The sequence below is a fragment of the Adiantum capillus-veneris genome, chromosome 1, assembly GCF_014529385.1.
Source record: "Adiantum capillus-veneris isolate H3 chromosome 1, ASM1452938v2, whole genome shotgun sequence".
Lineage (NCBI taxonomy): Eukaryota > Viridiplantae > Streptophyta > Polypodiopsida > Polypodiales > Pteridaceae > Adiantum > Adiantum capillus-veneris.
In genome coordinates, this window is record NC_140931.1 from 80,940,031 (window position 1) to 81,084,209 (window position 144,179).

The 144,179-nt window shown below is 43.9% G+C and overlaps 3 protein-coding genes across 4 annotated transcripts; 1 reads left to right on the top strand and 2 right to left on the bottom strand.

The window, feature by feature from the left end:
• Positions 1-36,786: 36,786 nt before the first annotated feature.
• Positions 36,787-110,145, top strand: PAC (pale cress protein (PAC)). Of its 2 annotated transcripts, XM_086517799.1 has the most exons (7): positions 36,787-37,039; positions 38,511-38,705; positions 100,175-100,261; positions 100,370-100,420; positions 100,488-100,532; positions 100,899-101,078; positions 109,709-110,145. In XM_086517799.1, exons 1-7 carry the CDS (start codon positions 36,842-36,844, stop codon positions 109,937-109,939), a joined length of 987 nt encoding a protein of 328 aa, XP_086373925.1. In that variant the 5' UTR covers positions 36,787-36,841; the 3' UTR covers positions 109,940-110,145. The 2 variants fall into 2 exon arrangements, with proteins under 2 accessions (XP_086373925.1, XP_086373931.1); XM_086517805.1 differs by lacking the exon at positions 100,488-100,532 and having other exon boundaries at positions 36,789-37,039.
• LOC147465051 (uncharacterized) lies at positions 95,250-97,279 on the bottom strand. The gene is made up of 2 exons (XM_086524736.1): positions 95,933-97,279; positions 95,250-95,788 (listed from the first exon to the last, which is right to left on the bottom strand). Exons 1-2 carry the CDS (start codon positions 97,191-97,193, stop codon positions 95,250-95,252), a joined length of 1,800 nt encoding a protein of 599 aa, XP_086380862.1. The 5' UTR covers positions 97,194-97,279.
• Positions 97,595-98,449, bottom strand: LOC147465052 (uncharacterized). Its single transcript, XM_086524738.1, has one exon. It carries the CDS (start codon positions 98,447-98,449, stop codon positions 97,595-97,597), a length of 855 nt encoding a protein of 284 aa, XP_086380864.1.
• Positions 110,146-144,179: the final 34,034 nt, after the last annotated feature.

Genomic DNA, 144,179 nt, shown 5'->3' on the forward strand with positions numbered 1-144,179 from the left:
CATTCATATACCATCGATTTGTTCAATTTCTATGCATGCACACACTCAAGATTAGGTGCACACACACTTGAATTTTATGGCAGTTTTTTCCCTCTTTGGTGCATTACACACACAATGATTTTTATGCACACACATGAATTCTTGTTGCAAATCAAGCTTAATCTTGACACACACATCATTCATTAGTCAAAATTGACCATCAATTTCATTCCAAAACAATCAAATTAGGCTCTCAATATATGTCAATCGATTAACACACCTAATTTTAGCAATAAATTAGCAACACATTGGAATCAAATTAATCACCCAAAAATTGAATGGATTAGGCCAATGCACTTATGATCGATTGCAACCAAGCTAATCCTTGCTCCACGTGATGATTCCACCATGCACACACATGTGTGGCTCTTCCAATTTTGGCTCAAAATTGACCATTGTAAGCCAAAAATTAACATTCAAATCAACAAATTAGGCATGGACTAGCACAAAGAAACTTGATAAAAGTATTATTTCCACCTCTTATAAGGGGATTAAACATATATTACACTTCAAAGATTAGTGATTAGGTTAGCAAAATAACTCAAAAATTAGTAAAAATTAGCATGAAATTAGTACAATTAGCATGAAAATGAAGCGAAATTAATAATAGTTAGTGAGAAGTTAGTGAAATTGGGGGTGGAATTGGGGTTTTGGGGTAATCATAACTCAAAATATTAGCTTCAATTACTTGCACAAATATCATCAAATCACACTAATTTGAGTTACACACACTCAAAAACCGATGAAATTAGTAGTGAAATTACTCTATTCTAAACATCCTCTACTCACTAGCTTAGGTTATCGATCTCTGGCAACGGTGCCAAATGTTGGGGGTAATCGTAGCATCACCTAATCAACCCAAAACCAAAAAAATTATTAATCCTAGGATTGACAACCCGGATAGGGCATGGAAGCATGAGCATCATTGGATGTATTGAATGAGAGGATTCAAGAGAATGCTCTTCCAATGCAATAGAGATTATCCATGAATCACTAACTCTAATCGCACCATAATTATCAATCAAGCATCAACTACACACATTAAGCCCACCAAAGTCCAACTTGCCATAGACTTGAATCCCAAAGCACTCTCTGATAAGCGCACACTAATTGCATTGGTGTTGGCCTCTCTAATCACCACATGCCAATCAAGGTACTTAATCAAAAGCTACACACACAAGGGTGAATGGTGCTTGAGTCTCAATAAACCCATCCACACATGAGAAAACAATAGGGCACATACTCTAATGACAAGATTAAGAACCCACTTAATCAATCTAATTAGAGATGTTAAATATCACAATTGAGTACTCGTAGAAGGATAGGAGTGGTCAATAAGCAAGAAGTCATCACCACACACTCAAATCTAGAATAATGAGAAGGTGAAACTACTTCATGATATAATGGAATATAGAAGAAAAATTAAAAACTAATGAAGAAAATAGAGATTAGATTAAGAAATGCTTCTCTAATTACAAAGAATTATCAGTAGCCTTCTAAGCATGGGCATTAAGCTCAAGGTGAGGCAATCCATAAAGTGAAAACACAAGAGTGAGCTCTCAAGAGTGAGTACTCAAGAATGGATTCTCAAGAATGAAATCTCTTTGCATAAAAAGCTTTCTTATAAAGACATGCACCACAAGCCTTCCTACTATGGATTAAGTTGATCTCTCTAGCATATACAATTTGGAACGTTGAATGAGCCCAAGACCTTATATAATGTGAATAGGAAATATTGCACACATCCATAGCAAATCCCTAGCTTGATGCATAATCGATGTCTCATGTGTTAGCCACTGCTAAAATGGTTTTCAAATTGGTATTATTTTCATCAAGTCACAAAGGATTTTGGGTATATTGACAGTATGGATGGTGTTTTCATCACCCACCCACTCAATGACGTCTTGTTGTCCCGAAGACTAGGCAAGTGTCATAAATTCTAATATCTAACTATCCCAAGTGATTTTATCATATTGAACTGATCATTTGATGTGAGAAAATGAATGGGAACAAGAGTTAGAATATAGATATGTGCTTTTAGATCTATCTCAGCACGGGACCAAAAGGGAGAGAATGCTACCTCTCATTAAGGGTCCAAAAAGGGAAATGGTCTACCAAAGAGGAATGAGCAGTTAATGGAGCTTAATAGACCTTATGGTTAGATTCATTAAAGACCTCCAAAGGTTAGTGTTAAAATTCCTTAGACCTAGGATCTTAGGGTACTTTAGACCTTAGGCAAGCTAGGCATGTGCTTGAGGTGCTTGTCGTGCTTGAGCTGACTAAGGTGCTTGAGGTGTTTCTCGTGCTTGAGCTGACTAAGGTGCTTGAGGTGCTTGTCATTCTTGACGACTAAGGTGCTTGAGGTGCTTGTTGTGCTTGATGACTAAGCTACTTGATGTGCTTGAGGTGCTTGTCATGCTTGATGACTAAGGTGCTTGAGGTGTTCCAAAGTCAAACATGACTCCAACATAGATGGGGGTGAGCCCTAACAGGTGCGGATGAGAGAGAACGCACACACACGTGCGCACACACACACACACACTCAAGGCAAGCCCAAGACTCAAGAGGCAATAAGGAGATATGTCAAGCACCTACCCATGCTACCCTCATGATGTGCCTAAAGCTTATCGGATGGCCTTTAGGGAGGTCTAATGAGAATTTAGATGCATGTGGTTAATTAATTAAGCTCTCTCTCTCTCTCAAAGGGTGAAAGAATGACACTTGGCCAAATGCTACCCTTATTGCTTGAAATGACCATAACCTATGATTGGCCAAGATTAGCAAGGGCCAATGGGGATCAAGCATGAGTAGAGAGAAAGGGGGGTCGACCTAAGCAAGGAGGGGACTTAGTTTTTCTCATTCTCCCACACTCACAAACTCTCTCATTGTGTTGAGCAAGAGCTCCATCTCTTATCCAAGCTTGAGAAGTAGAGAGCCTACACCAGCACCTTTTGGCTATGGAATGCAAATCCAACCAAGAGTCAAGCTTCAATGGCATGCTCATCTTCTCTACCATCTAATGCTAAGCTAAGCTCCAAGTTTAATTAATGGTGAGAAAAGTACTTCTTTCTCGTATGTTACTTCTTCTTCCTCTTCCCTTCCCTCATTCCCTGCTAGCTCTCTCCACCTTCGAAGGTGTTTGAGGTCTTAGAACTGAGGCTGAGGACAAGTTACATGCATAATATTGGTGCATGAATCTTACTATCTTCATGGCATTGACAGGGTCTCAAGGAACACAAAGCATGTATTGTACCAAGTCTCTCTTTATGGGAGAATCTACAATAAAAGCCTTTTGGAGGGGGGACCGGCTCCAAGTAAATCCGATCCTTAACTATTGTCAATTTCCTTAATTCTCTCTCTCTCTCTCTCTCTCTCTCTCTCTCTCTCTCTCTCTCTCTCTTACAAGTATTGTTCATGCCGAGCTACTTCCTTTAATTAAGTACTCTCCTTATGCTCTTTAAGAATTCTCTTAAGGAAACACTCACTAATGTTACTTTAATTCCGCTACAATCAATGTTATTAGCCATATTTTGTTACATTGATATTAGAGCTACTGGTTTCTCTTTTCTTGTTTGAGAAGAGAGGTCTTTAAGTTGTCCATGAAAGGTTGGACATGTTCATTGCAAGAGGGTAAGTGGGACATGGATTTATTATCGCGGTTGAAAAGAACTTAGTTCGAGGTACACCGTTGGGAACTATAGACTTAATAATGGAGTCTTTCGGGGATTGCCTTTGGCTTAACCATTATTGACCTACTAGCAAGCTCAATAGGAACTATATTCAACCGAGCACTAAACCCTCTCCACTACTCTTAGCAATCAACAGTCTCTAAACCATGGGTGTGACTTCTTGAGAGCTAATTTTCAAAAGTTAAGAAGAGTAGAAACTAAAGTTTTGAGGTTGCCAAAGTACAAAGTAGCATAGATACAAATTTAGTTAGCATGGCTGACATAATAAAGAGAGTAGAATGAACATTGACAACTTTGATTTTGCACATGAAGGTCCTACTAATGATGCCCCCATGTTTGTGAACTATCTTGTTACTAGGTTGCAACAAGCTATGGGCAACCCTGTTTTGCAAGCCGAAGTTAATCAACAAATTTTCACTCATGGGATTCTCCAAACTTCCCAAGAAGAGAGAGATATTAGGCGGCCTCTTCTAGAGACCGCCAAAAGAAGACTCTCTCCGGTGAGAGAAGAGGACGAATCCTATGAAAGAGAAAGAAGTAAATCTCTTAGTTCTTTACCTTTGAAAATCAGTTCTCAAGTAGCCACACCCATGGTTTAGACACTGCTGATTGCAAAGACTAGTGGAGAGGGTCTAACATTGCCTGGTTGATTATGGTTCATGTTGAGCTTGCTCGTAGCTCAATAATGGTAAAGCCAAAGGCAAGCCTCGAGAGGCTCCATTATGAAGACTATAGTTCCCAATGGTGTACCTCGAATTAAGTCCTTCTCAACCAAGATAATAGATCCCTGTCACACTTACCCTATCGCAATAAATACTTTCATGGACAACTTAAGGACCTCTCTTCTTAAGCAAGAAAAGAGAAACCAATGGCTCTAATACCAATGTAATGGAAATGGCCTATGAACTTTGAGAATAGCGGAATTAGGAGAATTAAAGAAAGCATTTTTGTGAGACTACGTTGAGAACATAGAGGGTGAACTTAATTGATAGTAGCAACATAATCATAGTACTTAATTAACTTGGCATGAACAATACTTTTGCAAGAGAGACAGTTTAGAGAACTTGACAACAGTTGAGGAACGGATTTATGTGGATCCGGTCCCTCCTCCATTAGGCTTTTGTATTATCGGTTCTCCCATCAAGAGAGACTTGGTACAATACAATCTTTGTGTTCCTTGTGACCTAGGTGATTCAATGAAGCTGGAAAGCTTCATGCATCACGAGCATAACATAGACTTTGTAAAAAGCATTAATTATCCTCAGCCCCATTCCCAAGGCCTCAAACACCTTCAAAGGTGGAGAGAGCTAGCGGGGAATGAAGGTAGGGAAGAGGAAGAAGAGACATTTATCGGAGAAATAAATAGTTCCTCACTTATCATCACTCTTCTTGCTAGCATACATAATAGCATAGTAATGAAGATGGCAAAGACGGCAAGCTTAAGCATTGAAGCATGGATCTTGGTTGGATTTGCATTCCATAGCCAAGAGTGTTGGTGTAGGCTCTCAACTTCTCTACTAGCTTGGAGAAGGAGATGGAGCTCTTGCACTTTGCACTTCACACAATGAGTGTGTGTGTGTGGGGGGGGGAGAGTATACCCCCCAAGAAACCCCCCTTCTTGCTTTGGTTGACCCCCTCTTCTAGCACTATCTTGCATATGATTTGACCTCCTCAATCTTGGCCAATCACAGGCTTAGTGCATATCAAGCAACTAGGGTAGTCTTGGGACAAGTGTCCTCCTTTCCGCTTTGAGAGAGAGGACTTGATAAATGCACCCAAAAAAAAAAATCAACTAAATTATCATTGGACCCCATGGGAGGCTAACCAATATGCTTTAGGCTCACTATGATGGCAACATGAGGAGGAGCTTGACAAGTGTCCTATTTGCCTTCTTGGTACCAAGCTTGCCTTGTGTGAGGGTGTGTGTGTTCTCTCTCTAGCCCCTAGAATGAGGGCTCGCCCCCCCTTGTGTAGGGACATGCATTGACTTTGAAAACCTTACCTCCTCAAGCACCTTAGTCAAGAAGCACCTTAGTCATTAAGCACCCCAAGCACCTTAGTCAGCAAGCATGACAAGCACCTCAAGTACCTTAGTTAGCAAGCACGACACAAGCTTGGGCCGGGTTCTAACCTCAAGCTCAGTCCTAGCTTACCTAAGGTCAAAGGACTTTTAACACTAACCTTTGGAGGTCTTTGATGAAGCTAACCCTAAGGTCTTTTAAGCTCCATTATCTAGCTTTGCTCTTTGACAGATGATCTCTCATTTGGACCCCTTTACCATTGGCCCCCTATCAAGATATACCCATAAGCGCATGTCTATATTCTAATCCTTGTTCCCATCTATTCTCCCACATTAAATGATCAGTTTAATATGAGAAAATCATTTAGGTTGGTTAGATATTAGATTTTATGACATGTGTGCACGATCTTTATCTTTCATCCACCCTAGCTAGCAAGATCCGCTAGCTAGGTTTTCTATTATGCATTTGCATGTTTGTATAATTAGCATTCATTAATCATCATTAGCTAGATCCATTAGGTTAGATATTAGATTTTATGACATGTGTGCACGATCTTTATCTTTCATCCACCCTCGCTAGCATGATCCGCTATCTAGGTTTTCTATCATGCATTTGCATGTTTGTACAATTAGCATTCATTAATCATCATTAGCTAGATCCATTAGGTTTTCTCTTCTATTGCATAACACATGCCTAATTAGTATTCCATTGGCTAGCATGATCATGTTCTTGAGCTAAAGGCTCTTGGGCCACTACTCACTGGCTAATTAGAAGCTGAATTAGCATTGGAATTCATTGATTCGCCATTAGGAACTTGCATTTGTGCTCAATAGTTGCTCCTCTATTTAGAAATTTGGCATTTTCAATTGGTGTGTGTGCGTAGCCCGTCTCATGAGCTTCACGATGCATCTTCCCATGCTCCAATTGGGCATCTCATGTGAGAATAATTGCTTAATAAATTTTGAAATTTTTTGAGAGTTTGTGGCTACTATTTCTCTGTATTTTGTAGCAGGGAAGTGTGTGTGTGTGTGTGTGTGTGTGTGTGTGTGTGTGTGTGTAGCATTTCATGCATTAAATGCTCCCAACCCTTTGCTCAACAAACTCATTGTCTCTTTAAGCTTGTGAAGAGACACATGGTGTGAACCCCCCTACACTAAGTCAAGAGTTAAACCCTAAAGGGCGCTCACACACACAAAGGCCATGGATTTGCTCGCTACCCGACGCCCTGCCTCCACCTACCCAAAATCTCGCCCGTTTGCCCGCGCTTGTCCAACAACTGCCTAGTCTGCCCGTTCTGCCCCCGCCCGCTTGAGGCCCCACCCGACCTACCCGCCCTGGCCCTGCTTGCGCGGAGTTGCCCGACTTGCCCGGAGATTTTCCAACTTGCCCAACTTAACTAAACCCACTTTCCACGAGCCCTTTAAGGCCTTGCTCCCATGAGCTGACTGCCAATAGCATCAAAGCTGACAAAGGAGCATTACACTCCAAGGCACCCGGCAAATACCAAGGGCTTCAAAAGACAATCAAAGAAAAGGGTCATTTGCACTATTTTGTGAAGAGGAGCTTCACGATAGTGAAGAGGGGCTTCTCTCTCTCTCTCTCTCTCTCTCTCTCTCTCTCTCTCTCTCTCTCTCTCTCTCTCTCTCTCTCTCTCTCTCTCTCTAAATAAAATAAATCCATCAAAGTGCAAAAGCTTCACCTTGCGAGAAAATGCCCGGCCAACCGGCTCGCTAAAGGAAATAAATAAGATTCAATTCTAGGATACTTGTGCCCGTGTAAAGTGTACATTGGCTAAGACCCCTCTATTAGCACAATGGGAGAAAAGGGAATTGAAAAGTACAACAGGGAAGGATCACACCTGGCAAACAAAGTTAAGGGCTTACCTAATGAAAAAATGTTTATGATTTGTTATCAGCACTGCCTTAGAACAACAAGCCGACATCAATGGAGTGCACACTAGGGCATCTACACTCATAGCAAGTGCACAAAATTTGGCCAAGGAAGAACAAGCATCAGGAATAATCATAACTTCCTTGCATGACAACTATGTGCATCTTATAAACGAATGCAAGCATGCACATGAAGCTTGGCATGTTCTAGAGAGCAATTTTGGTGCTAGGGCCACAAGAAGTAAAGTTAGTCTCAAAAGACAACTTTACAAGATCATTATGACTGAAGGGGCGGAAATTGCTAGCCTAGTAAATAGGCTTAAGAGCATTGTCACGCAGCTCACTTACATCCAGATCAAAGTACCAGAAGACAACAAAGTGGTCGTACTATTAAGTGCACTTCCACCTTCTTATGACCACTTAGTCACAATTCCTGAAGCAAAAGAACCGGATCCACCTTTCTAAGATGCCATCAACTCAATCCAAGAAGAAGAAAGAAAGAAAAAAGATTCATTAACATCATTAAGAGGGGCTTTTGTCATAACATCCTCAAGGGGAAGATATTCACCATCAACATCATCAATTGGAAGAAACTGTTATGAATGTGGAAGAATGGGACACGTAGCAAAATACTGCTACACAAAAAAACCTTGCAACAAATGCGGTAAGAAGGGACACCCCCCTTCTCGATGCTACTCAAATGGAGGCAGTAGTAGTGGAGAAAGCAACATTAATAGAAGCAACATTAGAAGCTACGAAGGAAAGAGACCTAACAAAGGATCAACTCACATGGTAGAAGATGAAGATGAAGAAGGCGAGAACAACCTTGTCTTCTATGACAACATACTTTGAAGATAGAACTTCTCAAGGAGAGGACTTTTTCCTGTGTGGATTTTGTCATCCTGTGTGGATACCAACTTATCATCCTGTGTGGATATTGCATCTTCACTATTTTTGTCTTAGTCCAAACCTCAAGAGGAGGATTGTACAGTGTGAGCTTTGTCCTAAAGTGTGAGTCAAGGAGAGAAGAGTGGAATTATCCCACATGCTATGGTGCAAAGATGTATAGATACTTAAAGCTCATTTCGTGAATGAATAAACACAAGTCTATTTTGCATTACATCTCCATTTTTTATAGTAAGCTTGTGATGGCTTAGCAAATACTCAAGATCGTGTTTATGAGTGCAAGTTAATTGATCTTGGAACCTAATTTGCTTGAGTGATAATCTAGCCAACACACACTCACTTGTGGGCATGATGTTTATCTTTCATCCACCCTAGCTAGCATGATCCCATAATTCCTATTAGTCAAAATAGAGGTCACAAGGTTTCTAATGATAAGGATTGTCCATACTTAGTTCTTTGAACTTTGGCAGATATTGAGACACAAGTCCAACACCAATTGGATGAAGATATCCAGATCCATGATCTCAGTGAGATAGTTGCAAGATAGTGGCTATCATGTATTGCTTGGAGAGAAATATTTCCAAATGCATAGGGGATTGATAGTGGTTGCAAAAGGTCAACTCTGACATAGGGATGGTCGTCATCACCTCCCATTTATCCATTGGCATTGGATCTACATGTCTTGATATAACCATGTCAACCTCTAACACGGGCATATCAAAGAACTCTATATTTGTCGTCTTAGACTCAACCTATTGTGACTCACAAGAGCACTACCACTCTACCTCTATATCCATAGATCACACAGACATGTGTGCGATGTCATGGAGCTCATCCATGAAAGATACATGACACATCTTTCTACATCCCTGCAAAGTGATAGAGACACTACCATCTCGTACATGAGAAACATGCAAAGGGTAAGCCATGTCACTTTGAGAAACTTTTGCAATCACTAGCGGACCCTATGCATTTGGAAATACTGCTCTCCAAGCAAGACATGATAGCCACTATCTTGTAACTATCTCACTGAGATTAAACTCTATCTCAACTTAGGAGCATAATGCACATGACAAAGTGTGTAAGATGCACCACTAATCAATGACAAACATACATGTCCTACATCAGCCATATTGTATGCTGAACTATCAACAAGATGCACACAACCTAATATATTTCTCTCTTTGGCACACATCAAGTCCATATATCTCTCTCACATTTCACGGAAAGGGTTATAAGAACAAAAAAAATCCACTTAATTACAAGATCAAACCACTTGAGTATAAGTATATATGTATTCAAAAGCATCTTAAAAGCAATTGTCCATAACAATTTACAAAAAATTGCATTGTACACTAAATGCGAGGTGCTAACTAAAATAGCTACTCTAAGTCATGGCCTGGTGGATCTAGATCCACAATGTTTTGTAGCGGCTCCAACAGAGATGTTGCCTTCAGGGCACTATCCATCTCATTTTCATGCCTCTTGTCTTGCTCCTACGTCTCTCTTAGTTGACGGGCTTGCATTTCCAAAACCGCACGTAGCTTGGTGGAGAAGTCTTTGTTACGCTTGAATATTGTCATGATACGGCCCATCTGGCTCCCCAACAAAGATAACACCCCACAGTCCCCTGCATATTGGACAACAACGTCGTTCTCGTTGTCGGAGGATATGTGTTTGAAACATGAGTCGGGAAGGTGTCGGGCCTCTGGCTGTGAGAGGTGTGAGAGAGAATAAGAACAGCAGGTGAAAAAGTTTATGGCAATCACCGTAAACTTCAATTAATCAAGTCAAGCTTTAAGTACAACTTAATCCTTAGCCAAGGCGGGCTATTAACCGCACCGTCACTTAGATCATCTGCTAACTAGGATTTTAAGCTCCTATTTTATAGGATTAACCGGGCTGTTAATGACAGCGAGGCTTAAGACGATGATTAATCAGCCTTCGGACTGATGTCGATGAAGAAATTTTTTGCCTGCCACTTTACCTGCCTCAATTGCTCTTGGATCCTGCAAATTTTAATTCTGCTCGCTACCTCAATCATCATGCTTCAGTTATTGTCAAATATCCTGCAGCTCCTTGCTCTGTGTGCTTTGCACTACCTTAATTTCCGCTTACAAATTTTGACTTCTCCTCTAATCCACTTGCTTTGATTTCCTGATTCCTCCCCTCTATACTTAAGAGAGAGAGATATTGAGAGCTTCATACTCCGAGCTCGGGTTGAGAGAGAGAGAGAGAGAGAGAGAGAGAGAGAGAGAGAGAGAGCGTCTCCCCCTAGCTTCTCCCGCTTTACCTCCTTGTCTTGCCCCTTTTTTATTATCTTCCTCATGCTCGAATACCCTTCCTCCCTTTGTCTCTTTGCTTGTGTTTGAAATCGAGAGAAAGAGGGTGGGTTCTTTTCCTTGCTTAAGCACGAGACTCGAGGTTGTGTTTTGCTTTCCTCCCTTGCTCGTCCGAGAACGAGAGAGAGAAAGCCTAGCTTCCTCTTGCTCTTGCCCGAGAGCTCCCTTACTTCTTAACGCTTCAAGACCTTTTCTTCTCGTTGAGTACATCATGTTCTGCCCGTGCATGCCCTCCTCTTGATTACGACACAGAGAGAGAGAGAGAGAGAGAGAGAGAGAGAGAGAGAGAGAGAGAGAGAGAGAGAGAGCGTCTCCCCCTAGCTTCTCCCGCTTTACCTCCTTGTCTTGCCCCTTTTTTATTATCTTCCTCATGCTCGAATACCCTTCCTCCCTTTGTCTCTTTGCTTGTGTTTGAAAGCGAGAGAAAGAGGGTGGGTTCTTTTCCTTGCTTAAGCATGAGACTCGAGGTTGTGTTTTGCTTTCCTCCCTTGCTCGTCCAAGAACGAGAGAGAGAAAGCCTAGCTTCCTCTTGCTCTTTCCCGAGAGCTCCCTTCCTTCTTAACGCTTCAAGCCCTTTTCTTCTCATTGAGTACCTCATGTTCTGCCCGTGCATGCCCTCCTCTTGATTACGAGAGAGAGAGAGAGAGAGAGAGAGAGATCCCCGCTCTTCCTCGATGGACTTTTCCCTCCTCCTCGAATCCTTCTCCCTCAAATCCTCCTTGCTCGTCACCTCTTGAGTCTTTCTCGTAACCATCCTTTCCTTTTGTTCATGCCCTTCACGCTTTATTATTTATCAAAATCTCTCCTCTTCCCCCTATTTTCACAACGACAGCACCGTCGTTGTGGGAATAGGGGCGATGATGTGGTAGGCTGAATTGGGGATAGCATGAAAATCGGCGGGAGTGGTGTCGAATGAGGTCGCCATGGTCTTATCTGCACTTTTTCTTTCGTGGCCGCCACCATTGGAGCACCACCTCGGCCTGCGCAAGTCTCTCCCTCCTCCTCCATGCTGCCGCTGCGCTCTCACGCCATGCCCTCTTTGTTTTTTCTTTCCCTTCACATACATTTTGTATCTTCATTAAAAATGGGCGGCCATATTACTCTTGGGCGGCCTTAGGTGTTTGCCTTTGGGCGGCCTTCTCAAGTTTATGGGCGGCCTTTGAATGGGCACCATACTTAGCATACCTAACAGTCAAGGCATTGCTAAGCACGGCATTCTCATCCGACTTTCCATTGCCGTTTTGAGCATTTCCCGCATCTAATGCTCTCCAAGATGCAAGTATAGGTCGGGGTATAGGTGAACGCATTCGGAGAAATGCCTTCCCTTGCATTCAATTAACAAGTCAGAGCTTATTTGCCACAACCTTATCAACATGTGGCAGCACCTAAATGACAATAATGCCTCGAATTTCATTGCTCATATCAGTGTCTTGAATAATGCCAAAAATTCATCTAGCTCAGCAATGCCGGCAACTGACACCTGCCTCAAGCCGTATTATCTCATCAACACGGACGCTATCTGATGAGCCGTAAATTCCTGTAGACTTCTCAAGCTACATAGAATGCATACAAACCCTGATTAGGCTGTAAAATTCCTAGATGGCGTACCAACCGAGGCGACCATACTGGTACAGAACTAGCCCCCGATGAAATTTAATCTGGCAATATCTTGGTAATCGTAACTCTGATCATTGATTTGAAAAGACCGATGTGCTTCACAAAGTGAGCACTTCAGGCCCATGCATTCACTTCATTTTTGTCCCCTCAGTTGCAGTTGCCCAATCCGGTACAGATCTGCAATTGACTCAAACTTCAAACTGTCATAACTTTTCCATCGTAGCTCCAATCGATGAGCCATAAAGACAGGCCGGTAGAGCACTTCAAGGACTTCACTTCTAGATCATAAACTCCCATCTGTAATCACTTTAAGCATAATCCTTTTTTTAGCATCATTAAGGCATCTGTTGGCCCTTTAAAGCCGCATCTGGCATACATTAATCATAAACTAGCTTGTTAGCAAGCATTGAACACCGACCATTAATCAGGTAAGATTCAAATAAGCTCGACGTGCATTTTCGTGGTATATTTCTTAGCATGGTAGCCGAGCTGCATGACATCCATCCCCTCTGAACCTGCACAGCCTCCGATTTGTGCCAACTACAGTTCAATATGCATCTGCTATAGGTACCTTAAGCTCTTTTCCATCATCAAACTCACATACCTAGTAAACATATGGAAAAGAATATAAGACTTATACTCTATCATCAATATTCTAGCTTAATCATTAGGTAGCTGCCCATCAGAAATCTCTGAACCATATCTGTCGTATCTTCAAAGCATTCAATCATGGATAACATGTTTAGTGAACCCTGCCAGACTCAAGTGCTCCAATTAATGATGCACACGGCTTAACCATTAAGCTCGCTTTAGGGAACCCTGTCAAGCTCAAGTATGCCTTACTCTTTTTGCACACGAACTGGCCGTCAAGTCCTTTACTTCAAGTTTTGGTAGCAGAACCAACTCAAAAGATGTGAAGATACTTCATCAATTATCCAAAGAAGTCAATTGGAAGCCAGCCATGTAATCTTATTGAACGCATAACCAAAAACTCTTTTGACTTAGCATAAATCTAGAAGACAAAACCTTATACCATGCAACCTGCTACAACAGATAACTGGTACTCTTGAAATCTGCAACTTGCACTTCAATAGCCCCAAGATCAAACGGGAAACCAATCATTTGCCCCACTATGAGAATTCCTTAAAACAAAATGCACCATCCTCCAGGATCATAGGGAAAATACAAGAATTTCCAATCAGTAGAGCATAAACATAAATTAACCCACAAACATGCATGAAGATTCAGTTTTAACTGATACTTTTGCTACTGACTCAGGATTAGAGCAAAATATTTTTGGTATAGATTCTACCATAGAGTTGATTGATGATACAGATGTTATAGGTCAAAGCAAGGTTGCAATTGAGATCATAAGGACCATGGATTTGGGTATACCAAATTTGCCCGAATTTGGATATACCAGATTTTAAAGACTTGATTAAGCAAGAGTATGTGTTTGAAGATCTGCAAAATGTTGATTCAGAGGGAGTGGAGACTCCTTCATTGACAAGTTGTTGTGAAGCCGAGCTACCAAAGTGGAAAACTAATCTTGAATGTGATGATGATGATTCAGAGGGGGTGCAGACTCCTTCTTTGACAAGTTTCTGTGATCCAAAGCTACCGATGTGGCAAATTGATCCTCTCTCTCTCTCTCTCTCTCTCTCTCTCTCTCTCTCTCTCTCTCTCTCTCTCTCTCTCTCTCTCTCTCTCTCATACTCTCTCTCATATTGGGTGCTAGAGCCAACATAAATTGGAGGGGAGGAGCGAGGTCTAGAATGGTGTCTCTTGAGGTGCATTGATTGCATGGTATTGCCACCAATGCAAGGGTGCAAAAAAAATCATTGGTTTTGTGTTCAAGGGTCCCACAAAAATAAAAAGTCTGTTCTAAGAAGAAGGACTTGTACCATGACAATAGGATACATGTAGGCTACGTCCAACATGGATGGGTTGTTTGCCGCAAGAACATGTATCTGCTCTCTCATATTGGGCGCTAGTGCCAAGATGAGTTGGAGGAGAGAAGCGAGGTCCAAAACGGTGTCTCTTGCGGTGCATTTATTGCATAGTATTGGGCACTAGCGCCAAGATGCATTGGCAGGGAGAAGCGAGGTCCAGAATGGTGTCTCTTGAGGTGCATTGATTGCATGGTATTCCCAACAATAGAAGGGTGCAATAAACAAAAACTCTCTCTCATATTGGGCACTAGCGCCAAGATGAATTGGAGGGGTTGTTTTCAGCAAGAATGAGGAGCCAATTTTTCTTTGCGATCACCTAGTATTCAAATCTAACATAGTTAAAAAGGTTCATGCATAAGTTAGTAGCTAGGGGCAATTGGAGAAGGATGATTTGTGCCAGAGAAATAGGATTCACCCCCACGTTTTTAATAGTTGGTTACTTGACAAGGACAGTATTCGAGCAAACACGTTCGTTAGTATGTATGCCAAGTGTGGCACACTTGCAAGAGTATGATATGTTCACAACATGTGGAGAACAAAGTGGCTCTAGGTTGTTTTCATCTTATGCAAAAACAAGCCTCTTTCCAAAAGAAATCACCTATGCTTGCATCTTAAATCCAGTAGCTACACAAAAATATATATATATATTGCCAATCTCCTTTTCCTTAACAATAATTGTATTGAGAGAATGCATGATTCCAAAGAGGAACTTCAGTCTAATATAGACAGTAGCCTTTTGAGAGAGAGAGAGAGAGAGAGAGAGAGAGAGAGAGAGAGAGAGAGAGAGAGAGAGAGAGACGAGAATAGTGGGAGATATATAGAGAGAGTGGAATGGAGGGAGAGGAATAGAGAAAGAGAGAGAGAGAGAGAGAGAGAGAGAGAGAGAGAGAGAGAGAGAGAGAGAGAGAGAGAGAGAGAGAGAAGAAAGAAAGGTATAAAGGGAGATGGATAGAGATAGAGAGGTATTGAGAGATAAAAGAAATATGGAGAGAGATTGATAGAGAGAGAAAGATAGAGTGAAGAGAGAAATGGAATGAAATGAAATGACATATTAACATCTTCAAAAGGCCAAAGTGACCTATGAGACAAAAGAGTTTACAAATAGTGAATCTGATACAATGTTTGTGTAAAAGACTGAAAACTAAAATTGAAACACTGAAACAGAACTAAGCTAAAGTAACATGGAATGGAATATATTTATTTATATTTATATATATATATATATATATATATATATAGAGAGAGAGAGAGAGAGAGAGAGAGAGAGAGAGAGAGGACTAAAGGGAGAGGGATAGATAGAGAGGTATAGAGAGAGAGAGAGAGAGAGAGAGAGAGAGAGAGAGAGAGAGAGAGACATGGGAAGAGGAAAGAGAGAAGTGGAGGGATAGGGAGAGAGTCAGGGAGAAAGGGAGAGAGAAGGAGAGATAGAGAAAGAGAGACAAAAGCAGAATGGAGGGAGAGGGAAGAGAGAGACGGAGGAATAGAGAGAGAGAGAGAGAGAGTATAGAGAAAAGAAAGATACATAGATAGAAAGAGGGTGTGGAGAGAAAGGTAGATAGAGAGAGAAGAAACGAGGGAGAGGAATAGAGAGATAGAGAATAAAGGAGGGAGAGGTATAAAGATAGGTAGAGAGAGAGATAAAAAGATGTAGAGGGATATAGAGAGGTGGAGAGAGAGATAAAAAGATGTAGAGGGAGAGAGACAGTTGGGCAAATAGAGATTGTCTATAAATATAGGCCTAGGTGCCAGTTGAAATATATATGGATAGCATGTAAGCTCTGAAAGATTCACCCAGTGATGGCTTCAATATCGTCATGCAAGGTGAGTTTGTTCTTGGATACTATCAGCAGTGAACCTTTGTTGCTTGATTGCCCAGCAAGATTTACCATGGTCAATCCTAGAGATTATGGGGGTAGTAGTAACAATGAGATGTTTGCCATCATTTCTGCTTTGGACGGCGATATTCAAACTCGGGTGAAAGATGGTGTGACATTAGGTGATCAATTTCAATTTGTATTAGATTCAACCTTGTCCACAAATTTTATGTTGGTCACAAATATGGGTGTGGGTATGTCCTCAAAATCAAATGTGTCAATGATGGAGTTACCTAACAGTTCCACTAATGAAGAAGAAGGTTTTGTGGTTGGAAACGCAACCAAGAAACTTCAAGAAACATTTTTTGTGCGCCAAGAATCAACACAAGATGTTTGGATAGAAGAAGAAAAGAAAGACAACAAAACATCTTCGGGTTCCAACCAAGTAGAAACAACACAGAGTACACTGGAGTACATTGTGCTAAATAGCCACAAGGACCCCAAGTTGAGCCGAATGATTTCTAGGTGTTTTATTAAGAAAAAGGTAGATGAATATCCCTAGGGTACAATGGAGATCGCATTTATGAGTTGGACACTGTGCCAGATGGTGTCCCCAAAATGTTGGGGATAGATCATAAGTATGATGGCCATTGTTCAATTAAGCTTGTTCATTCTAGAATGAGGTATTTAGATTTAATCAAGAGAAGTAAATGTGACGGACATCTTGTCTGGAAAAATAGCTCTTGCTCAATCAATGCAATGAGCGGACAATCGAATGAGACTGGAAAGGGAAGTTGCTAACTTCATTTGCGGCTATAGGTTTTTCCACGGTATGCTATTTCCAGGCCAATCCACCAACCATAACAAAAGATGTCATGTGTTCAAAATGCCGATCAATGGCCCTGAATTTGGTGTTGAGCTAGTAAATAAAATGCAACAAGAAGGGATTGGGGACTTGCAAAGAAGTTGGGTTTGCTTTGATCACGTACGTAGTGTTGTGGGGTGGACAACAATGGCAGCACATGTATACAATCCTGTGTAAGGCCAGCTAAGAAAACTTCCTACTTTTTCTTCGTTTGTTTGTAGCCATGTGCAATGATTAATCTTTGTAGGATTCAAGAAATGCAACAATTACCATTTGCGAGATGAAGGAAGAAGACACACATGTGCAAATCATGTCCTAGGAAATGATGAATTCAATTTTGTTGGACAATGGACACCATATAGGTGATTTTAGAAGATTCATGGCAAATGAGGCTGGAGCAAATTGGAAAGTGATTAAAATTGTATTCAACGGAGGACCTGACAATGTTATGGAAGGAAAGGAACGCTCATGCTTGCTTCATTGGGAGCAAATATTGCACATTGACACCGTGCAATACATGCATACAAATTTCCAAGGTGGGCGCAAGAGTATGTTTGAATTGTGGCATTGTGCAAGGACCGAGGAAGAGGTAACCAACTTGTACAAGTCTTTACAAACTTGGTGGGCTTCTAGCAAGGTGTCCGACTGTAACTTGTCACAAATGAATTGTTGGCTGAGCTGGTGGCATGCATGGTACTCTCGCTAGAGAAAACACTTTATTGGGGTAAACACAGCCAATATTTTTTTTAAAAGTTTTGTATTTTAGTGTTCGAATGCAATCCCATAATAACAATATGTTGCAAGAAGTCGATGAGTTGTTGTACTTTCCAACTACAAACCTTATTGAAACGAAGCACGCAAGTTGACTTGTTGGTGAGGGAAACAAAGAAATACTGAGCTTGTATGATGCATGCGTGTCGGATCTATCAAACGCTTTGCTTCAAAGTGTGAAGATGCTTTCTTTTGTCGAGGGTAGATATCACGAAATTGAACCATCTACAAAAAACTTACTTGTCGAGCACATCAAGGCCACGGGCATCAGGTCCAATTGCTATTGCTAAAGAGATTGAGGATGGGATCGGAGGTACACCACTCTATCAACAGCCATATATGGCCTGTAAGTATACTTACTTCATCTTCCTTCACTACTTTGGCTTGGATTTAAACCACAATATGTTTATCCATCAGAGCAAGCTGACAAATGAGGATCTGCTTCATGTGTTCAGTTGTCGTCATACGGCATACAACACATTTATAATTAAATTGTTTCGATCATATCCCCTAGTGCCCACATTTAATTATATGACTAATTTAATATTGTAATTCTTTTTATGGGAATTCATGATTTAAGAGGGTGGCTTGTGTCTTGCTGTTCTTTTGCTATGTGTGAAGCATATTTTTTGGTTAGTAATGTTAGATATTGATTTAATACCGTGATTATTTTTGGAGAATTTTGTGATTCAAAAGGGTGGTGATGTTCGAAAATGATGTGCCAGGTGGGGTGGCCTCCACACCATTCATAGCCTGAACTCCCCAAGCATCATCTCATGGTAGGAGTTATCCAATAACTGTAAGGGACACCACCTAGCATAAGTGCCGCTAGTAGGACGCAGACATAGATGACCTAGAGTGGCAGGAGTGAGATGCCGTCAAGGTAGCCAACATGAAACGATGAGATAGCAAAATCCCGGATATAGAAAATGCCTAGTTAACAGTCAGGAATGTGTGTACGAGAGAGGTATGTGACAAGGTCAGAAAGGAGCATGACTGACTGGTGATGGCACATGTGATGCAGCACAAGCAGAGCGATATACAAGGGGGGGAGGATCATTCCACGGATATGGGGAGAACAAAGCTAAGGAGAAGAGAGAATGGACTCAAAGATCATGATAGAATTGCATGATACTTACAAACATTTCTTGGCTATTACCAACATTGTGGATACATGATGGAATGTGAGCGCCATGGTGCATGGCGAACTTTGGAGTTAGCGGTGTTAGCACATTAGCGGGAGGTTAGTTGAGGGAAACATCAAGACAATGTAGCCACCAGCGACGTCAATCAGTGGCATCGAGAGTGGCCCGGGGTAGCATAGTGTCGGTGCACTCAATCCTAGGGTAGTCATGCTGCCTTGCGGGGTGATAATAAGTGCCATATGTACATGGGGTGGCCATGATTAGTAAACCAACCCTGGTGTGGGTGGAGATTGGTGGTGGTGGTGATGTTGCCAATGCTAGAACGCCCATGCTAGCAATAAGCACGACACCATGAGCTTCCAAGCTTGTTAGGTGCATTATGTGCTTATTGGTGCATGGAATGTAGAGTGCATGGATCATGGGTGGTGCTTCTAGTGTGTTATCCTCTTTTGTGCTTAGTGGAGGCCTCTTTATATAGACCTGAGAGGTGGTCCTTACCTAATGGTCCTTGAAAATATCCATTGGTTACTGTAGAGAGTCTAGATGCCTCTCTAGTGAGAGAGATAGAGAGGGAGAGAAGGTAGAGATAGAGAAAAGGGAGGTAAGAGTGGGGTGGGGAGTTTTTTACAATCCACTAGCCGTTGGCTAGGTTATTAGAGAAGAGTGGTGATCAGGGCATTTACAATGGGTGTTGTTGATGGTTCAGGTGGCTGGTGTGTGGTTAATGCTGCCGTTCCTGGTGTTTTGCTGATGTCGAGATGCTACATGTCACTTTCGGGGCCGGCTGAGGAATGCCTTCGGTGTCAGTCTTGATTTGTTGTTGGTTCCGCGTGCTTTTGGTCGTATTTCTCCTTTCGTTGATGATGTAGCATTCTTTTTTCCTTCACTTTATGTGTTTGTGCATATGTGCTTATGCGTGCGTGTATGTACGTGTTGTGTGTGAGTGTGTAGGTATGTGCGTCTTATAGTATATGGGGTTGTGTGTGTGTGTGTGTGTGTGTGTGTGTGTGTGTGTGTGTGTGTGGGTACGTGTGTCAGCAAGTGTGTGTGTGGGAACGGAAGTATGGGAGAAATATATATTTTTTACTTTTTTATCTCGCTAGCTCGGTTATACAGAGAAAACAAGAGAGGGAGAGAGAGCGTGAGTGAGAGATGGAGTGAGGGAGGGTGTGTGTGTGTGTACGAGAGAGAGAGTGAGTGTTCTTCCGCGTGCGCACCTTGCACGGGCCGCGAGCCAATAGTACAGGAGAGAGGGAAGGAGACAATGGGCATGAGCGAGAAACTGGAGAGGGAGGGAGAGTGTGAGGGTGTGTGTGTGGGTGCTGAGAGAGAGAGAGAGAGAGAGAGAGAGAGAGAGAGAGAGAGAGAGAGAGAGAGAGAGAGAGAGAGAGAGAGAGAGAGAGAGAGAGACTTTCACTGGACTGGCCGTCGTCACCGAGCCAAAGAGAGAGAGAGAGAGAGAGAGAGAGAGGGCTAGTCAACGGGGCGAGAGAGAGGGGGAGTGGGTGAGAGAGAGAGAGAGCGTGAGGCTGAGGGAGGGGGTGTGTGTATGTGTGGGTGAGAGAGGGAGAGTAGCGGGCCAGACACTCCCATGCATGGCGGCCCCTCTACTGCCGGGTGACGAACGAAGGAGAGAGAGAGAGAGAGAGAGAGAGAGAGAGAGAGAGAGAGAGAGAGAGAGAGAGAGAGAGAGAGAGAGAGAGAGAGAGAGAGAGAGAGAGAAGAGAGAGAGAGAGAGAGAGAGAGAGAGAGAGAGATAATATTTTTGATGTGCGCCCTATGGGATGGCCTATAGAGAGAACGAGAGAGAAAGAGAGATAATGAGAGATAGAGAGGAAGTGTTGAATAATAGATGAGAGGGAGAGAGAGAGAGAGAGAGAGAGTAGCTGAGGGAGTGGGGGGGTGATAATGGAGGGGAGAGAGGGGATAATGGAGGAGAGGGAGGGAGTGGTGCCAAGGGGAGGCGCGGTGGCCCATTGCACGCGTGCGACCAAGGGAGGGGAGGTTGGTGGCAACTACAGGAAAATAATTTTTTTTTAAACTTTTTTTCTTGATTTGAAGCTTCCCCGAATGGGGTTTTGTTCCCGCGACCACAAAGCCGTCCATCATCAGTTTTCTTCGGGTTGGGCTAGAGGAGGGCAGTGCGGCTAACCCAGTGTCATTAGCCCTCTCCCTAAGGTAAGGGGCATTTATGCCTCTAACTCACTTGTTTGGTCATTGTCGTTGGAGGTGGAGGTGGAGGTGGAGGTTGATGGTGTATCCTTATCAGGAATGTTGATAGGTGGAGTTTGATCAAATCGTAGAAAATAAGGTTTAAGCCAACAACCATTGACTCGCGTCTTATGAAGCTTACCATCAGCTTCCATGAGCTAGTAACTCCCATTGGCATATTTCTTCCTGATGATGAAAGGGCCTTCCCATCGGAGTAGGAACTTCTTATCCTTGCGTGTGTCGAAGAGATTTTCATAGCGGAGCACCAACATGCCCTTCTTTAAATCTTTGCATCGAAGATGTTGATTGAAACTAAGCTGTTTGTGCTTTGCCTGTGCCTCATAATGATTAATTGATTCTTCTCTGTCCATTTGTAGTCGTTCCAAGTCAAGGATGTGATCTTTCAAATGTATGTTGGGTCGTTGAAGTTGGCTTGCCATTATTCTGAGACTTGCTAGTTGCACCTCAATAGGTAAGATTGCCTCTTTACCAAATACCAAATGATACGGGGTGAACCCCAAAGAGGTTTGGAATGAGGTACGGTAGGCCCAAAAAGTTGAGAGTAGATACTTATCCCAATCCCCAGGATGGTTGTTAACCTGTTTGGTGATGATTTTACAAATCATTCCATTCACTTTTTCAACTAGGCCATTACATTGAGGGTAATATGGTGAGGAATGCCTTCTTGTAATGCCTAGTTTTTGCATTAACTCTCCTACCAAGTCTACTTTGAAACCTGGCACTCTATCGAAAATGATTTCTAATGGTATGCCAAACCTGCAACATATGTGCTCATAGACAAACTTAGCTACCTCCACAGCTGTGATCCTAGTTGTGGCTGTAGCTTCCGCCCACCTAGTCATATAATTGACTCCCATGATGATATAGAACTTCCCTGAGTTGGCCCTAGGCAATGGTCCTATGGCATCTATACCCCATTTTTCAAATGGCCCATATGAAAGGATAGGTGTTTGTGGTTCAGGCATGAGTGACGTGGTGCCGGCCTTTTGACACAACTTACACTAGTGGTGTACATCACAATTGAGTCTAGGCCATACAAAACCAGTCTGCAAGATTTTCCTATTTGTTATATCTAGGGCAAAGTAACCGCCACAAACACCATCATGACAACTGGCAATTACCCCTGTAATTTCATTAGGGAGAGGGATCTTCCTGAGTACTTGGTCCTTACCCTTACAATACAAACCGTCATTGATAAGCTGATACCTTGTGGCCTTCCTAGTAAGCCATTGCTTCTGCCCTTTCGTTAGATCCGGTGGACATTCCCCTGTTTCCAAGAAATGCATAATGTCGGGTAAGGCGTCACTACCTTGAAATAGAGGGAGCTTTAGCTTTATAGCCCCAACCACCACTTCTTGCAGTCTTTCGCTTGCTAAGGCGTCGACTTCATGGTTTTGAGCCCTTGGGATGTGGTATAGTTGAACTGCTTCAAACTTACCAAACAAAGTTTTTACACAGCTTAAGTGAGTCCTCAAGCTAGGATTCTTACATGTCCATACTCCATTTACTTGCCTTACCAAAAGTAGAGCATCCCCAAATACATTAAGGTGCTTTGCCCCTTGTGAGACGCACCATTGTAACCCCTTGGTCAGTGATGCATACTCAGCTTTATTGTTAGAATGTGATTCTAACAAATGGCCAAGCGAAAATACCTTGATACCTTTGTCATTAAAGACCACTATGCCTGCAGCTGCTTTGTCAAATGATTGCTTGTAGGCTCCATCAAAGTAGAGAGAGTGTTCTCTTTCTACCACCGGTGGCTCTGGAAGTGGTTGAATTCCTTCCCCTTTAGATTGCTTTACCTTCTTCTCAAAGTTCTAGTAGGTCATGAGTCCCCCCAAGCTTGCTCTTGTCGTGCTTTCCGCCTGTACCGTGTAGTCAAACGCTTGCAAACGAACTAGCCATTTAGTAATCCTAGGAGAAACATCCATATGTTGTACCACATAAGGAAACATTTCATCCATGGTTAAGATTACAATTTGCCTAGGCAACAAATATGATGGAAACTTTGTAGTTGCAAATCTAAGAGCTAGGACTAGGTGTTCCACATGGGTGAAACCTTTCTCTACTGCTGTCATCATTCGACTGGAGAGATAGATCGACCTCATGAAAGATGTCGTTGCATCCTCTAGAGTAGCACGGCCCCCAAGGAGTCATCACCCATGCTTGAGGTGACATAGAGATTTTCGTCCCACTTAGGCGCGGTGAGATAGTTGGTAGCGTGGCTAAGACCTCCTTTACCTTGTTGTAGTGATGTTCTCTCTCCTCGTCCCATGTTAAAGTCGATCGTTGTGTGAGCTGTTGCAGCGGTAGCACAAGTTGTGGTAGTAGATGTATGAATCTACTATCAAGTACCTCACCTTTTGTAGGAAAGAGACTAGTTGACGTGTGGTTGTTGGTGAGGGTAGTGCAATGAGTGTGGACACCTTACTTGGATCGGCATTGATACCTTTAGCTGAAATTTCATGGCCTAAAAGAATGACTCTACTTTCCCAAATGTGGCACTTGTCTACATTTAATTGCCCTCCTAGGCTTTGCAGCCTTGCTAAACCCTCAGTCACCTTTCTTAAGTGTGAGATGCGAGGGCTATATATACAAAAGTCATCAATGAACACTCTTATGGATGTTTTAAAGAATGGTTGAAAGACATATGTGACATATCTGTGGAATGTGGCAGGTGCATTTGTGAGACCAAATGGCATAAGTCTATAAGCAAAGCAACCCATGGTGTAATGAAAGTGGTTTTTAGTTGTTCTTCAAAGGCTATGCGTATTTGAAAATAACAAGGAATAGCCATCACACACTGTGTAGCATTCAAAACCAACCACTTCATTCAGAATTTCATCCAAAAAAGGGAGAGGGAAGTGGTCCCTCTTTGTGGCTACATTTAGTGGTTTGTAATCGACGCAGACCCTCCACTTGCCATTCTTCTTAAGTGTCACTACTACGGGTGACACCCACTCCGTGTTTTCCACAGGATAAATAAACCCTACTCATAGTAGCTTCCTTACCTCGGCAAGGAGTGCCTTTTCTTGTATGACCCCCAACCGTCGTAGTTTTTGCACAACTGGTTTTACCCCTTCCTTCAGCTTAATATGATGCTCCACCGCTGTGATATCTGTGATTCTTTCATAGTTGTCAATGAAAAGGTCAGGAAATCCCATCAATTTTTGTAAAAATTTATCCTTCTCTTCACTTGTTAATTCCATAGACAGCATACTCTTCAACCTACCCTCTCCTAGGCCAGGTGATTTGTTTTCCCCTTTGTTGTTTTGTCTTTCTGGTGATGGGTCGCTAGTCGTGTTTATCCTTTGTAGATCCTTCATGATAATGCCCATCACATCGATGAAACTGTCGCTTTCATCGGTGGAAGTGATCTCCTCCTCAGAAGTGGAAGACTCACTAGTGGTTTCATCTGCTGATGTCTCTAGGTCCATTTGTTTCTGCTTGCCGGTCCTCATGTCGTAGTGGGATGTTTCCCCTTTCTTACCAGTCATGCGTAAAAGACCAATGCCCCAATCCTGCTTTGCCTTCATGGTCATCAACCATGGCCTTCCCAAGATCAATGGATAGCCCTCCCCCTTAGTTGGCATCACAAAAACATCAACTTCTACTTCATTGTTGAAGGCTTTTACCTTCATGGCACTTACCACACTCGTACATTTTACTTTTGCGTTGTTTGCCATCTTTGCCTTGCATGGAGAAGGCTTGTCAACCTCGAGCCCTAACCGAAGCATCATAGCTTCACTCATCACACAAATTTGTGCACCACCATCAATTTAGGTGTTTCCAACCCTCTTACCCTTTATGTTGACGTCAATGATTGGAAGGATGTCATCCATGTTGCAACCTGAAATTGCTCCGGCTACCTTTGCTTTGGAGCGCCTTGTACTTACCATTTTGGACCATTTCCGCCTTACCTTTGGTGTGAGATGTAGCAGTTGTGGCCATGTACTCTTTGGTCCTTGTTCTGCCACATCCAATGTTAGATCATAGGGCCTAGAACTCTCCCCTAACTGAAAGTCGATGGTGCCTAATTTCCATCGTGGCCTTGATGGCCTCTTGCTAGTCTCTCCCTTCATGCTTCTCTCATCATCAACTTGTGCAGTTTTCTCCCTCCTAGCTCTCTTTACAGGCATGGCTTCAAATGGTTCTACAAAGTTTACCTTCTCTTTACCCATATCTTTCTCCTTTACTCTGGGTGGATCCAATACTACAACCTTTCCTTTCTCCTCTAACCTTATGAAGTTTACAGTGCGATCAGGTGGTGGTGCCGGTGGAAGAGGTGGAATGGGTGCTTGTGGTGGTGCCTGGGGTGGACGTAGAATTTCTGTTGGTGGGTCTGGTGCTCGGGGTGGAGGTGTTCTCTCTCTAGGGGGTGACAGTTGGTTTCTCCTACCTCCTCTATTATAGTGTTGTCACAGTCTGGGGCAGTAGTACATACCATGACCATCTTCTCCGTAGTTGTAGCAGTGATACTCCCTGTTTTGTCGTTGTGCTCTCCTCGGGTCTTGATCTCTCTCCTGATTCCTTCCTTACTGTATCAAGTGGACATACAAATTCTATAGTTGATCAATAATGTGGGTCAACATATCTTGTTGGTAATTTCTTACCCCAGGAGCCGGTGGTGGTGGAGTGGTGGTGGTTGTCATAGTTGGTGGTTGACGCAATGTTCCTGCTTCTGTTGACTTGGTTTCTTTGGCTTTCATCCGTAGCTTCTTGTCCTTAAGGCGAGCAATCTCCACAGCTAGCTCATATGTAGCCGAGAATCTACCCTTCACCTTTTCCTTGAGCAGCGGCCACAAGCCATGCATGAACCGGTCCTTTTTTAGGAAATCAAGTGCAACTTCCCCTCTTGCCAGTGACTCAATCCACCGTTCCCACAAATCCACAAACTTGGACTCATAGGTGGCATACTCTAAAAAATCCTCTTGCTTCAAGTCTCTCAACTTGTCCCACAGCTTCTCTGAAGTGGTACCTCCCCCAAAGCGCCTCTTAAAAGCAGTTTTTAGGGGCTCCTAGTTATCCTTAGTTGCTTGTGGGAGTGCGTTGTAGCACGACCTAGCCTCTAGCTTCATGAGATGCTTAAAGATTCTAACCCGGGACTCATTTGTGTCTTTGTTGCTTACTACACATGCTACTTCAAAGTCAACTAAGAAATTTGTTACCAAATCCTCCCCCTTCTTTCCTTTAAATGTTAGAAATGCTACACTTGCCATGATTACTGAGAGAGAGAGCTAGAAAGATACAGTGCTTAGCTCACAACCAAAATATTTTTTCTCTTTTTTTAAATATTTTTTTCTCTTGCAAGAAGGCGTGTACACCCTTTCTATACTAGAACATAGATTAGAACCTCAAATGGTACATTGCCTTGTACCAAAAGTAGGACAAATGGCTAATCTGATGCCAAAACCTCAAAGAAGCGCTCCCCTCCCAGCATGGTGTCGATGATGTGCTGGTAGTGAGCCTTCCTGATTGAGCGTACTCGTATCGGAATGTGTGATCTGCCTTGAGGTAAGTTGTACTGACTCATGTGAATCTTAGAGGTACTTAGTCGTTGTCCAAACTTGTGGAAGAGGGTGGTGTCCTTTCCTAAAACAGGCTTAGTAGATCCCTAGTCTGTCTAGTGAGAGCATGAGCATGTGCTTTTGTTATCTGTGCTACAGCATCACATGCGACTTGGAAACTGACTGTGATAATTACCTCGGTGACTTGAGTTACCCGATTCTTGAAGTAGAATAGTGTTGACTCTCTATTGTGCAGAGGTCCCTCCATCTTGTTGTTGCGGGTTGGTCGTAGGTTGCGGACATGGTCTCGACCTCCTCCTTCTCCTTGGCACACGGCCTATGTATATCCACTGAGTCTGACGTGCAAGTTGTCTTTCCCACTGCAAATCAATTACCGTTACGCCTGACACTCGAGCCTCGATGGAGATGCAAAGTTTGTCCAGTTGTGCTTGGAGCTCTTCTTCTTCTGTTGTCCAGTTAGCAAACTCTGCTAACCATTCATCCATCCACAAAAGGTTAGGGTTTTTAGTCTTGTAAACTGAAGGGTTTCATGAAAGGATCCTCGGTGGGGGCGCCAAGAAAATGATGTTCGGAAATGACGTGCCAAGTGGGGTCGCCTCTACACCACACATAGCCTGAACTCCCCGAGCATCATCTCAAGACAAGAGATATCCTATAACTGTAAGGGGCACCACCTAGCATAAGTGCAGCTAGGACGCAGACATGGATGACCTAGAGTGGTAGGAGTGAGATGCTGTCTAGCTAGCCAACATGAAACGATGAGATAGACAGGAGATATCCTATAACTGTAAGGGGCACCACCTAGCATAAGTGCGGCTAGGACGCAGACATAGATGACCTAGAGTGGTAGGAGTGAGATGCCGTCTAGGTAGCCAACGTGAAACGATGAGATAGCAAACGCCCAGATATAGAAAATGCCTAGTTAATAGTCAGGAGTGTGTGCACGAGAGAGGTATGTGACATGGTCAGAATGGAGCATGACTGACTGGTGATGGCACACGTGACGCAGCACAAGCAGAGCGATATACAAGGGGGGGGAATCATTCCATGGATATGGGGAGAACAAAGCTAAGGAGAAGAGAGAATGGACTCAAAGATCATGATAGAATTTCACACTTATTGATGATGATGATACTTACAAACGGTGGTCTTGTATGTTACCAACCTTGCTCCTGACACTGGGGATACATGATGGAATGCGAGCACCATATGGTGCATGGGAAACTTTGGAGTTAGAGGTGTTAGCACATTAGCGGGAGGTTAGTTGAGGGAAACATCAAGACGATGCAACCGCCAGCGACGTCGATCACTGGCATCGAGAGTGGCTCGGGGTAGCATGGTGTTGGTGCACTCAATCCTAGGGTGGTCATGCTGCCTTGCGGGGTGATAATAAGTGCCATATGTGCATGGGGTGGCCATGATTAGTAAACCAACCATGGTGTGGGTGGAGATTGGTGGTGGTGGTGATGTTGCCAATGCTAGAACGCCCATGCTGGCAATAAGCACGACACCATGAGCTGTCAAGCTTGTGAGGTGCATTATGTGCTTAGTGGTGCATGGAATGTAGAGTGCATGCAGCCTAGGTGGTGCCTCTAGTGCGTTATCCTCTTTTGTGCTTAGTGGAGGCCTCTTTATATAGGCCTGGGAGGTGGTCCTTACCTACTGGTCCTTGAAAATATCCACTGGTTACTGTAGAGAGTCTAGATGCCTCTCTAGTGAGAGAGATAGAGAGGGAGAGAAGGTAGAGATAGAGAAAAGGGAGGTAAGAGTGGGGTGGGGAGTTTTATACAATACACTAGCCGTTGGCTAGGTTATTAGAGAAGAGTGGTGATTGGGGCATTTACAATGGGTGTTGTTCATGGTTCGGGTGGCCGATGTGTGGTTAATGCTATCGTTCCTAGTGTTTTGCTGATGTCGAGATGCTACGAGTCACTTTCGGGCCGGCTGGGGCATGCCTTCGGCGTCAGTCTTCAATTTGTTGTTGCTTCTGCGTGCTTTTGGTCATATTTCTCCTTTTGTTGATGATGTGGCGTTCTTTTTTCCTTTGCTTTACGTGTTTGTGCATTTGTGCTTATGCGTGCATGTATGTACGTGTTGTGTGTGAGTGTGTAGGTATGTGCGTCTTATAGTATATGGGGTTGTGTGTGTGTGTGTGTGTGGGTACATGTGTCGGCAAGTGTGTGAGGGAACAAGAGTATAGGAGAAATATATTTTATTTATTCATTTTATCTCGCTAGCTAGATTATACAGAGAACGAGAGAGAGAGAGAGAGAGAGCGTGAGTGAGAGATGGAGTGAGGGGGTTATGTGTGTGTGTGTGTGTGTACGAGAGAGAGAGTGAGTGTTCTTCTGCCTACGCGCCCTGTCGAGCCGACAGTACAGGAGAGGGGGAAGGAGACAATGGCCGTGAGCGAGAAATGGGAGAGGGTGAGAGAGGGAGGGAGAGTGTGAGTGTGTGTGTGTGTGGGTGTTACGAGAGAGAGAAAGAGAGAGCCTTTCTCTCGACTGGCCGCTGTCACTGAGCCGGAGAGAGAGAGGGCTAGTCAATTGGGCGAGAGAGAGGGGGAGTGGGTGAGGGAGAGAGAGAGCGTGAGGCTGAGGGAGGGGGTGTGTGGATGTGTGGGTGAGAGAGGGAGAGTAGCGGCCCAGACGCTCCCATGCATGGCGGCCCCTCTACTGCCGGGTGACAAACGAAGGAGAGAGAGAGAGAGAGAGAGAGAGAGAGAGAGAGAGAGAGAGAGAGAGAGAGAGAGAGAGAGAGAGAGAGAGAGAGAGAGAGAGAGAGAGAGAGAGAGAGAGAGAGAGAATATTTTTTATAGGCGCCCTATGGGCTAGCCTATAGAGAGAACGAGAGAGGGAGAGAGAGAGAGTGTGTAGATGAGGGAGTGGGGGGGGGGGGGGGGGGGGGGGTGATAATGGAGGGAAGAGAGGGGATAATGGAGGAGAGGGAGGGAGTGGTGCCAAGGGGAGGCGCGGCGGCCCATTGCACGCGTGCGACCAAGGGAAGGGAGGTTGGTGGCAACTACAGGAAAAAAAACTTTTTTTAACTTTTTTTTTTCTTGATTTGAAGCTTCCCCGAATGGGGTTTCGTTTCCGCAGCCGCAGCGGCTTGCCAAAGCCAACCATCATTAGTTTTCTTTGGGTGGGCTAGAAGGCGGTGCGGCTAACCCCCTATCCCTACGTTCAAAGCATATTTTTTTCTGACATACATGTTAGATTGAAATGCAAACACGTCTAACGTGTTTTGGTTAGTACAAGTTAAATGCTGATTTAATATGGTAATTCTTTTTGGAGAACTTTGTGATTTAATAGGGTGGTATGTATCTTCTTGTCCTACCCCTATGCTAGATTGATGATTCAATTGGATTGTGAAATAGCAAAGAGATCTCCCTCCAAAAATCTCTCTCCAATGAGGGCGCGAAAAGATTTTTCCTTGCAAACACTACTCTAGTGAAGGGATTAGAAAAGCTCCACTCAAAAGCTCTCTCCATTTCCATCCCCCTAGTCCTGGTATAGTGATGCATACGGTGCAAATAGCATTGAGGCGGCTAGGTTAGCCAAGATTATGAACTTATCGTCAGTTTTTGGGAATTTCATGTATGACCTCTTAGTGTCAAGACCAAATATAGCAAATGTTATGGAAGCTTTTGTAATTGGGATTGTCAGTCATATGATGACTAACACTAGCTTGATGCATCATGGAGCTATGCAAGTCATTACGGGATATCTAGGGGATATGCATGCTGGCTCTAATAGTGACATGCATGCTCAGATATCACTAGAGCCTATACATCAACATGCATGTATTTTGAGAGAGCTAGTGAGCATAGGTTGAGAGTGGATCTCTTCATATCATCTGGTATATACTAGAGTTAACTAGTAGGTCCACTTATCGGCACACTTGCCAGTAAGTGGGAGTTTGTTGGGAATAAAAGGCGATGTGCCTCTTACGTGGGATCAGACATTCAGACCACCCACTTATTGTATCTATATTCTTTGTATACAAAGTAATAAGGAGCTCTCTATTATCACAATGAGAGGACGCTCCATCCATATCATTGTGTGTTTGTGTTCTCTTCTTCTTCCTCGTTGCAATCCTTATTATTTATATACAAAGTAATAAGGATCTCTCTCATGAGCACATTGAGTGGCTGCTCCACCCTTATCATTGTGTGTCTACATTCTCTTCTTCTTCCTCACCGCATGCATGCGCACACTCCGCATACGTGTGCTCTTCACAAAACAAACATTTCACTCATACAAAGCTTCTTTAAATTCTCACTTGAAGTGTTTGAGACCAACCTATAAAATAGGTGTTTAACAAGAAAAATTTTCATCAAAACTAGGCTTTAATTATGGACTCTGAACATCCTAAACATTATTTGAAATGCTTACTCATTTAAAATATCAAAAAAGCGAATTATCATGCAAGTTTATTACAGATTTCTTCTATGCGATTAGAGAACAGATGGACTTGTACAATGGTACTTGATTAGTGTCCTACGTTAGTGGTTAACTAACTATGTGCTATAATTGGAGATTGATGCATGGAGATTGGATGGAGGCTGGACAACTTCACAATCAAGAATCTATCATTGAATGTGAGATTTGTGAAGGTTAAATGTTTGATTTTCAAGGTTAAACACTTAGTATGCGTTTAAGCTAATTACAAGATGCAGACTAAGCTGGGTAAGAAAAGATGAGAGGAGGATCTCTCTACAGACACAAACACCCCTATGCATGTCCAATGCCCTCCCAAAGAGTGATTATGGCATCCATGATGAATCTACCCCTTTTGATCATGAGTGATCCAATTCTAAAGTTGTTATTGTAATCTAAGAGCTATGAATTTAGCCATAATCTTATGGGTGCAAGAGAGGAGAGTAATGGGTCTCCAATTGTTGAATGACATCCCGATCACCTTTTTTGTGAATCAACTTGATTACTCTTGTGTTGATGAGCCCTGAGAGTGCCTCGTGTAGCAACAACTTGTTCCAGAGGAGCAATATTTTAGGCACTAGCATATCACTAAAGTGTGAAATAACACGGCTAGCAATAATTGTATCCAAGGCTTTTTCCTTTTTTGAGAGCCTTGATGGCTGTCTGAATCTCCAACATAGTGAAATGAAAGTCAAGCTATTGAGTTAGAGAGGGGAGGACTTTCCTTTTTCTGCATTTGGAAATTTCTTCTTGAGCCTCACTCTTGGTAGTTGTCATGGGCAAAGGGGTAGCGAACATATTACTGAAATGTTGATGAATAAAAGCTATATTCTCTTGTGGTGATGAACAGACTCCCTCCCATTTGCGTAGATTTGGGATGATATCCTTACTTTTCTTCCTTCTGAGTAGTTTAAAAATTTCAAGGGTAGGCCTATCAACCTTGGGTGAAACTATAATTCTATTTGTGTCTTCACAATGGGGTAATAGCTAAATTTATTTGAAAATAACTAAGAACCTAAAAAGATCTAGGCAAAGTGGCAATTGCACTAAATAAGCCCTCTGTCATGCCAGATTTGGAAGACGGCTCAACGTCCCAGCTGTTCCAAATATGAGATGCTTTGAGACATGCTCATACGCCTCTTGTTTTGGCCCTTTTTGGAACAGTCGTGGGAGCTCGCGGACTTGGCGAGTACTACAAGCCCCCTTAAATCTCAATCTCTCTCTCTCTCTCTCTCTCTCTCTCTCTCTCTCTCTCTCTCTCTCTCTCTCTCTCTTTTCGTGTGTGTGCATGTGTGCGCACGAGTGCGAGGCCATGCGTCCCCTTTCCCAATGAGTTGCAAGATGCTGCCTATTACGGGATATTAGATAAAAATAGTGGGGTGAGTACTCGCAAAGGGAGACATGATATTGTTTTGTAAATTGTGATCATAGAGTCCCAAACTCACCACATGTACCTCATTTGTTACAATATTAGGCACCCTTTTGTTGTATGTAGTTAGCATTACAATTGAGACAATTGGGCATGTAATGGTTACTTACTGTTGTTGTCTTTATTTTTAAGCTAATGGGTGTGCTGATGCAAATGGGAACATGAGAGAATGAGGAGAAGAAACCAAGCAATAAAAACAATAACGCCTCCTAATCTTTTACTGTAGCATAAGTGTTTTTATATAGTTTTCCAATATGCCTACACAACTCAATTGTACATATGTGGTGAGAACTAACCCCATTATGGTTCATATAATAACTGGTAAGAACCACAAACAAATTCAAGTGTAAAGAGGGTCTCTATTTTTTTGGCATTGTTTAGTTTTGATAAAGAAATCAAATGCCCAACTCCAAAGAGTGTGCCATCGAGTTTGGGGGCTAATTAGACTTTAGGCCATTGGTTTGCAAGATTTTCTCTCCCCCTTCCATGCTATGTTGTGTATTGCAATCTTGTCTATATCTTTCTCTTACAAGCTTTCACCGTCTTTACTATGTTCATGTGTATGTATGTGTAGATTGAGTTGTCTTTATCTACCCATGAGTGTGTACTTAGAAAGGGAGAGATGGTAAAGACACCAACTAGGACTTCCTCTTTGTCAAAGTAGATTTGACAAGGCCTATGATCAAATTAAATGGGATTTCATCATACATTCCTTGAGAGATATGGGCCTCTGTGAAGGAATGATAAGAGCCATCCTCACTCTCCTTAGAAATGCCAACACTTGATTGTGTGTGAACAATGAGCTTTCTTCAACGATCAACCTTGTTTGCTCTATCATGCAAAAATGTCCAGTGACTCCACTTTTATTTGCAATAGTCAGTGAAGGCCTCACCAATATAGTACACAATAGAATTTGCCAAGGGAAAATTAAAGGAATCACTCTACCGGATAAAAAGTAGCTATGCTTACAACTGTTTGACGGATGATACCACAAGTCTCCTACACTATGATGACCAATCATATCAAAATTTTGGAAATGTCTAGAGATTTTTTGCATTGCTGATATCACAGGTCTCCTACACAACAATGACCAATCCATATCAAAATTTTGGAAGTTTCTGGATTTTTTTTTTGCATGGAATCAAGGTCAGTCATCAATCGCACTACAACACGTATCTGGAATCAAGGTCAGTCATCAATTGCACTAAAACACGTGTCTACTCTTCCACAAAGGTGTGCTCAAGTCATATGGTTGCCAAATTATTGAGGAAGGAGCACCCTTCCAGCTGTTGGGCTTTTATATTAGTCAGAAGCAAAGGTGGCACTAGGTCCTTAACAAATTCTTGCCCAACCTTAAAACAAGGGAAGGATTTCTGTCTAGTATACTTAGACGAGTGCTAGTGTGATAAACCACTTTATCATTGCCCCCTTACTCTTCTATGTTTCTTTTTGGCGACCTTCAGATTGAGCTCTGCAAAAAATCCACATGATCTGCAGGAATTTCCTTTGGAAAGGAGACCCATAAAAAAAAGGTATAGCTAAAGTCAGCTAAGAAATATGCATTCAACCTAAAGACAAGGGAGGTCTAGGGATCATTGACATCTCAACACCTAGGGTCCTTTTCCAACCCTCACAATGATTAAGCACAATTAATTCATCAACAAATCAACCACTTCTCTTTGAAGCACTCTCCATCACGGTGCCACCTCCCTATCTTAATCATTTTTGCTCACCTTTCCAATCAAAAGCAAGGGTTCATAATTGGTCAGAGGTACGTGGCAAGCATGTAATAAGTACAAACCACATCTCATCCTAGATATCCATAGCAAGGCACAATGGGATAATATGAAATTTGACTATCCATGGTGGTCAGCTTTAAACATTTCTCCCCTCGCCCTTGTGACTATCAAAAAGCTCACAAACTACATAAAAAAGGCTTTTGCAACTAACAGGACTTATGGGATAAGGATAAAGGTAGGTTCTGGAATGTTGAGGAGGTGTTGTCCTTATTTGGCATCTCGATTAATAACGCTTCCTTTTTGAGTCAACGCTCCTTGCAATTCTCAGAAGGTCATAGCTAGAAGATAGGATGTGGAGGCCAGATGGGGAAACTACAATGGCCAGAAGCTGGCACCCTCTCCATAAAATCCCTTGCCTCCATCAACCTACTTCGACACCTTAAATGCAACAAACAATGGGCAATCTATAAAGATGCTCGCCAATGGATTTTGATTTCCTCCCAACTTTGGGTTGATCCCCTCTCCAAAAAAATCAGCATTGCCATGGCTAATACTTCATAAAAGTGTGTGGACCGGCATGTAGGGTCATAAATAAGGACTGGGTAGTGAGATTTGTCTCAGATGCAAATCAGAGCCAGAGGATACTTTCCACTTGTTCATTGATTGCAGAGAAAACAAAAAACATATTTATATTCTAACTTAGTTTTGTACCCTTAAATGCTCTAACTTGTCTTGGAAACATATTTTACTAGGAGATTTCATGGGCTTTCCCACTATTATTTGGAATGCCATTTGCGTAGAAGATCTTTGGTATATTTGCATTGAAATAATTAATAAATATTTTTCCCACTCATAGCCAATTGGCAATGATTGGATTGCTGATGCTATTTTGCAGGCATGTGAAGCAAAAAGCTGACTGCGCAGCTAGACCTTGGTGCACCTGTGTCACCTTGAACGATATGTAGTAGCAGAAGAAAATAAGTGCAAGGAAAATCTAGCTAAGCATGTGGAAGTTTTTCTCAAGCCAATCCAAGAATGGGAAGGAGAACTCACCGATTTTGCGGAGGCTCTTTTGATCAAGATGGATATCATTCAAGAACACTTGAGCAAAGTTTCTTCTATGTATGCTCACTTGTTTGAAAGTGTAAAAGCCAACCAATAAATGTATCTATCAGCATGTCTTCTGATTCCATATGTAACCCCCTTTTATCGAGCTCGTCTCTCAAAAAATGTAATTTTGACTCTTTTCTAAAATATTGGGTACACCCTACCTGTTGGTTCATCTTTATGTTTATTCATTTCTCCGCCAGATTCCACATCTTTGGCCATACTACCTAGCTTGGGGTCACTGAAAAATGCTATCCATCACCTACAATAAAAGAGTCGAAGGCAGCTTTCGAGCTTTACCTCTCCGATTCACGAACTTCCAGCCATTGCCTTAGACCAGCAGGGTGGGACCTCACGCTGGAGAGGGTGTCGCTTGCAATAACTAAAAAAAACATATGGTGGTTTGGAGACAATTTGGGTTGCAGAATCGAGAAACTTACAGTGACATGCTCGACTCCTAGCCATCTCCTTCTTCTTTCCGCATCTCGCTGGATTCCACCTCAATTTTTGGCTTTCTAAAAGAAACCCTTAGTGTTGTGTTGGGTTAGGGAGACTCCTTTCATTTCACATCCTTACATGATGGAGACTTACCTTTCATTTCACATCTTGACATGTCTTTATTTTTCTTGAATTTTATTGTTTTAGAATGCTAAAGTGAAGCTTCACCTTGCATAAATTTTAATTAATTTTACACACACACACACACACATGTTTTTTTTGCATTCTATTGTTTTAGAATGCTAGAGTGAAGCTTCACTTTGCATAATTTTAATAAATTCTATACACAGATATATATATTAATTAGTTCTTTTTATTTCACCTTTCATTTCACAACTTCACATGGCTTTACATTTCTTGCATTTCATAGCTTGATTCCAGTCAGTGTTAACGTTCGAGAAAGTCTCTTTTATTAAGCGGTTGCTGATTGAGTTTCTTCTTCACAAAGAAGAAAATCAGAAATACTAACAAAAATTTTGAGATTTACAAAATTTTTGGACGACTTTCTCACATATTTCATCGGTTTTTCTTCCGTTTACTATGGTTTGCAGTTAGCTAGTCTCGATTTTCAATCGGCTCAAGACTAAGCTGAGGCAATCCTTTCCCAAACATCGATACCAATTTAATTCAACCTAACAATTTTATCACTTTCTTATTGTTTTTGAAAGCCATCGTGACCCTTTCACTTATTGGTGACCCTTTCACTTGTTTCAATAAAAACGAACGGGTACCCATATACCACACATATTTAAAAAAAAAGAAAGAATTATAGTGTCGTGAACGAAGAAAGATTACTCTAGCACTGGGCTCTTATGCCTGATGGAGTGCGTGGCCTCTCTCAGCTCTCCTCCTTCTTCGTGGTCTCTCCAAGCTGCTTCACCCCACAATGGAGCAAGCTTGTTGCAGACTTACCGTACGTGCCGCAGTCTTATGAAGAGCTTTGCCTGCCTAGCTCAGCCAGACAAGGAAGCCGCATTTGCGAGGCTTGTACAAATGAACCCCAAAATCAATGATGAGGTAGTGTGTGTGTGTGAGAGAGAGAGAGAGAGAGAGAGAGAGAGAGAGAGAGAGAGAGAGAGCTGCACGAGTTCATGGTGATGGTATTGTGGCCATGTTCAATGCACTCTATCACTATAAGATGTTGGTAAACTGTTCAAGCACACATCATAGTTCATACGTCAGTGGTGGCAAAGGTGGCCTCCCTCAAAGCTGCTACTAGAGATATGTAACTATGGGCTGCAACCCTCCTCCCAATGGGATCATCTCAACTTGTTCTGTGCGAGAGTGAGACAAGATCTTCCAAAAGCTAAAATGACACACTAATCACATTGTTACTTCTGCACACTGGCATATGTAGAGTGGTGCATGTGTACGCATGTGAGGCTTTTAAAGAAACACAGCATTTAGCACCTCAATCCGTATCTTTGCCTGTATACGTCAGGTTTTTTCTTTCGTGTTTTTATCACCATCAACCAGACCATGCATAGTTGAGAATATCAAGTTGCAACATAAGAAACACACAATTGTTAAATTTCTTATGCTTCAAGCTTTGTTTTTACAGACTAAAACATTGATGTAAAACCCATGCATGTACTTGTACCGTACTTTGCAATTATACAAGAAACAAGGCTGGCCAAAAACTGTTGCACTTTTGATCAGGTGTTCCTGACATATTGACGCTTTTGCTGTTTCTCAAGTCCAACACTTTGAGAGGTCCTATTTGAGAACACCTCTCTGTACCAGCTAGAGATGTGGAGTTGTTTTAAGGGCTCAAGGGGACAAACAGAGTATGATTGATTTAAGTGCTGTTTTTTTTGTGGCAACAACGTACTTTTGAAGCAAAAAATTCAAAAGAACATTTTGTCGAGCTCAAGCATGGAAGGCTTTCTTTGAGAACACCTCTTTGTACCAGCTAAAGATGTGGAGTTGTTTTAAGGGCTCAAGGGGACAAACAGAGGATGATTGATTTAAATGCTGTTTTTTTTTTTGTGGAAACAACATACTTTTGAAGCAAAAAACTCAAAAGAACATTTTACCGAGCTCAAGAATGGAAGGCTTTCTTTGTACTATTTTTTTCCTAATACTCGAAAAACTTTGACTGTGCCAGCAACCTTACTTGGAGGATTTAGCAGTTTGACAATATGGGAATTTGAGGGCCTTCATGTTGTTTGAAGAGAGGAGAGTTTATGTTTGAAAAAGCATGATTTTGTACCAATTTTTTTCATATTGTTTTATGCACCAGCCTGCGTACACATAGAAGTTCAAAGTTGGAAAATTTGGACTGGAGGGCCTTTTTTTTTGGTTTTGAGGGTACATTGTTTTGAATGCTTGTTTCTTAACCAATTCTTGGGAAGAAGATTCAGAACATGGACACCAAGCAACAGCGAGCAATTGTCACACAAATTATGATTTTAGATGACACGTGCCTGAATGTGCACTCATATCTGACACAATGTGCTTTTGTGTGACTTGATTTTAAGCATGGTAGGAGTGGCAAAGGGAGAGGAGAAGAGAATCAGAAGAGCTTAGAAAGAGAAGAGAGCAAGAGGAGAAAGAGGAGGCACAAAAGACAGAGAATTACAGAGAGATAAGCAAGAGAATGGAGAGCTATGATGAAGCAGAGGTCAAACGAGCTAAAGCTCTGGTGGCGAGCTTTATCAAAGCTGGGGAAGAAGTAGAAGAAGTAAGCACATTTCTGTTTATTTGAGCACTTTCTTCTATCCATTAAAGCTATTCTTGTTTTGAATATTTTTAGTGCTTCTGATTCATGTAAGTCAGAGGGGATTTTTTTAATTGAATAGACATCTGCAGGTTGAAATTAAGTTTTTATTTTGTAAGTGAGAACTACTCATAGATAAGGATTGGCGACTAAGCATTGTGGGCTGGATTTTGAACAAGTATTAAGGTGGTCTATTGATTCACTTCTCTAGACAGGAAGGCAAGTGCACATTGTGGGCTGATTCCTAAACGAGAAATATTCAAGGTTGTTTATAAGATGCCACATGTTTTATTTTGGAAGGACAAAAAAAGAACTAGGCTTCTTTTGTTGTTGGACACATTGTGAGAGCCAATATTACAATTTTATAGCACGCTTATTAAATCATGCACCATAATTTTAGATGATTCTTAGCTTGTGTAGTAAAAGAGGGCCATAGACAAGGGGAGTTTGTCGTTGCAAGCCTTCTGGTAACTAGGGATGTACACCTAGGCACAAAGAAGAGGTGGTTTGAAACAACTGAGAATATGGTCTTGCAAGTCACCTTATTGGTGGATAACAATTCTCGTCATTGGTTGTCCCTCTCACGGAAGAGTGATTCTTTCGGGGCTTGAATTTGGCTAAATGATCCATTTTGCAAGGCCTCTCCAAAAGCAGATTGGCATGGGTTTATGTCTTGCATGGTCCTTTGCAAGTATGGGTTTTTTTTGTACTCCGTGCTTGTGTTTTGGGTGACTCTTTAATTTCCAAAGCAAATACACATTTTGAGTCCACTACTGGATTAGGTCCTATGTATGGAGTTTATGCTCCTCGTGCATGGGTGCAAGTATCTTTGACACTCTCTCTTTCTCTCATTCAAATATCTCTTTTGCCTATGATGCATCATCTTTGTCGCTATTTCGCGAGTCTTTTTTCTTGTCACAATTGGTGGAAATTGTCACCATTTCGATTCCGCTGCACCTGACATTGGTATCAAAGCTTTGAAAATTTTGCAATACTCCGCTAATCCCCAAAAAGTTTTGTTTTTCTCTCGTGTTTTTGGTTGTGTTGGTAGCCCTTCCGTGTATACTCCTCTCTTTCTTGGAAAAGAGAGAAATGCAGGCTTGCCATTGCTGGTAGGACTAAGCGCCTTGAGCGTCGGAAAATAGTTGTATACTGGGTGTTGCATGCGGGGTGCGCCGACGAGGGTGTAGATGGGTCAAGGAAGGTCACAAACTAATCTTCGGGAGACTAAGAGCAGGAAATCCTTGCATGATCAAGACTCGTAGCGGTATGGAGACCTCCACCAATGAAGAAGGCGAGCAAGTTCCACCTACGGATCCTCCCATGAGTCCTCCCCCTACCCCTCCCTCTTTGCCACCAAATCCCACAATGCTATGATGCAGATGACAATGGAGATGATGGTGCGGCAAGAAGCACGTTAAATAGAGCGTGCGGAAGCGGCCCAGCGAAAGGAACGTCGATTGGCGGCCTAAGTGGAGGTAGGTTGGAAAGGGCAGCCATGCGTAATCTTTTCACATCTTTGTGGCGGTTCGATCCGATACCCCACCTTCGGTGCCGGATCATGAGAAGCTTGCTAAGACCATCGTGGAGGCGACCAATGCTACATGTACGGCCCATGAACCAATTTTTGAGAAGATCACGCTCAGTAAGTATGACGGTAAGATGGATGCTACTGTCAGGTTGCATCAATATACATCCTATTTTGCGGTTGTTAAAAAGTCTGATAATAACAAAGTTCTCTTGGCTTATGCATCTCACTGGTGATGCCATCACTTGGAAGGATAATTGGATGGAGAAGGAGGAAGCCCACATGGCGGTCCACTCTGCGTCTCTCCTTGTTCCCCATCTCGAGCTTAGTTGGGAGAAGCTCGAGGAGAATTTGAAGACGCGCTTTTTGCCTCCACAGTACTTGAAGCGATTGAAGGAGGATTTTTGGGCTTTGTCTCAACAAGGTAAACATGTGATGTCATATGCTAACCGTGTGTCGCAGTTAGGTGGACAATTGAGGAAATCGGATGAGGAACGGTTGGAGGCCTTTCTCTTTGTATTGGACCGTTCGATCAAGTTTGACTGGAAGCCGGTGATCCAAAGACACTGTAAGAGGCGAATGCTTGGCTCAATTCCAAGAGATGAAGCACAAGAAGGGTAAGCTCAAGACGACCAACAGTAGTGTTAACGCTTCGTCTCAAGACTCCTAAAGACAAGGAAAAAAATTCTCATGGGTGTCATGAGGACGTGGCAATTGCTAACCTTAGTTGTTGGTTTCTTTCTGATAATTTAAAAAAAATTTTTGAGACCCTTTTTTTGAAGTTGCAAATGGCCGGACGTTGTATGGCCAGTGTGAAACGGTCGCAGATGGGAAGTTGGTCGGTACTGGAATTCCAGCAGTAAAAGGGTGTCTAGGCTCCGTTCAAAGTCATCTAGGTCCCCCCGCCGCACTTCATAAGTTGGTGGATACTAGGAAGCTAACTCAAATGAGGCAAACTGGACACTTGGCGGCTAGAGATGCAATTGCTAGACTCATCCCAGCTGGGGGCGCCCATTTCAAGAGAGGGGGCTGATTTTTGCCCATAAGTGTGTACTATAGTGTGTGTGAGTAGGTGATCACATGTTTAATGGAAAGCTTGCCTTCTCCCTTGCTCTATGTAGCGTGACGATTTGCTCTTGCGCATCTCTCTCTCCCCTTTGCACATATGGTAATGCCCTTCTAGTTAGACTTCTCAGATGGCCATGTACAGTTATTGGGGTTTTATGCGCGTTTGCCAAGGCAAGAGCCTTCTGTACAGGAACCGGATTAGCTACTTGCTAATCCCCTTCAGATACGCGCAATTCCATCGCGAAGGAATGTGAAAATGGGAATGGTAACAATAAAAAGAACTCTTCTAGTTCTTCTCAATCTAATTCTCCATCTATATCTCAATCTAAGGGCGATAAATCTAAGGATAAGGGTAAAGGAAAATCTGATAAACCTCAACCTACAGCCGATGAAAAGATTGCTTGGGGAGTTTTAGGTGGTCAATTAAGTAGAGAAGAACAAGCATTGTATGCAAAGGAACGTTGTTTTCATTGTCACGTTGTAGGTCACATGAAAAAGGAGTATCCTAAGAAAGAATCTAAAAGGAAACCTCTAGTGTATTAACTTCTGACTCTACCCGCCAAGCGAACGCTATGAGTGTGGTAGAGCAAGAAGCTAAGCAAGAGGGGATTTTCGAAGAGGATGAACTCATAAAATGTTATGGATATGTGAATGGTCAAAGGGTTGTTGTGTTGCTTGATTTTGGAAGTTCTCATTCTATCCCTACCCTCTCAGTGTAAGGGTTCTCTGAAGGCATGGACGCTTCAATCCCTCAAGAATGTAGTGATGTCAACTTAATCATTCAACAAACTCAATTTACTTGTCATTTTGTGGCATCTTAACTTGCAAGATGTGATATCGTTTTGAGCATTAAGTGGTTTCGCATGTTTAAGCCCATTGTCGATTGGGAGAAGTGTACGCTTCTCATCAATGATAATGTGTCGCAGTGCATCCTCATTCGAGGCGAGAGGCATTCCCTCTCTCCCTCTCATCTCTCATGTCCAGGCAAATAGACAGCTACGTCGAGGAGCGCAAGCGGCGGTTATCTATGTCAACCCCACATCATGAAACTTGGGTATTCCTGATAGGTATACTGAGTTGTTTGAAAAGTTTGAGCAATTGTTTCTCAAGGATGATCTTCCCCCTTCACCTCCTCTCCTCTTGAGTGACTCGAGGATCATGTCATCGACCTAGTGGACGGAGCACAACCTGTAAGTAAGTTTCCATATCGTTTGAACAAGGCTATTGAAGAGAAGCTAGAGCGCCAACTAGGTGTGCAACATTTTGGTCTCGGAAATCTATGGATATGTTCGCAAATGGGATTAGTCAATTCGACATCAGTGAGATCTGGGATAGATCTAGATGTGATTGCTACATATGTTGCCAGGAATCATGGTTCTAGATCAAAACAAAATCTATGGACGTGATCGCACTATGGGATTAGTTAAATCGACATCAGTGAGGTCCGGTGCGGATCTAGATGCGATTGCTAAATCGGTTGCCAGGAATCACAGTCCTAGATTCTATGTGATGTGATTTGAATGTGATGTGATGTGACTATCGTCTTTGTACAAGTGTTGGATTTGTGTCGTCTAGTGTGTCAGTACTTAGAGTCAGTGTCTACTGAACTGGTTTATGGCTTATGTGTGATTTTGCAGGCGTAATCGAGGGCGATTACAATTCTTTCAAGAGGGGGGTATGTCACAAAATGATGACGTGGCAATACTGCTTGGACACACACACACACAGTAGATGACGTGGCATGACAGTACGACATGGTGACATGGCAGAAGGTACAAACTGTCAGTATGGCAGATTGACGTGGCAGACAGTACGGACTTTCATGATTTGCGCTGACAGGTGCTGACCTGGCAGCTTGTACGGATTTTCGCAAATTGCGTTGATAGCTTTTGGCAGCGTTTTGGGAACCAGTTGCTTTTGGGACTTCTTGCTTTTGAGTTTGGAAGCTTTTGGGGCTTTGCTTTTGGGCATCTCTTGTAAGAATAAATAAGCCCAAGGGCCTCACTCTTGAGGGCATCTGGACGCAAAATCTGAGAGCAAGCATTAATATAATAAAGAAATACCGAAAGGGGTGCCAAGTTTTGGGGCCAATACCTTTGGGCACGGAACTCTACCGTGCCATGTTGACTCAAGTTTTAAAGTTGTGAAGTATTTTAGGTGAATTTCTCGTGTGTGGTGTCGGATTCCCGACTTGGGGTGTCCAAGTCTGTGGCATCAACTTTGGGCGGGTCCATCTTTACACCTTCCGTTGAGATGATGTGTCCCAGAAAGTGTCTCGCAAGAAAAACTCGCTCTTTTTCGCATTTACAACGAGTTTATGTTGTCGCAGTGTTTGAAACTTGTAACAGATGGTGTCTGTGCCTTGCCTCACTGTTGGAGAAGACGATGATGTCGTCAAAGAAAGTGCCCACAAATGATCGGTACTCTCTGAAAATCCTATCCATCATGCGGTTGAATGTAGCCGGAGCATTCGTATGGCCAAATGGCATCACCAAATATTCATACAAACTCAAAAGTCGTGTTGAAAGTTGTCTTATATACGTCTCCAAGAGCAATTCGGATCTGATGATAAGCACTCTTCGGATCAATTCGGCTAAAGCAAGTAGAACCCTGAAGTGTGTTGAGTTTATCATTGATCCTTGGAATGGGGAATCTGTTTTGGTTCATTCTTTCTTCATTTTGGGCTCTGCTAACTCGGTAAGGTGGCCGGTTGGTGGTGTTCTACCGGGAATCAAATCAATCATTATGATCTTTCGGACGTGCATGAGGTAGCTCTCCTAGCAAGCCTTCAAGGAAACAATCAACCTGAGCTTGCAGAAATTCTTGTCGTTCCTTGTCAAGGTCGGTCATATTTGACCTTTGATCATTATTCAGTTCTTTCAAGAAGATCGAATCAACAAAAAGATTGGATTTCATCAAGTGGAATGGACTCGCCTATCAGTTTTACCTTGAGTACAATCTCGTTGCCCTTCTCATTCTTCAAGATGGCTTTCCTTGCCCTATAATCGACAACGGCGCTTTTCTCGTGAACTAGGAGGATGTCACACCCTTCCAAAGGCATGATGTAAAAGTCATACCCCTGACAATGCAAACATAGTTTGCCAAGGACAGGTTCAATGGCAACATCCCGTCCGGGTGCCGCTAGAACAGCCTCGGCTGTGGCCCCATTTCCTCGGGCGTAATTCCAAGTCGAGCCGCCAATTCGGTCGAATTAAAGTTGGCCTTGGCTCCCCCATCAAAGAAAATAAGGGCTTCCGGGTCTCGCACTCTGCTTTATGTTTGCAAAGTTCGGTACTTCTGTTCATCTGATCATGGTCGATGGTCCCCACAAAATCTGATAACAGTCCTGCTTTTGTCTTTTCTTTTCTTCCGCGCTCGGTTGTTACTTTGTAACTCTCTGGCGTATCTTCTGATGGTCCTCTGGTTTATCTTCTTTTCAAGAGTTTTGTCCAACTCTTTCTGCGAGCATAGGTTCTGCTTTTCTGCACGCGTTTGTCCTTTCAGCTTTCCTCCTGACGTGAGAGGAGAAGTAATGGCCTCACACAATCTCGAGTACATCTCATCAATCGGGTAATTCTTCAGGTGTTTCGCAAATCTCGGGTCTCTAGAGTACTTGATCATTCTTTTCACGCACGTGTTAACCTATAGTTGCCGCTTGTACTATGCTCTGGCAAACTTTTCCGCCGAAAATTTGCCCAAATGTTCATTCTTTTCTCTAGTTCCCGTGCCGGATTTCAACTTTTCTTTGTCTGCCCACCGAGAGGTGTTATATTTGTCAGATTCTCCCCGAAAACCCATGTGTACTCTTGGGTTCTTTATGGCTTACGCCCCTTTAAGACTGAGCGATGAAGATGGGAGCGCGCCCGATGCGCGATGTATGAAGGGTGGGAGTGGCTAGTAAGCCCAAGGTTGGGTCAAGAAGATTCTTTCAAAAAAACTGCGTGTGCTATAAAAAGGATTGGATCCTCCGTAGAAGAAGAATCTTTCTGAGCTCTGATACCAGTGTAACAGGCTTGGACACTCCAAGCAAGAAATTAATAGCAACACACGAACAGAAATTTCAAATCATTGAACTTTAATATATATATATATATATATATATATAGAGAGAGAGAGAGAGAGAGAGAGAGAGAGAGAGAATTGACACAGCCTGGCGGAGTTTTGTGCCCAAAGGTATTGGCCCCAAAGTCTAGCGTCCCTTTCGGTATGTCTTTATCATTAATCATTTCTCTGATACCACTGTAACAAAGTCTGAGCTCTGATACCACTGTAACATGCTTGGACACTCCACGTGAGAAATCAATAGCATCACACGAAGAAAAACTTCAACATCATCGAACTTTAATAGAGAGAGAGGGTGTCGATACGGCCCGGGGGAGTTCCGTGCTCAGAGGTATTGGCCCCAAAGTCTGGCGCCCCTTTCGGTATTCCTTTATCATTAATCATTGCGAAGTACAACTCCCGAGGGACCTCCCCGCTCAGACTCTGCGTCCAGATGCTTTGCAGAGTGAGGCCAAGGGGCTCTTATAAACCTACAAGGGATGCCAAAAGCAGAGCCCCAAAAGCAATTTGTTTAAAAGCTTCAAGTCCCAAAAGCATATGGGCCAAGAAAAGCTGCTAGCGCAAATCGCGGATTTTCATATAGCTGCCACGTTATCACGTCAACACAAATTGCGGGCGTCCGTACAGCTTGCCACATCAGCTCGATTTGCAGAAATCTGCCACATCAGCAGCTTCATGCGATTTGGATCTTCTCTTTTTTTTAAAAATTTATTTATTCCCCTGTGTCCCATCGGACGGGACCCCATAAGTTGGGAACAACTCATAAAGTTATTTTATTTGTCAACTTCCATTTTTTGATGCCAGGTCATCATTTTGTGACAACCGCCTCAATTTACTGCTATTGATTGCATCTTCGTTTCTTTGCATCCCATGATCTAGCTATCTTTGCATTAGTCCTTTTTTCCTCTTCAAATACCAACACTGAAGACTCTCGTGGAACCTCCCGTCTCTCCTAATATCTGGTTGTCTTAGCTCTCGAGGCACCGAAGGCTGGGTGCATCCAACTGCCATGTGTCTTATTCTGTCCGAACAAACCAATGTTCTCTAAGCCCAATGAAGAATACCCTTTGCCAGGTATCTTGTTGTGAATAGTAGGGAGTGAGAGATCATGGAGGATCCTTCATAAGTAAGGGGTAAAAGTTTAACTCAAAGAGTGGGGCTTGAAATCCATTGGTCAATGCCTTATCCTTACCCCAAAAAACTCCAAGGCTCCTACCAATCCATGAAAGATGTGGCCATTGGCCAATACCTCTGCAAGGAGTGTCACGAGGCTGTGAGGATCACTAATTTTATTTGTTGGTTTCCTTTCCTTGTTTTTTAGTTAATTTTTGGGACCCGCTTGTTGAAGTCACAGATGGCCAGACATTGTAAGGCCAGTGTGAAACCGCTGTCAGGAGTTTTTTGGAGCAAGGAATTGCGCATATGTACATATCCATGCATGGTGCATCGAATAAAGGATTGCCCATTTTCCATAGCCAGGTGGTTACGTGGGGTCCACATGTGTACAGGTAGGACAGCATGTACATAGTGCATCGATTTTCATTGTTACCAGTACTAGTGTGTTTTTTCTATAATAATGAGGAGTTGGTAGCGCGTAAAACTTCTCGAGGAAGCTATCCGCGGGCCGACGACATGAGGTAAGCAGGTGCGTTGGATGGCATCTAGTGGCGTCAGGAGGCCGAATGGGGTCAATGCTTGCACGTGGATGAGTACGGACACAACGTGGGTGTTTCCTTGTGATAATTATGTAGAAAGGTCATCATGAGGACCATATTTTGGGGCCACTTCACGTGGTGGCGAGATGCATTATTGGAAAAAGCTGAGTGCCAGGTGTGCGGATGATGCAAAAAGGTGACAACTATGCACTGCGAGGTCAGTTTTTGGCCTGTTCGGGGTCCGTTTGAGGTCATCTAAAAGGCCAAGGGTGCCCAAGTAATAAAGCTAAGTGTGGGAACTGAAAAAACAGAGAGAAGACCAGAAAAAACGTGGAGAGAAGAGGAGGAACAACCGCAGGTGTGTTTTTGGGGTTTTCGGAGCCTGTTTTGGCCGTTAATTGCTCATCCGAGGTCGGATTTGAGCACTTTGACATTGTAGACTGGGGTATTGGGCCGTTCCGGACGCGATGGCGCTGTCCATTTTGCCAAATTCCTCATGGTTTTTCTGCTGTTTTGGCTGTGTAAGTTTCTCTTATAAGCAAAGCTTATGCTCCAATTTGTGATTGTATCTGGCAAGTTTTACCTATAGTGTGTGAGCTATTTGCCCCATTGGTGTTGGCCCAAGATCTATTGTATCTAAACATCAGAAATTATCCTCTTTTGAGCTGAGTTTTTTGTGGGTGTGTGTGTGTGTGTCTCTGTGTGGAGTGGGCAAGTAGATAGTCTCTCTCCTCTCACTCCATCGGTGTGTTCCCTGTCTCGGTCAGGTGGGTTGTGTAAGCCGAGTGGTGCCCCATAGTGTGTGTGTATCATTCCAAGAGTGTGTGCCGGGTCTTTATAGAGGCATTGTGCGTGTTTTCATCTCACCCACATTCTTTTGGCGCCCCTACGGAGGACCTTCTTCGAGTACCTTCTGCTTCGAGCTTCAAGCTTCGAGATTCGGGATTGCAGGTTACAGGTTACAGGGACAGGTACAGGTACAGGTACAGGTACAGGTGATTCACACAGGTACAGGTAGCTGGAGTACAGTGATATACTAGCAGTGGTGTCACTTGCAGTTGTTGTGGGTATACATCAGTTGGCGCTTGTTTGAGCGCATTGTCTGCTGGTACTGTACGTTACTTGTGGAAACTGCCATTGTACGCCTTTGTGGAGCCATACTTGGTTTTATTTGGCAGTCCCAGCCATTTCTGAGACTTGGTCTGGAAGATGGTCATTTCTGAAACTTGACTATACGCGATTTGCATTAGCCTTTGTGTGAAGGTCGATAGCGTGAGGTTTTATTGAGCTGGGGGATTCTCAAATGTGGAGATCCTTTCGGTAGCTGGAGCACCCTTTTTGTGACCTCGCCATAGGCTATGTACTAGTGATTCCTAATTGATGCTCGGGTTCTATTGTTGGCAGTTTATGCATACATTTATAGTCTATATTTTGGGTTCTTACTGCTCTACTTCTGGGGAAACTCTGCCAAAAATTTTCCGAGTTGTGATGGCTGGTTTTTTGGTCTTTTGAGCCATTTATGATGTTATAATACTGAAATTTTGGCAAAATCAGAGGATAAGACAAGTGTGCTTTCTTGGGAGCTTCATGGTTGGCTTTAATGGATGATCAAAATGGACCTCAATTCATGCCTTTTCATTTAATTCAAAGAATCCAGATAAATGTTCACGTGTCCAGGAAGATTTTTTTCTAGCAGCGCATAGTCTTTATGTTCGGGCCAAGAAGATTAATAGAGATCCTGGAATGTCCTTTGCCTGTTGTAATTCCAATGATCAACTATGAAAACTCATTTGATGTGCATGTGTTTGTCCTTATCTAAAGTCAAGCTCCATTGAAGTTTCTAGGGATTGAGGCAGTCAAAAGTTTTGGGTTCTTGTACGTGTGTTAGAAGGGGTTCTCAAAGCATCGAAACTTGGGTAGCCATGGCTTTCTCTTATCTGGAATTTCATGGAAGAAGTGGTGAAGATGCGGAAGACTTTCTGGAGCAAGTCGAGGTGGCATGCATAAGCAACAATATTTGTGATGAGGAGAATATTTTGAAGCTATTTGGATTCCTTTTGAAAGATGAGGCCCGTGTTTGGTTTATGGATTTGGAAGGTAAAGAAGCAGTGGCTTCTTCTTATGGTTTGAGTCTTGACAAGTTTATAGAAGCTTTTTTAGAGCGTTTCCAGGTCTTTGAAGATACAAATGCAGTATGGAATGAGCTCAATGCTCTTAAGCAAGGTTCTTGTCAAGGTGTTGATGCCTATATACAAGTTTTTACAGATTTATGGACTCGTTGGTGTGTTGCTCTTAAGGATGATACCCCCCCTTATTCATTGAAGAAAAGTTTTGTTGATGGTTTGTCACCTTGGTTGCGGTTCGAGGTTGAGTTGAAGAGGCCTGAGTCTTTTGAAGATGCGGTATGCATTGCAAAGCACAAGGAATGGAAGTTTAAGCGTCTTGAGGAACATGGTATCAGTACAGGTATGCATGTGTAAGATGGATTTGGCATGGAAGATGAAGTTAAGCCTAGGCAAGTGAAAAGTAGCCTATCCTATGATGTTTCTCGTTTCTTCCCAAGGTCTATTGTGAAGCGTAAAGAGGTCTTGCAGGTTGACAGGTTTATGGAAGAGCCTAAAGAGGTGAGTAATGCTTTGGATACAGGATGAAAAGTCTTGAAGAGGATGCATTGGCTACTTGTGTACCTTGTGATTCTGGGTGTGAGTGTGAGGTCGAGGTTATTGATGATGAGCACGTATCTTTGGATACCAGTTCCTTGGAAATTAGGGAAGAGGGCAAGGTTGAGAGCCATTTTGTGGATTTGTTGGATGTGGAGCCTGTTTTGAAGCCATATTCTGATGTATGTGCAGTGATTGAACCAATTTATGAGCATGATTGTGGTTTAGAGCAGGGATCTGTATTCTTGGAGACTGATGAACCCATGCTAGAAGCTATGGATAGTGGTGCTAGCCATGATTATAATGTGGATAAAGTTATGTGTGATGATGAGTATGCTTATGATGATGAGAAGGGGTTTGGCACATATGAGTCCAATCTCAGCTATGTGGATGCCTATGCTAGGGATATGTGTGCTGCGGGGATACGTTTGTGCTGTGGATATCAACAACTTTACCTTCACACAATGCTTTTAGCTACTTGGGTGCATGATTTGCAGGTTGTTGCTATGGCTGGTGAAGCCAAGATGCCAGGTGATGAGTCACTTGAGTTGTCTCTATCGGTTGGGTTGAATGTGGCATGCAATACTTATGCTTTTGGCACTCCAGACAGGGCGGATGTGTTAGTTGGATATGCCTTAGGTGCATTTTGGTTGATTGGTGACAAATATATGTGTGGTGTTATGATGCTTCTTGTGAATCAGGCGATATGTCTTTGGCCTTTTGATCCAGGTGGAATCAGCATCTACTAGTGCTGCTGCTGAGCATGAATGCTCTAGCAGGCTAGGGGGTGGGCAAATTATGTCAGGAGTTTTTTGGAGCAAGGAATTGCGCATATGTACATATCCATGCATGGTGCATCGAATAAAGGATTGCCCATTTTCCATAGCCAGGTGGTTACGTGGAGCCCACGTGTGTACAGATAGGACAGCATGTACATAGTGTATCGATTTTCATTGTTACCAGTACTAGTGTGTTTTTTCTATAATAATGAGGAGTTGGTAGCGCGTAAAACTTCTCTAGGAAGCTATCTGCGGGCCGACGACATGAGGTAAGCAGGTGTGTCAGATGGCATCTAGTGGCGTCAGGAGACCGAATGGGGTCAATACTTGCACGTGGATGAGTACGGACACAACGTGGGTGTTTCCTTGTGATAATTATGCAGAAAGGTCATCATGAGGACCATATTTTGGGGCCACTTCACGTGGTGGCGAGATGCATTATTGGAAAAAGCTGAGTGCCAGGTGTGCGGATGATGCAAAAAGGTGACAACTATGCACTGCGAGGTCAGTTTTTGGCCTGTTCGGGATCCGTTTGAGATCATCTAAAAGGCCAAGGGTGCCCAAGTAATAAAGCTAAGTGTGGGAACTGAAAAAACAGAGAGAAGACCAGAAAAAACGTGGAGAGAAGAGGAGGAACAACCGCAGGTGTGTTTTTGGGGTTTTCGGAGCCTGTTTTGGCCGTAAACTGCTCATCCGAGGTCGGATTTGAGCACTTTGACATTGTAGACTGGGGTTTTGGGCCGTTCCGGACGCGATGGCGCTGTCCATTTTACCAAATTCCTCATGGTTTTTCTGCTGTTTTGGCTGTGTAAGTTTCTCCTATAAGCGAAGCTTATGCTCCAATTTGTGATTGTATCTTGCAAGTTTTACCTATAGTGTGTGAGCTATTTGTCCCATTGGTGTTGGCCCAAGCTCTATTGTATCTAAACATCAGAAATTATCCTCTTTTGAGCTGAGTTTTTTGTGGGTGTGTGTGTGTGTGTGTCTCTGTGTGGAGTGGGCAAGTGGATAATCTCTCTCCTCTCACTCCATCGGTGTGTTCCCTGTCTCGGTCAGGTGGGTTGTGTAAGCCGAGTGGTGTCCCATAGTGTGTGTGTGTATCATTCCAAGAGTGTGTGCCGAGTCATTATAGAGGCATTGTGCGTGTTTTCATCCCGCCCACACCGCCAATGGTTGAGAGTTTCACTTGCAGGAGTGAAGGCTAGGTCGCCATGAGATGGTTCGATGGCACTGAAATCCGAGTAGTAGAAGGGTGGCTAGGCTCAATTAAAGTCATTCATGCCCCTCGTCGAGACTTCATAAGTTGGTGGGTACTAGGAATTTAAACCAAATAGGAAAAGTGGACACTTGGCGGCTCCATAGCAATTTTGCAAGACACCTCAGCTGGGAGGGGACACCCGAATCGATTTGGGGCTGCTCGGGGCTGATTTTTGCACATAAGTGAAGCTATAATGTGTGTGTGAGTAGTGGGTGCATGTCTCCAGCTTTAATGGAAAGCTCGCCTTCTCCTCTGTCTTATGTAGCATGATGATTCCTCTCTCGTGCACGGTGCACCTCTCTCCTCTGTCTTATGTAGCATGATGATTCCTCTCTCGTGCACGGTGCACCTCTCTCGCCTTTTGAATACAAAATCGTGATGCCCAGCTCAAGGGCTATTCATCTGTATGTACAATCCTGTGGGTTTATGAGCGATCGTCGAGGCAAGAGCCTCTTGCACAAGCTAACTGCTAATCCAAAGTAGACACAGGTAGATTTATAGAGATTTCTCGCAAGAAATCTCATCTAAATCAAAGGGCAAGTAGCCCTACAGGTGCAAAAGCTCAATAGGTGCGTTCAACACTCAAAACGGAGCCCAAAACAGAGAATTATAGCTTGCTGTAATTTTTTGCAGGTTTAGGGTTTTGACCCCTTTTTGATGCCTAAAGGTCCCAAGAGCTTCGGGAAAGTTAGGGAATTGCTGAGTAGGTGTTTTGGTGCATTTTAGCGGCTACAAACAGAGAATTCAGTGTGCTGTGTTTTCTCGCCAAGTTTATAAAATTGCTCTAATGCGTGCGGAAAGTCACCTATTTGTGAGAGTGAGTAGCGGAGAGGGTGAGAGCCACGCGCGCCGGAAACGCTTGAGAGAGAGAGAGAGAGAGAGAGAGAGAGAGAGAGAGAGATAGAGAGAGAGAGAGAGAGAAAATACTAGAAATACAAGTGCTCTGCAATGATGCTCTCAATAACACAATGAATGACTACAAGACCCTAACCATTCTATTTATAGAATGTTAGGTTGAGGTAGGGCAAAATGTGTAATTGGTGCAAAAAGACGAGTCGTAGCAGTCTGGGGAAAACACAACTCTCCCAGTAATCTCCGTAGCCATATGGCCTCACAAGCAGCATAGCAAGCTGCTCTATACTTGTCACAAAGTGATGACGTGGCTTCCGACAGCAGAAACCCTAAATTCTGCCAGAAACCCTAAAATTCCTGCAAACCCTAATTTCTACCAAAAACCCTAATTTTCAGAAACCCTAATTTCTGGAAACCCTAACCCTAACTGCTGACTGGAAACCCTAATCAGCTAATCAAGCGGGGGAGTGCCACGTGGCAGCAGTGTACGGAGGCTTCCGGATTTTGCGGCGTGAATCATGGAAAGCTGAAAAAAAAAGCATGAGCGACGCATTCTTAGCTGCTTTTTGGCTACGCATGAAATTGAGAGAGAGAAAGGGTTAAATTGCTTTATTTTTTTGACTCTCAATGAGAGAGAGAGAGAGAAGTTGCTTTTGCTTTTAGGCTTTTGGGGCTCTGCTTTTGGGCATCCCTTGTAATCTTTTTATACGCGGTGAGGGCCTCACTTCTCAGGGAATCTAGACGCAGAGTCTGAGAGTGAAACCCTAACCTCTCTCTTGTACTTTGATGATTGATTAATACATAAAGAAATACCGAAAGGGGCGCCAGTCTTTGGGGCCAATATCTCTAGGCACGGAACTCCGTCGGGACAGTGCAAATCTATTGTGATCTGTGAATTGTTTTGAAGTGGTTATTTGGTGCTGTTGCGATTGATTCTTGACTTGGAGTGTCCAAGTCTGTTACAGTGGTATCCGATTTCTCTTCTACGGGATATCCGATCCCCAATTTTTTTCCCGCGGCACCTATGGCTTCACGAAAGGATCAGTCGACTCCCTCTGCATCTGGAGATGCGGGCAGGGATCACAACGAAGATTCCGGCAGAGAGTTTGGCCCGCCTCGGCCTACTCAGGCGGAGCAAAGAGAGATGAAGCGTCGTCAATTGATCGGCGATGCAACAAAGATGATGCTCAGTTTTGCGAAGGATCCGAAATTGACAAAATATATGAGCGAGACTTCTTTTCAGGAAGTGCATACGCAGTGGCAGAAAACCACTACACTACCCCTGAAACCCGCTCTCAAGAAACCTTCTGATCACAAATAGTATTCAGAGAAGGAATTACAAGAGGTGGTTGATGCACGGATTGCTCAGCTTTTTGATGCGCAAAAGAAAGCCAAAAAGCAAGGCAAAAAAGCAGAAGAAAGGCACTGACTTCCCGGGATATTTGGGTCGTCAGTCGACATTCGACAAGGCAAAGAAATAGAAGAAGCGTGTTCGATTTGAAGGAGTACCCAGTTCTTCTTCTTCTTCTGACAGTTCTTCTAGCTCTTCAGGTTCGAGCGAAGAAGACAGAAAAGGTAAAAAGCGAAGCAAGAAACAAAGCTTCGGAAAGGGCAAGTAAAAGGCAAAGAAGGCTAAATCTCGCCCAGAGACTGACAGTTCTACTGAGGACTCGTCTACAGACAGCTCAGATTCCGATGATAGAAACTTTTATGCGAACAAGAAGAATTTTTACAAAGCCAACCAGTATGACTTTCTCGAAGATAAAAGCAAGAAAGTTCGAGAGTTTAAGGAAGGTGGCCACTTGATCAAGTTTGATACTTTTTTAGGATACTGAGATGCTTCGAAGGCTTTGTCTTTTATACAGCAGTTTGACATCGCTTTCGCAGGAGGATGCTATTCAGAGCACTCCAAGATTCAGAGAGCTGCCTCTTATTTTAAGGGGAATGCTCGTACTTGGTGGTCCACGCTTCTTTTAAACAAGACTGCGCCAGTTAAATGGCTGAAATTTAAGAAGCTTTTTACTTCTTCTTGGTTGACGCAAGAATATGAACGAGATATATGAGCTGCTTGGAACCATCTTTGGATGACCAAGAAAGATACAATCAATGCTTACTGTGAAAGATTCTGGAGCTCTTTTCTACCCGCCTCTTCATTAAAGAAGATCTCGTTCAGAGAACAGATTGAGTGGTTTACCTTGGGTCTACCTACAGAGATCCGAATCACTGCTTGGAACAGAAGTCAACTTCTATTCAGGAGCGGGGCTTTGCCATTCACTCTGGTAGTCTGACCTACCCCACAGATGAGGCCATGACACAACGAGCCGAACAGACTTCTGGTAATGAAAGTAGAAAGAAAAAGGACAATCCAGAGAAAAAGGATACACGACCCAAGCTTACTCCTGAGGAGGGAGCTCGCTTCATCAGAGAGGGGAAGTGCTTTGGATGCGGGGAACATGGACATATCTCCGCGAAGTGCCCTAAAAAGGCACAAAAATAACAAAATGATAAAGACGACGACAGGCCTGAGAGTTCGAGAGCAGCTGAGGAACGTGGCAGAAAAGGCAGATAGAAAAGCAGAACTGGTACCACATGGCGTGGGACCTGCACCGAATCTAATGAATTGAAGTACAAACTTTGCCGCTTTTGGGGCAAAGTGAAGGATCAAGAAGCTCTTTTGAAGGAGCCAAGGCCAACTTCTTTTCACTGGGAATTGGCGGCCCGATTTGGAATTACGCCCGACAACTGACGCCACAGGCGGAGGTAGTTCGACCGGCACTCGGATGGGATGTTGCCATTACACCGAGCATTGGCAAACTTGGTTTGCAACGACATGGGTGTTTAGGGCACGCGAGTAACGTTCTACTCAGAATCCCTTGGTACCACAAGAACTACCCCGTGGTTGACTACCGGGCCGAGAAAGCGACTTTGATAAATGAAGGGCTCAGAGAATTGTACTTGATGAACTTTAGTTTCTTTACTCATTCTTTTGGGAGAGAATTGAACGATGGATAAAGGTTGAATATGTTTTGACTTGATCAAAAGAACGCCAAGATTTTTCTTTACACTCATGCCGATTGCTTTTTAGAGGGCCCGAAGATCGACCATTTACATGATACCTGGAAGCACGTCACCAAACCGGCCGCCTTACCGTGTGAGCCGAGTACAGACTGAAAAGATTATGAACCAAGTGAAAGACCTCTTGGAAAAGGTTCTTGTCTAGCCTAGTACTTCACCGTACTGCTCTCCACTGTTGCTGGATTTGAAGAAAGACGGATCTTGGAGAATGTGCATCGATTATAGAGCTCTCAACAAAATCACCATTAAGAACAGATCTCCGATTCCTAGGATCGATGATATACTCGACAGGTTACAGGGATCCTCGTGCTTTAGCAGGATTGATCTGAAGAGTGGATATCATCAGATCTGAATTGCGACGGGAGACGTCTACAAGACAGCCTTCCGGACTACTTTTTGGATTATTTGAGTTTTTGGTGATGTCTTTTGGCTTAACCAATGCTCCTGCGACATTTAACATGATGATGGACGGGATTTTTTGAGAGTACAGGCTATTTGTTGGCACTTTCTTTGATGATATCATTGTTTCTCCAAGAATGAGGCAGAACACAAAGATCATGTGCTTCAGAGACTTTTTGGGACACTTTGTCTCAGCAGCATGAGTGCAAGTGGATTCGGCCAAGATAGAGACTATACGTGATTGGCCCGATTTGAAGAATGTGTTCGTACTACAGGCGGTTCATACGAAAGTTTGCAGAGGTTGCTTCCCCTTTGCATATCTTGATACAGAAAGGAGTCCCTTTCTCGTGAGGATCCACAGAGGTGACTGCCTTTCAGACATTGAAAGAGAAATTGACTACAGGACCAGATTTGACTTTGCCGGACTTGCAGAAGTCATTTGAAGTGTTTTGTGATGCTTGTGGTCGTAGTCCGGGTACGGTCTTAATGTGTCACGTGACACATCCAACCCTATGTGTGTGTGGACAAGCTACAGCATGATCAGGGTTCAGTAAGTCCATTCAGTCTAGATTAGAAGTGATTTGACACTTTTGTGAGTCTATTCGTAGACCGTGCATGCCCAGTCACTTAGTATAGATGCATATCCTTTGGTGACACATAGCATGATCATCAGTATTTCCATCAGATTCCATCAGATTCCATCAGGGGAATTTTCCAGTGCATTTAGCCTATTTTCCCTATTTTTGACATTTTTCACTTATTAATTTAAGTGACTTTCCAACAAAAGTAGGTAGGGTAATTTGGGTAAGAAAATATATAAGCAAACCAAAAGTTAGCACTAAATGGCAGAAGAGGCAACGGGAGCCAAGCTCAGTAGGCAACTTCTCATCAAGACCTTGGCGGTTTCCCCCACCAAGCAAGAAGAAACAGAACCTCCCCTAGCGTTTTTGACAAGCCATAGCCCGGCGTTTTTGCACCAGCATACCATCGCCCGAACCCCTAGCATACCTAGCGTTTGCATCAACAAGGATCGCTAGCAGAAGACCACAGGAGCTAGCGTTTTTGTTCCTCATGAACCTAGCGTTTTTGGCAGTATTCAGCAGCGATTTTCAGCAATGAACTACTTGCAGATTCAGCCCTAAAGAGGTAGCAGAGTCAGCCCGGAAAGACCATCAGTTTTCAGCCTAAAGAGAGCTCAGTTTTCAGCCCTAAACCTGCAGATTTTCAGCGTCAAAGAACCACAGAAACAACCCCCCCAAATCAGCGTTTTGGACTAATCGCAGATTTCAGCCCATAGCGTTTTTGGACAGCAGTAGAAAGATTGCAGATTTCAGCCCTTAGGTCGACTTCGTCATCACCGTCGTCATCGTCGACATAGCCTAGACTTGCATCAGTCACATGCATTCCCATTGTACCAGATTGTGCAATCATAAGTAGACCACTCTCGCCGACGAGAGTGGGGCCTTTGGAGGAGGGTTTTACGTCGTCTCTGGTGTCGTATCTCTCATCTCTCTCTATCTCTCAATCTCATACAGTTGCACGCACAGTGTCCATTCAATTTGTTTGTGATCATAGCATTCTCTCATTAAGAACGGAAGGCTCTACCTTCCATAAGAACAAAAAAGGAACCTCGAGCACAGTTCGGAGCACTCATCTTGAGCAAAGCGCAAACATTCATTCCGTTGCACCTTACATTGGTATCAGAGCTTTGGCAGTGTTCTGTATCACTCAAGGAAAGAACCACAAGAATCATAAGAAATTTTTTTGCTTGTTGCGGTCGCACGAACCCAAGTTCGCTTGGGTGTGTCGATTCCTAATCGTGTTTTTTGAAGAGTGACAGGAATCCCAAGAAAGAAGGGCTTGTCCAGCCTCCCCTCGTGTCTCTTCTCACTCATTGAGAGCGGACCGTGCACTCAGCAGCCGGCCAATCGACGTGAGGTGGGAAAAAGCAACCTTGGTGTGAGCGCAAGGCCGCCAAGGGGTGTGCCCGCAGAAAGGAGTAGAACTCGGGTGAAGAGAAGATCCTTCTCAAACACGGTTTGCAAGCGAAAGAAAACCTCAAGAACCTCAAGAACCTCAAGACCCTCAAGAACCCAAGTTCCTCGTGAACGTAAGAACCCAAGACCACAAGAACCCACAAGAACCCACGACTTCAGTGGATGGTCATCACTCGAAGCGGAATGGATACTTCGCTTGGAGGTGAGGAGCATGAGAGAGGCGAAGAAGAATTTTCCCCACCAGGAGGTTTTTCCGACCCTCCCCCTTCTCCATCTACGTCAAGGATTGCGCTAACTCCTATGGAGGAGTTGGACCAAGAAAGGAAAGCAGAAATGGAGCGCGAACACCAAGAAAGAATGGCAGCCATAACGCGTGAGCGCAAGCAAGCACGCTTTGAAGCCAAAGAACGACAAGCCAAATTAGATCGTGAGCACGCAGAAAGATAAGCAGAGAACAAAGCAATACAAGAACAGAGCGAGCGACAAAACAAAGAGTTTTGGCGACTCTATTCTCAAATTCAGCCACAGATGCAAGAAATTTGGGGGAAGGAGACTCTCTCAGTCTCTTCTTCTCCCAAGCATGACACACAGGATTTGCATGATTATGAGAAGCATGATGAATTGAATGATAATGATGAGCATGATGATGATTTGATTGATAATGATGAGCATGATGATTTGGATGATAATGATGAGCATGATGATTTGCATGATCAAGATGTGATTTCTCACAAGCATGATGAGTTGCATGAAGATGATGTGATTGTTCACAAAGATGATGTGTTAGTGGATGCTTTTTCTAGCGAAGCTAACATCGTTACAGATTCGATCAATCACGAAGAATCGATCTTGGCTTTCGAGTCGAGGTCCACAAATCCCCCACAAGAAGATTCGATAGATCTCGAAGAACCGATCTTGGCTCTCGAGCCTAGGTCCCAAGAACCCTCACAGGAAGTATTATGTGTTCGCATGATTAGTACGCACGCATTGTTCGAGTGTTTCATTCGTGATCGTTTCCTGTATTTTAGTCAGCGTCTTTATGTAATCCCTTTTTCTAGGCATGACATATTGTACGTTGAGCACGTTTCACTCATGATGAGCACGGATGTATGCGGATTTTTCATGAAAAGCTGAAAAGTATGCATGTAAGCAAGTCGCATTCCATGTCTCTTCCTTGGCACGACACAGTTATAGAAAGCAGAGTTACCCGGAACGCGGAACGGGAACGGTGACGGGCCTCCCTGCGGAACGGGGAAACGGGAATGGGCCCGGAACAGGAACGGCGCGGAACGGCAGGCTAAAAAAACACCCAAATATTATTTTTTTTAGCGTTATGTGTTTGAAAACAAGTAGTATTAGAGTCCTTTGACTCTAATACCCACAAAAAACACGATTCGAAGACCATTTAACCTTATTATGACTTGATTGGGATGTGAGGCGCCCAGAGTACATAGCCAGATGAACAACAAATAGCAAACACAATGCCCATAGTACATAACACAATGCTCTCAAATAATTGCAAGAGTAGTAGTCAGAGATAACACTTTGGAATTAATTATGGCTAACATAGTAACAAGCCTCAAGGGCCGCCAGCGGCCAAGGTGCTACAAAAAAACCAAAGGGGGGCAAAGTTCAAACCAGACTTCAGTGACCACAATACCAAAAGACTGAAGGTGACAAATACCATAAAGATGCTAGTAGCTACAAATGGCAAAGAGGGCAAGGCTCAAGCAGCCATACAAAAAGGTGGATAAATGGCAAAGACTCAAGACTCAAGAGCCACTAGCTTGAGAGGCCTCCCAATCCGTAGTAGTCGGCTGTAAATCATGCACATCCTGCCATTCCTCATCATCGAGGTCTAGGTCCGGCTCGATCTCGGCCACAGATGAAGTACCTGGTGTTGGTGGATGTGCATCTCCACCCGCCTGAGAAGCCTCTTGCTCCATCTCCCACTGTGTAAAAGGATGTGTCTGTTTGTCTGTACTCTTGCAAAGCATTTTCAAATTTGCGCTGACGAAGACAAGATCATTAGCCTTCTCCACTCCAAGCCGATTTCTCTTCTTGGAAGCAATGTGGCTAAAGGTACTCCACAATTGCTCTAAGCATGAGGTACTAACTGACTGGCTGAGAATACGGATCGCCAATCTCTGAAGCTCAGGGCCATCATAGCCATAGTCCTCCCACCAAAGCACTGAACCTATTTTCCTGCGATCAATCTGAGCATCTGGACTGCCAAATGACCCCCGCATCTCTCTGTACTGTCTCAACTGATCTCTGACAATGCGTCGCCCATCTCTGTCTAGAACCATCTTGTTTAAGATCTCTGTAAATTGGTTCATGACTTCCCTATCTGTCTCTTGCGCTGCACCTTGGAACTCTGGATCCCCCATGTACGCTGCCCCGTGTAAAGGAGAGGCATATGAATTCCACCTCGAGCTGCAAAGCGCATAGATCTCCTCATATCGCTCTGCGTTCGGCTCAAGCTGTGCAAGCTGCTCAATCATGCGGTCCATTGCCTCATAAATCTTGCCAATGCAAGGATCCATGCCATCCAGAACTCGAAGCAAATGAACCACCGGTTTTACCTGTGCATCTAGACTCTTGAGCTCCTTCCAGAACTCAAGATCCTCTGCCTTATCCTTGCACAAAATCCCTGCAACTGTCTTTGCATAGGGGGAGGTGGTGAACTCATCACTGATGAAGACCTGTCGGACCGCATTTTGACATTCAGACAGCCTGCGTACAAGAAGAAAGTTGAATGCAAAGCGGGTATCTGAATACTTTAGAAGCACTTTGTCACCAGGAGGTGTATTTTTCCTGTTGCTTTCCGTAAATAAGTATTAGATATATTTATTTTATTTTTACTTGTTTGTCCCAAAACCCTTGAAAAGGTGCAAGTGGACATTGCATGGCCAGTGTGAAACGGCTGCAGCCAAATGGGTTTCTCACATCGGGGATCTAGGTCGGTCAGACAGGGATTGCCCGGGCCAGTTAGCACTGAATTCTGATGAGTATGGAAGCTCGTGTGCGCCAAACTGGAATTTGGGCCACTCGTCAAGTCACTGCAACTTTATAAGTTGAAAGGGGCCAGTAAATTAACCCACATTGTAGATGTTGGTCAAATGGTAGTCTTCAATGATGGTCAGGAGATCGATAGGGATGCCATGGAAGCATCTCCTAAAATTTAGGGAACTGCTATTTTTGACCGGAAAATGTGTTCGCGTCATTAGCTCTGGAATGACAAGGGGAACATTTTATTGCTTTGCTGCCAAGTCAACTGACGCACCAGTTGAGATATTTTTAGCATGGAAAGCCCAAACTCGGAAACTGGGCGACGTGTCAGCCTGTGAGCGATTCTGCCACTTTGGGAGGCAAAAACGAGCTGCATATCAACAAAGGGGGCGCCATTTTCAGCCTCAGGTGGATTGTAGCAGGTACGGAAGCTATGGAATGCTTACCTTGCCCTCTATGCACAGTATGGTGATGGGAGTGATGCCCCGCACGCTACATACTGCTCTCTTTCTCCCCTACGTACAATATGTTATGCCCCACTAGTGGGCTTCTCATTTGACCTATGTACAGTTCTGGGGGTTTATGCGCGTTTGCCAAGGCAAGAGCCTTCTGAACAGGAACCGGATTAGCTAATTGCTAATCCCCCACAGGTATGCACAGTTCCATCACGAAAGATTGCGAGTTTGGAGAGTTTTCTCGCGTGAAAACTCGTCCAATTCACAGGGGAACTGTCCCATTGCGTGCGGGAGCCCTTGGGACACGCGTAGGCGTGTTCGCTCCGCTAAACGATCCGAAACAGGGAATTACAGCCTGCTGTGTTTTTCTGCAGGTTTAGGGTTTCGCACCTAAATGTAAGGGAACATCGGGGGAGCCTCGTGAGAGCCTTGGGATGCGTGTACAGGCTTTTGGGTTCCCGGCAGTGAAAAACAGAGAATTACAGCCCGCTGAATTTCTGTGACAGCTCACCAGAAAGCTTCCAGATATCGAGGGAATCTGTCCTAGACAGGTGTTTTTGACCTACAGGGGTTTTTGCACCGTTATGCTATCGAAATCCGGTCGAAAACCTGCGTTTTCAGCCCTCGCCAGGTTTGGACAGCTTTGTGAAAGCTTGTGCTAAGTGGTCGGATCGTCTACCTTAATTGAATAAAGAAATACCGAAAGGGGCGCCAGTCTTTGGGGCCTACAGGGTGTCGGTCTCGTGTGCGCAGTGACATTCTAGTCGCTGGACGCAACTGTGTTCTCTTCCCTTCTCATTGCTCTGTGTAAAGTTAACATGTAATTGAAATAGTACCGCCCTCTACGTTGTACGGGCTGGTTATATGGTTCCATCGACGGGATAGTCACTTTTTCTTCAAAAAGTGCAGCGTGGATTGTTGTGGGTGAAAGCAACACAGAGCTTGTCGATATGGCAGAGAAGAGAGACCAAGTACCTGAAGAGGGATCTTCCTCACATGGCACAGAGAAAATTCCTTCAACTCTTCAAGAAGAGGACAGGTTGTTTAGAACTCAACTGCGTTGTTGCATGGACATGTTTCAGCAGTTGGTTAACAACCCAAGGATGCAGGAATTCTTACAGGCTCCGACACAGGGTTTTCAGCCTCCTACACAGGGCATGACTGAGCCGTTGCAGGAAAAGGAGATTTCCAATGCGCAGAGTACTCATGATGCTCGAGGGAAAGCCCATGTGGTTGAGCAACTAGCGGTGTCCAATGATCCAAAGCAACTTGCTTTAGCTGGATAGGAACCGTTTGTGAATGGTCAAGGGAGTAATGAACAGGCTATGCGTCAGACCCTTCCATTACCTAATACTTATCCTGGTTATTTTGGAGGTGGTTCAGTGTTTCAAGCTACGGCTGGACCTTCCACAGGGAAGGTGTTCGGGATAATGCAAACAGGCATGGGTAACCCTATGTACGCGAACATGGGTGTCCAACCAGGTTTTCAGGGTGCCTATGGCCAGTTTCGAGTGCCTGGAACACAATTTGGTATGGCTGGTTTTTCGCAGCCATACGTACAAAATGCAGATATGACAGGGAAAACAGTTGATGCGAGTGCTGGAATGAACACTCATGGAGCACCACTGCTACAGGCACCTGTTTATGATAATGTGGCTCCTTTGAGTCAGCCTAAGGATTACAAGGAAGGTGGGCAGGGAGTGAAGTTTGAAACTTTCAGAGGAACTGAGGACCAATTAAAGGCTTTGACCTTCATACAACAGTTCGATGCAGCTTATGCTGGAGGAAACTTCACGGAATCTTCAAAGATACGCAAGGCTGCCACTTTCTTGAAAGGGAATGCGCTCCAATGGTGGACCGCATTGTTGAACCAGGGTCAAGCCCCAACAACGTGGGTCCAATTCAAACAGCTTTTTGCGCCTGCATGGTGGACAAACACTTTTGAAGTGGATGTGATGACAGAATGGCACGAGTTGAATGCTAAACAGTGTGCGAATTTGGAAGAGTACAATAAACAGTTTTGGGCCGCACTGTTGCCAGTCACCTCTTCCAGGTTTGTGCCATTGTCAGAACAGATTGAGAAGTACTGTTGCGGATTGCCCAAGAAAATCAGGGACTACTGCACAAAGACTACTGTCATGAATATGTTTCAGTTGATAGAGAATGCAAGAGTGGCCAACAATCTGTCGAAGGGAGATTCCGATGGATTTAATAGCCACAAGAAAGGGTCCCAGGGCAAACAGTTTTCAGCCAAGGGCAATGTTGCATCAAAGCCTTCTGAGCCTCCCACAAAGAAGCCCTCCACTGAAGAAGCTGATACGTCCAAGAAGCAGTCTAAATCTTCTTCGGAACGAGGACAAGGACAAAAAAGGCATTTTTTTGGCAAAACTTTTCAAGAAAGGAAAGCTCTTAGGGAGGCCAAGAAATGCTAAATTTGTGAACAGGAAGGACACTTTGCAAATGAGTGCCCTCAGAAGAAGTCACAGGATAAGGATGACAAGTCAGACCATAAAGGGAAGAAGCCAAAGCCGAGTGCAGGACTTGTTCCGGATTTGGTTGGAGATCAGCCAAACACAGATGCCACGGAGCTGTGCAGAGCTTGGGGCAAAGTTAGAGACCAGACAGTGCTGATTGCAGTTTTCAATGAGTTACGTAAGAACAGGCTACTCATTAATGCGAAGAAGAGTGAATTCTTTTTGCAAGAGATTCACTTCCTTGGGCACATTGTTTCAAAGGATGGGGTACGCATGGATCCCGCTAAAGTGGAAGCAATTAGGTCATGGCCAGACTTGAAGTCCGTACATGACATTCGAAGCTTTCTAGGCTTATGTTCCTATTACAGGAGGTTCATCCGAAATTTTGCTGAGATTGCTTCTCCACTCCATGCACTGCAAGGAAAAGGAGTTACTTTCAAGTGGACAGCCAAGGAAATTTTAGCGTTCAAACACTTGAAAGAGAAGCTGACTTCGGATCCGGTAATTATTTTGCCAGATCTTTCTAAACCTTTTGTGGTTCAATGTGATGCGTGTGGCCATAGTCTTGGTGCAGTTCTAATGCAGAATGGCCGAGTAGTCGCATATGAGAGCAGAATTCTTTTGAAGACTGAAAGGAACTTGCAAGTCTATGAGAAAGAATTGCTGGCAGTAATTCATGCTCTCACTAGTTGGAAACACTATTTGCTAGGGGCTGATTTTGTTGTCCAAACAGATCATCAAACCTTGCGATATTTTCTTACACAGACGAAGTTGTCTGAGAAGCACATGCGATGGGCAAACATCTTGTCAATGTTCCATTTTCAGATTGTGCATGTGCAAGGGAAAAAGAACGTGGTGGCTGATGCGTTGTCATGAAAGCCCCAAATTTCAGCAGTGTCAATTCCGTACCATTGTGAACTAGACGAAATGAAGACACAATATGCTGAAGATTCAGATTTTGCAAGGATCTATGACCAGCTTGTTGATGGGCAACATCATGAGCACTATATGCTTAAGAATGACTTTCTCATGATGCATGGAAAGTTATGCGTTACTAAACAGTTACGGCCAAAGATTTTGATGGAAAGTCATGCTCCACCTTATGCTGGGCATCGTGGAATTGATGCGACAGTGAAAGGGGTTGAGGCATTCTTCTATTGGCTAGCTTTGCGTCAAGATGTTGACACATTTGTAAGATCATGCTTAGTATGCCAAAAAGTCAAATTTGACAGACAAAAGCAACCGGGATTGTTTCAGCCATTGCCGATCCCTGATAGGCCATGGGAAAGTATAGCAATGGACTTTATCTTTGATCTTCCAAGGACGCAAACAGGAAATGATGGGATTTGGACTATCATTTGTAGGTTCAGTAAGCAGGCCCATTTCATTCCTGTTAGGAAGAAGATAAAGCCACAACACATGGTCAAGATATTCATGAGCAATATCTTTAAATATCATGGGATGCCTCAGTCAATTGTCAGTGACAGGGATCCACGTATGACGAGTCTTTTCTGGAAGGCATTGTTTGAGAACATGGGCTCTACGCTCAAGTTCTCTTCTTCGTTTCATCCGCAAAGTGATGGACAGTCAGAAGAGGCAAATTCTACTGTCTTGGACCTACTCAAATGTTATGTCTCAGAGCACAAGGCAACTTGGGAACACCATCTCCCATTGGTTGAATATGCTTACAATAACGCTGTGCATACATCAACAGGTAAGGCACCATTTGAGATAGTGGAAGGAGGAAAGAAAGTCCCGCCCATTTTGCAGACTAAGGACAAGATATTTGAGGTAGACAAGTATGTGCAAGATATGGATGAAACATACAGGAAGATAAAGATTGCCCTTGAGAAGACTCAGGCTAAGCAAAAGAAAGCTGCTGATCGTCACCGTCGTGAACTTGTATTTTCACTTGGTGATTGGGTACTTTTGCGCTTTGAAAAGGCCAGGTTAAGGAAAAGGAAAGGCAAGGAACGCTTGTTTCCTAAGCTCAGTATGCGATATTATGGTCCTTTTCAGATTTCAGAAAAGATCAGCGATATAGCTTACAGGTTAAAGCTACCAGAAGGCTGGAAAATACATAATGCTTTTCATGTCAGCCTTCTAAGGCCCTTTGTTGGTGATGTGCCAGAGAATATGCTTGATGAGGAACAACCCGAAGTGGAAGAATTGGATGAAATCCTTGTTCCTGAACAGATATTGGCACATAAAGAAAGAAAGGTTAGAGCAAAAGTTGCAAGACGCTATTTGGTGAAGTTCAAGAACTATCCATCATTAGATGCCAAATGGATGGAAGAGTCTGAATTGCTTGATTCACCTCAGCTATTGCAATTGTATCTTGAAGCCTTTCAAATGGAACCCACAGTGACTTGATGCAACCTTTTTGGAGCAAGGCAAGAGCATGGTTCATGATGCTCAAGAGAGTAGTTAAGCAATTGTATCTACTCTTTCCATACAGAATTTAGCTAGAGAAGTTTGTGCTCAAGAGTACACTAGAAGACTTCTATGCTTGATATATGTGTCGTAGCCACGTTGGTGGGATTGTTTAATCGTCCAACGCTACATTTCCGGAAGCATGTATATCTTGGATTCCCATCATAGAATATATGTGATATCAGGAGATATCTGCATGTATTATTGGCATGCAAGCGAGGTCGCTTGCAGTATTTCAAGGGTGGGGTGTGTCACCAGGAGGTGTATTTTTCCTGTTGCCTTCCGTAAATAAGTATTAGATATATTTATTTTATTTGTACTTGTTTGTCCCAAAACCCTTGAAAAGGTGCAAGTGGACATTGCATGGCCAGTGTGAAACGGCTGCAGCCAAATGGGTTTCTCACATCGGGGATCTAGGTCGGTCAGACAGGGACTGCTCGGGCCAGTTAGCACTGAATTCTGATGAGTATGGAAGCTCGTGTGCGCCAAACTGGAATTTGGGCCACTCGTCAAGTCACTACAACTTTATAAGTTGAAAGGGGCCAGTAAATTAACCCACATTGTAGATGTTGGTCAAATGGTAGTCTTCAATGATGGTCAGGAGACCGATAGGGCGCCATGGAAGCATCTCCTAAAATTTAGGGAACTGCTATTTTTGACAGGAAAATGTGTTCGCGTCATTAGCTCTGGAATGACAAGGGGAACATTTTATTGCTTTGCTGCCAAGTCAACTGACGCACCAGTTGAGATATTTTTAGCAAGGAAAGCCCAAACTCGGAAACTGGGCGACGTGTCAGCCTGTGAGCGATTTTGCCACTTTGGGAGGCAAAAACGAGCTGTATATCAACAAAGGGGGCGCCATTTTCAGCCTCAGGTGGATTGTAGCAGGTACGGAAGCTATGGAATGCTTACCTTGCCCTCTATGCACAGTATGGTGACGGGAGTGATGCCCCGCACGCTACATACTGCTCTCTTTCTCCCCTACGTACAGTATGTTATGCCCCACTAGTGGGCTTCTCATTTGACCTATGTACAGTTCTGGGGGTTTATGCGCGTTTGCCAAGGCAAGAGCCTTCTGAACAGGAACCGGATTAGCTAATTGCTAATCCCCCACAGGTATGCACAGTTCCATCACGAAAGATTGCGAGTTTGGAGAGTTTTCTCGCGTGAAAACTCGTCCAATTCACAGGGGAACTGTCCCATTGCGTGCGGGAGCCCTTGGGACACGCGTAGGCGTGTTCGCTCCGCTAAAAACGATCCGAAACAGGGAATTACAGCCTGCTGTGTTTTTCTGCAGGTTTAGGGGTTCGCACCTAAACTGCAAGGGAACATCGGGGGAGCCTCGTGAGAGCCTTGGGATGCGTGTACAGGCTTTTGGGTTCCCGGCAGTGAAAAACAGAGAATTACAGCCCGCTGAATTTCTGTGACAGCTCACCAGAAAGCTTCCAGATATCGAGGGAATCCGTCCTAGACAGGTGTTTTTGACCTACAGGGGTTTTTGCGCCGTTATGCTATCGAAATCCGGTCGAAAACCTGCGTTTTCAGCCCTCGCCAGGTTTGGACAGCTTTGTGAAAGCTTGTGCTAAGTGGTCGGATCGTCTACCTTAATTGAATAAAGAAATACCAAAAGGGGCGCCAGTCTTTGGGGCCTACAGGGTGTCGGTCTCGTGTGCGCAGTGACATTCTAGTCGCTGGACGCAACTGTGTTCTCTTCCCTTCTCAGTGCTCTGTGTAAAGTTAACAGGTAATTGAAATAGTACGGCCCTCTACGTTGTACGGGCCGGTTATACACTTTGCCGCCTGACCTCTTGAGGTACTCACTCCGAACCAAGTTGTGATTGTTGATGAAAGTAACCATCTTCACTGCATCAGCAATGACTGGAGCAATCCAGTCTAGCTTGCCGATGTCTTTTAGAGGGTTGTTCAAGCAGTGTGCCATGCAAAAGCACACTGTCACATGCGGATAGTGGCCCTCTATGATAGCTGCTGCTGCCCTGTTTGATGCCTCCCTATCTGTGACAAAGGCCACCACGTGTTGCTCACCGATGGTTTCTATGGCCGCTATCCACTCTGCAGAGAGGACATCGGCGGACTTGCCACTCTCTGTGGCATCATGAGAGTGCACAAAGTACATCTCTTTACTGGAGTATGCGACGAGACCATGGATAGATCTCTTCCTTGTATCGCTCCACCCGTCAGCAATGAGGGAAACGCCATGTTTTGCCCAAAGACGCTGAATGTTGAGGGTTGCTTGCTCCACGATAGCCTTCTCTCGATCGAGCAAGGTGGTTCGGAGAGCCTCTGAAGATGGCGGCACATAGCCGGTGCCATACTCTCCTATCCGTTGCACCATGACTTTCCAATACTCCGACCTATTTCGATCAAACATAGAATAGGTTAGTATCAAAAAAGTGGAAATGACGATAACGGAAGAAATGAGAGAGAAGATTGATGAATCATAAAACAATGAACATACCTCGCTGCGACAAATGGGATATGGTCGTGATAGAAGAATCGGGCCACGGCCGCATCCACCTCTTCCTTCTTCTTTGGGTCCCAAGAGGTGGCAAGGGTCTTTTGGCGACGAATTGGACCTTTTGAAGATGCACCAACACCTACACCGGGTAGAGAGGAAGAAGGGAAAATGAGGGTCTTTGGATCAATACCTTTGCGTGCCGGCTTGGCTTTATGGTTGAATTGCCGATCCTTTTCCTCGAGCTCCTTCCTCTTCTCGATGGTTACGTTGGCTCAAAATTTCACCTCATGTCCCGACACTCGAAGAAAGTGTGCCCTCACTTTGTCATGCCCCCCTTTCCGCGTGTAAGAGCATAGCTTGCATCCCCATGCACGAGAACCTCCCGCCGCCGACAAGGTGCCCTCCGAGGTCACTTCATCCCACCACGACCATTCCTTCGGCTTTTGAGTGTTGCCCGCATGAACGGAGGGGCTTGAACGAGAAAAAGAGGCCATGGATGATGGATTATCCGTGAAAGAGAGAGCTTGACCTTGAACTTTGAGAGAGAGAGAGGGCTTGAGAGAGAGAGGCTTGCCGCTTGATTCCGTGAGAGCTTGAGCCTTGAGCCTTGAAAGTTGAGGGTTAGAACTTAGAAGTTAGCCCAAGAGAGAGAGAGGTTGAGAGCTTGAGCCTTGAGGCATGCTGCGGCGCCACACTATGGCTTGAGAGTTGAGAGCAAGCTAGGGAGAATGAGCTTGGCTTGAGAGTTGAGAGCAAGGCTCAAGCAAGGGAGAATGGGCCTTGAGGCTTGATGAGTGTGTGAAGAATGGGGGAGGAGGGGGGCATTATATACTTTTTTCACTGCTGAAAATGGCCGTTGGCTGCCCAACAGTCATTTTTTTAAATTTCAAAAACTGCCGTTGGGGCCGTTGGGGCCGTTCTGGCCCGTTCCAGTCCGTTCCGGTGGTCCCGTTCCGGTGATAGCTTTCAGCCGGAACGCCTTTCCGTTCCGAAGCGTTCCAGAAACCTCCAGCCGTTCCCTGGTAACTCTGATTGACAGAGCACATGGAAGTATGAGCACCAAGCATGGGCATTTCCGTTGTGAAGTGCCACAGTTGATTGCTTTAGATCATAAAAGAAAGATTCGATCTCATTGTTTGCGTGTGTGTGGTGAACGGTTTGTCACTCCGTCTCTTTGTTCATCTACATTGCATGCACAGTCTTTGAGGAAGACAAGATTTTTTCCATTCACTTTACATGGAATAGGTATGTTCATGGTTTTGTGTTGGAAATGGTTTCAGGAATTTTCAGCCATGGATATTCTTGAAGAAGAAAGAAGCGCGACTCTAGACGAAGTTGAAGCATCGAAGGAGCCACAGAAGACTTTGTGTCGCTTTCGGCACGGCCCAAAGAAGCAAGCGTTGCAAACCTTTATGTAGTTCAAGTACCACACGACCCACACATCAGAGTGGGCCGGCAAAGAGTCCCTTCCAGGATTCCGGATGCTATCGGCGATCTCCCTCGACGCCATACAGTTCGGTACCAGTACCTCACTTTGAAAAGGAGGGGATGTCACGTGACACATCCAACCCTATTTGTCCGTGGACAAGCTACAGCATGATCAGGGTTCAGTCGGTCCAGTCAGTCCAGTCAGTCTAGATTAGAAGTGATTTGACACTTTTGTGAGTCTATTCGTAGACCGTGCATGACTAGTCACTTAGTATAGATGCATATCCTCTGGTTGCACACAGCATGATCGTCAGTATTTCCATCAGAATCCATCAGATTCCATCAGGGGAATTTTCCAGTGCATTTAGCCTATTTTCCCTACATTTTTCACTTATTAATTTAAGTGACTTTCCAACAAAAGTAGGTAGGGCAATTTGGGTAAGAAAATATATAAGCAAACCAAAGTTAGCACTAAATGGCAGAAGAGGCAACAAGAGCCAAGCTCAACAGGCAACTTCTCATCAAGACCTTGGCGGTTTCCCCCACCAAGCAAGAAGAAACAGAACCTCCCCTAGCGTTTTTGACAAGCCATAGCCTGGCGTTTTTGCACCAGCATACCATCGCCCGAACCCCCAGCATACCTAGCGTTTGCATCAACAAGGATCGCCAGCAGAAGACCACAGGAGCTAGCGTTTTTGTTCCTCATGAACCTAGCATTTTTGGCAGTATTCAGCAGTGATTTTCAGCAATGAATTACTTGCAGGTTCAGCCCTAAAGAAGTAGTAGATTCAGCCCGGAAAGACCATCAGTTTTCAGCCCTAAACCTGCAGATTTTCAGCGTCAAAGAACCACAGAAACAGCCCCCCCAAATCAGCGTTTTGGACTAATCGCAGATTTCAGCCCATCGTCGACATAGCCTAGACTTGCATCAGTCACATGCATTCCCATTGTACCAGATTGTGCAATCATAAGTAGACCACTCTCGTCGACGAGAGTGGGGCCTTCGGAGGAGGGTTTTACAATGTCTCTGGTGTCGTATCTCTCTTCTGTCTCTATCTCTCAGTCTCATACAGCTGCACGCACAGTGTCCATTCACTTTGTTTGTGATCGTAGCATTCTCTCATTAAGAACGGAAGGCTCTACCTTCCATAAGAACAAAAAAGGAACCTTGAGCACAGTTCGGAGCACTCATCTTGAGCAAAGCGCAAACATTCATTCCGCTGCACCTAACATAATGCAAGAAGGCCATGTCATTGCTTACGAGAGTCGATTGTTCTCTAGGCCGGAGATGACAACACAGATTTATGAGAAAGAGCTTTTGACGGTTATCCATGCTCTTACTCAGTGGCGGCATACCTACTCGGAGCAGATTTTACTGTCTTTACAGACCATCAGAGTTTGCGCTACTTCTTGTCACAGAAGCAGCTTTCGGAAAAGCAGATGCGGTGGGCGAACATCTTGTCACAGTTTTACTTCCAGATTGTCCATGTGCAGGGACAAAAGAATGTGGTGGCAGATGCTTTGTCTCTGAAGCCGTTGGTTCTGGCTATTTCCGTGATACATCATAGGAGCTTCGAGGATATGGTCGATCAGTATGCCACAGATACAGATTTTGCAGATATTTTCACACGGATACGGGATGGGGAGACAATAGCTGGATACTCCCTTCGGGAAGGCTACTTGATGAGAAAGACTATGTTGTGCGTTACACAGCCGTTGAGGGAAAAGGTTATGACTGAATGCCACTCTCCACCTTTTACGGGTCACTGTGGCATTGCTACCACCATGAAAGGGGTAGAGAGATACTTTTTTTAGGCCGAGACTCAAAAAGGATGTGGAAGAGTTTGTGCGCAGTATGCCAGAAGGTCAAGTTTGACAGGCATAAGGCACCGAGATTGTTACAGCCTTTACCCATCCCCACCCGCCCCTGGGAAAGGATTGCAATGGATTCCATTTTTGATCTCCCAAGAACATAGAATGATCACGATGATTTTCCGATTACATGGCACGTCTGAGACGATTGTCTCCGACAGAGACCCCAGATTTATGAGTTTGTTTTGGAAGGCAATTTGGGAGAACATTGGCACGTGGTTGCAGTTCTCGTCATCGTTCAACTTGCAGACTGACGGGCAATCTGAGATTGCCAATTCAGTGGTTTTAGATTTATTGAAGTCTTGTATCTCGGATCAAAAGACTCAATGGGAAAAGAACTTACCTTTGGTGGAATTTGCCTACAATAACACGATACACTCTTCGACGGGGAAGACGCCATTTGAGATTGTTGAAAGTGCTGCGAAGGTTCCTTCCTAAGCACGAAAGATAAGATCTTTGAAGCGGATGAATATACGCGAGATTTGGATACGGCTTTCGCCAAGGTTCGTGAGACTTTGTAGAAGTCTCAAGAACGACATAAAAAGGCAGCGGATCGCCATCGTCGCGACTTGAAATTGAAGGAGGATGATTGGGTGCTCTTATGTTTTGAAAAGGCACGCCTAAAAAAGGAAAAGGGAAAGGAGAGGATTTTTCCAAAGCTTAGTATGCGATACTACGGACCTTTCCAGATCACTGAAAAGATAAATGATGTCTCCTTCTGACTGAAACTGCCAGATACTTGGAGGATTCACAATGCATTCCATGTGAGTCTCTTGAAACCTTCTATGGGTGATGTGCCTGATGATGGGGAGCCTGATCAGCAACCCAAAGTGGAAGAAAACGAGGAGATCCTTCTTCCTGAACAGATTTTGGTACATAAGGATACGAAGAATAAAGGTAAAGTCCAAAGGCGGTTCTTGGTTAAGTTCAAGAACTATCCTGCATTGGATGCGAAGTGGATGGAGGAGGAGGACCTAGCAGATACTCCTCAGATTGTGAAACTTTACCTCGATGTTTTAGTTTAGCATAGTCTACTCCAAACGGAACCCAGACATTCAGCTTGGCCGGAGATCTGGTGCAGTGGGATGCACAAGAGGGGAGTTACTCCGCTCCTTTGTCAACAGATGCCTTGATTTTGATACTAAAGTCACTGATGTCTCTTTGAGCTTCAGGGATACTGAGAGCTGACAGTATTTTGCTGGATGACTTTATGAAATGGAATTCCTGATAATGATACTGATTTGTTCTTGACTTCTTTTGAGTGCAGGAACTGATAGACGAAATGACTGCAGCATTTTGGTCTGATTGATCTCGAATAGACATGGTTGTAATAGGGGTTAGTCAATCGGACATCGATGAGGTCCCGATTAGACCTAGATGTGATTGCTAGCTACATTGCCGATAAATCATGGTCTAAGATCCGAATGAATGTTGAATGTCATGTGATGTCCTGTGATGTCGTGTGATGTGACTGTTGATTTGGTACATGTGCTAGATGTGTGTTCCTAGTACGTAGGTACTAACAGTCAGTGTCTACTAATACGGTTTATTGCTTTTGTCGGTTTTGCAGGCGTAATCGCGGTCGATTACAATGCTTTCAAGAGGGGGGTTTGTCACAAAGTGATGACGTGGCTACCGACAGCAGAAACCCTAAATTCTGCCAGAAACCCTAAAATTCCTGCAAACCCTAATTTTTGCTAGAAACCCTAATTTCTGGAAACCCTAACCCTAACTGGTGACTGGAAACCCTAATCAGGCGGGGCAATGCCACGTGGCAGCAGTGGACGGAGGCTTCTAGATTTTGTGGCGTGAATCACGGAAGCTGAAAAAAAAGCATGAGCGATGCATTCTTAGCTGCTTTTTGGCTACGCATGAAATTGAGAGAGAGAAAGGGTTAAATTGCTTTATTTTTTTAACTCTCAATGAGAGAGTGAGAGAAGTTGCTTTTGCTTTCAGGCTTTTGGGGCTCTGGTTTTGGGCGTCCCTTGTAATCTTTTTATATGCGGTGAGGGCCTCACTTCTCAGAGCATCTGGACGTAGAGTCTGAGAGTGAAACCCTAACCGCTTTCTTGTGCTTTGATGATTGATTAATACATAAAGAAATACCGAAAGGGGCGCCAGTCTTTGGGGCCAATATCGGAACTCCGCTGGGCCAGTGCAAATCTATTGTGATTTGTGAATTGTTTTGAAGTGGTTATTTGGTGCTGTCGCGATTGATTCTTGATTTGGAGTGTCCAAGTCTGTTACAGTACTACTCCTCTGTGGAAGATAGCGCAACGGTGGGTTGCCGCTTATTGCTCCATGAAATGGGTCCCGAGCGGAGTGTGAAAACTACTCCTGTAGTAGAGCACCGAGTATCTGGATTTCCTGCCTAATCTGAATCGCACCAACCAAGTAAGGTGCAACCCTTGGAGCGACCATAGAACACACCATGGTCCAAGGTGCCGTTGATGTACCGCAAAGTACACTGGGCACACTGCCAATGTTGCTGACGAGGTCGGGTGTAGCTGAGGACAGAAAATGTGTAACAGATGTCTGGTCGGGAATAAGTCAGCCATACGAGGCAGCCAACAACATTCCTGTATTGCTCCAGGTCAATCCGTGGGGAAGGATCATGAAGTGATATGTTCTCCGTGGGCTCAAGAGGAGTGCCAATCGGTCTGCAGTTTGTCATCTAGAATCGCTCCAGGATAGCCTTCGCATACTTCCGCTGAGAAAAGAAGATGCCATCTGGTGTCTGAAAGATTTCAAATTCAAGAAAATTGTGAAGAAGCCCAAGATAAGTCTTCTCGAAACATGTCTCCATAGCTTTCATGATCAACTTGATCTTGCTGGTCCATGAGCCTGTGAAAATGAGATCGTCCACCAAGACAATCACTATCAACCAAAGAGCCATCAGAGACAACATAACAGGTGGAATCCAATCAGGTACGCCATAAACCCAACTTTTCGAGAAACTGGTCAAGTGTGCAGTACCACTGTCGTCCAGCCTGCTTTAGTCCATACAATGCTTTCCACAAGTGATAGACCCAGTCCTCCTTGCCTGGTATACAAAACCCAGGAGGTTGCTTTACATAAACTTCTTTATCCAAATCTCCGTTCAAAAAGCACTTTTGACATCCATCTGGAAGATAGGCCAACCAAAGTTGGTTGCGAGAGCAAACATTGTGCGTATGGTAGTCATGTGAGCGGTGGCAGCAAAGGTCTCGTCAAAGTTCACGCTTGGTCACTGTGTGAAACCCCGAGCAACAAGTCTCGCCTTGTGTTTGTCGGGGGAACCATTAGCCTTGTACTTTGTCTTGAAAATCCATTTCGTAGAAACCACCTTCTGCTTGTTGGGCTTGGGAACCAAAGTCTAGGTTTCATTCCGCTTGATAGTGTCCAGCTTTGTCTGCATGGCACGCTTCCAGCAATCATGCTGAAGTGTTTCCTCCACCGAGGAAGGCTCAACTGGTGAAGCCTGAATTTGGGACATGAGTGCAAACTTCACGAACTCTGCACCGTCATAAACTTGCCTCTGTTTGAGGCGTGCAGAACGTGGAGGCTATCCAGGTTTTGGCGAGTCTGGTAACTTCGTGACTCCAGAGGAAGAAACTGTAGAGTAGAGCCAACCAGGTACTAACTTCTCCTTGCGGAGTAGGTCCGCCTCCATTGGAGGAGAACCATCATCCACATCAGAATTGGAATCTGACATGGCATGATCGGGTGAAGTAACTGGCTGCGGTGTAGAGGGTACATGGTCAGGTGTAGGGTTAGGGTCAGGTGAGGGAGGTGGAGGAGGAGGATGAGGTAGGGAAGGTATAGGCTTGGATGCTGCCCCCTCTGCTGCAGGTGTGCTAAAAAGCTCCATGAAAGTCACATCAGGGCTAATTGTGGTGGTCTTGGCGTCAGGATCATAAAGCCTGTATCCATCAGACTCTCGTGAATAGCCTAGGAAGATGAGCTTCTTCGACTTGAAGTCTAACTTCGGTTGCTTCTCCTTTGGCACATGGACAAAGGCCGGACATCCAAAAACTCGAAAGTGTGAGACCGATGGCTTGCGCCCGTAGTAGGCCTGATAGGGAGTCATGTCCTGCAAAGCATGAGTAGGAGAACAATTCTGGATGTAAACCACCATGTTACATGCCTCCGCCTAGTAAATCGGAGGTAAAGAGCATGTGTGAGCATCGCACGAGCCATCTTCATGATAGTCCGGTTCTTTCGCTCAACAACTCCGTTCTGGGAAGGAGTGTGGGGAGTAGTCTGCTGGCGTTGAGCAAATACATTTGACTTGCAAGTCCTCCTTTTCGACCATCTTCTTCCAATTTCGAATGAAACTGAAAGCCTCCGACTTGAGCTTTAAGAACGAAGCCCAAGTGTACCTACTACAGTCATCCACAGGTACAAGCAAATCAAGCAAAAACTATGAGCAAAAAAATGGAGTGCTCATCGGGCCACATAGATCAACACAAACAAGTGCGAGTGGTGCCGAAGCTCTGTTGGATGCCTGCTTCGGAAAGGCAACCCTGTCTTGCGTGCCGATCTGGCAAGCCTCTCATGCGCCTGATGATGAGCGTATCGCTTGTAAACCCTCCACCATAGAGGTCCTAGGAGCTTGCTGAAGCTGCTAATGGCATAGACGTCCAAATCGTGCATGCCATAGAGAAGAAGACTCCGTGGTCCGAGACAGAAGAGCAATGAGGCGGTATGGAGATTTATTGTGCTCACCGCGTGCAAGAACACTACCTGTCGTAGAATTAGAAATGGTCACTGTGCCACTCCCAAAGCGTATAGCTCCCTAAGAGTCCAAACTCGACACAGAGAGGAGGTTGAAGGCCATGTCCGTAACGTAAAGCGGCACCACTAAACTGAACTTCTGGTTTGAGGTAGAATGGAAGAGGGTAATCTAGCCTGTGTCAGACATTGGAATCTCATGGTTGTCACCCATAGTGACGGTTTGCCCCCGAGTCTCCTTGAGAGAGCTAAACCAAGACTGTTGGAGAGTCATGTGAGTGGTAGCTCTACTGTCAACAACCCAAGTACTTGACCGCGATGTAGCAAGAGCGTGGTCCGTCGTCCCGACAAGAGCGGTCCTTGCCGTTTTGTGAGAGGCTACAATTGCAGTCGAGGCTGTTTGTTTTGTGAGAGTGCGTGTGCAGGGGGAAGAGAGAGAGAGAGAGAGAGAGAGAGAGAGAGAGAGAGAGAGAGAGAGAGAGAGAGAGAGAGAGAGAGAGAGAGAGAGAGAGAGAGTAGACACCAAAATGCTATGTGTAGGAACAGGGGGCGAGCAGCCCCCCATGGCTACCATGAGCAGAAGACCCAATACAATCAGTATATGTTGGAAGTGGGTACCCCCTTGGTCCCATAAATAGGTGCCCAAGGGGAGGTAGGGCAAAGCTTGGAAAAATACCCACGACCCAACAAGAAAATGATAAATGGAAATTGTCACAAACTGCTGATGTGTCAAAGTCCTGAAGAGGAGAGCCAACTTGTAGATGCCGGCCGAGGGGCCTAAACCCTAAGTGAACAAGTAACATAAGAAGAAGTCCTACCAACTTATGGGGACCCCGTCCGATGGGGCCCCAAGTGACATAAAGAATTAAAATAAAGTAGGACTCATACACACACACACACACACAAGAAATTGCAAAGCTTGCTGATGATGTGGCAGATTTTTGAAAATCACGATGGCTGATGACGTGGTATGCTGTACGGATTTCCGCGTTTTGCGCTGACTGTTGACGTGGCAACTGTACGGAATTCCAGATTTTACGCGGGCAGCTTTTTGGCTTTGCCAGATGCTTTTGAGTTTGAAGGCTTTTCACTGTAAACTGCTTTTGGGGCCTAGGGTCTTTAAATATGAGGTTAGAGCTCATTCTCTAGAATGCTTCTTGGAGAAGGTAGAGAGTCTCGATTACCAGCTTGTATTGTGTTGATGCAATATAAAGAAATACGGAAAGGGGCGCCAAGGTTTGGAGCCAATACTCTCTGGGGTGGAATTCCGCCACTCCGTGTCGCGTGTCGTCTCTCTCTCTCAGTTCAGTTGTTATTGAAGTGCTAAAAGTTTATTCAGTCTATTCTTTTCTATTGGCACGTGGTGCCCGTCTTGTGACAGTGGTATCAGAGCATCAAGCGTGTACTTTTCTGAAAGCATACCAGTTCTACAAAAGAGCAGACAGAGCTATTGGAATTTTATTCGAGGTATCTTCGGGCACCGACCCCGGACTTATTAGCCACTCCCACCCTTACTTCATTGCGCGTCGGGCGCGCTCCCGTCTTCACCGCTCATGTCTTACAGGGCATAAGCCATTAAGATCACTTGCAAGAGAAGGATCCAAGATTGGTTTCGAGCTGCTGTTTTCCTGAGAGACAGTACCATGCAGATGTTGATAGCTACCAAGCAGCATACTCCAAGTACTTGGTAAGCTTTCAAGAAAAATTTTGCACGAAGTTGTATGGTTTTTGACATCTTCCTTCGGAGTGCAACTTCTGGTAGAGTGGGGTATCCTGAAATGCTTGCCATGGAAACCCTAGCAGATTATATCTTGAAATTTCTCGACATCTCTCATTAGATGTCTCTTCTCGAGTTGATAACCTTGGAGGTTCGATGCGATTGCTACCTTGGGACTACCATCGTTGCCAAAGAAACATTGTTTGTCCAAGAGTTGATGGACCATGCTGTGCTCGGCTACGACCCTATGGAATGAACCTAACCCTAATTTTTTGATGCATGTTTCAAGATGGAAAGTAAGTCTACTTTTTCGAGCTCGGTTGATGTCGAGATTGCTTTTTAAGTTTGAGTTTTGTTTGAACTTGTTTGGTGATCCTGTTTGGAATGTGTTTGAAATGGATGGTATCTGGTTTGAACCTGTATAGGTGCCGATTTGAAATGTTTGACTTTGATTTTAATACTAGTTTCATTGATTGGTGATTTTACTCGCGGGTGGAGAAGTGAGAAATACAGTTTTGGTATTGTTTGAACCTCGGAACGAGGCAGGCCGATGCCTGGGGAGGGTTTCGTTGTATGTTAGAAAACCTCGGAACGACGCAGGCCGATGCCTGGGGAGTGTTTGGTTGTATGCTTGTAAAATAATTGTTGTTGTGACTCCCGGCCCAGACCTGGATGGTTATGCAGGAGGAGTATTAAGAAGTCTAGCATTGGTTACTCTCAGCACCTCCAAACGACGCAGGCTGCGGTCTGGGGGGCGTTTGGTTGTAAAAGGCCTCTATATCTCCCGGCCCGGACCTTTTTAGGTTATGCGGGAGGAGTGATGAGGGAGTCGTTGAATATCTCCCGGCTCGGACCTTGTTTGGTTATGCGGGAGGAGTGTTCATCGGCGACTTTATGTTTCTATGTCTTGTAACATGCATATGTGACCATTTGTGTTGCATTGTGATGTGCCAACCACTGAATATTCCTAATTGGATGAGATTGCATGGGTATATAATTTTAGTGCATCAAGACACCCGTGGAAGATCAGTACGGTTTGGGTGTGATGGCTATTTTACTACGCCGGAATATCAAGAGTTTCGATCTGGACGAAAGGAGAAGCTAACTCCCTTGATCAAAAGAGCCGAAAGGAGAAGCTAACTCCTTAACAAAAAAGAAAACTGATTGTCCCTCGGAATGACCGTCAGAAATTTTTGAGCTAACTTGAGTTGTTTTGCAGATATGCTGTAATCGTGGAAGATTACTCTCTTTCAAGAAGGGGAGATGTCACAAACTGCTGATGTGTCAAAGCCCTGAAGAAGGGAGCCAACTTGCAGATGCCGGCCGAGGGGCCTAAACCCTAAGAGAACAAGTAACATAATAAGAAGTCCTACCAACTTATGGGGACCCCGTCTGATGGGGCCCCAAGTGACATAAAGAATTAAAATAAAGCAGGACTCACACACACACACAGAAGAAATTGTGAAGCTGGCTAATGACGTGGCAGATTTCTGAAAATCACGCTGGTTGATGATGTGGCATGCTCTACGGATTTCCGCGTTTTGCGTTGACTGTTGACGTGGCAGTTGTACAGAATTCCGGATTTTACGCTGGTAGCTTTTTGGCTTTGCTTTTGGACCAAATGCTTTTGAGTTTGAAGGCTTTTCATTGTAAACTGCTTTTGGGGCCTAGGGTCTTTAAATATGAGGTTAGGGCTCATTCTCTGGCATGCTTCCTAGAGAAGGTGCAGAGTCTCGAGTACCGGCTTGTACTGTGTTGATGCAATATAAAGAAATACCGAAAGGGGTGCCAAGGTTTGGAGCCAATACTCTCTGGGGCGGAATTCTGCGGCGCGCCACTCTGTGTCCCGTGTCGTCTCTCTCTCTCTCTCTCTCTCTCTCTCTCTCTCTCTCTCTCTCTCTCTCAGTTCAACTGTTATTGAAGTGCTAAAAGTCTGTTCAGTCTGTTCCTTTTCTATTGGCACGTGGCGCCCGTCTTGTGACAGAAATATATGAGAGCGCCCATCGGCCCCAAACTCGGGCGGCCGGACTAGGAGCAATTGAGTCTATGGGTGGCCAATCCGAGGACATACTAGCCGTACATGTATGCCCTGCACCTGTGAAGCAGCAGAGTGGTGTAAGTCTTCACACCCTCTCTCAGCACGTGATGCTGAGCAAACTGCATGAAGCCGAAGATGTGAGGCAAATGATGAAGATGTCTGTTGCGATGTCCACTGAAGGACAATACTTCATGAGTGTAGCAGCAGTCTGGGGTGTCCCAACCGCCAATAAATCTCCGTGGTAAAGTGCCTTCACGAGCAGTGTAGCAAACTGCTGTACTCCGTCGATACAGGGTGAAGATACTGCATCAAGGTATCGTACTAAGTGTAACCACTCCTTGTTGTGAAAGAAGTGCCAATAGACCTACAACTGTCCTACCCAATAGGATCTGTGGTGTCTGTAGTCAAACCGTCTGGAGAAAATGCGGAAGCCCAGCAACCGTCATGAGAATGACCAGAAGTCTGTCAATGCATGAACCTGTAACCTAGTGTGGCAAGGTGGCTAAGTTGTATAAAAAAACTCTAGGAAGGCCAGATGTAGCAATCTGCGCCGTAAACGTCCTCCGAATCAAGGAAAGCTAGAATAAACAGTTTGCATTGTGGAAGCTACCGTAAGCTGCAGCAGTCACCGATAGACCGCACGGACCACCACCGGATGGTGTCCTGTCAGTAGGTAGAGTAATCCAAGATGAGGGGAAAGCGAGACTCAACATTCTGCGTTGTGTAGGGCCTGTGAGAAGAGGTGTGGTCAGACCAAGCTGTTTGCACCGTGATCGTCGTGTATGAGGAAGGGAAACCAGTTTGAGCAATCTGTACTGTGAATAATCTCTGAGAAGAGGAAAGGCCGTACCAATCTGTCTGCACCGTCTTGCCTGTATCTCCTGCCTCCAATCCTCTGTGGTCAACCAAAACATAATCCAAGCCAACAACGCCACCAAACCGCAACTCGGTGTGGCTCTCATTGTGAATGAGTTGGAAGTGTCCTACTGCCCAGGTCGGAGGATAACTTTGCTGTAAGGTTACCGAGGGTGAGTGTAAGCAACTCTGAAGGTAGCAATCTAATGAGTGTAGAACAACAACTGTACTACCATCCAAGCCAAGCTCCGGGTGGCTCCGGATGTGGTCGCGTAATAATGCCTGATCTCGCGCATCTTGCGGGTAAACTCTCCAAGAGAGTCTAAAGAACTGAAGTCCCACTCCAGTCTGTAGATCCAAGCAATGAACCTGTCCAAGAAGAGATCCAAAATCCTTTCCCTAAGTCCATGTAGCTCCTGTGTAAGCAAGTGATCTGACATGTCGAGGTCAAGTGGTAAGTGTCTGTCCACCAAAGATGGTGGTGTCTTCTCTGGGAATGATGGAATCCCATATGCCATGAGCATGGCCATATCTCGTGTGAACTTCTCTGATGAGTGCATAGGTGTGTCCATAGCAAACCACAAGTCACCACCCCCTCTGGAGTGCGCAACCGCCGAAGAAAGGCTGGAATGAATGGATCTGCCAAGGATCGTACGCCCGTGTATGATCAAGCCGATGTCGAAGATACTGTGTACTGCAGCAGTCATTGAGAGACCGCATGGACCATCGTCGGCTGGCAGGAAGTAACTTCATCCTTTGTAAAAAACGCAAGCCATGTGGCTGCTGTCCACCCAAAAACGCAACTGCAAGGTGATGAAAACGCTGCTGTCCAGCGATTTTCAGCGTGCTCGTACGCTCCCGGCATGGTCCGAAGCGATGCAGAGGGTGTAGGAAGGATGGTGAATCCCTGGCACAACCCCAGGTGGGCTGAAAACAGAGAAAACAGCAGGTATTGCTGGCTGAAATCTGATGATCTGAAGAGGAGGTTGATCGGCAAGCACCGGATGCAAGGCTGTGTGTCGTAGGCAAGATCAGTGGGTGCTGCCCCCACTTGGCTGAAAACGCTGATGCTTCCAGCCTGAAAACGTTGATGCTGATTGACAAAAGGGTTTGCTGGCCAAAAAACACTGATGGTAGGGGGCAATTCCGGTGATGAAAATCCCTCCTGTTGCTAGCGCTAAATGTGGGGAGGGCAGATCTATAGCTCTCTAGCAAAAACGCAAGGTGAGGGTTGAGGTCTTCGTGACGGATGGCCTGGTACTGATGTCGCCCCCCTCTTTGGTGCTGGCTGATTTGATCTGCTTCTTGGGAGGAGAACGTGATGCGAAGACGGTGTGCCCTCAAACTCTGGCGACTGATACCATGCGATGACTTGAGCTCTGATACCATGTGAGAGTGCGCGAGAGAGAGAGAGAGAGAGAGAGAGAGAGAGAGAGAGAGAGAGAGAGAGAGAGAGAGAGAGAGAGAGAGAGAGAGAGAGAGAGAGAGAGAGAGACACCAAAATGCTATGTGTAGGAAGAGAGGGCGATCAGCCCCCCATGACTACCTTGAGCAGAAGCCCAATACAATCAGTATATGTTGGAAGTGGGTACCCCCCTGGCCCCATAAATAGGTGCCCAAGGGGAGGTAGGGTGTCACGAGGACGTGGCAATTGCTAACTTGAGTTGTTGGTTTCTTTCCTATGATTTTTGTTTACTTTTTGGGACCCTCTTTTAGAAGTTGCAAATGATCGGACATTGAGTGGCCAATGTGAAATGGCCGACGACCGAGAGTTTCACCCGCAGTCGGGAAGGGCAGGTCACCACGAGTTGGTCGGGCTAATCGGCACTGGAATCTGAGCAGTAAAAGGGTGTCTAGACTTAGTTCAAAGTCATTTAGGCCCCTCGCGACACTTCTAAGTTGTGGGTACTAGGGAATTAACTCAAAAGAGGCAAACTGGACACTTGGTGGCTCCTGATGCAATTGCCAAAAGCATCAGCAAGAGGGGGTGCCCATTTCAAGAGAGGGGGCTGATTTCAGCCCATTAAGTGCTACAGTGTGTGAGTAGTGGGTGCAGGTGCTCACAGCTTTAATGGAAAGCTTGCCTTCTCCCTTGCTCTATGTAGCGCGACGATTTGCTTTGGCGCATCTCTCTCTCTCCCCTTTGCACATATGGTAATGCCCCACTAGCTGGGCTACTTAGATGACCATGTACAGTTCTGGGGGTTTTATTCGCGTTTGCCAAGGCAAGAGCCTTCTGTACAGGAACCGGATTAGCTAATTGCTAATCCTCTTCAGGTATGCACAGTTCCATCGTGAAGGAATGCGAGAACGGAGAGTTTTCTCGCGTGAAAACTCGTCCGATTTACAGGGGAACTGTCCCATTGCGTGCGGGAGCACCTGAGACACGCGTAGGCGTGCTCGCTCCGCTCGAAACGGTCGAAAACAGAGAATTACAGCCTGTTGTGTTTTTCTGCAGGTTTAGGGTTCTGCACCTAAATTGCAGGGAATCGCCAGGGGAGCCTCAAAAAGGCCTTGGGATGCGTGTACAGGGCAGTAGGCACCTAAAAGTGGTAAAACAGAAAATTACAGCATGCTGAAATTGACCTGCAGCTCAGTAGAAAGCTTCCATACCGCAAGGGAAAGTGTCCTTGACGTGTACTTTTGACCTACAAGGATATTTGCGCTGTTATGTTGACGAAATTGGGTCAAAAACCTGCAATTACAGCCGTGGACAGGTTTGGACAGCTTGGTGAGGGCTAGTTGCAAGGGTTCGGATCGTTATTTGTTAGAGGAGCCTTGGGAAGGCATTGGGTGCTTGTACAGGACAATTTAGAGAGATTTCTTGGGAGGAATCTCGTCTAATTCAAGGGGCAAGTGACCCTACAGGTGCGAGAGGTCGAGCGCTACCCAGAAAAGTGATCTGCACACGGATCGGAGCGCAAAACAGAGAATTCAACGAGCTGCAATTTCTCGCCAGGTTTTGCAAAGAGCTCTAAAGTGCGTGGAAAGTCTATGTTTGCTTGGGATTTTGTCCTTGGAGACTTCTACTGTGGTTATGTTGCGGAAATCGGGTTGGAGTAGAGGAATTTCAGCCCGATAAAAGTGGGATAGTCTTTAGAAGTTTACAGGTTTTTCTCAAGTATAATAAGAATAAAGAAATACCGAAAGGGGCGCCAGTCTTTGGGGCCAACAGGGTGTCGTTGTCTGCTTGGTAGCGCTCTAGCTGCCAAGCGGTGGTTTGTCTTGAAGTGTTGAATTCGAGTCACAGGCTTATTTGTGAAGTTTCTCTGTGCGTCTAAAGTAAAGTAAAGATTTTTCGGGTGAAAGCTAGTGCCCCGGTGTCAAGGTTTCATTGCCGGGATATCAATCACTTTTTCCTCAAAGAGTGAGCCTCGATTGTTTTGGGTAAAGACACAGAGTACAAGAACTTGGAATTACACTATGATTGACAAGATGAATGATACCAAATAAGAGGGTTTCTCTTCACAAAACAGAGAGGAGATTCCGCATGCACGCCCTGCCAAAAAGTGGTCAAATTAGGGCTGATTTTCTGTTGCGTTGTAGGGTTTGCAAGTATGAACCATGATAAGGAGAGGTCTCACGGTGGTAGATTGGCCACTAGATCCCCTGCAAGAGTGATGTGGGTCTGTCAGGTGACACGTTGCTTGCCGATTCTCTGAGGCGATTGCTTGGATTCTTTTGACGCATCGGTAAATCATCTTGAAATTTGAGCTTACTTGGTCGTGGGTGGTACGTCACAGTGTTGTGGAATTATGCTCATTTGCGGAGGCAAGAGCCTTTTGCACACTTAATAGTTAAGGGACAGGCTGCAAGATGCTATGTGGTGAAGTTCAAGAACTATCCACCTATGGATGCAAAGTGGATGGAAGAGCATGAACTGTGAGTCACCAAATGTATTGTAGCTTTACCTTGAGGCCTTTGGGTTACAGCCTATGTATGCTCCAACCCAACGTTTGCATAGGAGGGGTAATGATAGAGCTACCACATCAAATGTACACATGGTTTCAGTGCAATAGCAGTGTACAGTTTGACAAAAGTATGAAGGTCTCATTAGGTCATTTGTACACATGTGTTGACAGTCTTTCTTGCGGATACATGCGATGATAAAAGGGTGCTTACCACACAAGATCATCTATGGCATGTATATATGGCACGCAATCAAGGGCGTTTGCGATTTTAAGAGGGTGGTATGTCACGAGGACGTGGCAATTGCTAACTTGAGTTGTTGGTTTCTTTCCGATGATTTTTGTTTACTTTTTGGGACCCTCTTTTAGAAGTTGCAAATGATCGGACATTGCATGGCCAGTGTGAAATGGCCGACGGCCGAGAGTTTCACCCGCAGTCGGGAAGGGCAGGTCACCACGAGTTGGCCGGGCTAATCGGCACTGGAATCCGAGCAGTAAAAGGGTGTCTAGGCTTAGTTCAAAGTCATTTAGGCCCCTCGCGACACTTCTAAGTTGTGGGTGCTAGGGAATTAACTCAAAAGAGGCAAACTGGACACTTGGCGGCTCCTTATGCAATTGCCAAAAGCATCAGCAAGAGGGGGCGCCCATTTCAAGAGAGGGGGCTGATTTCAGCCCATTAAGTGCTACAGTGTGTGTGAGTAGTGGGTGCAGGTGCTCATAGCTTTAATGGAAAGCTTGCCTTCTCCCTTGCTCTATGTAGCACGATGATTTGCTCTGGCGTATCTCTCTCTCTCCCCTTTGCACATATGGTAATGCCCCACTACTTGGGCTACTCAGATGACCATGTACAATTCTGGGGGTTTTATGCGTGTTTGCCAAGGCGAGAACCTTTTGTACAGGAACCGGATTAGCTAATTGCAAATCCTCTCCAGGTATGCACAGTTCCATCGCGAAGGAATGCGAAAACGGAGAGTTTTCTCGCGTGAAAACTCGTCCGATTTACAGGGGAACTGTCCCATTGCGTGCGGGAGTACCTGAGACACGCGTAGGCGTGCTCGCTCCGCTCGAAATGGTCGAAAACAGAGAATTACAGCCTGCTGTGTTTTCTGCAGGTTTAGGGTTTCGCACCTAAACTGCAGGGAATCGCCAGGGGAGCCTCGGAAAGGCCTTGGGATGCGTGTACAGTGCAGTAGGCACCTAAAAGTGGCAAAACAGAAAATTACAGCATGCTGAAATTGACCTGCAGCTCACTGGGAAGCTTCCATACCACAAGGGAAAGTGTCCTTGACGTGTACTTTTGACCTACAAGGATATTTGCGTTGTTATGTTGGCGAAATTGGGTCAAAAACCTGCAATTACAGCCATGGACAGGTTTGGACAGCTTGGTGAGGGCTAGGTGCAAGGGTTCGGATAGTTTATTTGTTAGGGGAGCCTCGGGAAGGCATTGGGTGCTTGTATAGGACAATTTAGAGAGATTTTTTGCTAGCAATCTCGTCTAATTCAAGGGGCAAGTGACCCTACAGGTGCGAGAGCTCGAGCGCTACCCTGAAAAGTGATCTGCACGCGGATCGGAGCGCAAAACAGAGAATTCAGCGAGCTGCAATTTCTCGCCAGGTTTGGCAAAGAGCTCTAAAGTGCGTGGAAAGTCTATGTTTGCTTGGGATTTTGTCCGTGGAGACTTCTACTGTGGTTTTGTTGCCGAAATCGGGTTGGAGTAGAGGAATTCCAGCTCCATAAAAGTGGGACAGTCTGTAGAAGTTTACAGGTTTTTCTCAAGTATAATAAGATTAAAGAAATACCGAAAGGGGTGCCAGTCTTTGGGGCCAACAGGGTGTCGTTGTTTGCTTGGTAGCGCTCTAGCTGCTAGGCCATGGTTTGTCTTGAAGTGTTGAATTCCAATCATAGGCTTATTCGTGAAGTTTCTTTGTGCGTCTTAAGTAAAGTAAAGAATTTCGGGTGAAAGCCAGTGCCTACTGCCCCACAGGCCGGTTTCATAGGGCAAAGCTTGGAAAAATGCCCACGACCCAACAAGAAAATGATATATGGAAATGTATGAGGGCGCCCGGACCAGGAACAAGGACCAGGAACAAGGACCAGGAACAACCGAGACTATGGGTGGCCAATCCGGAGACATACTAGCTGTACATGTATGCCCTGGACCTGTGAAGCAGCAGAGTGGTGTAAGTCTAACATGTTTCTCCTTGTTGGCCTCTTCTGGCTTCTTCTTTCTGCATTCTGATTCTCTGTGCCCTTTCTTGTGGCAGTGGTAACATTCGATGTCTTTGTTGTTCTTCTTCTTCTTACCTTTACCTTTCTTGTTGCCTCCTTGAGCTATCAAAGCTCCTTCTGCATCAACAACACCTCCGGCTCTGAATGCGGAGTGCCCCTCAATCTGTCTGTGGGAAGGGAGAATCTTGTCCCAAGTGGAAAAAGAGGTACGTCTAGATGTGAGCAAACTCTGAAAGTAGGGATCAAAGCGTGGGGGAAGCTTGAATAGTAAGAGGCAAACCATGCGTATCGAGGTGATGTCGCCTTCGGCAGAGACAAGGTCGTCCCAGAGCTCCCGCATGGTGGGTCAACCCATCGAGTGAGTTGAAATCCTTGAACTAGACGTTGTACAACTCCTGTTCAAGTGTGATCTGTTTGGCAAACGAGGTCTCCTCAAACTGCTCAAGAATCCATCTCCACAATCGATGTGCATGCTCCTCTTTGGAAACTTCCTTCGTGATGGGATCAGAGAGGTTCATTATAAGAAAGGTGAAGACTCGTATGTCCCGATCCACCCACTCATCGATCTGGTCGTGAGTGGCGGTGGGAGGGGTAGGCTTCATAGCCGAATAGGTGAGATCATTCAACCATGCCCAGAGTCGATGGTAGGCAATGATTGTGCGGACTCGTGTCCTCCACACAGCATAGTTGTGTAAACCCAACTTCTTCTCCTCAACGAACTGGGTGAGGGCATAATTGTTAGATGTTGCATTGGCAGATGACGACGTAGTCGTAGAAGTGGAAGTGGCCGTAGTCGTAGAAGACGTGGTGGCCTCCTTCTGAGATTGTTGTTGTTGTCCCTTCTGCTTTGAAACGACATGTCGCGTGCTCAAAGAGTGGTCCCAGAGGTAGATCGATGAGATTGCAAGTCGCCTATGAAGGTACCGTCTCCAATGCTGTAGCAGTCCAAGATAACCGCTGAGACAACCACCGGATGGTGTCCTGACGAGCAAGGGAGGGATCAACCGCACAAAGGGCAACAAATCAGCTTGCTGTCCGCTGAAAAAACGCTGCAAAGGGTGCTGAAAACGCTGCTGTAACAGAGATTTCAGCGTGCGTGTACGCCACCGGTCGGTACGAGAGTGTCACATAAGTTCAGATGAGGGGGTGCTTGCGCTTCTCAGCCGTCGAGGGGCTGAAAACAGAGAAAAAACAGCAAGTAAGAAGTGCCAGAAAGTGCCGGTTGGGTGTAGATACCTGACAATGGTGTAGATATGCAAGTTCCTGGTAGTAGAAGACTCTCCAAGCAAGTGAAGGCCGCTTCCTCGGGTGCACAAGCTCGGCGGGGTACTGAAAACGCAGCAGGTCTTCAAAAAACGCAAGCTGACCAAAAACGCCAACAGATGCAAAAATGCAAATGTGACCAGAAAACACAAGGATTTTTTGGGGCTGATTGGGTGTTAAGAGGAAGTGCCAGTAGAAGAAGTTGCAGATCAAGGCCGCAAGACAGAAACGAGAGGCAAATCTGCAAAAAATGCTGAGCTTGCAGAAAACGCTAGGCAGTGGTTCACTTTTCCGGCGACAGAAAGCTGCAGAAACCTAGCTCTTGGCCTTCTGTAGAGAGATCGATGATGATGCTCCACGTCTTGGCAATTGATACCATGTGAGAGTGAGCAGCGGAGAGGGTGAGAGCCATGCCTGCCGAAAACGCTAGAGAGAGAGAGAGAGAGAGAGAGAGAGAGAGAGAGAGAGAGAGAGAGAGAGAGAGAGAGAGATTGATTATCGTCCACTGAGGTCACATATGACCCATGGGACCAAAGGTGCATACAAAATCGTTTTCCTCTCTAGAAGAGGAGGGTGGAAAGTGCCTCCTCTTCTCGTGGGAGAGGGCAGTGTCCACAACCTACGATGGAGAGGTCTTACCACTAGCCGTGTCCTAGACGGACTTAGTGACATTGTCTTAACTCCATTTTACAAACAAAAGAGAAACTACTAATAATGTGGTATCATTAGGGACTGTCTTGGTAGATCGAAAGTCCTCAATGATTGCATGTCCTCCACGGTAGACTGCCCATTTCCCAGCTGCTCTGGCTTCACAGACCTTGGTAAGCTCTTCTCTCTTACATCGGAGTTGCAAAGGAGTCAAGTCCTCTGCAAACCAAAACTTGGTGTCCTTGAGATTCTTTAATTGGTACAACATAGTATCAGAGGCTACTTTGGACTTGAATGTTATGATTCCATGAGAGCCACCATTTTTGGTGACATGTGAGATTATGGACTGAACCTGTGATGTGTCGAGAATTGTATCCCACTTGACTGTTTGTAAGGTGCAGCGGAATGAATGTTGAACTTTGCTGATGAGTGCTCCGGATTGTGCTCAAGGTTCCTTTTACTTAGGGAAGGGAGAGCCTTCCGTTCTTTAATGAGAGAGTGCAAGTGATCACAAACAAAGTGGATGAACACTATGAGTGAAGGTGCTGAGACTGAGAGATAGAGAGAGAAGAAAAGCCCCTCTCTCGGTGGCGAGAGAAGTCTATTCTATTGATTGCACAATCTGGTACAAGATGCTGATGCAAGTTGCGAGTCTATGATGAAACGACGGCGACGACGAACACGGCGAAGACGACGGCTGGTTGAATCTGCTATCTACGGGTTGTTCTTATCTGCTGGAAATCGCTGTCTCTACTGCTGATTTGCTGCTGAAAAAACACAGATTTGGATGGCTGAAAAACGCTGTTTTCCTGCTGTCCAAAACCGCTGGCTTCTTGCCTTGAAAACACTGAGTTTCTGGCTCTGAAAAATGCTGGCTAATGGGGCTGCAGAGCGCTGTCCAAAAGGCTGAATTCGCTGGTCTATGGGGCTGAAAAATACAGGTTTGATGCTTATGAAAAACGCTGGTTCATTGGGCTGAAATCACCAGGTTTAAGGGGGTGAAACGTTGGTGCTTAATGCTGAAAATTTCTGATGCTTTTAACCTTGAGGGGAAAAACGCCAGGGGTCTTGGTGATCTTGCTTGAGAAGTTGCCTGTTGAGCAATGCTCCTGCTGCCTCTTTTGCCAGAAAGTGCTAGCTTTGGTTTCCTTATATATTATCTTATGCAAATTGCCCTACCCAGTTCCCAACAAAAGTCACTTAAAAATAATAAGTGAAGAATGTCAAAAATAGGGAAAATAGGTCTATGCACTGTAAAAATGCTACTGATGGATTTTGACTGTAGTCTGATGATCATGCTGTGTGCAACCGGAGGATATGCATCTACTCTAAGTGTCTAGACATGTACGGTCTGGGAACAAACTCACAAAAAGGCCAGGTCACTTCCTATTCTAGACTGACTTGATTGAACTGAACCCTGGTCATGCTGTAGCTTGTCCACGGACACATAGGGTTGGATGTGTCACTTGACATCCCTTCCTTTTCAAAGTGAGGTACTGGTACCAAACTGTATGGCGTTGAGGGAGATCGCCAATAACATCCGGAATCCTGGAAAGAACTCTTCGTCGGCCCACTCTGATATGTGGGTCGTGCAATATTTGAACTTCATAAAGGTCTGCAAAGTCTTCTTCTTTGGGCCGCGTTGATGTTCATGAAACCATCGAATGCCCAAAAGCATATCACATCTTGAAAGGGGAGAGACTACAAATTTCCTGTGGAAGGACACTTGTTGAACAGTGAACAAAACATCAAGGCACTCTTGCCTGATGAGAGAGTCCATACCGGGAGAGAAGCCAGACACCTCGAAAGGAGGTGTCTCGTGAACCTCCAAGCGGGCTTTTTCGACAAGAGAGTCACTAATCAAATCATGCATACTGCCTGGGTCAAACAATATGACAAAACGCTGACCATTCACATGACCATAACACTTAATGAGAGACTCATCAATGGGAGGATCATGAGAGACTTGGGCCACACTTGTGTTCTCATTTATTGCATTGACAAAGGAAGTGGGGTCTGTGGGTTCGTTAGATTCATTCGATTCAAGCTTAGGACATGTTCTTTTTATGTGACCCTTAATGTGACAGTGAAAACAACGACCTTCCTTAGAATAAGTGCTTTGTTCTTCCGACGTGATGTATCCTCCTAAAATTCCTTGTTCTACTGATGGGTTCTGACTGTAGTCTGATGATCATGCTGTGTGCAACCAGAGGATATGCATCTACTGTAAGTGTCTGGACATGCACGGTCTGCGAACAGACTCACAAAAGTGCCAGATCACTTCCTATTCTAGACTGACTTGATTGAACTGAACTCTGGTCATGCTGTAGCTTGTCCACGGACACATAGGGTTGAATGTGTCACGTGACACTGTTCGCATTAAACTAGCAAGCTGACGTACTGATGCGTGAAAATTACCTGCTGTGTACCACTCTTGAGGCAGTCCTCCAATCCGCAGGTTGAGGGATGCAACATCTCGGCGTTTGAACTCGCGAATCTCCTTGTTAATATGAGTTTTGATTTGGGATAGAAGACTTGCGGTGATCTCTTGAACATGTGCTTGGATGGTGTTTAAGGTCTTTGCCTCCATCTCTCCTTCGGTGGTGTAGTGCTTTTGCTCGAGGTTCGTGAGACGTGCTTCAACTGTATCTAGGCGTTGTCGAAGGAGGAGGTTCTCCTCTTGTAACGCCTCGATTTGTGCTTGGAGAGCATCCCAATCTGAGGCTCGTACGCCGGGTGGTTTCTTTGGGGTACGCAACACCGATGCGAAGGATTTTCTCCCAGCCAAGATGATAGGGCTGGAGAAGAGTGTACTTGGAGGCGATGCTCTGTTCAATGCTGAACTGAGGGTGCCGGCTGGGCGACTGTGTGTTGGCATGAGAACAAGGCCTTGCTCAACCTTAATAGGTTTTTTGAATGCTATCTCGGGTACTGGGTTGAGCGTGCGAGGAGAAGGCAGACTAGGTTGTCGAGTGAGCGAGGAGGAGGCAACAATAAGCTCTGTGGCTTGTGGCGCCTGCTGTAGCATAGGTTGCAATTGACGGGCAGACGACTGACGCGCTGGGGCAACTGGTGAGCAGAGACGGGGTGTGTCAGAGGGCAAAAGGAGAGTTTCGGCTAGTTCCAGCTTGTCGTGAGGGTGATGAGGAACGCCCACCCACGTGCCCTCATCGCGTGAGCAGACTCGCATACTGGGGTTAGGGTTTGGAGAGCTCGACCCTCAGGAGAAATGAAATGTAATATTGACGTCTTCAAAAGGCCAAAATGACCTATGAGACCAAAAGGTTACATGTGGTGAATCTAATACCAGGTTTGGGTACAAAAAGTACAAAGAATTGAAAAGAAAATAGTGGGCAGGGGTGGGGTGAAAGCTGATACAAAGGGAATACAAAGGGTGAGCTGATACAATGGAGCTCTCTGACAGTCGAGGCATCATATACATATACATCAGTATCCAAAAGGCTATAGAGATTCAATGTCCTCCAAGGTAGGCACTTTGTCGGGACGGCTCCTATGTAGCGCAAGTATGGTATGGATCCTCTGTCGCAATCTGCGTCGATGTCGAGAGGGCCATCTCATCCGTGGGCGACGAGACCACCCCAACTCTATCGTTCGATCAAGCAGCATGCCTCTGGTGCCTTTGATGTTGTTATGTTGTGGGGGACTGCTCGAACTCCTCTGTCCGTGATTGAAAGAAATCTGTAATCTTCCGCTGTCGCTAGATCTCTCTCATTGTGCCCCGCTTCAAGAGGTCCTCTTTGTGTTTGCGAATCTCCAGTAAGTATAATCTGAGGCATCTCTGATCCTGGTATCTTATGACTCTAGAAAGTGGCCCAAAACCCTCTCTGAATAGACAGTGAAAGCGGCCTCTTATCTCATAGTATAAAGAGAGAGAGAGAAAGAAAGAAAGAAAGCTTTATTAACGTCTTCGAAAGGCCGAACTCGACCTATGAGACAATATCATATACATGTGTTGATGCTCTAGGCATTGGAAAATAAAAAAAAGGGTACAAACTGAAATGAGCCTATACTATGCAAAAGGGTGTGGTAGGGTGGTGCATGTGGTGTACAATGTATAGTGTGGGTCCTCGTGTCGAGGTGTGCTCACGCATCATCAGGCTCAACTAGGGGTTGCAAGGTGATACCACCATGAGATGATAGGGAGGGTATCTAAAAACAAGCAACATATGTAGGGTAGAGAATGTGGTACATCGGTGGTGGCCTGCTCAGGTATCTCTGGAATGCTGGATCCCCTGGTGGTGGTACATGACTCTGCTCTAGATACTGATGGTGTAGAGCTAGTATCCTCGAGATCTCCCTCTGGTGACACCCATGTGTCCTGTATCCTGGGAGCCTCGGTCTCCGACGTGCCCTCTGAGACTCTGCCTGCAGAAGGGTAAGCCCTCTACTCTGTGTAGGTAGTGTGGGGGGGTCTGGCCCTGCTCGTCGGAAAAACTGTGTGATGGTAGTCTGTGTCCTGCTATCCTGACTCTGGCGTGGCTGTAACAATTGCTCTCGAACCTCTAAAGCCGCAACCAGGAACTGGCCAAACCTCCTCTGCTCTCGGCCTATCACTCTGTTGTAATGAGTCTCCAATGCCATATCTCTCTCTCAGCTCTGTATATGCTGGGCATCTCATGACAAAATGCTCCTCACTCTCCACCTCCGTCTGGCAAATCCGGCATGTACGCTCCTCTCGTGGTATGCCTCTGGCTCTGCCATTCTCAATCTCTAGCTGATGTGATGACACTCGTAGCTGGCCAATGTTGACCCGAAGTCGGTGTGGCATGTACTCCTGCATGTATAATGGATCTCAATGAATCCCTGCTCTGAGAACCTCAGAAAATGCTCATTGTAATATAGCATTTTAGGAGGTAGGGTGTCTGTGGGCCTGCGCCATGTCCTTTGAATATATGTATGCCATATCTCCTGTCTGATGACCCTATTCCGCTCAGAGCGTGAGAGGGTATAGGTCGGGGTCTGGGTGTCATACTGGAGTGGTGGTAGTCTATCGATATCAAAACCGTGCTGAGCTAGCCAATCTCTTGTCTGGGCATACCATGAGCTAGTGTCCCCTGCCTGTGCCATCTCTCTAGATGCAATGAAGGCTCTATGAGAGATCCTATCTGGATCCATATCTTTGAATCTGCGAAGAAGGCAAACAGTCTGAAAGAGTGCCTCTACCAACATCGGTGGTGCAGCCAGCTCAGCTCTAATAATGTCGTGTGGAACTAATGGCTTGCTGCGAATCATCCTGGAGATCATAATAATCTGTGGCCTCTCTATCTGTGTCCATACTGAGTCTGCCAGTCCCGGTCCCCAAATGGCCGAGGCATACATGAGTGCAGGTGTGACCAGTGTGTCAAAGAGCCACCCCTTCGTCCGGGGCTCCTGGAAGTGGGCCTGGTGTCACTGTCTCTCCATCAGAGCTAGTGATGCGTATCCTCTGGTAAGTCTATCTCTGGCTGCCTGTGTCATGGAGAAGGTCCCTGATGCTGTGGTGAATGTAACCCCCAGATATACATATGAGCGTGTCACCTCTATATCCCCTCCAGCTACTGTAAATCTACTCTGTCGGCGAATCTGAGCCGATGTATGAAATATGAGAACCTTGGTCTTGCCAAGGTGAAACCAAGGTTCACCGTGAGTCCTCTCTATGAGCAGAAATCATCCAGGGCCTGCAAATGTAGTTGTAGTCCCTCTGCCGTCTCTGACATCAGGACAATATCATCTACATATAAGAGTATGTGTACAGTAGTCCCTGCAATATCCACACCCTCTCCACCCCTGTGCAAGATGAAGTCTACAATCTCGTCAATGTATAGACCAAAGAGTGTAGGTGATAGGGGGCAACCTTGTTTCACACCAATGGTGCTCACAAGGGTGTCAGATAATCCACCCGGGCATCTCACTCTGCCAGATACATGCTCATACAATGCATAGATCCCCCATGCCATCTCCTCTCCAATCCCAAGCGCAGCCAGACATCGAAAAAGTCTCTCTCTAGGTACTGTGTCAAATGCTTTGCGGAAGTCAACGAAGCAGCAATATAATCTCCTCTTCCTCACCCGTGTTTGGTCGATCAGACAACGAAGGGTGAAGATATGATCAATAGTAGAGAAAGCTCGGCGGAAGCCTGCCTGTCCTGGTGTCCTCATGCCCTCTCCCTCTGCTAGAGAACTGAGCTCCTTCTCTAAAACCGCGCCATATAGTTTGGCCAGTATAGGACCAATCATGATAGTGCGATATGTGCTAGGATCCATGGCATCCCCAGATTTGTGGATAGGCACGATGGTGTGCTCTGTCCACGACTCTGGGAATCCCTCTGAAAGCGCACGGTTGAAGAGGTGGGCAATGAGTGGTGCCAATGCATCACAGCCATATATAAGATGCTCTGCCTGTAGGCCTGCTTGATCTCTAGCCCTCCCATGCTGTAGGTGGGATATAGCTTTCTTCACCATGTGGGTGGTGAAGAAAGTAGATGATGTGGGTCGGGTAGCCGATGGCGTAGGTATGGGTGGCTGTCCTGGGATCTCGTATAAGCTCTCGGCATATCTGTGCCATGTCGTTGGCTCCTGAATAGGAGTGGATGGCTTGGGAGGTCTGATCCGACGCCATGCCTCAGCACTATCCTTGCTCATGAGTAAATGATAGATGTCCCAATACTGGTGCTCCTCCCACTCCTGTCTTTTACGACGGGTAAGTGTCTGCATCTTGCGCTGAGCCTGGCGATGTGTAATCTCCCCTCTGATCTCCAGTATATGTAGGTGTCTGTGTAGATCTCGACATTCGTCGTCGTACCACCTGTTTTGTGGCATAGTGCCAGTGCGTGGAGGGTGTGTGTGTATGCGATGTGGGAAACTTTGAGTGGCTGACTCGTGTAAGATGGATGTAATGTGTGTGGTGAGTGTGTCCAGAGGTGCTGTGGGGTCTAAGTGTATAAGGTGCTCATGCAGGTGATGTATATAAACAGGAGTGAGCTCATGAGTGAAAGAAATGGTAGTGTAAGTGTGAGGGGGGGAGGCGGGGGGGTCAGCAAGCTGTGTAGAAAAAAGGGAGAATGTGAGATAAGTATGATCCGCCCCTATCGGTGTGCGTGCAACGCTGAAGGAGTGTATAAGCTCTGCTGTCTGGGTAGAGCCCAACAAATAGTCCACTGTGCTCTCTCCGCCACTGTGTGGGAAGCAAGTGAATCCCCCAGAATCTGGCCACCTCGCCATCCCGTTATAAATAACGAGATGGTGCCTGCTGCCAAGCTCAAGAAGGTGTCTGCCATATCCAGTGTTGTCCTGTCCCCCATCTGCAGACACTCTACTCACCCCCATGTCCTCTGCATCAAGTGCCCTCATGATCTCCGACTGCTCCATATCATAGATCTCACACTGTCGGCTCTGTGTCCTCCCGTTGAAGTCCCCCATTAGGAGGACTTCCCCGAGTGATGTGTAGTGAGAAATGTCCTCCGACAGTCGAGAGTAGGGGTCGTGGATAGCATATCGTGATCCATGTGGTGAAAAGTAGCATATGGCAATGTATAGCCCTCTCTCGTGGGTGAGCTCTAGCCGTACCCACATATAGCATGCCTCCTCGTCTCTACTCATCACCTGTATCCGGTTGTGTAAGCTCTGTTTGAATAGTATGGCCACCCCTCCTGACCCCCGAGCTGTACTCTGTCTGGTGATGGTCCTGTAAGTCGACTCCTACTCATCACCTGTATCCGGTTGTGTAAGCTCTGTTTGAATATTATGGCCACCCCTCCTGACCCCCGAGCTGTACTCTGTCTGGTGATGGTCCTGTAAGTCGACTCCTACTGGAATCCTGTGACTACAGGTAGTCCTCTCTCTGGGCTCTCATGTGTCTCCGTAAAACATACAAAGTCATGCTCATTGATGATCTCCTCTAGGCGCTCCGGATGTGTCCATATAGAACCATTGTAGTTCCAGACTGCCCCTCTGAGTGGTGTCTCCTGTGCTAGTGTATGTGTCTCATAGGTCCCGAATCCCTATGAGATTGGGCGGCCGTTGATGAAGATTCTACCATCTCGAAAGAAGGCCTTTTTACCTTCTTTCCGTGCCTGAAGGACCCTGGGCATGCATGATTTCCTGTGCTCGATCTGCATCCTAGTGAGGTCCTCGTCCATAAAGATATGGCCGCCCTGGAGGCCTCGTAAGAGCACCCTTTTGCGAAAAAAGGCGGTGCGGTCCTCATCTCCTCGTAACTGCATGATCAACGGGCGAGCTCGAGTGGTGTCACGGCCAGCTCGCCATGCCTTTGTAAAAGGCATAGTCTCTTTGTAGCCTAGTTGGCTACAAAGATCTCGTGCATCCTCCTCTGCTGAAGGTCCCTCTTTAAGGCCAGTGATCCTAACATTGTGTTTCCTCATATGGCGCAATCGCTCCTCCTCGAGAGTAAGCTGAACCCTCAAGTGCTCTCCCATGTGAACCTCCTCGCATACCTCCTTCTTGATATTCTTTTTAACTACTTCCACCCATCCCGATTGTTTGGCCTCCATTTCTGTCTGGATCTCTTCTTTGATGTCTGCTTTCCATTTATTTTTGATCTCTACTTCTATGTCTTCGAAGCTCGAGATTTCCCCCTCTTCCCTGGAGATCCGGAGGTGGTTGATGCTTTCTTGTATACGGTGTATCTCCGTGTTGGAGGTGTCACGGAGTTCTTCGAATGCTTTCTTCCAGGCCTCCTTTTCTTCTGTGAGGCCTCTGATGTTATCCTCCATCTGCTTCATCTTTTCCGTCATCCTCCTTACTTCGGCGTTCAGTGCCTTGTCCGCATCTTTCTTTGCCTGTGTGATAGCTCTGGCTATCATGTCCTCCACTTCTTTCCTGTCAAGAGGTGCCATGGTCGAGCTCGAGGAGGCGAGGCTGAGCACACGGGAAGCCTAGTGTTTACAGCCCATCCCCTTGAATGTTGAGCTACTAATGGATATGAGGGTGGCCTGGGCTGCCCGTCTCTGGGCTGCTGTGATGGTGGAGCTGCAGCACAATGCAGCACAAGGCGAGAGGTGGGCTGAAGGCGAGGGGTGGGCTGGAGGCGAGTGGTGCGCTGCTGAGGAGGCGAGTGGTACGAATGGTGCAGGCTGGGCGATGGCTGGCGGGAGGTGCTGTGCGGGCAGGCAGGGTGGCGGGCAGGGTGGCAGGAGGTGCTGCGCCAGCAGGCAGGCGGGCAGGGTGAGAAAGAAGAAAGAAAGCTTTATTTACGTCTTCTAAAGGCCGAAGTCGGCCTATGTACAAATCAATGACTGGCCGGACAGTTGCTAAACTGTCCGCCCATGCAATCTACGTGATGTACGATGGGTGGCCAGCCCGGGATAATCACTAGTCGTACAAAATGGCGAAGCAACGGTGGTGTAACTCTAACACTATTACAAGGGGATTTTGTTTGTGAAGCTTCTATTGTCGTTATGCTGCCAAAATTGGGCTAGAGTAGGGAATTTTCAGCCCAATAGAAGTGGGACAGCTCGGAGGACTTTATATGTTTTCTCCAGGCTTAATTGAATTAAAGAAATACTGAAAGGGGCGCCAGTCTTTGGTGCCAACAGGGTGTCACTCTCTACATGGAAGCGCTCTAGCTACCAAGTCGTGGATTGTTTTGAAGTGGTGAATTCCAGTTATAGGTTCATTTGTGAGGTTACTTTGTGTCGTGAAGTACAGGTAAAGCTAATCAACGTATAGATCGGGTCAAAGTTACCGCCCTTTAGTGAGGCTACAGGCCGGTTTCAAGGAGTCCAAGTAATCTCGCTAAAAATGCAATACCCTCACCCAATCCAAAGAGGTCCACACCTTGCCTCCATGTATAAATCTTTGCTTCAATCCAAAGGGCTTTGTGCTAGAGCTTCATCTGGTTGGTCTGGTATCTCAAATGGAGCTCTGTGGCAGTCTCTCCTCAAATGGGAGACATGCACTCAAGAAGAAGTATTGCCAGCCGTAGCCTGCAATGTGGAACATAGGTGCTATGTGTGGCATGGCTTGGGTAGAAAATTTCATATGTCTATCTATACCACTGCCACAGAGATTAAAAAGCCAGAGTATCATGATCGAGAATGTCCATGATTAGGTGGTCATGCATCCTCTAGTGAGGACGCCACTGTAGAGAGTGATATGAGCACTGCAGTTAGGGTTTTGCTATAGCCTTTCTATCTTTAAATTTTCTCAAAGTCTAATATCACATCTCATGTGTGATGTCTTAAGTCTGAAGATCAAATTTAAATTTTTCTGTGAGAATTTTTTGTAAGCACATTTTTTTTTGGTAAATCTGTAAGCACGTATAGTATTGGGTGTATGTTCCAACTACTCTGCAATACATGTCAATTATGAGGTTGGTTCTAAACGTGGGAGGAGATGCAATTTGATATCATTGAATAGAAAACTCTCATTGACAGTTAGGAATCTAACATACAAGAATTTAATTTTATAAATTCTGCATGGCTGTTTCTATTTCTGGTCACTCGAGGCATAATCTTTGTGCAGAGTTTATCTGATGCTTTAAAATGATATGCCAGAGTGGGATTCTTGAGATGTGCAGACTGGCGGAAGTGGGGTTCTCACAGAAGTGTTAATTCCTGCAGAAAATTCAAGAGGCTGCAGAGAATGGAATGCTTACAAAGATGGTTCTTATAGTCATATATAACCGGCTTGAGCTTGCTCGTCATGATGTATGATTATTTACTTTGTCTGGTCTTAAGCCGTTAAAGATCTCTTCATGTACGCTCAACCTATTCACATACTGCAAAGATTAACACTTCTGTTTTTCTCTTGCTCAGAATGAAAGGCACATAGTGCAGGCTCTTGATTTGCTGTACAGACGGATAGAGGTATGTGTTCTATGTTACTTTAAGCAAGAGTGGAATATTTTATTTTTGATTGCTGGGTGTAAGACAGAAAAGCCCATGGGATCTTCCTCTTGAAGTTATCTCTGTAATGCAGGTATGTGTTTGTATGCGCTCGTATGCACTTAATGCACTTAATGCACTTAATGCACTTGTTACGCTTTGTGCAAGATTTCAAGCTTTTACTGATAAGACTATACTCACAGTGCGAATCTTCTTGAAAAAGAATTTGATTGTGCACGCAAATATGTTGAACGCTATAATCTTCCATCCGTTTTGCAAGCTTTTGCTGCTTGTGTACCTGGACACAGTTTGTTAGTCCTATTGGTTGAAGCTATATGTATACCATCCCATTGGCATGTACAGCCTGTTTTTAAAATTAATACTCATATGTTGTGAAAAGCTTATTGCCTCTTTCTGCTTGGAATAGATTTCTTTAAGTTTCACTTCTTGTCTGTGTCAGGCAGAGATCCTAAGAAGGGAAGCAACACCTGCCATGCAATATCTGGATGAGCTGCTCAATCTCCAAGATGGTACCAGCCATGAAGATTGGATTCGACGTTGCCGGCAGTCTATGATCACAACTTTCCCACGTGAAGATGCATTTTCCTTTCTGGTACCTTCAGACTTCGATTTACTAAAGGTTAGTGTTTTCCTTCTACACAAGGTACCAAAGACCCTACCTTACTACTCTGTTCCTCTCACCGAGTGAGGCTGATGTGTGGGGAATCCTGTCATACTGCAATGGTGGCAGGTGGTGGGCCATCCAAACCATCCTTTGTGAACCACCTTGTCACCTATGTCCTAGACTGTTGTCTGGATGCCTCAAATGATGTGCGGGGTAGTCAATTAGGGGCATCTCTCTAAATCTCCCTTGAACAATGCCTCTACCAACATGGGTGGTGCAACAAACCCTGTTCTGATGAGGGGCATCTCTTTAAATGTCTCTTGAACAATGCCTCTACCGACATGTGCGGGGTAGTCAATCAGGGGCATCTCTCTAAATCTCTCTTGAACAATGCCTCTGCCAACATGGGTGGTGCAACAAACTCTGTTCTGATGATGTCATGTGGTACACATGGTTTGCTGTGTATCATCCTCACTATCATAATGGCCTGTGGGCGCTCTATCTGAGACTTGAGTCCACCAACGGATAGCTAGGCCCGGTGTGCGTTGCATGCATGAATGCTCGTGTAACAAGGCAGTATAGCAATGAAAATGTGTTTCCTACCTGCACAAAACTTAACGAAATGTTGCGAACAGGTTTCGACACCTCATCCGTAAAGTTTACTAAAATATCTTTTCGAGAGACTACTCGCAGGCACTACACTTCTCTATAGGCTGTTTGACACAAGCAAGGATGATCTCCATGTCATAGGTCTCTCAGGACCGTTTGATACGAGCATATACTTATTGGGCATTCTTGAGAGGCAGCGTTATTAGGCACATGTCCAGGAGCCACGCACGAAGTGTTGGCTCTTCAACACACTGATGACACCTGCACTCATGTAGCGAGCTCTGACTCCAGGTTTATCCACACTATCATGGGGCAGACCTGAGAGACTGTAGATTTTGCTGCTATTATGTATAATTGGCAACAAACCATCCATGCCAGATAACGTATTGAGAGCGAGTTCATGTACTACCCATGGCAGTGGAGGCTCTATTCCAGACGGTATCTTTCTTCGTCAGGATTCGGGTCAGGGAGATGGGACCAGCCAGACTACAGAGAGTGACCCCTAATTTTGTTGCTACGATGTATGATTTGCTGCAAACCATCTGTGCCAAATAACAAACTGAGAGACGAGTTTCATGTACTACCCCATGGATGTTGAGGCTCTATTCCAGACCATATCCTTTCTTCAACTGGATTTGGGTCAGAGAGATTGGACCAGCCAGACTTTAGGGACTTGCTTGAGCAGACTAGAGATACCCCAGATTTTTCTGCTATCATGTACAATTCACAGCAAACCATCTGTGCCAAATAAATTATTGAGAACCGAGTGTCATGTACTACCCATGGCAGTGAAGGTGCTATTCGAGACCGTATCCTTCATCGGGATTCAGTTCAGGGAGACTGCATAGACTCGCTTATGAAGCCTCCCGACAGCTGGTAGAGTCAGGTGACCAGAGGGTATGGTATGCATTAGTGACGAGATGGATACAGGAGTGTTGCTACACCATGGACAGATTACCGTCTACCTAGCATGATTGAGTGCATCACATATCTCCTGCTCATGCAACAAGAGGAACAAGGTAGTGAGACGAGCACAGACAGAGACACATAAAGGTGGACTTGGGTGGGACCGGCACATCCCTTGGCCACCAAGATCGACTACTACAGAGAGCATTTTCTCATGCTGACACAAGATAGCTTTATTCAGTGGCCTCCTAAAGAAGACGGGGATATTTTTTAGAAACGACCTCACACTCTCACAGCTTGCTCATATGCAAGAAGTTATGCCTGAGATAAGGACAGCCCGAGAGAAAGGGAAATTGGCCTTCTATAGAGATGGACGAGTGGTTATTATGGAGAGGCGCTCCGCATGATGGCGCGAGACCTATGGGACTGCACTCAAAGTTGCTACTTGGAATTGTAATGGATCTCTACGCCTTGATGTGGGTGCTTTAGATATGGGGGTCTTCATTCGACCATCACGGGAGGTCGGGTCACACTGATGAACAGTTACCTATGTAGGGAGATACAACATGCTGGTATGGCGAGATGACATCACGGTTTCAGGTACATGGGTGTTGGGTTTTTAGGGTGGATACACATCTCTACATTGCTATTTGCTATTTTCCTCCCAGTACATCAGTATATGCATCACCTAGAGGACAGTCCCCCTTCTCTATTTTAGATGATGATATATGGGAAGTTTCCAGAGACGGTGACATTATTATCCTGGGGGATTTCAATGCTAGGACTGCCTACCACCAAACAGTATTCTATGATACCTCAGAGGAGTTGATGCGGGAGCTTGATATTACGGAAATGGGCCTGTCCTGTTAGGTGCAGCGGAATGATTGTTTGCGCTTTGCTCAAGATGAGTGCTCCGAACTGTGCTCAAGGGTTCCTTTTAGTTCTTATGGAAGGGAGAGCCTTCCGTTCTTAATGGAAAGTGCTATGATCACGAACAAAGTGAATGGACAATGTGCGTGCAAGTGTATGAGACTGAGAGATAGAGAGAGAAGAGAGATACGACACCAAAGACGTTGTAAAACCGTTCTCCGAAGGCCCCACTCTCGTCGGCGAGAGTGGTCTACTTTTTGATTGCACAAAGTGGTACAATGCGTATGCAATGGACTGATGCAACTTGGACTATGCCGATGACGACGACTTGATGGCTGAAATTTGAGATCTTCTAATGCTGAATTTCGGGACTGTTTCGGTGGTTGAAAATGACTGTTTTGGCTGCGTTTTTATGGGCTGAAAATGGGGGAACTTCTGCAACCAATGGGGCTGAATCTGCTACTGTACCATAGGGCTGAAAACGCTGCCTTTCTGATGCAGCTAGGGCTGAAAAGCACTAACGCTGGGCTGTCTGTGTCCCTTGCCAAAACGTTGGGCTTGTTGGAGACCAAAAACGCTAATAGGCTGAAATGGAAAAATGCTAGCAAACTTGGACTTGATGGCGATGTTGGGGATCTGCAGTTGCTAGGTAATATTGATGAGGCTGGCGATCAAGCAATGCTGGAAAACGCCAGGTCTGAGGGTAGGTGAGGCTGGGAAATCCAAAAACGCCAAGGGGTCTTGATGGTCCTTGATGGGTTCTGCTGAGAAGTTGCCTGTTGAGCGGGAAGCTCCTGTTGCCTCTTCTGCCATTGAGTGCTAACTTGGGTTTGCTTATATACAAACTTAGCAAAATTGCCCTACCTACTTTTGTTGGAAAGTCACTTACAAATAATAAGTGAGAAATGTCAAAAATAGGGAAAATAGGCTAAATGCACTGGAAAAATCCCCTAACTGAATCTGATGGATTTTGAAGGGAATACTGATGATCATGCTGTGTGCAACCAGAGGATATGCATCTACACTAAGTGACTGGGCATGCACGGTCTACGAATAGACTCACAAAAGTGCTAGATCACTTCTAATCTAGACTGACTGGACTGACTGAACCCTGATCATGTTCCACGGACACATACGGTTGGATGTGTCATGTGACATGTCCAGATTATCACAGGATGAGGAGCACACTGAGTATGGCAGATACTTGATTGATCTGGGGATTGCACATGGATTGGCCATTATGAATGGCCTACAGGATGAGGAGCACATTGAGTATGGTAGATACTTGATTGATGTGGGGATTGCACATGGATTGACCATTTTGAATGGCCTACAGAGATTCCCTGCAGCTGGTGGTTTTACATGCTTTCCACATCGGCATGGCGCTAGTACAATGGATTATGTTATGGCTCCGCCAGGACTCATTCCTTCCTTTCAAGATTTTGTGGTGGGAACTAGACCGGATGGGGTAGCAGTCGATCATGCTACCTTGTCTTTCACTCTATCATTCCAGTTCAACACAGCTCCATTGGGAGAGGCCTCCACACATACTCGGTATACCTTCACGAGGGAGACGGATCACGTGTACACTGATGAGATATATAGGCAGCTATACACCCAGGAGCCAGGACAACCACCAGATGAGCTCACCCAAATTCTGACAGAGACGCAGCATGATGCAGCATTAGAGGCATATTGTCATGTGACACATCCAACCCTATGTGTCCGTGGACAAGCTACAGCACGACAAGGGTTCAGTCAGTCCAGTCAGTCTAGATTAGAAGTGATCTAGCACTCTTGTGAGTCTATTCGTAGACCGTGCATGCCCAGTCACTTAGTGTAGATGCATATCCTCTGGTTGCACACAGCATGATCATAAGCATTCCCATCAGAATCCATCAGAATCCTTCAGGGGAAATTTCCAGTGCATTTAGCCTATTTTACCTATTTTTGACGTTTTTCACTTATTATTTTTAAGTGACTTTTGTTGAAAAGTAGGTAGGGCAAATTGAGTAAGTTTGCATATAAGCAAACCTAGACTAGCACTAATTGGCAGAAGAGGCAACAGGAGGTCCACGCTCAACAGGCACCTTCTCAGCAAAACCCCCCCAAGAGACCTAGCGTTTTTGGAGCAGAGCCAATACCTAACGTTTTCATCACCAGATCAGCAAGCGATTTGCTTTTGCAGATTCCGGCGACAACAGAACCTCAGAGTAGCCTAGCGTTTTGCATTTTGCAGAGCAACCGGCGACAACATCAGAATTTCAGCCCTAGCGTTTTTGGTTTGCAGATCAGCCCCGGCGTTTTGCAGCTTTACCACGACGGAACAGCAAGGAACATTAGCGTTTTCAGTTTTCAGCAGTTAGCACCCGCAGATAAAGTCCCGAAACCTCGCAGATCTCACCTCCCGCAGCAGTTCCTCGCCGCACGGTCAGTTTCCGCAAGGTTTACAGTTTCAACCGGAAAATGCAGATTTCAGCATCTGCGTTTTCAGCGTGTCGTCGTCGCATTGTCGCCATCGACATAGAGTCAGAATTCAACAGATAGAAGATTTGCAGATTTCAGCCCATAGCGTTTTTGGACAGCAGATAAAAGATTGCAGATTTCAGCCCTTTGGTCGGCCTCGTCATCTCCGTCATCATCGCCGACATAGCCTAGACTTGCATCAATCACATGCATTCAGTTTGTACCAGTTTGTGCAATCAATAGTAGACCACTCTCGCCGACGAGAGTGGGGCCTTCAGAGGAGGGTTTTACAACGTCTCTGGTGTTGTATCTCTCTTCTCTCTCTATCTCTCAGTCTCATACACTTGCACGTACAGTGTCCATTCACTTTGTTTGTGATCATAGCATTCTCTCCTTAAGAACAGAAGGCTCTACCTTCCATAAGAACAAAAGGAACCTTGAGCACAGTTCGGAGCACTCATCTTGAGCAAAGCGCAAACATTCATTCGCTGCATCTAACACATATCCCCACAGCCAGCCTACACGCAGACGATTTGGGAGCATGCCTCAGAACAATTGGTATAATGAGGAGTGTAGAGAGACGAGGATCAGATTACAGAGAGAGGTGCTCATGGGTACTACTACACATAGATAGTCACGTATTATCTTCCGCCGCCTAGTGCGACGAAAGAAGAGGGCTTACCTATCTCAATTAGAGCGTGATCTGTATCAGCTGTTTATGAGTCAGGACTCTAGTGAGGCATGGAGGCTTTCCAATGAGCACTCGCCACCGCCAGGCATCACTTCCACAGAGACATGGGGGGAATATGCTAGATCTCTCTATACAGCATCCGGGGCAGCCACCTTTGCCTGACCCTCCAGAGGCATGCCCAAAAACATGTACTTTCTTTACTGCTGAGAGGGTAAGGAAAGCCATTGAAAAGATGAAGACAGGAAGAGCACAGGATCATGATGGTCTAGTAGTAGAGCACTTTATCCATGCCAGAGATATGCTTGCAGAGCCTCTTGCTATGATGTTTAATAGAGCCATGTATGAGGGTTTCCCTGAGACTTGGAGTATGTCCACTATTGTGCCTATCTTCAAGTCGGGAGATCCTATGCTTCCCGGGAATTACCGAACCATTATGATTGGTCACACTCTGGCTAGGCTATATGTATCAATTCTTGAGCACGAGTTAAGTGGATGGGCAGAGAGAGAGAGGGCATACGGGCAGCAGGACAGGCAGGGTTTAGGAGAGGTTTCTCCAGATTTTGACACTCAGAGCCATTATTGAGGAGGGTAGACACCATGGCAGGAGGATATATTGTAGCTTTGTGGATTTCCGCAAAGCCTTTGATACAGTGCCACGAGCCAGACTCATACGCAGATTGCAAGACATGGGGGTGCCCACAGAGCTGATCTGGGGATCTTAGCTTTATACAGGACAGTGGTAGGACAGGTACGCACTACTCAGGGCATGTCCGACATAGTTCACTCCACCATTGGGGTGAAGCAGGGTTGTCCCCTATCTCCGACTCTCTTTGGGATATATGTAGATGAGTTTTCAGATTATGTACATACAGAGGGTGATAGAGGTGCTCAGCTTGCAGGGACATGGATTCCGTTGCTATTATATGTTGATGATATTGTGCTGATCTTCGATTCTCCAGAAGGGATGCAACGTCATTTGGATGCACTGCATGTATTTGCACGGGATAGTGGATTGTCTGTGAACCTTGGTAAGACCAAGGTAATGGTGTTTAACACCACGGCGCATTGGGTAAGGAGATCCGCCCCCACTTTTACATACGGTCGAGAGACTGTGGAGTATGCAGATACATACACTTATCTTGGGGTGGTTTTCAGTGGTCCAGTTTTTTCCTTGAGGCGTGCAGCAGATACGCGATTGACTAGAGCCTATGCAGCATTGGGGAGACTTGAGAGGATATCTTCGCAGGTTCAGTTCCAGGAACCTTGGAGAAAGCTTTGGCTCTTTGACACTTTGGTCACTTCGGCCATGCTATACGGAGTGGAGATATGGGGCTCCTCAGTTGATCATAGCAAAGCTGGCAGTATTGATGGATGGAGAAGTATGGAGAAGCCATTGGTGTCTATGATTTCTCGGATGATTAGGGCCAAGGCCTCAGTACCACATGGCATTGTTAGGGCGGAGCTCGCTGCTGCCCCATTAATAGTGGAGGCACTCACTCGATCAGTTTCATTTATGCATAGCACTTGGGCTCTCCCTAGAGACAGATATGCTTGATTAGCTCTAGAGTCTTCGCGACAGCTGGCATTGTAGGGAGATAGATCTTGTTGGTATGCAGAGATGGCATCTTGGTTTCAGTTACATGGCTTTAGTATGGACCGGCTACCCCCATTTCAGTACTCTCTGGATGCACCCTCCATCCCCCTCACAAGGGCAGAGATTACTAGGCTCATCAGACAAGACTTGATTCAGTTGGATACGAAGAGGACATGGATACAACCTACACATGAGCTAGGTACGAAGATGACCTTCTATAGAGAGCATCTTCTCCAACTCACGGAGGATGGTTCTGTGATCAGACCAGGATACATGGATACTCATCTATCCCACGGGATACGATGTGCTATTGGTCAGATACGCACATCCTCACATCAGCTAGAGATCGAGACAAGCAGATTTAGAGGAGTACGTGCTGAGTCCAAGATTTGTCAGGTGTGCCAAATAGAGCTAGAGACAGAGCTACATTACATATGTCACTGCCCAGTATACTATGAGATACGAGGCCGCTTTCATTGTCTATTCAGAGAGGGTTTTGGGCCACTTTCTACAGTCATGAGATACCAGGATCAGAGATGCCTTGGATTATACTTACTAGAGATTCGCAAACACAGAGAGGACCTCTTGAAGAGGGGCACAATGAGAGAGATCCAGTGACAGCGGAAGGTCACAGATTTCTTTCAGTCACAGACAGAGGAGTTCGAGAAGCCCCCACAGCATAACAACACCAGAGGTACCAGAGGCATACTGCTTGATCGGGCGATAGAGTTGGGGTGGTCCCGTCGCCCACAGATGAGAGGGCCCTCTCGATATTGACGCAGACTGCGACAGAGGATCCATACCATACTGGCGCGACATAGGAGCCGTCCCGGATACTGATGTTTATGTATATGATGCCTCGACTGTCAGAGAGATCCATTGTATCAGCTCACCCTTTGTCTTCCCTTTGTATCAGCTTTCACCCCACCCCTACCCACTATTTTCTTTTCAGTTCTTTGTACTTTTCGTACCCAGACCTGGTATTAGATTCACCACATGTAACCTTCTGGTCTCATAGGTCATTTTGGCCTTTTGAAGACGTTAATATTACATTCCATTTCATCTCTCTCTCTGTCTCTCTCTCTCTCTCTCTCTCTCTCTCTCTCTCTCAATGTAGTGCCTACTTTCAGGTTCCCATTCGATGAGGTTGGTCTTCGTTTACCATAAGATTAGAAGCATTTTATGTCCTCTGGTTTGATATTAAATGTTATTCCTGAGGGAAGGAATGAAGTTAAAATCCTAATAAAGCTCAGGTTGAAAGAAAGCAAAAAAATTGCAATTTCGGAGTCTAAACCTCTCAAGTAAAATTAGTGTTCATCCATGTTTCTCCATGTGTTTTAGAGGGATGGTAGTTGATTTCATGGCTTTCATTAGAAACTGCTTGTTTCAGAACAAAATTTCGATGATGTGGCTGCGTAAGCGATTCTGCTTATTTAATGATGATAAGTTGATTGCACTGCCATTCAAAAGAAACGTACTCACTCTTAGAATCTTTGTTGGCTTCATCAGCATCACGGGCCAATCGACATTCCCCTAGAGGAGGATGTGCTACTACGATCTGATTTCATCAGAGAAGTTGATGACTTTCTGGCAGAGATAGCAGCATCTCAGCCAAAAGGTGAACTTGTTGGAGATCTAGATCCACGGACAGTAGCTATTCACCTGAGTCAACAACAGAAGGGCAGGGCAATACAGCAAGTGAGAGATCTGTTGAATCTGGCTGTAGAATTGGAATGGTGATATTTTTACAAATTAAGAGAAAAGATGCCTCCTTAGTTAACAAGAATGGTTAACTATCATGTTCTTGTGTACACCCATGACTTAAGGTATAGCAGGTAGGACACTCAAAATAGTCTTGCAATAGGCATTTACAAGAAAGTGACTCAATGTACATGATTTTTGTAATCACTTCAAATTTAAACATATAATCTCTTTCGATGTCAAAATTGTCATGGGTGCAACTTATGGCCTGCAGCAAATGAACTCAGCAGTGTTTTTGTGTGCATTTTTTCTTTTTTTGTGTTCTTTTTTGCTTGTTTGTTTTGTTGTGAAGTGAGGGTGGGGGGTGGGAGGGGTATGGAGATTTATAATTTGTTAGTATATGTATATCTGATGTTGGCGGGACGATAAACTGTCAGTGCATGTATATACAATGTTAGCACATTCACACCTAGTGCATATGTCCGATGCTAACATATCATTTCAATTTTGGTAAACAGGCTTGTGTGGATGTGTGTGTGTGCGCGTGCGCGTGTGTGTGGCGATGACAGACAAATTCGAAGGGTTACCTATATCATGAAAGGTTTCCTGTAGGCCACTTTTCAATGCTGCCTTAATATTGGTCTTTGTAGCATGTATGCAAGTGCATGAAGTCGCATGATCAGGTTTTAATTAGTGATGTTTATTTTTTGCATTAGTACATAAAGCAAAATGGAACGGATAGGCATTCTTTTGCACTGCATTTTGGGCAACAATCATTGTAGGTACCAATTCCCAGCTCCAGAGTACCTCGGTTAGCTTTTTGAATGGTGTAACGTTGATTGTCTTGCTGTTAGCTGTCTGAAGTTTTTGGATCTTATGTAGACATGAACAATAATACTTCTGCAACAACTTCTTGACACTAGCAAGGAGGTAGCAGCCCCACTTCGGCAATTCTTGGTAGAGTCGTTTATTTAGAATGGTGATACACATCATTCTGTGGCTCTATCCTATCATTTCTTAATCGTGAAGTTTCCAGATTTGCAATATTTGAATGCACAAGAATAGACTCTTCCTTGCCTTAAATATACAATCCTTTAACCATGTTTTCTTTCAATGGCTAGCCCTACAGGTATAAAATCTCAGGTTCTGTTCGCAGACTTGTTATTTTGGCTACTGAAAGTGTGGGATCATAATAGCACTTCATCATTAGTTTCTCTCCCTCATCATTCATGCCTTTGAGATGCCTTGGAGGCGTTCAATCATGGATGACAAAAGCATCTTCAATGACATTGTTCACAATTTCTTACCGCCATTAATTTGCTCGCTTGCCACCGATGCTCTACGACCACTGTCCTTTATGCAACCCGATTCCGTTTGCCATCACCGTTACTAGACAACACCCCCAAGTCTGGAGCGCCAAAAACACAGCTGTCTATCTCCACCACTCGTGCCTCAGCTGCTATAATATCTTGAGCGCCATTGTGTGCAGCCATGGGCACCTCTTCAGGCTCCTTGCACTTAACTCACCCTTAAATATATATCGCAGACGCAGTGGTATCTTGTCAACACCCTCTCGCTCCCATGTCTCGCCCAAACCCGCCTACCATGTCTGTAGTAGCTCTACCCAAATCTTGCAGTCATCAGCTCTCCATTTTCCAACTTCCAAACTTCAAACCTTCCAGTTTCTCCACCATATGAGTATGCACCTACGATTTCAAAAAATGGTACATAAATCAGAATCTTTTGAAGATGCTGCGAAGGTAAGGACGCACGACGAGCGAGTAGAGGCAGGGAGGGGCGGAGCCAGCCTGGGTGGCCTCAAGCTCAGTGACGAATCAGCAAGAGGGAGGGAGGTGGAGGGGGGCGGGGAAGGGGTGCAGCAAACAGGATACGAAGCCGAATGTTGAGGCGGAGACAAAGAAATGAACAGAGGTCGCTGCATTTGTTTTCTAGTTTGCTGAATCAACTACAATCGCAGCTCGACATGTTGGTGCATGTGGTCAGGCTTGAACAGTTGTGAGGCTGCTCGCTGAGGTGTTGAGTTCAATTCCTCTCTTATCCTTTTATGAGATAAGGCCTTGATAAGGGGGAGCATGAGATTCGCAAGAACTGTGGTGAAATGAATATAATAATGAAGCAACGGGTAGTATGAGTACTGATTTAGTGTTGACTTGGAATCTCTATGAGTATTGCTCGAACATTTTCTTTTCTTTGAAATTGGGAGCTCTCCTAATGGCTTCAAAAAAAAATATATTCGTTATATAGTGCAAGGACAAACACTAAAGAGAAGAAAATGCTAAAGGGAAAATAAGCAAAAGAGAAACATATATGTATCAATGTATACTCAACCATCTCTTTTTTATATATGGGCACAAAAAGTCTTTGGAATTTCCATTCCCATGGGTCTTTTCATTTTCTAAACTCACCCTTCATTTATGCACTTAACATGTTTTAAAAGGATTTTCATTTTTCCGAGAGTGGGGAGACCTAATTAGCACTTGTCGTGCAAGCCCAAAATTTGTGACGTTGCTCTTTCATTAATTTGGGCCATATGGATTTCTTTTGATTTTGCTTTGCTTTGCAAGACTTTTGTCTCATTGAGGTGGACACTAACGTGTCCGTAGGATATGTCAATGAGCCGGCATACATACCAAAAGCTTCTTTCTCATGTCCCATAAGCCTTTGAATGAATTTTATTTTTTGCTTCAAGTGCAATACCATCAAAACTCTTTTGGTAGTCCACAACAAAACTGCTCAATCTGGTCCTTCAAGGTAATCCTCCGAAACGAGGAAACTGGTAAAGAGGTGTCCCAAAACCTTTGACAATAGTCAACCAAAGTGTCCAATTCTATAACATTTGTAGTAGACGGTGGGGAATGAAGAAAACATCAATTCTTGTCGAAAGGCTCCATAGCTCCCCATATTAAGATCCATGAGCTTCGGAATGAGTCTGTTCATGCACACCTTCATAGCTAGATGACTTGATCTGGTTCGCTATAGCTTCGGCATGAAGAGCACCTAAATGTAAAAAAATCTTAGAATTGCCCATGAAGGGAAGTGTTACCATATCAGCCCTAGAATCATCAATGCCCAATAGTAGAACTAGGTAGCAATATATGGTATCAATGTCATTCAAACCCCGGTCCTCCCAAAAGCCTGGAAAAAACTCACAAACACACAAGCATGCGCATACACAAAAGGGGGAAAACAAATGATGGTATTGATGTATGTTGCATCCTTTGAAGCATGTGTCACACAAGGTCTTTTTATTCCTAAACTCACCCTTCACTTATGCACCTGAGATGTTTTGAAAGGATTTCGATTTTTCCGAGAGTGGGGAGACCTAATTAGCATTTGTCGCGCAAGCCAAAAATTTGTGACTTTGGATTAAGAAATTTCACTAAAGCTCGGCAGCATACTCCAAAATCGCAATGAAAGATCTCCTACCCTATATTTTCGGGGGATTCACTGCATCATCGTACACGTTGGCAGCCAAGCTGATATCTAATCACAAGTAAGGAAGGGGGCACAAGAAGTTTTAGACAAATTCTCACAATAATTCCCACATTGTGACTTACCCTCAACATCATGAGTTTTTGTGAGGGAGGCACCGCATACCTAGCTAGGTACGATTGGGGGCAAGGGACCGCTAACCCGGTGGGGGGGGGGGGGGGGGGGGGGGGGCGGGGGTCCCCTGCCACGGATCGTACCTAGCTAGGTATGTGGTGCCTCTCGAGCAAAAGCTCATGATGTTAATGCATGGTATGAAAAACGCTGAAAAAGACTCCGTTTTCCTACATGAGAATTTATGTTAATGTCTCTGGCATATATGTTTATCGCAGATGAGGAAGCATTAAAATACATGACGGCAAGGTTTAAGAAAAAACATATTAGTCCCACAACAAAGGGCACATGTGGTTCCTAAGAAAATCATATGTTCAAGCACAAAATCTTAGTGTCATTAAAATTTGTGGAGAAATTATTCGTCTATGCGAAATAGAAAAACCAAACTTTTAGAAGGTTGTTAGGTCTTGAAGAGTTGCGCTTAGCCCCCCAGTCTCATAGTCGTGCCAATCAATCGTCTAGAGTAAAATCATTAAAGATTATGTGCTTAATCATTAAAGGTGTGGCTTTCTCAAAAGATTCAAAGGAAGACAATGTTTGGTGCTACTAAAGTTGTTAAAATTTGGATGTGTCTATTAAGTTATTGTGCATGAGAACCTCCTCCCTTGAGAAAGAGTCAGGCATTGATTGCTCTCAGAAACACAAAATCTACAGCACATCGTTGTTGCACACAAGACTCAGGTTGACCTAGCTTCCTCGCAACCCAAGGTAGCCTCCTTGAGGAGGGCATCTTTCCTTTTTCGGTCGTGAAAGTATGTGCAAGCCCAATAAAAGAGCAAGTAAATCTATGATGAGATTATGTTGTGCTAGGTGATGTGCTTGTGTATATACATGCCTATTGAAGATGACGAACCAATGAAATACATAATGTTTTCTAAGAAAACTGGTATGTTTAAGCACGCAATCAGTGCTTGAAAAAAACTTTTTTCCAAAAACTTGGCAAACCTACATATGTGAGACAACAAAGGTAAATTGACAAAATTTGAAGGTTTATACACCAAATTACACTATTTTTTTTCAAAATTTTGTAGGTTTTCTCACCTTCAAATATAAAATTTAGAGGTAAATTTTAAAATTTGTAGGTGGAATTACACTAAACCTAGGTTTTTTTCGAGCACTGCACCCAATCTTAGTCCCACTAACATATGGGAAAAAGATTGAAATTAAATTAGTCTATCAAACGTCCAAAAGAAAAATCAAATTTGTAGAAGGTTGTTAGGTCTGATAGAAGGTTTTTTCTGAATTACAACGAGCAAATAGTGTCAAACAACTTGACAAGGTAATAATATGAGTTGGGAGATGCCATCATGTTATCATTTTGCAATTGGAGCACTAGAGTAACATGTCCTCATTATAGATAATCTATTTTTGGTGCTTTTCATGTAGATTGAATGAATCGAGATATGTGCCTATGTGTGACATTCTTGGTGGCTAAATAGATCCTTCCAGTTGTGTTTGGGTGTCCATGTCCTTGTGTGACACGTTCTTAAGAGGATGCAACATGCATCGATACCATGAAGCAGATCTTTCCACGTCCTTGTGTGACACATGCTTCAAAGGATGCAACATACATGGATCGCCCTGAAGGATTAGATTGAGCGGTTTTGTTGTGGACTACCAAAAGAGTTTTGACGGTATTGCATGAAGCAAAATTCAGAATTCATTTAGAGGCTTATGGGACATGGGAAAGAAGCTTTTGGTATGTATGCCGGCTCATTGACATATCCTAAGGACACATTAGTGGCCACCTCAATGTGACAAAAGTCTTGCAAGGCAAAGCAGAAACAAAAGAAATCCACATGGTTCAAATTGACGGAAGAGCAGCGTATTGAGTACTTCAAAGAGGGCAAGTGTTATGAAGGTGCGTAAATGGAGGACAAGTGGAAAGTATTGAAGTGTGAGCACCAAGAGATCATAGAAAATGATGAGAAGATCTACTTGGAAGTTTTCAGACATCTATTGGACAACGCAGATCGTGCTCTTTACTTTGTAAAAATTTTGTATGCACAATTTGTCCAACAACGTCCAATAGACTTCTCCTCAAAGGAGACCACCGTGGCCACACATGATATAAGAGAGAGCTACGTGACATTCACACGAGAGGAGTTGGCACTGAGGCTTATGGGACATGAGAAAGAAGCTTTTGGCATGTATGCTGGCTCATTGACATATCCTAAGGACACGTTAGTGTCCACCTCATGCGACAAAAGTCTTGCAAGGCAAAGCAAAATCAAAAGAAATCCACACGGTTCAAATTGACGGAAGAGCAGCGTATTGAGTACTTCAAAGAGGGCAAGTGTTATGAAGGTGCATAAATGGAGGACAAGTGGAAAGTATTGAAGTGTGAGCACCAAGAGATCATAGAAAATGATGAGAAGATCTACTTGGAAGTTTTCAGACATCTATTGGACAACGCAGATCGTGCTCTTTACTTTGTAAAAAATTTGTATGCACAATTTGTCCAACAACGTCCAATAGGCTTCTCCTCAAAGGAGACCACCGTGGACACACATGATATAAGAGAGAGCTACGTGACATTCACACGAGAGGAGTTGGCACTGAGGCTTATGGGACATGAGAAAGAAGCTTTTGGCATGTATGCCGGCTCATTGACATATCCTAAGGACACGTTAGTGTCCACCTCATGCGACAAAAGTCTTGCAAGGCAAAGCAAAATCAAAAGAAATCCACATGGTTCAAATTGACGGAAGAGCAGCGTATTGAGTACTTCAAAGAGGGCAAGTGTTATGAAGACGCATAAATGGAGGACAAGTGGAAAGTATTGAAGTGTGAGCACCAAGAGATCATAGAAAATGTTGAAAAGATCTACTTGGAAGTTTTTAGACATCTATTGCGCAACGCAGATTGTGCTCTTTACTTTGTAAAAATGTTGTATGCACAATTTGTCCAACAATGTCCAGTAGACTTCTCCTCAAAGGAGATCACCGTGGCCACACATGATATAAGAGAGAGCTATGTGACATTCACACTAGAGGAGTTGGCACTGATAGTTGAAGGCACACAAATAAACTTGTAAAAGAAAAAAAAGACATTTTGATGACACAATTAGCACGACTCCTTCAAGTATTTCAAACACCTCCAATGTCACAGGCAAAAATGGAAAAAGCCTTGGTCGTTTAAGCTAAGACGTTCAAAACTTAACACTACGAGTAAATTCCACTCCTGTCCAAGGGACACATATAAGTCACTTGGTTGTACATCGGGAGTTAACCCATGCATCAGCCTTCAGATGCATCTTCATCCTCTCAATGCCCAGTATGCTACAAAACTTTTGACGGTTATAGTGGTTTCTACACATTGGCATGTGGCTATTATTACCATCTTATTTGCTTAATTAGACTAATGCAACACAATAGTTGATGTGAAATCTATTTGAAAGAAATTCCACCGGGTATGTATTACATATTTGGATGGACAATGAGTATAAATTCAAGCAAGCGTGACAAAGTACGCTTAGTACAATAAGAAATCTATTCACTGTTGAAGAAGCACAATCTAAACATCAAACACAACAATAGACATTGTACTTTTGACATAAAGTTGAATTGTATACATTCAAAGTTGTTAAAGAGTCAAAGATTATAGTTACAATTTCATATTTTGCAAACTTGTGATATCTTATGCTAAGACTCTGCAATTTTTATTTTGCTATGTATCTGTCCATTGTCTGTTCTGCTATGCTGAATCATCTACGTCTATAGCAAGGTTCTCTTTGATCTCAATTATTGTACATTGAGATACACCAACATTGAACTCACCTTGTCTTCTCCTTGACAATCGTACAACCAATAATGTATTTTTTCCTTATAGCCAACATGATGTAGTATCTTTTGATTGTAGGATATATATACTAATTTTTCAGCTCTGTCTACTAATAATCTATTGCGGATTGTGCTATGAACATACATATACATACTCTAATTTCTCTAAAAGCTCAAATTTACTGCACATTGTGTCAAAAATTTCGTTGTAAGTGGATGCAGAGTCGAGTAATGCTCACCACCGTTCATTATCCTCCCTTCCATGTAGGTTGCTCTTTTGCCTTCGATTGAACAAAATCATTTGCAAAAGGTCCTTCTTTTAATCTGAATACACTCAAATTTTTGATGCAATCAATATGATCCTGAGCATTGGAGTAGAACGTAATGATGACTTGATAGAAATTCTTGATCACCTTCGCATTTGACATCAAGTTTAATTTCCAATACTCTAGATCGAGCATGTAAGCCACACTATTGAGTGGACTATGAGCACTCTTTCACCTTGCATGAAAGGACTTGGACAAAACTTTCCATTGTCTAGTAGAGAACGGTATTCGCCACTCCTTTTCTATTATTGACTCTTTTAACTCTTTAGGATTTCTAAACTTTGCTAAAATTGTCCACCAAGTCATCCATACTTTCTCTACGTTTGGTGCATTTTGATCAAGGTTGCAAATCACAAACATAACAAGCATCATTATGTGGTATGCATCCATTACACTCCTTCACCAAGTAGGCTTGTTTATGGATCCTCGCAAAATCATAACCTACTCTTTCACTCATTCAGATTGATCAAGCTACCATTTTCTAACTGTTCTACAACCAAAAGTATCAATTACAGTGCACTTATTACATAGGAGAGACTCCAATGTGTAATATTGCAGAGTATCAGTAGGCAATTTCAACATAACTAACATGCATATCCTGTATATATCAAGCACTCTACGTTTCAAGATAAACTTCACAACTTGACGTGCGATGAAGATTTGTTTGGTAAACTATGTAGTTTCTTCACTAGTGTACCAATCTTTTAGCACCAAGTTCAAACAATGCGTACTGAAATCATTGGCATAACGGTGTGGAAAACATCTTTTTATTGTATTATCAATATTTTTATAGTTCTTCGCATTGTCCATGACTACTTGAACGACATGTTCAACACCTATTTCTTTAATTACAATGATCAAAAGACCAGCAATAGCTCTTGAAGACTTTTAAAGGCCATGTGCCCGATGATGGGGAGCCAGATGAGCAACCCGAAGTGGAGGAAAGCAAGGAGATACTCGTTCCAAAACAGATATTGGCACATAAAGATAGAAAGATAAATGTAAAGCGATAAGGTAGTTCTTGGTTAAATTCAAGAACTATTCCGCATTGGATGCGAAGTGGATGGTGGAGGAGGACTTGGTAGATACTCCTCATATTGTGAACCTTTACCTTGAAGCATTCGGTTTAGCTTAGTCTACTCCGATAGAACCCCGACTTTAGCATGGGTGAATCTAGTGCAACGGGTTTGCACAAGACGGGAGTCACTCCGCTCCTTTGTCGACAGATTGTCCCGATATTTTGATTTGATATAAAGTCATTGATGTCCCTTTCGGTTCCAGGGATACTGCTGAGAGGACAATATTCTATTGTATGACTTTATGAACATGACTTTTCGATAATGAAAATGATACTGATACTGATTTATACTTGACTTGTTTGAGTGTAGGAAATGATAGACTCCTTGCATATGTGGTTCTGTAGTGTTCATTGGCCTTACCATAGGATTGACATGATTGGAGGTTAACTTTGGTTGTTCTAGGTATGGATTTATAATAGACTTCTCTACCTGGTGTCTCTTGTGATCCTTCTTCTTGAGCTCTTCTCTCAAACGCTTGTGCTTGAGGGTGTGCACATGTGCAACAGCTCTTTTTGAAGCCACCTAACAATTACTCCCTAATACGTGGAGCCCCACTTGAGCATATGTTGTTTGCAAATTCCCACTCTTTGCCGATGGCTTTTGTTTTTCTTTTCTTGCCTCTGTACTTGTGACGATATTTTCTTCCATTGATTGCAATTATAGTTGAAGGCATAAGAGCTACACATTCGATTACAAAAACAATTTTCTACTTTTTAATATATATTAAAAATAATAACTTGATTAAGAAATAAATCGATTATTAGGACTTGTGACTCAATAACCTCAGGTCATTTCACAAGGAGAATCGACTGCACCCGACACAAGGATACACTCTGCCTAGACAAAAGCTTGAAAATGATAGCTTTTTGTTTTATACAAAATAGTCCACCAAGGTATACAAAAATCCCAACAGGCTTACCCGATTGGGCAATTTTTGCAGGTTAATAGGAAGATGAAGTTAATATTTAACATGATTACGTGTTTTGGAAAGCGATCACTCAACGTTATTAACATGTTTGTGTGTTTGTGATCACGTTAATGAAATTCTTGCAGGGAACCCTAACCTAATGTGGGGACCTTCAACCGGATTGAGCCCCTCTATAGGATATAGGCAAAGACACCTCTAACCCTAATCATGAGAGTCAAGATCAAGATATACTGACATATGACCATGAATATATACAAGAGGGCCCTGAAGAGATTAATAAAGATGAAGGTGTTACCATTCCTATAAAGGAATTGGAACTGTGGCATCATCAGCTTCAGGGAATGGTTGTGATTGGTTGGTGTTTTGGTGTGAGACCCTTAGTGGAAGCCTTGAACGCTTGGATGTCTCATACATGGGAGGAAAAAAACCTTGTCTCATGTCCAATATTTTCCTAATAATTACTACTTATTTTTTTATGATGACCCTAATGTTGCTTTGTAGATAGTGAGTCAAGGCCAATGGCTAATTAGAGACACTCCCCTGTCAGTCTTTAATGGGTATATTGGTGTCATCCCCAGAGGTCCCAAGCCCACTAAGGCTCCTATTTGGGTGGACTTCCCTAATTTACATGTTGAATTTTATCCTTGGTTGAAATCCATTGGATCCTATGTAGGAAGAGTATTGAGGCAAAGATCTAGGGATGAATTAACCCTCAATGGAACCCTCAATTGATGACTTAAAAGTTTATGTTCCTATAAAAGATTCTACAAGGAAATCTGCATCTGCAAAAAGAGTAGCTTACAAGAATCTTTCAAATGCATGTTTCCATTGCATCAAGCAAGGTCATTATATTAAAGACTACCTTGACTTTAAGCCACATAAAGTTCACGAGGATTTCTCTTATGCCAAGGCAAATGATTTCCAACCAATCCCTTTTTTCGGGTTAAAAAACTCAAGGAAATCTAAGCCCTCTACCTCAAGGAAAAAAATCAGCTTCGGCCCCCTTTTGGAAGATGGTTTTGACTCCTTTAACTATGACTTAAAGGATTGGAAAAATAGCAAGGGAACAACTATACCCAAGCCCATCCCCAAAGCTCAAGAGTAGGAGACTACATAATCATCACAAGACCATAGATCCAATGAAGATAGCGAAAGGGAGTCCCCCCTCCTTTGATAGTTCCATGGAAAAAACCAAAGGAAAGTCCTCAACTTCCCCCCTCTGACTCTAAAGGAGAATCCATCCCCAATTCTTAAGTCCCTGCCATATAGAGTAGTGAAGTTCAAAATTTTGCAATGCAACTGGGAGACTAGGATAAATCCCTTAGAAACCAAATCCTCTGAGCTTCAGACCAGCCAATGAAAAATTTAAAGACACAAGCAAAGGAAGAGAGCCTACCTCTACCTCTTGCAATGATTTCAAAAGGGAAAAAAGAACTCTCTAAAGACCCTACATGGCTGCCAGTTTCAATGGCTAAACCCTCTAACAACAATAAAATAAAAGTTTTCTCTTAGCAATCCTTTTAATTATATTGTTGTGTTTGTATATGCATCTAACTATGTATCAGAAAGAGTTGCTACTTAGGAAGAAATCTCTAGTCTTCCTAACCTCTCTATATGATTGCAAGAGTAATATAGTGGAATTCCTAAGTGACATATGGAATAAATGGGGTAAGTAATTAATGGTTCAAAGAAGATAATATGCGAACAGATAATAGCTACCCACAAGCTAATGGATATATTAGAAATCATTGGTCACACACGGACAAGTAAGAAAATGAGAGGGTAGACAGACTTAAACAAAGTTTGCATGAATGTTGAATGCTGCAAGGCTTCTAGTAGGTAAGATGCAACAACGATAATTGTCTTCAACTCTCTGATCATGCTTTTGTGATTTTGAGGTGGGAAAGAGGAATCTATATATAATGTTGGATGGCCTCATGTAGATCAATCTCTCTTTCCTATTAAAATAGTCAAACAAAAAGTGAAATAGGTATTTGACAAGGATTTTGGTATGCATGCTTCATCTTCAAGGATTGGGGGGTCAGGCTGTTGTAAAGGAAACTCAAGGGATGTTGAGAGAGTATAAGTAAAAGCTAGGGATATTAGGGCTCACACGATTTCTAAGAATATTTCTAACTTGGATAATCAAGTACCTCCTAATAGTAGGTAGAGGGTGCATATGACGACATGATTGCAGAGGTGTGGGCCCAACACGCTACAATGAGGATTGTAGGTAGCATTCAACACATAGCGAAGATGCACAAAGAGGAGTGGCGATGGCATTGCAGAGGTGTCGGCGAAGCAGAAGAAATGGGAGAGAGAGGGAGAGTGTAAAGGAGTGTGTGGTGTGTTGTGTGTGTGGTGGGGTTGTCTTGCAGGCAGCCACACGCAAGGGGTAGGTGTGCAGATAGCGAGGCCCAACACCGAGAGAGAGAGAGAGAGAGAGAGAGAGAGAGAGAGAGAGAGAGAGTCCTTTATTGATTAGCATGCTTATTAAGTGTGAAGCATGTGTGTGTGTGTGTAAGCTACATGCACCAAAAGGTTTGAGAGAAAAGATGAAAGTGGAAGAGAGAGAAGGGTGTTTAGCAAAGAGAGGAAAAGGGGAGGGAAGAGAGAGTGTGAAACTTATCGCTTTTTTCTTGTTAAAGAGAGAGTAAGGAGGAGACAAAAAGAGTGAGGGGGGAAGGACAAGCAATTATAATGACTCTCCCATAGGAAAAATTTAATTTAGAAAATAATAATAAAATTTAATTTAGAGTTCCCACCACGAAAGGTTTGAAACTCACCAAAAAGTTGTTCTAGCCAGAGAAGCAAGAGTTAACTACCCACCCGACTTTGAGATCGCACTTCAAAGCATCCGTTGGTGGAGTTACATCAACTTGTACAGTTTTGCGAGCCTTTGTAAAAGCAAGCTCAGAATGCAGACGAGTGGGCAATTTTTTGGTTGGTGAGATCTACTACGACCTCGATTTTCCTATAGACTACTGTGTAAGAGATAGAAAATGCAAGAATGATGGTGCCGGTGAATCCGAGCCATTGCAAGAGCACTATGCCCAGATTTTCTCAGTTTTTTTTTTGAACCTTAAAAAATTGCAAGAAAAGGCCAAATTTGCTCAAAAATTCAAAAAAACATCAAAAATATAAAAAAGTTTCAAAACTTGAAAATTCAAGAACCTTAGGAACTCATTGGCAATCACATTCACACACATTGAACATGTACAAGCATGCCTAAAATAGTAGATTTTATAAAAAATGCTAATAACGACAAAATCATCAAATTGACCTTTGAAAATAGTGAAACACACAAAATTCAACCACCAATGAGGGCACCAAAGCACTCCAAATCATACCTAATTATGCATTCAAAACAATAGCTACCCACAAGCTAATGGATATATTAGAAATCATTGATCACACATGGACAAGTAAGAAAACTAGAGGGTAAACATACTTGACAAAGTTTGCATGAATGTTGAATGCTTCAAGGCTTCTGGTAGGTAAGGTGCAACAACGATAATTCTCTTCTATTCTTTGATCACGCTTTTGTGATTTTGAGGTGCGGAGAGAGGAATCTATGTATAAAGGTGGATGGCCTCATGTAGATCAATCTTTCCTATTAAAATAGTCAAACAAAAAGTGAAAATGATTTTGGTATGCACGCTTCATCTTTTAAGGGTTAGAGGGGGTCATGCTGTAAAGGAAACTCAGGGGTCGTTGACAAGAGTATAAGAAAAAGCTAGAGATATTAGGGCTCGCATGATTTCTAAGAATAATTCTAACTTGGAGAATCAAGTCCCTCCTGATAGTAGGTAGATGGTGAAGATGACGACATGCTTGCAGAGGTATGGGCCCAACGCGCTACAGAGAGGGTTGCAGGTAGCGTTCAATACAGGGTAAAGATGCGCAACGAGGAGTGACAATGGTGTTTTAGAGGTGTGGGCAAAGCAGAAGCAGTGGGAGAGAGAGGGAGAGTGTAAAGACATGTGTGGTGTGTTGTGTGTGTGGTGGGGTTGTCTTTCAAGCGGCCACGTGTAGGGGGTAGGCGTGTAGACAACGGGGCCCAACACGGAGAGATATTGATGGATGGAGAGAGAGAGAGAGAGAGAGAGAGAGAGAGAGAGAGAGAGAGAGAGAGAGAGAGAAAGAGAGTATCCTTTATTAATTAGCATGCTTATTAACTGTGAAGCATGTGTGTGTGTGTGTGTGTGTGAGCTACATGCACCAAAAGGTTTGAGAGAGAAGATGAGAGTGGAAGAGAGAGAAGGGTATTCAGCGAAGAGAGAAAAACGGGAGGGAAGAGAGAGTGTGAAACTTATCACTTTTTTCTTGTTAGAGAGAGAATAAGGAGGAGAGAAAAAGGTGAGGGGGGAGGATGAGCAATTATAATGGCTCTCCCATGGTAAAATATTTGTCTGAAAAATAAAATAAAATTTCAATTACTCCCGAAGGTCGTTCCTATGGAAGGTTCGAAACTCACCAAAAAGTTGTTCTAGCTAGAGAAGCAAGACTTCATCACCCACCCAACTCTGAGACCACACTTCAAAGCATCCGATAGAGTTACACCAACTTGTACAATTTTGCCAGCCTTTGTAAAGGCAAGCTCGAAATGCTTGACAAGTTGGCAATTTTTGGCTGGTCAAATCCACTACGACCCCTACTTTTCTATAGACTATTATGCAAGAGATATTAAATGCACGAATGATGGTGCAGGTGTATCTGTGCCGCTACAAGAGCACTAAGCTCAAATTTTCCAAAATGTTTTATTTTTTGAACCTCCAAAAATTGCAAAAATAGCCCAAATTTGCTCACGAATTTAAAAAAAAATCATAAATATAAAAAACATTTCAAAACATTCCTTGAAAATTTAAGAACCTCAAGAACTCATTGGAAATCACATTCACACACATTGAACATGTATAAGCATGCCAAAATACTAGATTTTATCAAACATGCTAATAACGATAAAATCATCAAATAGACTTTTGAAAATAGCGAAACACACAAAACTCAACCAATGAGGGCACAAAAGCATTGCAAATCATGCCTAATTATGCATTCAAAATAATAGCTACCCACAAGCTAATGGATATATTAGAAATCATTGGTCACACATGGAAAAGTAAGCAAAGCAGAGTGTAGACAGACTTGACAAAATTGCATGAATGTTGAATGCTGTAAGGAGTCTGGGAGGCAAGGTGCAACAACGATAATTCTCTTCTACTCTTTGATAATGCTTTTGTAATTTTGAGGTGCACAAAAAAAGGAATCTATGTATAAAGGTGGATGGACTCACGTAGATCAATCTCTCTTTCCTATTAAAATAGTCAAAAAAAAAGTGAAACAGGTATTTGATAAGGCTTTTGGTATGCATGCAGATGACGACACGCTTGCATAGGTGTGGGCCCAATGCAATACATAGAGGGTTGTAGGTAGTGTTCAACATGGGGCAAAGATGCGCAAAGAAGAGTGGTGATGGCGTTGCATAGGTGTGGGAAAATCAGAAGCATTGGGAGAGAGAGGGAGTGTAAAGGAGTGCGTGGTGTGTTGTGTGTGTGGTGGGGTTGTTTTGCAGGTGGCCATGTGCAGGGGGTAGGTGTGTAGACAGCGGGACACAACACCGAGAGATATTGAGAGAGAGAGAGAGAGAGAGAGAGAGAGAGAGAGAGTAAGAGAGAGTAAGTGTCCTTTATTAATTATCATGCTTATCTAGTGTGAAGCATGTGTGTGTGTGTGTGTGTGTGTATAAGCTACATGCACTAAAAGGTTTGAGAGAGAAGATGAGTGTGGAAGAGAGAGGAGGGTATTCAACGAAGTGAGAAAAAGGGGAGGGAAGAGAGAATGTGGAACTTATCGCTTTTTTCTTGTTAGAGAGAGAATAAGGAGGAGACAAAAAGAGTGAGGGGGAAGGATGAGCAATTATAATGGCTCTCCCATAGGGAAAATTTGTTTAAAAAATAAATTAAAAGTTTACTTACTCCCGAAGGTCGTTCCCATGGATGTTTTGAAACTCATCAAAAAGTTGTTCTAGCCAAAGAAGCAAGAGTTAACCACCCACCCGACTCTGAGATCGCACTTCAAAGCATCCGTTGGAGTTACACTAACTTGTACAATTTTGCCAGCCTTTGTAAAGGCAAGCTCGGAATGCCGACGAGTTGGCAATTATTGGCTGGTCAAATCAATACGACCCTGATGTTCTTATAGACTACTGTGCAAGAGATGGAAAATGCATGAATGATGGTGTAGGTATATCCGTGCCGCTCCAAGAGCACTAAGCTCAAATTTTCCTTTTTTTTTCGAACCTTCAAAAATTGCAAAAATAGCCCAAATTTGCTCAAAATTTTTAAAAAACATCAAAAATTATAAAAAATCAAAACAAATTCAAAAACCTCAGGAACTCATTAGCAATCACGTTAGCACACATTGAATATGTACAAGCATGCCAGAAATAGTAGATTTTATAAAAAAAATGCTAATAACGATAAGATCATCACACTAAACTCAACCAATGAGGGCACCAAAGCACTCTGAATCATGCCTTATCATGCATTCAAAATAATAGCTACCCACAAGCTAATGGATATATTAGGAATCATTGGTCACAGGTGGACAAGTAAGGAAACGAGAGGGTAGAAAGACTTGACAATGTTTGCATGAATGTTGAATGCTATAAGGCTTCTTGTAGGTAATGTGCAAAAATGATAATTCTCTTCTACTCTTTGATCATGCTTTTGTGATTTTGAGGTGCGCACAGAGGAATCTATGTATAAAGGTGGATAGCCTCATGTAGACCAATCTCTCTTTTCTAAAATAGTCAAACAAAAAGTGAAATAGGTATTTGACAAGGATTTTGGTATGTTGATTCATCTTGTAAGGGCTGGGTCAGGATGTTATGGAAACTCAAGGGTTGTTGACAAAGTCTCGAAGGTCCTTCCCACGGAAGATTTGACCTTTGAAAATAGAAAACACACAAAACTCTACCAATGAGGGCACCAAAGCACTCCAAATCATGCTTAGTCATGCATTCAAAATAAAAGCTACCCACTAGCTAATGGATATATTAAAAATCATTGGTCACACATAGACAAGTAAGAAAATGAGAGGGTAGACAGACTTGACAAAGTTTGCATGAATGTTGAATTCTGCAAGGCTTCTGGTAGGTAAGGTGCAACAATGATAATTCTCTTGTACTCATTGGTCATGCTTTTGCGATTTTGAGGTGTACAGAGAGGAATCTATGTATAAAGGTGGATGGACTCATGTATATCAATCTCTTTTTCCTATTAAAATAGTCAAACAAAAAGTGAAAATAGGTATTTGACAAGGCTTTTGGTATGCTGATTCAACTTTTAAGGGTTGGGGGGGTCAAGATGTAAAGGAAACTCAAGGGTTGTCGACAAAGTATAAGAAAAAGCTAGGATATTAGGGTTCACATGATTTCTAAGAATATTTCTAACTTGGAGAATCAAGTCCCTCATGATAGTAGGTAGAGGGTGGAGATGATGACACTCTTGTAGAGGTGTGGGCCCAACGTGCTATAGAGAGGGTTGCAAATAGCGCTCAACACGGGGTGAAGATGCACAAAGAGGAGTGGCAATGGTGTTGCAAAGGTCTAGGCAAAGTAATAGAAGTGGGAGAGACAGGGAGAGTGTAAAGGAGTGTGTGTTGTGTTGTGTGTGTGGTGGGGTTGTCTTGCAGGTGGTCACATGCATGGGTAGGTGTGCAAATAGCGGGGCCCAACACCAAGAGAGATTGATGGAGAGAGAGAGAGAGAGAGAGAGAGAGAGAGAGAGAGAGAGAGAGAGAGAGAGAGAGAGAGAAAGTGTCCTTTATTAATTAGCATGCTTATTAAGTGTGAAGCATGTGTGTGTGTGTGTGTGTGTAAGCTACATGCACCAAAAAGTTTGAGAGAGAAGATGAGACTGGAAGAGAGAGAAGGGTATTCGATTAATAAAGAAAACGTGGAGGGAAGGGAGAGTGTGAAACTTATTGTTTTTTTCTTGTTAGAGAGAGAATAATGAGGAGAGAAAAAGAGTGAGGGGGAAGGATGAGCAATTATAATGGCTCTCCCATAGGGAAAATTTGTTAATTTTTTTTAAATTTTCACGTACTCCCGAAGGTCGTTCCCATGAAAGGTTCGAAACTCACCAAAAAGTTGTTCTATCCAGAGAAGCAAGAGTTAACCACCCACCCGACTCTGAGACCACACTTCAAAGAATCCGCTAGAGTTACACCAAGTTGTACAATTTTGCTAGCCTTTGTAAAGGCAAGCTCAGAATGCCAACGAGTTGGCAATTTTTGGCTGGTCAAATCCACTATGACCCGGATTTTCCTATAGACTACTATGCAAGAGATAGAAAATGCACAAATGATGGTGCATGTGTATCTGTGCCATTGCAGGAGCACTAAGCTAAAATTTTTCAATTTTGTTTATTTTTTGAACCTTCAAAAAATTTCCAAAAATAGCCCAAATTTGCTCAAAAATAAAAAAACATCAAAAATAAAAAAAATTCAAACCAATCTTTAAAAGTTCAAGAACCTCAACAACTCATTGGCAATCACATTCACACACATTGAACATGTACAAGCATGCCAAAAATAGTAGATTTAATAAAAAATGCTAATAACGAGTAAATCATCAAATTGACCTTTGAAAATAGCGAAACACACAAAACTCAATCAATGAGGGCACCAAAGCACTCCAAATCATTCTTAATCATGCATTCAAAATAATAGCTACCCACAAGCTGATGGATATATTATAAATTATTGGTCACACATGGACAAGTAAGCAAAACAGAGGGTAGATAGACTTGGCAAAGTTTGCATGATTGTTGAATGCTGCAAGGCTTCTGGTAGGTAAGGTGCAACAATGATAATTCTCTTCTATTCGTTGATCATGATTTTGTGATTTTGAGGTGTGCAGAGAGGAATCTATGTATAAAGGTGGATGGCCTCATGTAGATCAATCTCTCTTTCTTATTATAATAATCAAACAAAAAGTGAAATAGGTATTTGACAAGGGTTTTGTTATGCTGATTCATCTTTTAAGGGTTGGGGGGTCCGGATGTAAAGGAAGCTTAAGGGTTGTTGACAAAGTATAAGAAAAAACTAGGGATATTAGGGTTCACATGATTTCTAAGAATCTTTCTAACTTGGAGAATCAAGTCTCTCCTGACAGTAGGTAGAGGGTGCAACAGACGATACGCTTGCAAAGGTGTCGGCCCAACGCGCTACAGAGAGGGTTGCAGGTAGCGTTCAACACGGGCAAAGGAAGGATGAGAAATTATAATGGCTCTCCAATAGGTTTTTTTTTAAAATTTTAAAATTTCATTTGCTTTCAAAGGTCGTTCCCACGGAAGGTTTGAAACTCACCAAAAAGTTGTTCTAGCCAAAGAAGCAAGACTTAACCACCCACCCGACTCTGAGATCGCACTTCAAAAATCCGTTGGAGTTAATTTAGCTTGTAAAATTTTGCCAACCTTTGTAAAGGCAAGCTCGGAATGCCGACGTGTTCGCAATTTTTGGCCAGTCAAATCCACTACAACCTCGATTTTCCTTTAGACTACTGTGCAAGAGATAGAAAATGCATGGATGATGGTGTAAAAGTATCTGTGCCACTTTTAAAGCACTAAGGCTAAATTTTTCAATAGTTTTTGTTCCAAATCTTCAAAAATTACAGAAATAGGTCAAATTTGCTAAAAAATTCATTAAAAAAAAGAAAATATTTCAAAACATTGCATGCTTAATTGAACGTTGAATGGAAACTTTGATGTGTATAATGATTAATTTGTAATGGAACTTGCCTATTCAATTTGAGAGTAGCGGAATTTAATGAGAGTACTTTCAAGAAATGATTTTGTGAGCATAGCGGGTAGACATAATTGAAGATAGCAACATAATCATAGCAATTAGTTAACTTGGCATAGACAATACTTTTGCAAGAGAGAGAATTTAGAGAACATGACAACAGTTGAGGACCGGATTTATGTGGAGACGGTCCCCCCTCCAATAGGCATTTGTATTATGATTTCTCCCATAAAGAGAGACTTGTTACAATACATTCTTTGTGTTCCTTGTGACCTAGGTGAAGCAATGAAGATGGAAAGCTTCATGCATCACCATCATAGCATAACCTAAACTTGAAGAAAGCTTTAACTATACCAAGCCTTAGTCCCAAGACCTCAAACACCTTCGAAGGTGGAGAGAGCTAGCAGGGAATGAGGGTAGGGAAGAGGAAGAAGAAACATTTCATAGGAGAAAAAGCTAGTTCCTCACTTATCATAACTCTTGTGCTAGCATACATAATAGCATAGTAATGAAGAAGAAGGAGATGGCAAGCTCAAGCATTGAAGCATGGCTCTTGGGTGGATTTGCACTCCATAGCCAAGAGTGTTGGTGTAGGCTCTCAACCTCTACTTGCTTGGAGAAGGAGAGGGAGCTCTTGCACTTTGCATAGTACACAATGAGAGTGTTTGTGAGTGTGTGTGGGTGAGTATACCCCCTAAGCAACCCCCTAGCTTGCATGGTCGACCCCCCCTTGTAGCTCATGATGGAAGCTCATTGGACCCCTCCAGGCCTAGCCAATCACAAGCAGGAGCCATTACAAGCAACAGGGGTAGCCTTGGGACAAGTGTCCCCCTTTCCCCTTTGAGAGAGAGGACTTGATAAATGCAAAATCAATTAATTAAATATCCTAAATTATCATTGGACCCCTTGGGTGGCCAACCAATAGGCTTCGGGCACACCATGAGGGCAACATGAGGAGGAACTTGACAAGTGTCCTTGCTGCCTCTTCAAGCTGGGGCTTCCCTTGTGTGTGTGTGTGTGTGTGTGTGTGTTCTCTCTCATCCCCGCCCCCCTTGTAGGCTCTCCCCCCTCCTTGTAGGGATATTTTTGACTTTGGATGAGCAAGCCCCTTAGTCATTAAGCATGACAAGAACTTGAAGCAGGAGGTGTTCCCACAAGCATCTCAGGCAAGCTTCTCAAGGCACCTCAAGCACCTTAATCATGCAGCAAGTCAAGCACCTCAAGCATGGAGCTAGTCAAGCACCTCAAGCATCTTAATCAAGCACCTCAAGCATGAAAAGAACCTCAAGCAGGACAAGCACCTCGAGCTTGGGCCCGGTTCCCACCTCAAGCTCATCCCTAGCTTACCTAAGGTCAAAGGACTTTTACACACATTATTGGAGGTCTTCAATGAAGTTAACCCTAAGGTCTTATGCTCCATTGGATAGCCTTGCTCTTTGATAGACCATCTCTCATTTGGGCCCCTTTACCATTGGACCCGTGTTGAGATAGATCTATACGCACATATCTATATCTTAACACTTGTTCCCGTTTATTCTCCCACATTAAGTGATCAATTTAATATGAGAAAATCATTTGGGTTGGTTAGATATTAGATTTTATGACATTACCTCTCTCTTGAAATCATAGTCGTCCTCGACTATGAGGTAGAAGAGATAAAGTCTTAGTCATTAGTCAATTTTACTTAGCGGGTAGAGGATCCCTTTTTTTACCCTACGACATCTTTCCAAGATGGATGACTAATCCATTTGGTGCTTGGGAGACATAGCTGCCGCAAACATGTCTGCTCTTTAGTCCATTTCATTCTCCCAAAGTAGAGTGACAAATTCTACTTGGTGTTTGAGAGACGTCGTCATCACAAACATGATTTTAAGCATGCATACTAGTTAAATTTGTGCACAAGTAAAAAAAAGAGGACTAGTCTTATAAGACAAAAACATGAGTCATTTAAAAGAAATTTGTACATTTGCTTACTCTAATGTAGCATTGTAAGCATTGACAAGGTTCATACTATCCTTGATTTGTACTCCTTGCATCCATCTAGCATCTTCAAAAGGATAATTTTTGAACTTAATAAGATACCGTCGGATTATCTTACCATGTTGTAGTACCTTGTCTTCATGCTGAAGGACAGCTTCGGGTTGTAGCACCTCTTCTTGGTCTTCAACTTCGGGAGGGTCTTCAATAATTGGTTTAGTTGGTGGCTCTCCTTTGTAGAGCTTAAGTAGGCTTACATGAAAGGCATTTTGTATAAGCCAATGGTTGGGCAACTTGAGTTGATAAGCCGTCTCATTGATGGGCTTCAAGATTTGGAAAGGACCATAGTATATTTTTGCTAGTTTAGCATAATACTTTTGATGGCCCGTAGGATTTTTGCCCGTCGTTTGCCTTAATCGAGCCTTAGGAAACTTGAGTAAGACCCAATCATTTTCTTTGAACATTAAGGCTCGTCTGTGCTTATCAACAACAACTTTTTGCCTTTGTTGAGAGATGGCTATAGCCTCCCTAATCTTTTGAAAATATTCTTGTAGGTCACGTCTATACTCATCGGCGGCGAAGATCTTCCCATGTACTTTGAGTAGCAAGGGACTTTTAGTTCTTCCCTCAATGATCTCGAAAAGTGCTTTTCCCGTAGAAGTATGTACAATATTATTGTAGGCATACTCTACAAGAGGTAAGTACTTTTTCCATTGTGAGCGTTGATCTACTTCGGTAACATAAGTCTTGAGTAGATCGAGTATCGTAAGATTGGCTATCTCACTTTGGCCATCCGTTTGTGGGTGATAGGCCGAAGAGAAATTCAATCTTGTTCCAAGATTTTCAAAGAGACCTTTCCAAAAATTACTGGTCATTCTAGGATCTCTATCTGACACGATGGATGTGGGTAATCCATGGTGCTTGAAAATCTGAGATATGAAGAGAGTTGCCATTTGATGTGCCTTAATAGTCTTTTTGACAGGAATAAAATGTGCTTGCTTGCTAAACCTGTCGACTATTGTCCATATTCCTGTATTCCCATGGATAGACTTGGATAATCCAAAGATGAAATCCATGGATATACTCTCCCATGGTGAATTTGGAATAGGCAATGACTGGAGTAATCCAGGTTGCTTCCCTCTATCATACTTGGTCTTTTGGCATACTACACATTTTGAAACATACTCTTGTATGTCCACTTTCATGATAGGCCAATAGAAATACGTCTCTACTCCTCGGAAAGTAGATTGAATACCTCTATGCCCTGTATATGGAGGAGCATGGGATTCATACATAACCTTCTCACGAAGGGAATGGGTAACACATAGCCTATTGCCGTGGAGAAGATAACCATCCTGCAAGGTGAATGGTTCCTCTTTATTCCCCAAAGCAAGGGCTGACATTATGTCTCTAAAGTCAGGGTCAGTAGCATACTCATCTATCATAGAGGATAGATCATTGTGAGTAGCTATAGACATCGCATTAACTTTTGGTCGTCGTGAAAGTGCATCGGCAACTTGATTGTGCTTACCAGCTATGTGAGAAATATGAAAATTAAATTGTGAAAGAAAATTTGCCCACCTCATTTGTTTGTCGGAAAGCTTGGTTTGCGTCATGAAATACTTGAGACTTTGGTGGTCGGTTCGTAGGATAAATGGAGTCCCCAATAGGTAGTGCTTCCATGTGTCTAGGGCATGTAGAACAGCTAAAAGCTCTTTCTCATAGATGCCCAAGACTCGTTCATCACTATTGAGCCTTCGGCTCTCATATGCTATGGCATGCTCTTCTTGAAGCAAAACCGCTCCAAGGCAATCACCACAAGCATCACATTGGACCTCAAATGGCTTTGAGAGATCCGGAAGCACGAGGACTGGTTGGGAAGTAAGCTTCTCTTTGAGTTTTTCAAAAGCATTTTTCTCCTTAGCAGTCCATACAAACTTAACGTTCTTCTTTGTTAAGTCGTGTAGTGGTCCTGCTACTTGAGAGAATTTTGCTATGAAGCGTCTATAGTATGCACACATACCAATAAAGCTTCTTAGCTCATGTAGATTCCTTGGGTTAGGCCATGATTGTATTACCTCTAACTTTGATGGATCCATACGAATACCATCGTGAGAGATAATATGACCTAGATATTGAATCTCTTGAAGGAAGAATTCCCTTTTCTTTTGGTTGAGAAAAAGTTTGTTCTCCCTCAAGGCTTGAAAAATCACTTGGAGATGTTGCTTATGTTCCTCCAAAGACTTGGAGTAGATGATGATATCATCAAAGAACACTCCAGTGAATTTGCGATATGGTCTAAAAATTTTCTCCATGAGACGATTGAAAGTACCTGGTGCATTATTCAAGCCAAAAGGCATGACTAGAGATTCATAAAGACCAAATGTTGTGCGAAACGCGGTCTTTAGGATATCTTCATCCACTATCCTTATTTGATGATAGCCACTCTTAAGGTCAATCCTACTGAAGTAGGTAGAGCCTTGTAGCTTATCAAACAGATCTTCTACCCGAGGCACGGGAAATCTGTTTTTGATAGTGATATGGTTTAGTGCTCGATAGTCCACACACATACGGTATGTACCATCTTTCTTTTGCACTAAAAGGACTGGAGAACAAAAGGGAGAGGAACTAAGCCTCACCATCCCTTTGTCTACCAATTCCTGTACTTGCCTCATAATCTCCTCTTGTTGAGCTTGTGAGACTCGATAAGGAGGTTTGTTAGGCGGTGAGCTTTCTGGAAGGAGCTCAATACGATGGTCATCATCCCCTCGTTTTGGAGGTAGGTCCATAGGGATATCATCGATGAACACATCTTGGAATCCTTTTAGAAAAGTAGACAAGTCTAACTCTTCTTGATTCCTATCATTTACATTTGATGAAACATTATTAGCTTTTAGAGACTCTTTGACATAAATCATGTACGCAGAAACTGAGCTCTTCATTGATTTATCAAAAGAAAGAGGATTTACAAGTGGAATAGTGCGACCACGCTCACTAGCATCTATATACATGTTCTTTCCCCTGTAGGTGAAGTAAATTCTCCTTTCAGGGAACTTCATGTTGGCAGCCATGCGATCAAACCATGGTGCCCCTAGGATAACATCCTGATGTTAGAGAGGAGAGATGAAGAAGTCTTCTTTGTCGACATAGCTTTGGACATGAAGCCTCAACTTCCCAATCAAGGGAGTAACGGAGGCTTGTTGTCCCTTGAAAGCTGCATCAGCTGTTACGATATCTCCCATCTCAAAAGCTTGAATGCCCAACTTGGTGGCCAACTCTATTGATATGAAGTTGAGAGTAGAGCCAGGGTCAAACAAGATGAAGGCATCATGCTCTCTTACCTTTCCCCAAGCATAGGAAAGTGATGATCCTTTGCAATGAGCATCCTCTTTTGGAGCTTCGATGGTGGAAGCTCTAGGAGTCTCATTGCGAGTATTCTTCTTGGGGCAAGAACGATAGCCATGTCCTTGCTCCCCACACTTGAAACACTTATGGTCCTTGCGAAAAGCTTCAAGCTCTTCAGGAGAGAGTTTGTTTTTACCTTTGTAAACTCCCTTCTCCTTGGACCGATTGTTGTTGTTGTTGTTGTTGGAAGTGCCTTGGGAATTATTTTGAGCATTGGATTTCCCATTTGCATCATTTTTATCTTTGTTTTCCATGGGCTTGACATTACGTCTAGCCCCTTGATGGAAGTTGATCTGTGAAGCAACCATGGTGTGATGGATTACTTCGGTAATAGTACCAGGCCGTTGAGAGTTGATGTATTCGGCCATGTCTTCATGTAATCCCGCACAGAATTGCTGTCTTTGCTCAGCAAAGTCTATCTTTTGAAAGACAGTAGCTTTGAGATGTAAATCACAAAACTTGTCTACATACTTGTTGATAGACTCATGAGAGAGAAGCTTCAAGCCACGCCATTCGGTAAGAACTTTATCTTTAGTATCGCTTGGAAGAAATTGCTTCATGATGGAAACTCGTAGAGTTTTCCATGTCTTTGGGGCTTCTCCATTGCCACGAAGGCTAGCCCACCATTGACGAGCTGATTTTTGGAAGTGCATAGCTACATGGCGTAGCTTGGAGGACTTTGTGAAGCCCTCATCCCCAAAGGCCGCATCAAATTGCTGGATGAAGGCCAACACTTTGTCGGTAGCACCAAAGGTGCCATCGTAGGTGAGAAAAGAGATACTCTTTCCTCCCTCCTTGAACTTCTTTAGCTTTTGTGACCTTCGCCATGCAGGAAATGATTTGCGATGTCCTCCCCTCTTGTATTCTCTAGGAGAATAGCCATAACTTTCATCGGAAGAGGAGGAAGGTGAAGAAGAAGGAGAAGAGGATGACCTCTTCCTAGCCCTTTTCTTCCTTTGTTTCCTCTCTTGCCTTTTAGAGTGATGAGGAGAAGGACTATGGGTTGCTCTTTTCCTCTTGGGAGGAGTAGGCGATCGTCTAGACCGCCGTCTTCGTGGAGCCACATCTTCAGAAGAACTTAGACTTTCATTGCTTTCTTTCTCTTTGGATTCCTCCTCTCGAATGGGAGAGAGTCTTCTTTTGGAGGTCTCTTCAAGAGGCCTCCTAAGCTCTCTCTCCTCTGGGAGAGGAAGGGAAATTCCATAAGCACGAAGTTGTTGAGTAACTTCGGCTTGCGAAGCAGGGTTGCCCATAGCTTGCTGCAACCTAGTGACGAGATAATTCACAAACATGGGAGCATCATCATTAGCACCTTCATGTGCAAAATCAAAGCTATCAATGTTCATTCTACTCTCTTGATTATTGTCAGCCATGTTAACAAAATTTATGTTTATACTTAGTGTATGCTTTGGCAATTCAAAACCTTAGTTGCCACTCCTCTTAGCCTTTGAAAATCGGCTCTTAAGTATCTACACCCACGGCTCAAAGTGGTTACTTATAAAGAGTAGAGGAGTAGGTCTAACATAGCAGAGTTACCAAGGGCTAGCTCCTTTCGGACTTCTTATGGCTCAATAATGGTAAAGCCGTAGGCAAGTCTAAAAAGACTCCATTATTAAGTCCAAAGCTCCCGAGGTGTGCACCTTCCCCCACATAGTGGGCTTAACAAAACCGATATTAGATTCCAGTTCCACTTACCCTATTATAATTAACAACATCAACCATTTATAGGCTACTTAAGGACCTCTCTTCTTAAGCAAGAAAAGAGAAATCAAATGCTTTGATACCAATGTAATGGAATTTGCCTATTCAATTTGAGAGTAGCGGAATTTAATGAGAGCACTTTCAAGAAATGATTTTGTGAGCATAGCGGGTAGACATAATTGAAGATAGCAACATAATCATAGCAATTAGTTAACCTGGCATAGACAATACTTTTGCAAGAGAGAGAATTTAGAGAACATGACAACAGTTGAGGACCGGATTTATGTGGAGACGGTCCCCCCTCCAATAGGCATTTGTATTATGATTTCTCCCATAAAGAGAGACTTGTTACAATACATTCTTTGTGTTCCTTGTGACCTAGGTGAAGCAATGAAGATGGAAAGCTTCATGCATCACCATTATAGCATAACCTAAACTTGAAGAAATCTTTAACTATACCAAGCCTCAGTCCCAAGACCTCAAACACCTTCGAAGGTGGAGAGAGCTAGCAGGGAATGAGGGTAGGGAAGAGGAAGAAGAAACATTTCATACGAGAAAGAGCTAGTTCCTCACTTATCATAACTCTTGTGCTAGCATACATAATAGCATAGTAATGAGGAAGAAGGAGATGGCAAGCTCAAGCATTGAAGCATGGCTCTTGGGTGGATTTGCACTCCATATCCAAGAGTGTTGGTGTAGGCTCTCAACCTCTACTTGCTTGGAGAAGGAGAGGGAGCTCTTGCACTTTGCATAGTACACAATGAGAGTGTTTGTGAGTGTGTGTGGGTGAGTATACCCCCTAAGCAACCCCCTAGCTTGCATGGTTGACCCCCCCTTGTAGCTCATGATGAAAGCTCATTGGACCCCTCCAGGCCTAGCCAATCACAAGCAGGAGCCATTACAAGCAACAGGGGTAGCCTTGGGACAAGTGTCCCCCTTTCCCCTTTGAGAGAGAGGACTTGATAAATGCAAAATCAATTAATTAAATATCCTAAATTATCATTGGACCCCTTGGGTGGCCAACCAATAGGCTTCACGCACACCATGAGGGCAACATGAGGAGGAACTTGACAAGTGTCCTTGCTGCCTCTTCAAGCTGGGGCTTCCCTTGTGTGTGTGTGTGTGTGTTCTCTCTCATCCCCGCCCCCCTTGTAGGCTCTCCCCCCTCCTTGTAGGGATCTTTTTGACTTTGGATGAGCAAGCCCCTTAGTCATTAAGCATGACAAGCACGTGAAGTAGGGGGTGTTCCCACAAGCATCTCAGGCAAGCTTCTCAAGGCACCTCAAGCACCTTAATCATGCAGTAAGTCAAGCACGTTAAGCATGGAGCCAGTCAAGCACCTCAAGAATCTTAATCAAGCACCTCAAGCATGACAAGCACCTCAAGTAGGACAAGCACCTCGAGCTTGGGCCGGGTTCCCACCTCAAGCTCAGCCCTAGCTTACCTAAGGTCAAAGGACTTTTACACACATTATTGGAGGTCTTCAATGAAGTTAACCCTAAGGTCTTATGCTCCATTGGATAGCCTTGCTCTTTGATAGACCATCTCTCATTTGGGCCCCTTTACCATTGGCCCCGTGTTGAGATAGATCTATAAGCACATATCTATATCTTAACACTTGTTCCCGTGTATTCTCCCAAATTAAGTGATCAATTTAATATGAGGAAATCATTTGGGTTGGTTAGATATTAGATTTTATGACATAATTCATGCAATTTTGAGTTCAAAACAGAGATTTATACACTCTAATTGCACAGGATTTTGACCTAATTTTGTCTATTTTAATTGCCTATATTTGATTTACTTTGACGTGTGTAATGATTAATTCATGCATAGTTGAGCTCAAAACAAGGATTTACACAATCTAATCGCACAAAATTTTGACCTAATTTTGTCGATTTTAATTGCCTACATTTGATTTTCATTAACCAATTTCTAGGTGCACACATACGTGTTAATCTTGCCAAACTTGCAAATTAAGCACACAAATGTCTAATTGGCTATGTCCATATCATAAATAAAACATCACATTTGTTAGATCTCCTATTACACATTGATGTTTAGGTTACAGACAAAGGCAAGTTAGTGTATACACACCTAAAAGTAGGTGTACGATAGCTCTTGTTGTTGTCTTTCAACCTTGCATTTGAGAGCCCTGGGGGTTCCACCTTTCAAAAATATATATAGCACATGTGTTCAAGAGGTATTTCTAAAATCCCTCCACACACACACACACACACACACACTTCACACACACAATTTTTAAAATCCCTCTACACATGTTAGGTTAATTCAAGAAACTTTGAAAAATCACATGTGCTCTAAAAATTGAATAATTAGTAGATTAGGTGTAAGTTAAATTTAAATAATGAAAATGAGAGAAAAGACCAAAAACATAATTTTAAAAAATTACAATGAGTAGGAAAAGAGAGAAAAGTTTAAAAAAATTATAAGTAGTACTAAATAAATAACTTTACAAAATGCAATGAGAAGAAAAAGAAAGAGAAGCGTAATAAAATTAATATAAGTACTAAAGGTGGTGGAAAGTTAAAGAGGGTGTTGCAAAGGGGATAGCCTGCAACATTGAATGTTTGAAAATTCATGGACACAGTAATAACCACGGTAATATGCATGATAATGTCCATAGTAATGTCTGCAATAGTACCCGCATTAATAATTGGCACTCATAAAAAGAAAAAGAGCAAGGTATGCCGTGTTTTTGGGCTTACATGGATCTTCAAAAATTTTCGCCATCACACCTACTATAGCAGTCATCTCCATCTCCCCCTTTAAAGCTCTACCCCTTCCTCCTTCCCTGCCTCTCTCTCTCCCTCTCTCTCTAACACACACACACACACGCACACTCACCAAGCTTCGAAAAGATGTGGATACAAGAAGCCCTAGGGACTATGATATTTTTGCCAAGAATATGTAAAAAGAAATTAAAATAGTTGGCCCTAGAAGGAAGAAATATCAAGAGGAGTGTCTTAAATAGCTCGTTGACAAAGTTGAGCTTCTAACTGCCAAAAAACAAGAAGGGTCTACCTTGAAAGCTGAGCACAAAAGATGGCTTGAAGCTAAAGTGGAATTATCATATCACTAGGTTGAGGAGGGGAGGAAGTCCAGAATCTTTTGAAGAGAAACCTTTCTCCAGCCAGAGGAGGCCAACCATGCACACTTCTTTAGGGACCTCAAAGTCAAAAGAAATCGGGGTCTGGTCCACTCACTAATAGATGTGGATGAAAATTATATAAAGGATCCAGATGAAATGGCTCTCCTAATGCTTAACAACTTGTGATAGATTATAGTCTAGCCTGAGGTCCGCTCCCTTGAAATGGATGGCACCAAAGCTACTATTCTTGGGAGCATCAAAAGAATGATATCCCTCTCAGAAGCCAACCTCCTAGAGAAGGCCTTCACTGAGGACGACTGCTCTCTCGTGCTGCAAGCCTTGGGAAAAGAGAGCCCCCCTAGTTGGGACGGATTGACTGCTTAGTTCTTCAAAGAATTTTGGGATGTTCTTAAGTTTCCTATCACGTAATTGGCTAACCAAGCTATAAGGGCCATGATAGGGATAGCCGACTGTACAATCTCCAAATGGATAGATCATGATTATCTCTTGATATTGACAGCAAGACATGACTCCTCCAATTCTTTGATGCTAGCTCAAGGGGGTGATAACATTCCATTTTTCCTACACGAATCCTTTAAACCCAAAAAATAGTTCCTTATCAGATCAACCTTTTAATTCAAGGTCATCAGATTGAACTCAAACTTTCTAGGGCCAACTAGCAAAAGTTCTCTACTTCACCCTTGGTTCAAGGTCATTAATGCTCTTTTAGTGGGCATGGCCGAGCACAGTTGTTGATGCGTTCCCCTAAGGTGAGGGCTACTACCAACTACTCATATCCCATGTTACCAAGTTTGATCCTTACTCTATAAATCAAAATCACTTTCCTCGTTCTTAACCTAATATAAAATAGAGAAATTTGAACCAACTATTTGCCAACAATATAACCCTCCAAAATCCACCCTCCCACACCGGACCCTTTGGTAATCACACATTTTCAAAGTAGTACTATGCTACTAGGAAACATGATTCCAATCAAGTCAATCAAAGAATACTTCTCCTTTTTCCTTTAGTATTACTTAAGTTATCTAATTATCTTTCAAGAAATCACATATACTTCTCCAAGTATATCCATATCCTCTTTGTAGGACTTGGGTATCATGTCTCCTCCTCTACGTGTGGAGGTAGCGTCTTTACACAATTTCAAATTCTTATCTTATTTTGGAAAGTCTTATAAAATTAATCTACCTTAAGCTCCTTTTAGATAGTTAGTCCAAAAAGCCAAGAAAATGTATATCTGATGAGGACAAGTGTGGAATAGACCATTCTTACCGAACAATTAGAAGTGTTTCTTAATCAAATAACATCTTTCTCCCTCATCCTATCCCTTCTTGGATTCATTTTCCATCCTCCTTTTTTGTTAGCATCATGCAATTTCTAGGTGCATCCGTGGGTCCTCCCTCCCAATCGGGACTCACTCCCATCCAATCCCAATTCCAAGACATGAATAAATCCAAGCTCAATATATAGACCAACAGTTATTAGTCATATAAAAAAGGACCATCCTTCATTATGCTGTCGTGCAGCTCCGCTGCCATGAAGAGAAAAAGAGCAGAGAAATGCAAGCTAAGCTTCTCTGAAGCCTACACATTTAGTGAGCAGTGATCAGGGTTTGATAACAGGTCAAGTTTAATGATTAATGTATGCCAGATGCGGCTTAAAAGGGCCAATTGATGCCTTAATGATGCTAAAAAGGACTATGCTTGAAGTGAGCACAAATGGGAGTTTATGATTTAGAACTGTAGTGCTTGATGTGCTCTATCGGCCTGTCTTTATGGCTCGTCGATTGGAGCTACGGTGAAGAAGTTATGGCATATTGAATTTTGAGTCGATTGCAGATCCGTACCGGATTGGGCAGCTACAGCTGAGGTGACAGAAATGAAACGAATGCATGGGCCTAAAGTGCTCACTTTGTGGAGCATGTCGGTCTTTTCAAATCAATATTTGGGGTTCTGGTCGCCAAGATATTGATCGTTGAATATTCACCGGGGGCTGGGCCGTGCCAGTCTATTAAGCTTAGCCTGAGTGCCAGTCTATTAAGCTCAGCCTGAGATATTGATCTTTGAATATTCATCGGGGGCTGGGCCGTGCCAGTCTATTAAGCTCAGCCTAAGTGCCATCTGGGAGATTTTGGCTCTCGATTGTGTTCAGAATGTCATCAACTGGACGGGCTATTTATCCCAAAGATCTTTTCATTTCAGCACACAAAAGTGTATCATCAAAGAGGACATGGATAGATTGACCTAGATAAGGGAGCATGTTGATTGCGGATTTACTTCAGTGCTGCTGGAGAAAAAAAAAAACCTTGTGCTTGCCATTGCCTTGGTCGGGGGCCGATATGTATGCCAAATGTGATGCCCTTAAAATGGTGCCCAAGGTCCCATAACCTATGGCCGATCACCAAGGGAATGGTTAGAGGCCGCCCGCCCAATGAGGCACAAAGGCCGCCCAATTAATTGGGGGTTTTTTAGTGTGTAAGGGGAAAAAAAAAAAGAAAAGCATGGCGAGCGTGGCAGCGCGCAGAGGGCGCAGGCAAGAGAGAGGAGCTCGCACAGGGCTGGGGAGTCCTCGGTTGCGCACGGGCAAGAAGACGAAGTTACTCAGCCCGCCAAGGCCGCCAAGGCGTCCCTTTTCCGTGTTATTTCAAGCAGTTTCTGTGCTGGTCAGAATCCACTTCTGCCACGTCATAGGGAGGATTTTTTTTCCTCCCTAGCAACGACGGCGCCGTTGTTGCTAAGGGAGGGAGGAGCTATTAATAGGGGGAGTCATTGCATGCGAAAGAAATTCGAGGCAACGAGGAGGTGAGAGGAATCAATGAGTGCAGCAAGGGAACCAAGAAGAGGAGGTGAGGGAAGCTTGAAGGCAAGAAGAAAGGCGAAGATAAGCTTGGCAAGGAGGGTAACGAGGAGACAAGGAGAGGAGGCAAGCTTGGGGTAAAACAAAGATCTCTCTCGAGCTTGCACGAGAACAGTGCTCTCTCTCTCGGGGTTGCGCAAGGAGCTTCTCTCTTTCGTGCTCAATCGATCAAAGGAGGGCAATTGAGCTCCAAGCTCTCTTGCTCTCCAGCTTGGCCAGAGATTGGAAGGGAAGAAAAAGGGCATTCGAAGCAAAACAAAGAAAAGGAGAGGAAGCAATCTATCCCTCGGGCTCTTCCTCAGCTCGTCCTTGACATGGAAGAGGGAAGCTGTCTCTCTCTTGGCTTAAGCAAGAACGATACGTCTCTCGGCCCTTGAGAAGAAAAGGGAGATGATGAAGGGCATCGAGAAAGGAGGATAGCAACGAGAAGAGGAAAAGATAACGAGGAGGGATATAACGAAGAAGACGAGCTTGGTCGAGGAAGGAAGGCGGCAAGTTTGTCGAGGCATGCAAGCAAGGAATATGGAGGTCGAAGTAGAAGAAGCACAGGACGAGCCTGGTCGAGGCAACCAAGCAAGGGATAAAGTTTCGGCTAGCAATTGAAGAGCAAGAAGAAGTTAAAAGCTGTGAGCGACGATTAAGCCAGTGCAACGCATAAGGAGCAGGAAGTTGTGGAATACTTGACAAAATTGAAGCTTGCAGACTCTAAGGGAACTCGAAGCAGATGAAGCGACAAGAGATAATTACCATCACCGTCACCCGTTGAAGATTGAATTAGCATTTTGTTAAGTTCGGTGTCGTTAACGACCCGGTGAATCCTGTAAATGGGAGCTTAAACTCCTAGTTAGCAGCTGATCCAAGTGATGGTGCTGTTAACAACCCGCCTTGGGTAAGGACTAAGTTGTACTCAAAGTAATATTCAATTAATTGATGATTGCGGTGATTGCCAGAGTTATCAGTTGTTCTTGTTCTCTCTCTTTCACATCTCCCACAGCCAGAGGCACAGTGCTTGCTCGGCTCACGTAGCGAACACATATCCCCAGATAACATCCCACTGGTAAATACCTACGTCTGCTTTTTCCAAACATTTATGATAAATTTTACACTTAACACTTCTATGTTATGCTATGACTATCCACATCAAATCTTTTCGGTAAAGTTTTTAATCCTAGTTGACATTTATTATGCAGCTATAATCATTTAGATCCTATTTACTTTTAATTTATACTCAATCAAAACCTTAAGAAAACAACAAGTCACTTGGGAGTTAAGATTTTTGTCTCAACTTAAGTTTAAAGTTAAACCCGTCTTGGGTGAATCCCATTTGTTTTCTTTGCATCATTTTCCATCCATGGGGAATCTCCATGGAAGTGGTGGGAGTTTTATGTTAAAAAAACATAGTCATCACTTCCATGAAGCTATCTCCTTACTCCCCCCTTTGTAATTTCAAAATAAACTTAAAAGTAGAGGATTGATTATGCAAGATTAGAACCCTTCAGTGAATGGTAGTATAAGAGTAAAATGGAAAATTCATGAGTGGACATGCTAGTGTAGTGAAAAATGCCCATACAATAAAGTATAAATGATTAACAAATTCTTCTTTAAGATGGGATTTAGACATACCTCAACTATTGTAGAGAGGATTAATTAAGTAGCTAGGAGAG

Bases quoted from the DNA above. Each gene is read 5' to 3' on its own strand.
- PAC (XM_086517799.1), top strand. From the start codon at position 36,842: ATGGAGTGCGTGGCCTCTCTCAGCTCTCCTCCTTCTTCGTGGTCTCTC. The intron at 37,040-38,510 runs GTAGTGTGTGTG...TAAGCATGGTAG, and splicing joins ACCCCAAAATCAATGATGAG to GAGTGGCAAAGGGAGAGGAG. The intron at 100,262-100,369 runs GTATGATTATTT...TCTCTTGCTCAG, and splicing joins TTGAGCTTGCTCGTCATGAT to AATGAAAGGCACATAGTGCA.
- LOC147465051 (XM_086524736.1), bottom strand. From the start codon at position 97,193: ATGAGTAGAGACGAGGAGGCATGCTATATGTGGGTACGGCTAGAGCTC. The intron at 95,789-95,932 runs GTGCGCTTTCAG...GCGCGGTTTTAG, and splicing joins CATTGCCCACCTCTTCAACC to AGAAGGAGCTCAGTTCTCTA.
- LOC147465052 (XM_086524738.1), bottom strand. From the start codon at position 98,449: ATGGCACCTCTTGACAGGAAAGAAGTGGAGGACATGATAGCCAGAGCT.